General features: G+C 36.8%; 3 protein-coding genes across 5 annotated transcripts in view; 1 reads left to right on the top strand and 2 right to left on the bottom strand.

The window, feature by feature from the left end:
- numa1 (nuclear mitotic apparatus protein 1) overlaps positions 1-28,513 on the top strand; it is a 44,022-nt gene extending 15,509 nt beyond the window's left edge. Inside the window, exons 11-27 of one of the 3 annotated variants that reach the window (XM_028799362.2) lie at positions 2,052-2,169; positions 4,275-4,415; positions 4,949-5,068; positions 5,376-8,678; positions 12,492-12,533; positions 14,049-14,117; positions 15,672-15,773; positions 15,942-16,151; positions 16,245-16,405; positions 16,605-16,848; positions 19,686-19,914; positions 20,489-20,622; positions 22,411-22,707; positions 23,074-23,178; positions 24,414-24,617; positions 25,084-25,129; positions 28,022-28,513. In XM_028799362.2, the coding sequence (XP_028655195.2) occupies positions 2,052-2,169; positions 4,275-4,415; positions 4,949-5,068; positions 5,376-8,678; positions 12,492-12,533; positions 14,049-14,117; positions 15,672-15,773; positions 15,942-16,151; positions 16,245-16,405; positions 16,605-16,848; positions 19,686-19,914; positions 20,489-20,622; positions 22,411-22,707; positions 23,074-23,178; positions 24,414-24,617; positions 25,084-25,129; positions 28,022-28,095 (5,599 nt within the window). In that variant the 3' untranslated portion in view covers positions 28,096-28,513. The remainder of the gene's footprint in view (positions 1-2,051; positions 2,170-4,274; positions 4,416-4,948; positions 5,069-5,375; positions 8,679-12,491; positions 12,534-14,048; positions 14,118-15,671; positions 15,774-15,941; positions 16,152-16,244; positions 16,406-16,604; positions 16,849-19,685; positions 19,915-20,488; positions 20,623-22,410; positions 22,708-23,073; positions 23,179-24,413; positions 24,618-25,083; positions 25,130-28,021) is intronic. The other 2 variants (XM_051926524.1, XM_051926525.1) reach the window with 2 other exon arrangements.
- Positions 28,514-28,593: 80 nt separating this feature from the next.
- LOC114649961 (interleukin-1 receptor type 2-like) lies at positions 28,594-48,181 on the bottom strand. Its single transcript, XM_028799360.2, has 6 exons — positions 48,098-48,181; positions 37,650-37,727; positions 37,418-37,471; positions 35,465-35,600; positions 29,794-29,930; positions 28,594-28,904 (listed from the first exon to the last, which is right to left on the bottom strand). The coding sequence occupies exons 1-6, from the start codon at positions 48,117-48,119 to the stop codon at positions 28,879-28,881; spliced, it is 453 nt and encodes a 150-aa protein (XP_028655193.1). The 5' UTR covers positions 48,120-48,181; the 3' UTR covers positions 28,594-28,878.
- Positions 48,182-66,695: 18,514 nt separating this feature from the next.
- On the bottom strand, positions 66,696-139,715 carry rnf121 (ring finger protein 121). Its single transcript, XM_051926555.1, has 9 exons — positions 139,578-139,715; positions 127,612-127,649; positions 111,379-111,520; positions 106,476-106,630; positions 96,595-96,702; positions 93,712-93,832; positions 90,347-90,480; positions 87,913-88,014; positions 66,696-67,250 (listed from the first exon to the last, which is right to left on the bottom strand). Exons 1-9 carry the CDS (start codon positions 139,647-139,649, stop codon positions 67,130-67,132), a joined length of 993 nt encoding a protein of 330 aa, XP_051782515.1. The 5' UTR covers positions 139,650-139,715; the 3' UTR covers positions 66,696-67,129.
- Positions 139,716-144,179: the final 4,464 nt, after the last annotated feature.

Raw genomic sequence — 144,179 nt, 5'->3', positions numbered from 1 at the left:
ACAATAAAAATAAAGTAAAAATATATGAACAAAAACTACCCAAAAGCTTGTATAAAATGATAAGTCTTGAGCTGGGCTTTAAATTGTTTGACCGATAGCTCCGACCTCAGTGCAGGAGGAAGACTATTCCACAGTCTGAGAGCAACAGTGAGATTACCAGGTGTTACTGGTCTCTCTTTCTAACACTTCAAGTTCACCTGGTCAAGATACATATCTACTGTTCCTCTCCTGCACAGGACAACTCCTTGGATTCCCTTTTCTCCTAATCTGCTTTCTTTAATATAAAAGGCAATATTCTGGTCTTTTGTCTCTTCTGAAATCTTCCTGACTCTCTTCTGTTACAGAACATTTTGACTGCAAACCTACCTGTGCACTTCCTCTGTATCACAGTACTTTGAGTAAAGGAGCACTCCAATTAAATTAGAAAAATTTAGAAAAGCAGATACTGAAAAAGTGAAATTTTGAGATTGGCCAGTTTAGATCAGTGGCTGATCTATGGAATCATCAGTACTAGATACCTACAGATTTACATAAATTTGATATTGTGTAGGTTAAAGTCATTTGGAAGATGTGACTGTGGTGCACTGGATCAGTGCAGAATATTATTTATACCTGAAAGTGTTTCCTACATTGTTTACATAATTTCTCCGAATGATGCACAGATAATTTGACAATATTTATTGATGACTGATATACACATAGCAAGACATGTATAAAGTAGTTATCAAGATTCTCTTTCCAAGGCTAAACAATGAGATGCAGCGGTGTTAATTCTCCTGGCTTTACAGCATTAAGAATTTGACCAACTATCAAAGGAATACACCACCCAAAAACAATATTTTATTTAAATTTTACCCCATGGGCTTTGTGATGATGGCTGAGAAAAATGATTAATCTCATCTTTTCATGCAGATAGAGAGGAAAAATGCTTGATATACTAAGTCAGTAATGGTGACCAGTTCTGTCCAGTAGCAAACAATCTGAAAATGCCCATGGAAAAAAATGTAAAAAAATTCTCACATAAGTCGTGTCACTTAATCCATATGTCTGTTATCAATTCATCACCACAAAGCACATTGGGTAAGTAACATTTAAACAAAATTGGGTGGTGTATTTCTTTACCCTCTTATCTGATTGTCTCAATCCTGTTGCAGAAATTTTAATAAATCTCAAAATTTTTCTATGTGTAAATCTCAGATATTTGAACTGTTCTGAGACCATTAGTAAAGTGTTCTATTTTAATATGCTGAGCAATAGTGTACTCTTATTTAAATTAATTGCAAATGCTGAGATCTTGTAAAATTTCATCCAACAGCTTTAGTTTGATCAGCAATGATGAGTTTGGATTTGTGAAGAAGAGAAACATGTCCACATAGAGGGATTCTTTTGTTCCATTCTTTCCTTTACAAGTCCCTTTACCTCTGAATCCTGTTAAAAATGGATACCAGTGGTTTGGTAGCAACTGACAAGGCATTGGTGACAGGGAGAGACCTGTCTAATTATGCAATCTCAGTTCTGAAACTTCATATTAAATAGTTAAAGCAATCCAAGGTTTTAGGGCTAAAGTTTAGTAACTTGATTCAAACACCTGCACTGCTTCCAAACTCAAATGTACCTAATACAGTACAGAGTATAATCCGGGTATCTCTTTACTGATTTTTTGTCTATATAATGTTTGTGTAACTAATTGTAAGATAAACCCTGTAAGGTTTCAATACAGTATAACACTGTAATTATGTTTCTTAGGCTAATGAATAAGTATGATATTAGATGGTATATTTAGCAGAGCTGTAAAAAATGTAGTCATGATTACCAAAGTTCAAACATTAACTTCTTCGCAAAATGCATACAATGATGAATATACTCTACTGTCTGTGCTTAGCGTACCTGTTGACTGGATGTATACATGTGGAGTGACTAACTGATGTGGTGGTTTTCTTGCTTGATAGCTGAATATCTGTGATATGTATATATTTTCTGTGTTAAAATTTACATTTGGCTGTATTTTAGTACCATTTCCAAACACAATATTTCTCACATCTATTTACTAGTTTGCTGAAGCGTCTTCAAGACACCATTAAACAATGTCACGATATGAAAACTAGCAGGAGACAAATGGAGAGGAAGATTGATCAGCTTACTGAGGAAAATGGTGACCTTTCCTATAAGGTACTAGCAAGCCAGTACAATCCATAACCATCTTTTTTTTGTTCTATGAGTTTTAACTGAATCTGAGAATTATTTTTTCTATCGCTGTCAGAAGTGCTCATTACAAATTGAGTTTGAATATTTATATTTAAAAATAGGTTACTTGTAGGACTCTGAAAGTTTAAGATTTTTTTTTTTATTATTTAAAAATGTTTCTTTTAAAGGCCAGGTGTTTCAGGGAAAAGTTGATTTATATCTGCTTGTTTATTTGCTGTTAAAATTCACTTGTATATTTCAGTGTTCTCATATACTGTAGACCTCCTACATTATTTGGTAGATAAATATTCAAAATGGCAGAAAACATTTTGTTATTTATTTATATTCAAAAATCAATAGAATTGGGATCTTCTGTGTTTTTTAAATATAACAAAGATTAAATGTTATATTTGGTGTCTACACTATAACAGCCATAAAACACTAAGCACACATGAAGTCATCATTGTAGTTTTACAATAAGTTTGCTCAGGAATTCTGTTGAAACAAATTTAATCATTTCACATAACTATGTTTGTAATTGATTTAGACGTCCTTATGTTAACTTAATCTTTTTGGGAATTTAGAGCCTGGGAGGTTTACTACACTAACCTAAAGAGAAGCATGCCATTTGTTTTTTTCTTTTCTACCTCCCCAGCTTATTTGATAGGCTTCAAATGAAAAGATATGAAATTTAAAAATCTTTGCAAATATTTTGAAGCAATTTAAGGTTCATTGGGGTAGTTGTGGGCATTATGTTTTTATATATACAGTACAGTATACTATTTTAATTTTTTTTTAATGTTTTGTTTTAACTGTTGTATTTGTACTGTATTTGCTGTTCAGCGCTCTGTGACCTTTTGTCTGTGAAGGATGCTATATAAATAAACTACTACTAGTGAGAACCTGGTGAGAGTTTCTGGCTGTAGTCAGTATTACAATATCTGCAATCGAGTTTCATCCAACAACAATCATAAATTACAACCAGAGAAGGCAACACAAAATACAATGGCGGAAAGTATTTGGTATTGGTTGTGCCAGTTAGGAACTCATTCAATAGGGGGAATAAAAATACAAATAAACTCTCATCAAATATTGAAAGAGCAAATAAGACATCCTTTTTTTATGTAGATTTTTTTCTTCTGTTTCATGCTAATCATAGTATGTAAGAGAGAGCATATCAGGGTGCTTTTGTGAAATATGAGTAGAGAAAGGCACACATCAACATGCTCAACATTTTATATCTAACAGTCTTTCTGACCTCACATTAATAAGAATTTCAGCATGAATTGGAAATTAGAGGTCATCACTTCTGTCTTATGTGCCAACAACATTTTTTTTAATTGTATTTTAGTTTTTATGAAGATGCAAGTGCAGGTTGTTTTTGGTTTAACATTTGTTGGCCATGGTTCGAATGCATTTTTTGACATATGGGACCAGTGCAAGATTCTGTTTTACCACTTAAACAACACCTCCTTACTATTCTGGGACTTATTTGCTCCTGGCAAAGTTCCTGATTGCTTTCTCTTTAGGTATTCAGCACACATCCTTTTCTTTTCCTGTGCCAACAAATTCAGCTTTCTAAATTTATTAGATTTCAAAAGTAAAGCATTTGTATGACTTTGACATTGCAGGTTTCAGACCACAGTAGCTTCCCTCCCCAACATTCATTCAAATGTGCTTTCTCTGTTTCTCTACTTCTCAAAGTAGAGAAAAGCCAAGCAAAATGACACCTTTTATTGGCTAACTAGAAAGATTACAATATGCAAGCTTTCGAGGCAACTCAGGCCCCTTCTTCAGGCAAGATGTAATCATCGTTTACATCTTGCCTGAAGAAGGGGCCTGAGTTGCCTCGAAAGCTTGCATATTGTAATCTTTCTAGTTAGCCAATAAAAGGTGTCATTTTGCTTGGCTTTTCTCTACATTCATAATGGCTAACACGGTACAACACCCTAGTTCTACTTCTCAAAGTAATGTAAGTGCATACATGACATAACTAGTCAAATAAACAAAATTTGCTAATTTATTGATATTTTTTAGGTAATCAAGTTGGTATTACTACTGTGCTTTTTTTTTTTTATTATTATTATTAGGTACGTGATCTTGTGGCCCGTCTTAATGAAGCCCAGCATGCAGTAGATAAGCTATCCAGAGAGCAAGAAGATGCAATGGGACAGTGGAAATGCACACAGACACAACTTGAAAATGACCTTTCTAAAGCTATCTTGACCAAGGTACGGATTACGCTAATGCACCCGTCTATAAAATTACCGCGGGAAAATACTTTATGAAGAGAAATTATTATGTTTGTGGTAGTTCAGTAGAGGCTTGATACAGAAGACAAATTAACTTAAGCTAGGTAAATATTGCTTTAAGTAATAAGTGAGAAATACATTTTATTTTTTAACACTCATGTACTGCCAGGGTTATACCCTTTTCAGCTAATGATCTATTTTAATTGGTATAGGCTTTAATGTCATTGCTACCAACAAACAATGTACTGTTACGTTAGATTTTTTTTTGTTGTAAAGTATATAAGCAACATATTTGGACAGATGGTTCTCAACAACTCAGAATAATTGAAGGAATGTGTAAGAAATACATGTAACACACAAGAAAAATGATATTTATAGTTGCAGGAAAATACCCTAAGCAGTAAAATAATAAAAAAAATTGAATTTGCTCTCAAGATAAAAGATGAAAATGCTTTATTTTTCAAATAAATGTTTGGTGACGTGCAAAATGATATTTGTTTTTGTTTCTTCAGGAGTGCTTAGAAGAATCTATTTTGATCCTTCAAGGCAAGATAGTTGTACTTGAAGATCAACTAAAGAAAGGAGATATGGAAATTCAGAATAAAGGAGAAGTTATGGGAGATGTACTTGAGGTGTGTAGGCTGTTTATATTATTATACATAAATTATTACAATAATTTGCAGTTTAAGTGCTGTAAGAGTATACCAATTCAGACAAGATTTTTATTAATTCTATCTCAAAATTCTGTTCTTTGTTGCTTAACATGAAATGGTCATATACGTACACACTGTGTTTAGTGTTTTCATAGTACATGGTCCTTAAAAGTGCTTGGTTTCAATGTGAAATGAATTATTAAACTTAGGTTTTTTTTCGTCAAATAGAGATTTATTCTCTTAAACTTTGCTCATTATGTTTTTTTGTATCATTACAACCTAATAGCTGGAAAACCTAAAACAAGAAGTCAGAGATTTAAAAAATCAGCTAAATCATCTACAAGAGGTCATAACACAGTTGGAAGAAAACAAGAGAAAAATGCTTGAAGAAATTACTGTGGAAAGGGTTAGGTTTGAGGAAGAAAAATCACAACTTTCCGAAGCACTGTCCAAGCTGGAGCAGGCTCACTCTGAAATATGCCTTGAGAAAAAGGCACTGGAACAAGCGTCAAAAGAACAATATGAGATTTTTTTGGCCCAGATAGATAATCTTAATTCAGAAATATTCAAACTGAATGAGCTTGCACATCAAAGGGAGCTGGAGCTCCAGTGCATCAATGAAAAGGCAGAGCAGGAAAGGCTGAAAGCTTCTTGTCTGAAGGAAGAAATGGAAAAGCGTGACCAGTGTGCTAAGGAGACCATTAATGGATTAAGTCAAAAAGTGGACGAACTTGGCACTGCTTTGAAAAGAAAGGAGGAGGAATTAATCACCAGTACTCAACTCTGGGAGATGGAGAAAGTGGAAGGAGCCAGGAGAGAAGATGCTTTGCAGCAGATGTCTACAAATTCAGAGAAAGAGAGGAATATAACTTTGATGGAATACAAAGAATTCCAAAAGTCAAAGAGGGAAGAAATTGCTTTTCTCCAGAATCAGATTTTGGAATTAGAAAAGAACTGCAGTGCTGATAAAAGTCTTATTGCTGAACTGGAAAAAGAAAAGCTAAATTTACAGCAGAAGGTGTCAAATTTAGAGGCTGCAGTGCAAGAGCTTACTGTTAAGTGCCAGAGTCTCCAAACTGAGGGTCATAATATGAGGCAGAGCTATGTGCAAGAGGTGGAATCATTAACTATACGCTTGTATGAGTCTGAAAACCTACTGAAGGAAAATAAAGAAAAGCTTGCATTACATTTGGAGCTGTTGAATGAAAACAAAAAGCTTCATGATCAGATAAATAAGTTAGAATGTGCTACAGGAGCCATGGGCATTGAGCTGGAGACAGAAAGAAAGAAATCTGAAGAGGTACAGCTAGCAAATCTTGAAAAGGTCTCCACAATGACTAGAGACTTTCAGCAGCTTGAAGCCAAGACGCAGGAAATTTCTGCTGAGCTGGAGCTTGTTTATCTAAAGCTTTCAAAAGAGAAAGAAGAAAAGAAAAGTGTTGAATCAAATTTTAATGAACTTTTGGCAGAAAGCACAAAGAAAACAAATGCTTTAAGTAGTGAGCTGAAAGAAGCACAGTGTTTTGTGTCTGAAAAAAATGGTGAAATTCAAAAGCTGGAAGTCATTATTGGATCTCACGAAGAACAGCTTAAAGCAAGTCAGCAGTCAAAGCAGAGGGAGCTATTGGAAAAGGATGAGGAGATTAAAAAAGTAGTAGAGAAGCTAGCCTCAGTCGAAAAAAACTTTGAAGAGATTAAAAACTCGAATGCTCAAGAAGAAACCAGCCTTAAAAGGAGTCTTGAGGAACATCAGATTAGGCTTGCTAGCATCAGTCAGGAACTTACAAATGCCCTTGTAGTGATGAAACAAAAAGACCTGGAAGTGGAAAATCTTAAATCTAAACTCTTGTCGAATTTTGAACAATTGAGCAATCAGCAGGAAAGCAACAATCAGCTTCAGAAAGAAGTGGATGAAATAAAACTGCTTAGAGAAAGATTGAGCCAACAAGAAAATCAAATGAAAACTTACAAAGAGCACATGCAGTCTGCTGAAACACAAATTCTTCAGCTACAGCTGACAGTAAGCACGAAAGAGACTGAAGTAAAAGAATTACTAAAAAAGGTTGACACTGAAAAGGAGCGTGCTTCTGCGGTGCAGGGCCTCCAACAGGAAAGCATTCTACAGGTGCATTCCTTGCAGTCCACAGTCCAAGAGCAAAATGAATCCATTTCCAAGTTAGAAAAGGAACTGTCTGATGCAAAGACTTTACTGAAAGAGAAAACCAATGAATCTGCAGCACAAATAACAAAAGTAGAAAATCTATGCTTGGAGCTGAGACAGCAAAAGGAGAGGATGTTGGGTATGGAGGCTCAGCTACAAATATCTGAGTCAACCCAAAAAGCTCAGGAATCTACCATTGAAAAACTCCAGACAGAAACTACTGAGTCACTCGATATGCACAAGCTTCATGAAAATAATTTAAAAGAGGAAACTGCAAGACTGAAGGCAGAACTTGGCAACATGAAACAGGAGATGGATAGGATTTCTACTAATGCAGATGCTCAGTCTAAGGAAAAGGAAGAAATAATAAATAAGCTTAAAGCTGATGTTGCTTCAGCAATGTCTCTTGCATCTGAAAAGGAGCAAATGGTTGATCTGTTAAAAAAAGACCTTTTACTGCAGCAGAATACAAATGAAGAAAACAAGAATTCGCTCGTTAAGAGTCACATGGATGCCATTGCCATTTTACAAAGTAAAATATATTATTTGGAGTGTCAAATAAAAGAGCAAAATGTGAAGGACAATCTGAGAGATCTGGCCATTGTAAAACAAGAAAGCCACTGCAGCGATCTTACGGATACAATCCAAAAATTACAGCCCGAGGTTCTTGAATTGTCATGTCCCTCTAGTGAAAGATCACATATTCCTGCTTTGTTGACAATTCCTCATTCTGATGAGGAAGAAAAAAAATGCAGAGATGAAATTGAAGCACTGCAGAAAGAGCTAGAGACAGCAAAACGTCTAAACCAAAAGTTGGAGGCAGACCTTTCCAACCAAGCTGATGAGCTGTCCAGTATGCGTGAAGAATTAACAAATGCACAGGCTCTTATTGGTGAAATTATGCCAGCCAAAAGGCAGTGCCATCAGCTGCAAGCTGAGCTTTGTCTAGTACAAAGCAAGACCCGGGAAGAACTGGAGAAGACTGAGAGGGTGAAATCTTTTCTGGAAGAGGACTTGCAACAGGTCAGAGAGGAGCTGTCTCATTTGTTGCCAGTGAAAGACAAAGTCCTTACATTAGAACTGAATGTGCAGAAACTTCAAGCTGAAAATCTTGCATATAAAGAGCAGGTTTCCAAACTACAGTTGGCCAACAAGCAGCTTGCAAGTGAAAGCTTGGAGATTTGCTCAGACTCAAATCAGGGTGTTAAAAGGTTTGATGCTGAGATGGCAAAAATCAGAGAAGCACATGGGTTAGAGCTGGACAACCTTAAAATGGAGCATCTGAGACAAATTTCTGCTGTCAAAGAGGAAAATCAAGAGGTCAGAAACAAAGTAGACACACTGTCTGCCAAGTATGAGAATGCCAAACTTAAAGTTTTGGAAGGCCGACACAAGTTCCAGGAAGAGAGGCAGAAGTTAATCATGCAGGTAATTTTATTTGGAGGTCAGTAATGGTGGTGTCTATTACTATTACTGTACTCAGATTTTTCTACGATATGTTGCATATGTACATTAGTTAGTAGTCCGTGCATTTATTTCTATGTGATCAGTTAGCTCCTTTTAGAGCTGCAACTAAAGATTTTTTTTTTGATAATCAATCTGGTGATAATTTTGTTGATTAATTGATTAGTTGGATTGTTTAAAAAAATCATTTGAAATTAAACACAAAGTTCAAGAAATGGAACATTTCACCAGATGAACACATTCAGAAGTGCATTTTTTAAAATGAGCTACCTGTAAATATTTTAAACAAAATATAGGTTTTATGCTACATTTATATAATTCATTGAAAATAAACAGTAAACAACAGTTTTCAATAAATTAACTAAACTTGCAATGTGGCTTATGTATTCCGAATCATAGTAAATGCACACTTCAAAATTAAACATGTAAGTTTTTTTTTTTTTTCCAGTTTCTGTGCAAGATAAGTTTTATTAGCAAAGCACGATGTAAATATCTGACCATCACAATATTCAACTACAGAAGAATTTGTTGCACCGTAATTTTGTTTTTAAGTCTGCAGTTTGAATTCAGTTGTCATATGCTGGGGAAATGTCCAGTCTATTTCACTTTTGCAGCAAAGCAAGTGGTTTCATTTGTGTGAAACTGTTCTTCCTTTGCCATGTAATATGCCGAGTTTAGTTTAACTGAAAGTTAATTTATTTTTGCATCATCATTTGTCTTTTTTGTGTCTGGATACCTTTTACCACTGCAGATTCTTTGGCACATTTTTTTTTTTGGTTCTTTATTTCACCTTATACAATTTCTTGTATTAGGAATTTGTTAGTTTTCGCATACCCCTTGGGGTCAGAGCACAGGGTCAGCCAATGTACAGCGCCCCTGGAGCAATTACAGGTTAAGGGTCTTGCTTAAGGGCCCAGCAGAGTAGGAACTCTTTTGGCAGTGACGGGGATTCGAACCGGCAACCTTCAGGATACCAGCACAGATCCTTAGCCTCAGAGCCACCCCTCCGCCCCATCTGGTTTCAGCCAACACACTGTCGCAGCCTGCTGCACGTCATTTGCTACCGGCAGTGTGCTGTTAGATTTTCACGTTTGAAAGTGTGTGATCCTGCCGCAAAATCTGTTTACCGGCTAAACTAGGATTGCTGCAGCAGCACTTGCACATTATCGCGTCTTCCTCCAGACTTTATAAAATCCAGTTGAAGTCAGATAGCCAACTAGTCTGGATCTTTTGCTTTTCCACCCCACTCATACCTGTTGACTCAGAATAAGAGATGCGCCTTTCAGTAGCGGTGGATGTGATTTTTGCATTCACTGTTGCACTCTCATTGAGTTACTGATTTCCTTTGCACAAGAGACTGGAAAAAAAGTTTTCTGCTTGGACTGTTACTTAAGGTCCTTTGCAGCCATCTGTTGTAAGCACTCACACATACAATAACGTTACAAGTGAATACAAGCTTGTAATGCAGCACTATAATTTAGCAGAGTGACTAGCAACCAAAAAAAAATATGGTAAGTGAAAATCTGAATATGTACTAGCTAGTGGCTAAAGACACATTTTTAGTTGCTTGTCGTTAAACTTTGTCACATGTGCTAGTGTTTTAATAGCTGTAGGGGGCTGGACTATGACTTGAATTATTCCTCGTTTCAAATCGAAAGTCATGTCATCATGCCTAGCCTGGCAAACATTGTGTTTATATACCTCTATCACATAACTTACTGGGAAGATGGCAGGTCTTACTCCTCCACAGAGCCTGTAAAGGTATGCCTCCTGTTCAAATGTTTGTGCATCTCCGATGTGCTCTTGTGCCATACAAAGGCAGACCTACACATTTTGCAACTCACAGCCTTTTTTTTTTTTTTTTTTTCTGCATTCAGAGAAAAGTGGTCCCAAACCTTGAAAGTCTTGGATTGCACGGTCTTTTCAGCCACTTGCTTAACGTTGGCCTTTTTTCAAATGCGTTTACCATGGAGAGAAGTAGTGACACAATTGTGCACCACAACGTATTAAGCCTAATGACGTAATCAAATAATCAATGAAGGTGATCGTTGCCAATTATTTTAATAATTGATTATTGTCAATAATGTCAATTAGTTGTTGAGCTCTAGTTCCTTTAGATTTGTTCCATAATTTGTCATTCGTTTAAAATGAAGCAAATGCTTGTGGAATTTTACTTCCCTGCCTTTGGATTCTAATTTGTGAGTTCCAAGTTAGAACAGGGGGGCTCAAGTTCAGTCCTGAAGGGCCACAGTGGCTGCAGGTTTTGTTGCAACCCAGTTGCTTAAATCGAAGCCAATCCTTGTCAATGACGGAACTTGTTTAATTGTATGGCTTATTAATGTTTTCTTGTGCTGCAAGTTATTCTCAGAAAGGAAAATCTGCAATATACTGTATTATCCAAATGATTTGTAACACAGAAGTAATTTTCAATTCTTTTCTTCTCTCCTTTTTAAATAAATAATTAAGACACATAGTTCATGCCCAATACTTCTTTTGGCTGCTCCCGTTAGATGTTGCTACAGCAGATCATCTTTTTCCATATCTTTATGTCCTCTGCATCTTGCTCCGTTACACCCATCACCTGCATATCCTCTCTCACCACGTCCATAAACCTTTGCTTAGGCCTTCCTCTTTTCCTTTTGCCTGGCAGCTCTATCCTTAGCATCCTTTTCCCAATATACCCCTCATCTGTCCTCTGCACATGTCCAAACCAATGCAATCTCGCCTCTCTGACTTTGTCTCCCAACCGTCCAACTTGAGCTGACCCTCTAATGTACTCATTTCTAATCCTATCCATCCTCGTCACACCCAGTGCAAATCTTAGCATCTTTAACTCTGCCACCTCCAGCTTTGTCTCCTGCTTTCTGGTCAGTGCCACCGTCTCCAACCCATATAACATAGCTGGTCTCACTACCGTGCTGTAGAACTTCCCTTTCACTCTTGCTGATAACAGTATGACACAAATCACTCCTGACACTCTTCTCCACCCATTCCACCCTGCCTGCACTCTCTTTTCACCTCTCTTCCACAATCCCCATTACTCTTTACTGTTGATCCCAAGTATTTAAACTCATCCACCTTCGCCAACTCTACTCCCTGCATTCTCACCATTGCACTGACCTCCCCCTCATTTACACACATGTATTCTGTCTTGTTCCTACTGACCTTCATTCCTCTCCTCTCTAGAGCATATCTCCACCTCTCCAGGGTCTCCTCAACCTGCTCCCTACTATCGCTACAGATCGCAATATCATCAACAAACATCATAGTCCACGGGGACTCCTGTATAATCTCATCTGTCAACCTGTCCATCACCATTGCAAATAATAAAGGACTCAGAGCCGATCCCTGATGTAATACCACCTCCAACTTGAATGCACCTGTTACTCCTACCGCAGGCCTCACCACTGTCACACTTCCCTTGTACATATCATGTACCACTCTTGCATACTTCTCTGCCACTCCCGACTTTCTTATACAATACCACAACTCCTCTCGAGGCTCAAACATGCTTCTTATTGTGGTGAATGTAGCCATTTAAGACTGTAAGAGGCAATGAAAGAGTTGGAAATGTTATCAAACAAGTTATGTGAAACAAGGCATAAACATGCTTCTTCAGCAACACTTAATTAGGTTCTAAATAAGAAACTGGGTTGCAACAAAAACCTGTATCCATTCAGGACCAAACCTGAGAACTCTGATTTAGAGGATGTAAAAAAAAAAACATGGGGCAGTTGTTTATTACCCTTTTCTAAAATCACATCTTTGTTGATACAGGTTGAGGGAATGCAGAAGTTTCTGGATACAGAAACACAAAAGGTAACAGATATGTAAAGAGAGAAATATGGCAAAAGTAACCTTCTGTTGCATTTTTCACTCTTGCTGCTTACTACTAATGCTTATTAGTATTGCCAGTATTGTTTTTGTAGTTTTTCTTTAATTCACCACAAAGGGAACTTGGATGGTTTTATGCCTATATTTTGTGGCTGTTTAAGTCATTACCCTGCAATATGACATTTGCATGTGTTTATATTATAATACAATTTAAACCCTATCAGAAATCATGCATACTAACCTTATCAAGATGCTTTGCTTGGATCCAGAAGTTAGCCTTCAGCAAGCATGCTTTAAGTTTTTCTAAATTCCACCTAAATCTTGTCTAAAATAATTAAAAATGAAATCTGAAGTTAAATGTAAGATATGTAAATTAACTCCCTACATTTACATATTATTCAATGTTGGTATCATTTTATATTTACATTTTTAGTGTGTTTTTCAAATTTTATTTACTGCTTTATACAGTGAATTACCAATGCAAGGTGTTTCAGAAAGTAAAGAATATAATTCAGAGCAATAAAATGAAATGCAAGATCATTTAATACATGACAAAAGTGTAAAAAAGACTTTCAAGAGTCTGCAAGCATGCAGATGAATTTGTAGTAATTAGAAAATGAAGGCTATGGATTCAAATTTAAAGAATATACAGTACTTACAGGTACAGATGATTAAAATGCAAGAGGGAGAAAAGGTGTTTTTTTTAGCAATTGACAGTGCCTCCACAAAAAATGTAGAATTTGCTTTCCACAAAGTAGGGGATACAGACCCTTGGCTGAGAGATGCGTTATGAGCCTTTGGAATAGTGAGGATGTTGGCATCAGAATTTGTTTAGGTGGCAGGATTTTGAAGAGAATATTTCAGAGCAATGCAGCTAAGATAAGCAGATATGTACTTGTTCTCATGATACTCCTTGGTACAAGTCAGAACTTCAGCATTTGCATTTTGAAACTGGAATATGCTGGACAATTTGGGATGGAAGGCTATTAAAAGTTAATTTCAGTCAATCATTACTTGTGCCCAAGAACATCTTTAATGTGTGTGTCACACCTTTCTGAATTATTGCACAGATTATTATTGGTTAATGGTTACTGTTCAGGCTGTCCTCTAAAGTTCAGTATTAACACATGTTAACTCATATTTGACAATTTTGTTGTGCAAGAAACAATAAGATCTGGTTCTGCATAAGAGGTTCAATTGTGTTTATATTAATTTTTAAACACTTGAAAGGCTTTCCGGAAAAAATACTAAATATTTACTTCACACTGTTTACTGAGTTTTTCCAAGGAGAAATTCTCCTTATTTTAAAATTACTTTTTATTCAGTTGTTCAGGATGCAAACATTTGTAAGTACATATCTTTTATAGTTTTTCTGTAAGTCTTATTTTTTCATTCTTCTGATTGATTCCTGAACATATTTGAACATATCAAGAGGTACACGTAAATTATATTTGAAATGAAATGAAGGATGAAAACTATAATATACTGTGTTTTCAATAGGTGGATGATCTTGTTAAAAAAGTGTCAGAACGTGAAGCTGAACTCAAGAATGCACGTCACAAACTTAAGGTGTGTGTTTTTGAGCGGTTCTCTTTTTTGATCTACTGTATTAAGTTTTGGAGTTTGTGTGTGTGTGTTTGCCTTGTCATGAACTGGCACCCTGTTCAGGTATTGTTCTGCCTTGCGCCTGATGATAGTTGGTATGGACTCCAACTTCCCAGCACCCATGCCCTGGATAGGTGGGTTGGAAAACTGTGTGGATGGATGGATGGAGATGTATAGAAAAATATAGTTATTTGGATGTATTAATCATTAACATTTATAATGCACCACCTGCAGTGCATTGCATTTTTCATTCCAACAGATGGTGTGTCACATACTTTAGCAATAATATAAATGCAAAGAATTATTATTATTATTACTATTGGTAATCCTATACCAAATGGCATATAATTGAGTGAAAAGACGAATAAGTGGAACTATAACTTATAAAAAGAAAACTTAATTGAAAAAAATAGAGGAAATAAAAAAGAGCATCATAGGGAGTACTGATCTTCTCTGATTCCATTAAATATTTTGTAGTGCTGTCCTTAATATTTTAGCAAAATGAGGACAGCAGTAAATTGTGTAAATAAATACATTCATGACCAGCTTTAAACAAGACATGCTGTTTTCCCAGGACCTGAATTTGAGAACCCAGCAGCCAAACCATCCTCTTTTTGAGTATCAGTGGGCTCCAATGAGAGTAGTACCTTATCTGTTTGTTTGTTTTGTTAATTTTTTTCTATGTATAGTTCCAATTATTAGGTTATAGTGTTGGTTGTACACTACATCTATTTGAATGAAAAATATAAAGCATTTTATTAGTACAAGTGACTAAATGCCTTGGATTGGGCATGTTGAGAAAGGCGCCCTTGAGTGAGTGCTTTGAGAGTGTCATCATAGTTATTATAGATGGCAGTTACACACCACTGAAGTTATTATAATGCGACAACACTTCTGCAGTTAGGTTTAAGTAATACACCAATGCTAGATTAGTGTGTGTGTGTGTGTGTCTGTGTGTTTATATACCATATACCTGTACATTCCATTTATATGTCCTATCCCAAGGGCTTGTGGACAAGGTGCCGGTCTACCTGGACATGTCTATAGTTACTCTCTCTCAGGAGAGACAGGATTACACTCCACATTTTGTACTATGTTTAAGAAAAAAAAAATTGTAATTGTTTTCGTACCCATTCATATCTTGGCAAGCTTCCTCTCAGATTTATGTGACTGTATGAGTTGACATGACTCAGAGGAAAATGAGGTTGTACAGCTTACTTTTTTTTTCCCTTCTGACACATAAGCTTTAATATCTCGATTGCACAAGTATGTTTAATTTTTTTTGTTCCTTTTTCTTTCTATAACATTTACATGCCATATTTTGTTATACAAATAACAAAACAGGTTCTCAACTTTGAAGGAGGCAGATCTTTAACCTATAACAAAAATATATTTCATCATTGTATCAATATAATACAGGCATATAGATGTATTTTATAAGGTTACCATCTGTGTACATTCTTGTATATAATTTGCACTGTTGAAATAATAGTTTGTTTCAATGCTTATTATATTCAGATCCAAGAAACTGAGGATGTACATACACAAAGAAAACAAATCTCAGATCTTCAGTTTCAGCTTAATCAAAAGGAACAGACTGTGGAACATTACAAGACACAGGTATATCAAGATTTGTACACTATAAATATATATGATAAAAACTCAACAACAGTTATCATATAGGTTGTGAGCATGCACTGGTGCAGCATGCAGCCGAACCCACCACACAACGTTTGTTATCATATAGCAGCTTATAATAACTTTGGTGAATGTTTTATACTGTTTCAGGCAGAGAAAGCCAAGGTGTACTATGATGCCAAGAAACAACAGCTGCAGGAAATGACTGAGAAGATGAAGTCTGTGGAGATGAGTTTGGAAAGCAACCATCGTGAGAACACTGAGCTAAAAACAAAGACCAAGCAACTTGAAATTGAGCTGCAGCAGGCCCAAATGAATGCCAAAAATCTGTCCATGAAGGTCTGCAGTCTTGAAGCACAGGTAAAAACTATGGACAGATGCATTTGTTAAATGGTTTTTGATAAGATGCAAGTTCAATTTTTGAATTTAAAATGTTCTCTGAATGTTTTGCAGGTTGAGTATGCTGATCGGCAGCTGCGGGAGTTAGGGCGCTCTCAACTAGCTATGGAACCCTTTAAAAGTCGGGAGCTGTCTTCTTCTGAGAAAGAAGGAGATGTGAGCAAAGATAGCTTGGAGTGTAGCCTTGATGAAAAAGACCTTTGGAACTCCACCAGGTAAACTACATCAAATGTTAATGCCGCAATCTGACATTGCATCAGATTATTTGAATTCCATACAATGTATTAAATAATACATTTACTGCTCAATATTTTGTAGTCCTTTTTTCATTTTAGGTCTTGGTAAGGTTTATTACTCTTTTTTAATATCACTTTGGCTTGCCTGACTCTCTTAACTGAACATTTCTTTATGTAGGAAGCCAGCAATGCCCATGGAGACTCCTATTCCTATCAGAACCTCTGAGCGTATAGCTCAAAAACAAGTTTCTTCTAAGGTTCCATCCTTGGAGTCTCTATACTTCACTCCTCTTCCAAACCGTACAGAGTCTAAGCTAGAAAGCAGTATCAATTCGCTGGAAGATCTTACTCTTAACTCTACAAGGAAGACCTGCTCTGCACGAAGGCGCACCACACAGATCATTAACATCACACTCACAAAGGTAAATGGACATTTCTGAAACTACCAAATGTTGATTTAAGAAAATAAAAATCAATTGCTTATAATAGATAAATGCTTTGGCAGATTTATGCTTGAAGAGGCAATCCACACTGTTTCTAGTATATGAAATAGTGGTTTTATTTTGCAGAAGATGTGCTTTCTGAAAACTATGCTTTTTTCTGTGTCTCAAGACCGTAGCTGTGTAGAAAACTACCTACATTCGTTTTTCATTTAATTAAAACACAATATATAACTTTCATCCAAGTGACACAGCTTCCTATATGACACATATTCATCTCTACCTCATATTGTCCGAAATATTGTTTTTTTTTTTTTTTCTAGGTTCACAGCTGTAATTTTGTTTAGATTCTCTCTCTGAATGTTTAATATGAAAAGAAACCTTGCTTTCATATAGCTTATATTCCCAATGCAAGATAAAACAGTTTTATATGTGTGTATATCGAAACTTGAATCTCTGTATAGAATTAGGAAATATAGCAAAATCACCATGTTGTTTGTATAAACATAAAGGATAAATCACAGTTACTTGCTAATATTTGCTGAACATTGTGCTCAAATTGATTAATCTGAATGAGTATACAATATGATTAAGGTATAACTTGAACAACTGTAACACTTTTGTTCCACCATATTGTTAAGCAGATATAAATACAGACCTCACTGTGCACCCTTAGATTATGTTTAATTGTCAAAGGGTTTTAAATTGTTACAGAAAAGAGTGTTCATTATGTGGCATATTGAATTACACACGCTAAATGAGAACTTTGTTGATCGTAAGCTACTAATTCTCCCATTGAAGAATATGATAAAACATCCAGTTTTAAAGCTTGTCTTTCATTGTTGTATATTTTTCTGTCTTTCCTTTACACATGAATCATTTAACAATTTTTCCTTGTCCTCGTCTTCAGCCATGTATGAGTTGATCTAAATGAGGCCCACCTCTAGTGTGCTGGGACCCATTTCCACTGCACTTCATAAATCTTACTCTCTATTCCTTTAGAAAAGTATCCACAAAAATAGTCTTTAGTCGTCTCTGTATAGCCTATACTTTCCATTGTCCTTGAGCACATTATGCTTATTTCAGTTCACAGTGAAAGTGCAACCCAACTGTAAAACTACTCTGCTTAGAGCAGGGGTCTCCAACTCCAGTTCTGAAGTGCTACTGTGGCTGCAGGTTTTCATTCTAACCCTTAATTAGTGACAGATTTTGCTGCTAATTAACTCTTCGCCTTAATTTTAATTGATGCACATCTTAAGACTCAGGCCCCTTAATTCTTTTTTCCTTAATTAGCAACCAAACAATATTAAGACACAAAATGTACCAACACATAAACAACAACCTGCATCCATCACACAATAACTGAAAATTAAGAAAGGTGAAGGCCTCAGTAATGTTGATCTGCTCTGGTCCACAAAACATGTATCATATTTTACGTACCATGACCAAATTGGGGGTGGGGGGAATCTAAATAGACCAGATACTGGTGCTGAACTCACCGTGGCTTTTAATCCTTTGAACAGTGACGGCTCTGCAGCACACTGTTGGCTGTCAAAAAAAGAAGCCAGCTTGACTGTGCTGAACAGTCAGTGTACAATCGCTAACCAAGACATAGGTAGCAATTTTCAGTTGTTTAAACTGATATGGTCTGATGACACAATCGGCGACTGCGGTCGGTTAATCTGACATACCCCATGATTAGAATTTATGTAATCTGACATTGACGTTAGCTTTACATGCTTTCAAACTATGTTGTCAGAGTCTTCATTTGGACTTAAATCAGTCAGAATCTAACACTTGTGTTCTGTTTTTACTGGCTAGCTGTCTGTGCCCTCCGCTGAGTACAAAGTCCTATTAGATCTATATAAAACTTTTTCAAAACTTTGCAGCATCTATTCAATAACATTTTCAAATAAGCATTTAAATTGAGGAAGCGGATTCTCTCCCCTCTTTTTTTTATTCTATTTATTTTGATTTATTTATTTATTTATTTACATATTTTTTACTATTCAAGTTTTACTCTGCTGGCCTAGCTCCCTTTCTCATGGGTGAGGGTTGATTTGTTTTGAACCTAGTTTTGTTAAACTTGACTTGCTTGTATGGAATGTTATTTGATTTGAATAAAATTAATAAAGTGTTAAAAAAATTCCTATTGGTAATGTTGAAACTTTATTGGGCCTTGTATCTGACGACATTAGCAACATCCTGTATCATTAATCACCAGTTCACCTATTCTTTTTGCCTCCTGTAGTTTTGGTAACCTTTTTGTGGACCCAAATAAACTGTTTTCCATTAGTAACTTAGTTTTCAGTACTTCTTAGTATTGGCCTCCCTTTTCCATTCTTAAAAGGAAATCTTTTTAAGGTCAGAACTTATTGAAATATTCATCTTATCTTATAAAATCATTTTATCTCTGTCCGGGTTGCCGGTGTATTATCCTATATCTGGACTGTACTTTTATTATTTACTTTTTTGTTTTTTAACACTTGATATTTTGTTTACGTTCTGGTGTTGACTTAGAAATGATGTTTTATTAGTTTCAAATACTGCATATATTAGTTTTTGTTGTTTATTTTTTTAGTTTTATTGTATTTATATTCAGATACCTGAAACATGTAAAAGAAACATTCAAAATTCAATAATAAGCTGCCATTATTTTTTATAATTTATGATTTTTCTGTAAATATTAAAAAGTATTTTTTTTGTTTTACGTCCTTTGGCAATTAATGACAGCATACAGTATTTCTGTGTATCAGTATTGCTTTATCATAGTTGCTTTGAATGGATTATTCATATGTTTTCTTACTTTGCTCTTGCAGAAAGAGATGACACCTGGTGGGGAGCCAGGAAGCGCAAACTCTTCCTTCTATAGTCTTCGATCGACTAAATCACAAAATACAATCCACAGCAAGACTGACCGTCGCATCTCATCACAATACAGCATGTCACAAGAGTCTCTTGATGAGCTTACCACAAATGAAAAGCTCCTTGGCTTGCCAGGCTATCGTCCTTCTACCAGCAGTACTACTAGCAATAGGGATCGATTAAGTGAGTAGCAGCATAATGTAACTTAAAATAAAATGTTAGCATAAAAAAGGTTTGGTAGACTTTTTGAATAGTAATATTTCTACCCTCAGGACTGTGTTCCTGTAAATTTTAAAAATTATTTTGGACATGTCCCATCCAGGATTAGTTCCTGCCTGGTGTGCAATATTTCCAGGACAGGCTCTGGCCACTTATAACCCTGAAATGGAAAATTAATCAATTTGTGTCAATTTCTGGGTCTTTACAGCTTGTGCATTTGCCACTTGGTAATAAAGCTGAAAGTTAGGTAGTGCCATACCCCCTTCTGCTTTAGTTCTTTCAATGGGTGGACATTTTTTGCCAACTTAATATGATTTAAATTGTTCTGTGCATATTGTACTATCTGAATAATGGTCTGCTGAGACTCTACCTGTCATTGTTAAATTCTTCTATATAATATCAAAAGTATTTTGTATGTATACGTGCAGATTACTAGTTTAATTTATAAATGTGAAGGATTCATGCATTCAAGTTTTGTAAAGGAATGTTTTACTTTTCTTTTTTAATTATTGGCTGTTCATGGGTGTTTGTTTTGCAGGTACAAGCTCTTTTCTTGTTGGGTCCCAGAATGAGCCAGAGCACACTGATGACTGGATGCGAATTGCAGAGTTACAAGCCCGAAACCAAGCATGCCTTCCGCACTTAAAAACGAGTTACCCACTGGAATCCAGGGTATTTGTGACTTTCTTTTTCATTACGTCAACTGCTGTACATGAGTTAGTTGTGAATCACTGCAGCGTGTGTGTGTATTTCCTCTTCCATAAGCAGTTTGTTATATATTATCAGATTTTAATTTGGCAAAATTTACATGGTTTACTTTAGACATGCTTCTCTAATCTAAGGACTTGCATTTAACCTTAATATCTAAAATCAAAAGGACCTGCACAGTTGACAAAATTAAAATTCTTTTCACTTTTTTGGTTCTATCAAAATGTTAACCTAAACTGAGCTTTTATTTCAGACCCTTTATCAGCTTTAAACTTAAATCCAGAGGTATTAGTATGCAGGTTGTACGCACATTTCCATCTGTTATTCAACAGATAAATGGATTGCTAGAGTGGCAAGATGAACAGTGAAATTGTAAATTCTTGACAAGTAGACTTATTTAGGTTGTAATAAGCCAATTGTGCAAACCCTTACTTACAACTGCCATAGTTCTATAGCTCAGTTCTGTATACACTTTTTCAGTGTTTTTATTCCATCATTCATAAACCTCAATTTTTCCAAACATTTACAAGATAAATTTCAAATTCAATTGAAGTAAATTCAAATTAGAATATTGAAAATACTTTAAACAGTGTAATGTAGAACTTGTAGGTTAACACACTGGATTTTTGTAATGATAGTCTCTATGATAATCCTAAAACTAACATGATATAGCTGCCATTGTTTGTGAATGTAGTCATTTCCTATTTATTCTTTTTTATCTTTTAATGAATTTGGAAAATAAATTCATTTCTGGATAAGTCGTGGGCTTCACAGTAATTTTTACAGAAAAACAATTGGTACAGAGTAAATGATGCATGTCAAGTTGTATAATTCCTTTTTAATGAGACTTAAATAAAATAGGCCTAAATGATGGGTACAAGGTGAGTGAATGGCAGACTTGGGAAAGAATTTTTAAACTCTATTCAGACAGAGCTGACAATCAAACCCAGGTTCTCGGCACCTGTGAGATGCCATAAATGTCTTTTCTGGCACATTTCCACCCAATTTTACATTAGCATCTTTTTTTATATAATTAGGGATTTTTAATTAAAATTTTTATTTAGTAGAGGTGTGGCATTCACAATACTTGAGTGCAGCTACATTATAACACATTTGAAATGATACCTTTAGATACGTCCCAGTAGCAGTAAGTGTATAATGAAAAAGAATGGGTTGATAGAATCAAAGAAACATGACAATGACATGACAATAAAACAGCTTGTGCCGACTGTGTGAAGCATTGCAGGGGAAATAAAAGGAAACTTACTGGAAAGTGGTTGAGAAGGGAAATGACAGCCTGTAATTGACTAACAGACAGGTTTGGAAGAGACAACCCGATTGTATATAGCAGGCAGTTTTCTGCAGGTACCACAGTCAGCCTCCTCTATATGAGGATCATGAATCTGGCACTTAAAGAAGAGGGCACAATTTCAGGTACAGAACAAAGTGCATTATTCATCTTATTATGTTAATATAAAGTTTTATTTATTTATTTGTTTGTGTAGTGCCCTAAATAGTGCCAGTGTCTTTGAGTATTAAAGATAATTTGTGTCAAAAATGTGCCTTGCTGGTACTGTACTTGGTTATATTAAAATACTGAATATGTCAGTCAGGCAGCATACTACTGTTTGTACATACATACATACATACTAAGTGGGTTTGAAAATGTTTGCGTTTTTTTGTTATTGCATGTTTTGCACTATTGTACTTAGTGATCAGCTTAATCTTCTACTGTGCCTATTCATTTTCCAGCCTAGTATTGGCATTCCATTCACCATTTCTGATGAAGAAGTCAAACTGGGTGACCCCACAGAAACTATTCGAAGAGCCTCACTCCTACCCAGTCAGATTAATAAGGGAGTGACCTCCCATCGTCTGTCAATGCTGTCCAGTGTGGTTCACGAAGGAGTTGTAACTCGAAGTTCTGCTAACCAGCCCTCCTCATTATTGGTAAATCGCAGTAGTCCTAGCCAGTCTAACAGGGTGTCTACCCGCCAGCATCTTAAACGAACATGTGAGAATTCACACAAAGGACCAGAAACACCTGAGGTATTACTATGTGTTTTTAATAATTGGAAAATCACATTCATTTAGAGCTGCATGAGCTGACTGCCAGTACCTATGTTGTTGTTCATTATTGTTTTTAGATTCAATTTTGTTGTAAGGAAAAATGATGTAGTTATGTATATTTTCTCCCTTCCTTCTCTCCTAGCTGGACAAAGGTTCAGTACAGGCTTGTGACATCACTAAATGTATAATCTTTTTGCGCATATCATTATTTTTACTGTTAATACAAATAAAATAATTTTAAAGCAAAGCCAGTACTGCATCTACGTAAAACATTCAATATTGTGTATAAAACATTTCTCCGAGAGCTAATGTAATTATTTATTGTTCTTGTGTGTTGACTTTCAGTCCAAGAAAATAGCAAGCTGTTTCCCAAGACCAATGACCCCCAAGGATAAGAATGACAGACGGTATACCATGGCAAATTCTCAAAATGTCGCACCTAAAGCACAGGTATACGTTATTTTCTATCCTATCCTTCTCTCTTCAGGGCTTATTTCCAGACTGTGTATTTGTCTATTACCCTGATCCTACTTGGCCACACTAATCTAAAATCATCTAGATGCCCACCATTATATACTATAGTATTAAAGGGCAGTGCTTTTTATAGCTTCTAACAACTGTTAAGGAACTCAAGATGTGAAAAATTCCTTTTAAACTTGGTTAATTGGCAGTGCTACAAATTTTAATACAGTATTTTTTTTACTTCTCTTTCGTCCTTGAAACACATTCTGAGGATAGTTTTGATCCAAGCCCTAGAATCAGGCCTCTTTCAACTCTAGGAACACTAATTCACCATGTTGCCTTGTGTCTACCTGACAATCTTTGAGCTCTGAGTGACCTATACAAGGATGAGACATCCAAGAAACATCATAGGCTTTTTGGTTTCTTCAGTCATTCCTGGTATCTCAGTTGCTATTTGTGATCTGTGATGGGTTTCACTAGTCTCTTTCTGACCACTTACAATCTTGACGGGTTGTAAGGTTCACCTGCTACCCTTTAGAAGCCTTGTGAGCAACCTACCACAATGCCAAAATTACTTTCCTCATCTTCTTCCCCAGTCCACTCTCTCCAGAATAGTCTTAGAAACTTAATTTCTGCCTACAATGGAGTTACAGATGTGCTCTCCATTCAGCAGTTTGAGTGTTTCTTTTTATGCAGCTTTTGTAAAATTTCACTTTTTTACAGTAGTTTAGCTAGAATTAAGTTTTTTTGTGAATTTGTTTGTTACAGTTTTCCTTTATTTTATTCTTTTTAATGTATGTTGCAGTGAGGTAGCACTGTGTCACAGATCCATTGTTTTAAAATCTTGCATCCGGTCATTGCCCATATAAAGCTTGCATGCTCTTTCTGTATCTATGTGGTGTTACTTCAGCCTCCCCAAAGAAATGCCAACAGAATTTCAACACACTTAGAAATTGGGTAATCCTGTTTTGGAAAATCTCTAGGATCCTAGTTTATAACCTTTATACAATTTTTGGCCATATATATGTACAATTATTACAAACAATATTTATAAATGTAGTTATTTGTCAATAAAGGTATGCAATGTTTGTATGCATTTGTGTTTAAAAAAAGAAAAATATTAGTAAGACTACTCAGAAGAAAAAAATCACAGCCTGCCATTAAATTTTTGAACCGTTACACTTAAATGGTCTCTGTCTCTCTTTGGTTTAATTTTACTCTAGGATCGACGTCAGTCCATGTCATTCAGCATTATAAATACACCCAAGAAGCTGGGAAGCAGTATTTTACAGAGAGGCATCAATAAAATGAGGCAGAGTACACGAAAGTCTCCAAATTCTTCTAACAACAAAACACCTCGCAATGCCAAGTTCAAATCCCCCAAGGTCCCTGATACAAAGTCTCCTAAAACATCAAGTACCAAAAAGGTAGGAATATCTTAAGTGGAAATGTGGTTATGCATAGCTTGGTTACTGAGTTTTTTCTGTTTCCTACAAAAGGCTCTTACCACAATGTATACATTTCTATATGAAGGATACAAATAGCATTTTCTCTTTTAATTTTTATAGACAAAAGTATGGCATGGGGATGGTGTAACTTTTTAGACATCTGGCTTGGTTAATTCTGTAAATTACTACATATACATATCTGAGTTTTGCATCTATAGAGTGTAGCAAATTTTATTTGAAATAGTTTGCTAATGTACATTTTTCTTTTGCTATTAAATAGCAAACTGTTAGCTTTGTGTAAGAGAAGAAAATTAAATGTGACACAAAAGGCCTCTGAGGAAATGTTAAAATGGTTGCCAATTAAAATGAATGGATGCACAAGATAATCAGTTTTTTGACATTTAATAAAGATTTCTCTCACTTAAATTATTTCCTTTGAGCACAGGAGAGACCACAAAGGGTCAGCCGGATTAGCAGCAGCTACCGAAAAGGTTCTTTTTTTTTGGTTTAATTCATTGCACGTTACTTAATGCACTTCATTTTCATTAACCCAAATGGGCTGTATAGGTTACAAAGGTGATGGCAGTGTGGGATTTCTTTGGGGCAGGACTGCTAGTTCTTTCCTACTTGCCTGTCTCTTGTCACTGCTTGGAAGGGGATGGTTGAATCAGAGGATGTAACTTATTCAGCACAAAGGTGAAATAGCTAAATTTTACATAAGGTGGACACTTCAGTTTTGTTTGAAGGTACGGGGCTTCTCTAAATATGAATCACAAATGTATCTTGGGGCCTAATTGTGTGGGCTGAAGACCACTTCAGTTTGTTTTTTAATCCGCTTCCATTTTGAAATACTGTATGTCAAAGCAAAGTTTATTAGTGAATATAACTGCACAAGACGAATCCCTACACTGTATACTGTATGAGGAATTTGTTTCCATACAATATAACACATTTTTTCTCATCACCACATACCATTAAGCTTTTGAATTTTGATCAAACAAGTAAGCAAATTTCTAACTTAATGGCAGTTTCAGTTTTCAAGTTAATACCATGTTCTTGGTGCAATACAAACTGGGAACTGTAACTTAGGAATGGCATAAAGCATAAAAAGAGTGCAGCTCCAATTTGAAATTGAGCTCAAGGTTGCTAAAAATTAATAAAGAAAATAATTGCTAGTCTATAAATTATGTTCACTAATAAAACTACTGCATTTTAAATTACTTGTTATAAGAAAAAATATTTTTAAAGAGACAAATGTGAGCACATACACTTGCATTCAAAACATATGAATTACCCTGAAATTTTCATGCTTTTGATAGAAATTCATACATAGATATAGAAATAGGTAGCGTAGTGTGTATGTTTGTGTGTATATAAGGTAGCGTAGTGTGTGTGTGTACATATATGAGAGAAACAGAGAGAAAAATCTGAGTGCTGAAGTAAATATTTAGAATGAAAAGATCATTACCAAATCTGTGTTTTGTCTTTGATCCAATTCTTAATTATTTTAGCAAAAGGTGAACGAATACATCTATTCAGTAAGACCAATGAGGTGAACACATTCACGCTGAAGCTAAGAAAAACAAACAATCCCCACTTTTGTCAATCTGCTGACAATGGCTCCTATTTCAAGCCACCATTTCAATTATTAGCATGTTCACAGTAAATTGTTCTCATTTCTTATACTTGTAATATACATTATAAATGATAGTTTTCAGAGCTGCTTGACCATTTTTATGAGAGAAAAAAAACTTACAGAATACTTAATTTCATGGATTTTTTTTAATCACATTTCATTTGTAAAACCAGGTAGCTTTGTGTGGAAACAGCTCAGACAGACAGAAAAGATCAAGAAATTCTGTACAGACTGGCAAAATGTCATATATAGTGAGAAATAGGAAAGTAATTTTATATATATTTTTTAACCCATAATGTGAAGAATATTTGGGATAGCTTAAATCAGTAGCACAACAGAAGCATGCATGCTGACTGTATTGCTAATTCCGAGTGATTAACAGTAAGCCATATGGTCAACCAAAAATGTTTCATTTAATTTTCTTCAATGTTTTGTTTTTGTCCTGTGTCACTGAATACATTTGTCTCTGATCCAATGAAAGCGACAAGATGAGGCAGGCCTAGATGGCTTATTGAATGGTGCGATTTGAACAGTCAGCGTCCCAGCCTCAAAGCAGCAATGGAACTAATACTCCTAACACAAATGAGGCTGTTGTAAAAAACTTTAATTTATCACAGGTCCATGGTTGCTCAACAGACCTCTTATTAAAAAAGGCTAAACAGCTCATTATTTTTGAAGAGGCTAAGGAAAGTTGATCCTTACTCCTGGTTCCTCTTTGCGATATACAAACATACAATGGAGAACATACTGAGTAGCTGCCTCACATTCTGTTCAACTGCTCATCACTGAAGTTGCATTCCAATCACTTACTCATCTGAGCCAGGCAAGTTTCTTTTACTGAAAATATAGAAGTATTCTAATTCCTACCCAGAGGCCCTGGATTCATGCCGAGTCTGCCTTCCCTGTGTGAGGGTAAGAAATGGAGAGAGTAGGACAATGAGTAATTCCTTGCTGGTGACATTAATAAAATGTTTTTTGGAAATTTTGAAGATAAAGTTATTAATGACCACCATTGTTCAGTGGTATCGTAAAGTGTTCTGTCCAACACCTGCTAGTAACTATTTGACATAAAATACAAATAACCTCCAATGAAAAATCAATGTGTAGGCAAGCAGGACAGTTTAGCCTGTATGGAAGCTTAGTACATGCGCCTGCTGAACCCAGATGTTGATCTAATTTAATTCCAAAATAAACATTAATAGAGTATAATTTTCATTATAGCATAAATGAACATATATGCAAACTTGTATTTTGGAAAGATTACTACCTTGCTGAAAAAAGTTAAGGCACTGGCAAGTTGTCTATAGCCAGACCTTTATGGAAATAGCTATGGAAGTCTCTCCTGTTATCTGTGTACACTCAGGCCAGAATTGGAGTGTGATCTACAGTAGCTGCCAGAGCACAACACTAGACGCTGCACATGTTTGTGTGCCTATAACATTCACAACATGCTGATGAAATTCACAAAGTCAAAATCTTTAACTTGAAAACAAAGTAGTAAATGGCTTCTAAAATCCAGGCACTGACTGAATTCTAACCTACAGTTAAAATTCAGCTGTGAACTGTTTCCATTTAGGGATCATCATTTTCAAACCTGATTCCAAACAAAGAAAAAGGTAACTGTTGGTTACTTTTGATGAACAGCTATGTTATTAATCTATCCAAATACAAGTTGTGCTGCTTTGTTTGTTTATTTCAATAAAATAACTTGTTTCACACACTCAGATTTTTTTTCCCCTCATTTTAGGGAACAATCCGAATGGCCATGAAAAACATGAAGCTTTAAGATTTCTCCTCGAAGAAGATAATGCTGGCAATTAATGTAAATAACAAATGATTTCTTATGGAGGAAGCTGCACACACTACATGAGGTGGCCTGTGGGTTTTTGTTTTTTTTTTAATATATAAAAGAAAACAGTGAAACAACCTATATGCACTACTGTTTACTTTTCTTGGCTATTTTCTTTTACCAGTGCCAAACAAGTGTAGAATCTGGTTTAGTAAGTTGCTTCAGAGGTTGCTGCACACTCAATCTGTTTTCTTATTTTAAATGCACATTTATTGATGATGGGTGATTGCACATGTTGTAAATCTTAGAACCACTAGAGATATTTACTTTTGCATTCACATCTTTTAGATTTTTCCTTTCAATTAACTGTATTTGTGTATCTGTTTTCTTGTATGCTATTGCAATGTAATATATGCTGCCATGTATAATACAATATTTCAATATATACAATTAAGTGCCTGTAGTGTTTATTAAACACATTAATAGGAGTGACATTTTGAATACAATAAAGAACAAGAAGTAAAGCTGTGTGAATGGAGAGAGAGATGGTATTTTAATAGAAGGGTAACCTCTACAAATTTTGCATCATGGTAAATACTTTTTTATATAATTATCATTATATATTAATTTAGGCTGAAATTGTCCTCTGCAGTCCTAATTTTTGCGGCTGTTTTTCTTTCAGAGATGCATATTACTATAAATAAGTTTGTGGAAAAAACATAATTGTTAGAACCAGAGCCTGGACTGCTCACAGCATGTGTGAGAATGCCGCTTTTGCTTTGCCTGATAGATGACGGAGCTAGCATCAGGGATCTTCAAGTCTTCAGCTTCAGTTCAGAACCTGTGCTATGAGAAAGAAATCAGAAGAGATCAGAGAGTAAGTCGCACAGATGTTTCTTTACCATAACTTTACCGCAATGAGGTATCTGAGCTCTGTGTACTGAAGGGAGCTAAGCTTTGCAATTGCAATTTTGAAGGTTATAACAGCTGCTTTATTTCCTTATTGTGAAATTACAAACTTTCAAATAAATGTTTTAGAAGCATTTAAGTCCATTGTACAACCACTAAATGTGGCAAAAAATTGAAACCAAAAAGCAATTGGTGTTTTATTTGTTGTGTATAGCAATATTAACTCATTTTATTCAGTAATATCAAGAGCAGGTGATCGGAGTTAAGTCATATTTTCTAATTTTGTAATTATCAGAATTTGGGGAAATTTCCTGCAGTTATAAAGTAGATATAGCTGGGCACCATTAAGCTGGTTTACATAAAGACCTTTTCAGTCATTTACTTTAAGAGAAAACACTTACCATACTGCAAAATTTCAGTTGTTTTGTACTGTGTTAAAGAAGAAAAAGGTATTTTTGTAGTTCTTTATAATTGATTAACTAAAATAATTTAATGTACAGTACATGTTTTCATCAGTATAGATAATTTGTGGCAGAAGTGTAATATTTAAACTAATCCCTGCTCACCAAAACTAAAATTACTAAATACTTATTTTGATCTTACACATTAGAGGACGCGTTGCTGATTATGTAAAATGGTATCTTTTAAAATAATACACTTTTATAAAGCTTTAAGGTGCCAGATTAACATAATCTCTGTATAAAGATATAGAAAACATTGAGTAATGTAACTTGTGAAAATGAATTATAATAGAATCACAGTAATCAAATGACATTGAATTAAACACTGTTGAGTTTAAAATTGCACAGGACAATACTTACCCAAAACAACAATCTTACTGTCCTGGCCTGCTGGGGTTATTACCACACATGTGAAGTTGCAGTTTAAATCTGGTTGAGTTACTTTAGCAAACGTTAAAGACCTCATGATGTAATATTTTCCATTTTCAGTGTATGATCTAAAATAAAAGAAAAATACTTGTGTCCTTTTGGATCATTTCCTACTAAAAGAACATCCTTCAATATACGTGAGTGCAACCTTAATGAAACGGAACACTATACAGCAACATACTCAGTATATATGTATAGTAGATTCAGAATGTATTGAAACCTCTTCACTTTCTATAATGTGTTATAGATTTCATTTTAAATGGATACATTTGGCATTTTGCCACTCAATCTATACTCAATAACCCATCATTCCAAAGTGAAAACATGTTTTCAGAAAGGTTTGCAAATTTACTAAAAATCAAAAACTGAATCTCTCCCTCCTGTAAGTATTCAGTCCCTTAATTAAGTTCTTTTCTAGAAGCCCCTTTGGCAGCAATTACAGCTTTGTGTCTTCCCGAGTATGTTTGTGCAATCTTTGTACTTCTGGACTTGAGCAGTTTATGCCATTCTTCCTGGAAGATCCTCAAGTTCCATGAGACTGTATGGGAAACATCTGTAAACTGCCATCGTCTGGTCTCTCCACAGACATTCTGTGGGGTGTAAGTCTTGGCTTTGGCTGAGCCACTCAAGGACAGATACTTGTCATGAAGCCACTCCAAAGTTGTCTTGGCTGTTTACTAAGAGCCTTTGTCACGCTAAAAGGTGATCCGCGTGAGGTCAGGTGCACTCTGAAGCAGGTTTTCTTCAAGGACCTCTTTGTATTTGGCTGCATTCATCCTTCTCTAAACTCTGACCAGTCTTTCTGTCTCTTGCCACTGAGAAACATCACCACAGTATGATGCTGTCACCACCATTCTTCACCTTATACAGCTGGCATTAGGCAGGTGATGAGCAGTGCTTGGAGGGATTTCAGTTTTTAATTTTAAATATATTTGCAAACTTTTCTGAAAACTTGTTTTCACTTTGTCATTATGGGTTATTGAGTGTAGATTGATGAGTTAAAATGGCCATTTAAAATTAAATCTACAACACAATAAAGTGTTTAGAAAGTTAAGAGGTCTAAATATTTTCTGAATTCATTGAAAGTGAAACAAAACATACATATCTTTAAAAGTACCATGTTGTAATTATAATTTTGTTAAACACAATGTTAATTAAAATCACTTAATGAAGGTAATCAGTTATTTTTGTGTATATCTTTAATATCCATTAATGGAACTTGAAAGGGAGGGTTGAAATATTGAGGTTTATAGCGATGCTTTTTATTTTTGTAAGCTGTCAGGTTTTTTTTTTTTTGTGTACATATATTTAATACTATTTTAACATTAGTCACAATTTATATATATATATATATATATATATATATATATAAAAAAAAAGTATCTGAAATACAAAACTTGAGTATGCCTAATCCGGAATGCCTGGGACCATACATATTTCAGATTTTTAGATATTTACAGGTTATTTTAGAATATTTGCATATAAAGATATTTGTGGGACTGGGACCCAGGTCTAAACGTGAAATGTATTTATACTCATATTTCTTATACACATTGCCTGAATGAAATATTATACAATATATTTAATAACTGTTCATAAAACAAAGATTGTGGACAGTAGCATTGGCAGAATACCTGCATCAGCTGTTAAACAGCAACAACAAACAATGGCAGGCTTTCAGTCTATAGCTATGATGCTGTGTTTTGATTTAAAGGTTACTGTACACATACAATAAGCAAAAAACACACTTAGTATGCATATAGGTCTGGAGGAGACAATGGCCAACAGAGTGTCTCAGCTGCTTATATTCCCTCAATGCAGTGCCATGCCACTCACCCCCTCCTGCACAGCAGTTTCATAGTGTAGTGAAGCTGTTATCATATCTTTCGCCTTTCGGTAATGCACATGTGGTTCCCAAGATTCCACTGGGGAACCACATCCAACCGCTCATTGTTCTTGTGTTGGTGCACTGCTTGAAATTCAAAGGGGGAATTGAAGAGATTGGTCATAAACCGTAAGTACCAGCTCATGTGTTGTTCACATGTGCTCATCGGCAAATTAATGACTTGTGATCAAGTGAGGTCAGGTTTTGAAATTTTCCACTTATGGCACAATGTCGGCTCTCAGAGTTTCAGATTTTGGAATTTCACTTTAGGGATACTCAACCTGTACTAACTGAAAACTATACTTACAGCATTTTTCTGTAATTATAGAGGTACAGTACATTATTGGTAGAACACTGTGTTTTCTGTGTGAGTGACATCTTGGCTTTTAAGCTCTTCTTTAATATTTTTAAAGCTGCTTCTGCAGTAAAACACCTTTAGTTAAGCACTACTACACAAAAATTACAAAAGGGTATAATGAAAGCCAATAGCTTTAGTGACATTTTCAGTGCTGCTTAGGTAAGTGGTCATTGTAAACGGTGTGCATATGTCTGTCCTGTGATGGCTGCTCAGAGTGGTCTTGTACTATGTGTCCAGGCCTAGTAGTGTCTGGCCTCCTGCACCCTATATTACAGGGGCCCTCAATTACAGTCCTGAAAGTCCGCAGCAGCTGCAGGTTTGCATTCCAACCAGTTTTGTTATTAGAAGGTAAGTCTAACAGACCAAAATTGTATATTTTTTGTTTTCTGAGAACTTTGTTTCCTTCTCTCTCATTTATTTCAAAACATAGTATTAACACAGATACTTCATGATGCACAGGTTTAAATGGAAGCACACTAGCTGGAGAACAGGTGGTAACTTTGTCATTTGCACCGTATTATCAACTGATTGCTGGTTAATAAAACTGGCGACAAGACCTAAATGCCGCTGTTTAAAACTAAAATGGGCAGTTAAAAGTTCAGAATTGTAATAAGTAAGTTAACTAAAAAATAAGGCCAAAAATATTGCTTTATTAGTAAATGGATTCTAGTTAAACTGATTAAAGGAAAAACCTGCAGCAGCTACGGACCTCTAGTACCATAATTGAGTAGCACCGCTATATTAGATTAAGAGGGTTTATGAATATGTAAGCATCTAATTATATTTCATGTGAGCATAGCACATCTAAAAATCACATTATTTTACAAATAGAATGCATTTGATAGAGATATATTCACAAATGTGAGTGTAGGCTGTGCATATAGAACAGAGTCTCATGCTACTTGATAAATAATAATGTGAAAATGAGCTGTCATTGCTGACAATGAGACTAATTATGCAAAACTAACATTTCATTCAATGTTTAAGTGTGTTTGGGCAAAATGTATGTCCAAACAGACCTAAACAGATTTGTACAATGAAGTAATAATGTTTAGTTCATAGGAGATTCAAAATTAACAGATGAGACGCATAATAACCGATGATTGCAACCAAGACTTTAATAAGTGCTTGAAGTCAAAATTCAAGAGAGTCATTGCCAGATTAAACCCTAATATTTCTTTCTTTTTTTCTTTCTGGACGTCCTGCATTGTGTTGGCATTAACTAAGTCTCCAGCAATGGGTGCCATTGCTGTTATCAATATGGTGGTGCCCATAAGCAATAATGCACAACACAGCTACATCTTCTGAAAAATATAATGACATCACAAAAACTGATAAAATATATAACGATAGAATCCATAATATACATATACAATGTAGGAACCACATTAATACAGAGAAGGTCTTATCTGTTGCACCTCTACATGACAACCACTTTTTGCCACCCTCTCAAACATACACAGTATTTACTGTTTGGAAAATGTCTGTGATTAAACATTTAGAGACTTGTACAATGCGATAATATTTTTGCATCCTATGAGTAATTAAGCTTCAAATTTAACTTCTCAAACACAATTTTTGAACCTGCCCATTTTCCTCACCTTCTACCAATTTCTATTGAACAAGAAATGTTGATCAATCTTGAAGACTCAGATGGTGTCTCTACAATTTATAAAAACATTTTAAAGTCTGTTACTTTCAAAGATCCCGGGGTAAAAGAATCTGTCATTTAATATTTCAGAAAAGGAGTGGAAGGAAGCCATACTCGGAATACACTCAAGCTCCATATGCACAAAGCACTCAATTAATTTAACTTCTTATCGTCTATCGAGTGCATTTGTCTTGATTAAAACTATCCAAAGTGTTTCCAGGGCAAAATTAAATCAGTGAACGTTGCAATCGAGCTCCAGCGTCACTGGGTCACATGTTTTCGGTGTGCACCAAATTAACATTTTGGACAAAAATCTTTGAATGCCTATCAGGCAGCCTTGGTGTCACAATCCCTCCTAATCCATTGACACGTGTTTGGTGAACTTCCAGATGGGCTTAAAGTGGAGAAGGACAAACAAATCGTAATTGCCCTTACCTCACTATTAGCACAGACTTATTTTGCTCAACTGGAAGAATCCCAACCCACCACTTTTAAGTCGGTGGACAACTGATGTTATATACTATTTGAAATTTTGGGGGGAAAAATCTTATTCTCACTCAGAGGATCTGTTCAAAATGTTTTTAAAATATGGCAGAATATAATCGATAACATTTTAGAATAAGCTCCTATATGGGGGGAAAAGGATACTTTTCCTTCCTTGCTGCTTTCAAAGATTTGCTGTATTGACTACCTCTCCTCTCTTTCTTTTGGGTGGGGGTTGAATTATGGTTTTGTTAAGTTTGATTTGATTGTACAGATTGTTATTTGGTTTTAATTAAAACCAATAACAAAAAGAGGCTGTAATGTTAAAAAAAAAAAAAATTATTAAACAAAACCGTGCACAGGAATATTTCAACAAAATCCTGAAAATGTTCAGCCTTTGGAGTAAATTTTTTTTTTTTTTTTGGTTCTTTATTTCACCTTATACAATTTCTTGTATTAGGAATTTGTTGTTTCCGCATACCCCTTGGGGTCAGAGCGCAGGGTCAGCCATTGTACAGCGCCCCTGGAGCAATTACAGGTTAAGGGCCTTGCTCAAGGGTCCAGCAGAGTAGGATCTCTTTTGGCAGTGACGGGGATTCGAACCGGCAATCTTCGGGATACCAGTGCAGATCCTTAGCTTCAGAGCCACCACTCCGTTCTGAGGTGAGCTTGTGTTCTTACAGTTTCAATCATCACCAAGTATCTTTGAAAATTTTCAAATCTGTTTTTGAACAAATCACCTTTGTGAAAGAAATAATTTGTCACACATATAAGAAAATATTTCATTCTGCACTTGTGACAAAAGTCATCTGCACATGAAATGAACTCTATAACCTAACAGTTTTATTATCAAGTTTGTTTTTGTTTTTAAATCTCTAAGGGCAGTGAGCAGTGCTGCTGCTTCATGGACCCAGCATCCAAGATTTGAATTCCATATCTGGTTGACTGTGTGGTGTTTGCATATTCATCTCAAAAACTGGCATGTTTGCTTATATGGTGGCTCTAAATGGGCACAGCCGGAGCAGGTGTGGGTGTTGCCCCCTGATAGCAGATGAGCATTCCATCCAAGGTAGGTTCCTGTCTTGCATCCACTTGCTACATAGAAGTTTCACTTCATGATACTTCTTACAGGCACAAAGAGTGGTCTTTGTCAGTATTAAGTTAATTTGTACCTGTAAATCACTTTGGGGCTGAAACTCTACATGGATTGCTATATCAACTTTACCTTTCTGTGCCCTCCTTTACCCGCCCGTGGGGATAAGTGGTTTCAATGAAAGTGTTGTTTACAAGCCAATAGATAATAGAAAAGGATTTGTCTGCAAATCTTGGCTCTGCAACGCAGGAGATGTTGAAATTGTTTCCTGAAAATAGAAATAAAATTAAATTAGTCCTGAAACAATGGTGGTTGCGCTTGCACAAGGTCTTATTAAGGTAAATTACATTTTCAATTAGTAATACCCAGAAAAAGTTTATGGATACTAGTTTAATTCCAACAGTTTGACCATAAAGCTTGTTTAGTGCAAATGGACCAAACAAATGAGATGAGACACCAGCTGGCTGTTCACCAACAGGGTTACATCCTAAAAAAAGATGCAAGTTCTAAAGGCCAGTGTGAGTATATTTTTCTTCTACTGTATTATTTATGCTCTGATTTTTCTATAATTTGCCAAGTGTATGTCAGTTCCTTGTTGATACGTTAACAAGATGTTTTTAGAAGTTTCCATGGAGGTCTCAAATTGATGGAGCCTGGTTGAGACTGTTACTGATTTACTTGACGACATCTTTTGGACTTTACTGGGGTTCTTTCTCTGTAAGCCTCAAGCTTATGGAATGGATGGACATCTTATTTAGGGTTTAAGAAGATCTGAATCCAAGTGTAATCAGGTGTATAGGATTTGAAAGCTAGACAGAGGAAAAAATACTGTCTTTAACTTGCTTTGGCATTGTCATTTTTATGTTTGTTATACTTAACTAATACTCCAAGCCAAGCTCCAGTCAACCTGCTTAATTATTAAAACAAAGATGTAGACATGAAATTGATAAAAGAATTTTATCTACACTATAAAGATAATTGGTGGCATACTTTTTTTTTTTTTTTTTAAATAAACACATGACCGGAATAAAGAACACGCAGCAAGCAGTGATGAACTGAATTGCTGAATTTCATTTGGGGAAACCTGGATTTGTTATTGCACAACAATCACGTATGCCCAGCTCAATGACTGCTGACATAACGATAAGGTTGCAATCCACTCTTAGGCCAAAAAAAAAAAAACACAAATTTGCTTAACCGTGTCTAAGAAAGGCAGGTTGTGACATATTGATATAAAATCATAACAGATTCCGATTAGGCAGTACAATGAGATTAATAAAACCCAGCTACTGTCTGCATGACATGTTTACAGGGTATGAAATGTATTTTCTCTGAAGAGGGGTAGCTAAACCTGGAGTAGTAATGATCAAGAATTACAAGCAAAACAAGAGGGGGCACAAACTACTGTACATCTAATATATGGAAATATCAGAATCATGTTGACTATATTTTGTAACTGTTGAAGGAAACTTGAAAGCCCATCTTAACCAACTGCAGTTCATAGCACCGTAACATTACATTCTCAGACCTGCTTAATGCATTTCAGAGACGTGGAAGGAGCTGCAGTTATCCAAACAGCACTCAGTGCAATGCAGAAACAAACATTCACGGCTCCCACTTGTACTGTGCTAATTTGGAGTTGCCAGTTAAGAATACCTGTGCGTCCAAAGACATGAGGAGAAAGTGTGAACTGCATACAAGCTGGGTGTGAGATTTGAACCCTTGATACATGAGGGAGCAATGATCACCACAATGCCACGCTTATCATATCTTTATATATACTAGCTGTGCTACCTGTTTAAGACTGTATTCAGCTTTAACGTTTGCACAGGACCATCTATTGGAATGTAATTTGTAATTCATGTAGTGGTAAAATACACTGCATTTTTCATTCCAACAGGTGGCACATCACCAAACATTAGTACTGCTGTTATAAATTCCATAGCACCCTTACAGATACAGACACATGTCCTCTTTTATTAAGATTATAAAAACATGCATGAACACATGTAGCCAAACTTTCATCTGTAAATGTTAATGGAACTACTGTATTTGAGAGGGAAAAAAAAGATTAACTTTGCTTACCTAATCTCACAGGAATGGTCCCTGTTTTAGGCATAACAATCCTGGGAGATTTGTCTGCAAAGATTAAAAACAGTTAATTGATAACATCATTTAAATTTTCAGATGAATAAGAAAATATTAAAATATTTGGTACATAAGGGAATGGAGAAGTGAGGATATAACTTGTAATTTATTGACACATTAGCAGAATGTGAAGTAAGATGCATATTCCACGGAAATAAACAAGTCATACCTGCACTTTTCGTAATGGCGCCACTGCACATTGTTACTTGCACCACCACCAGCAGCACACAGCCACAGAATATGGACCCTAAAAAGGTAACATTAGAGACCAAGTTCAGCTTAACAGTCATTGGCAGGCAAAAAGTTAGTCCAAACTGGAATGCTGCCTCCAGTGATTTACAAAGGGCTCAGATGGGGAAGAGCTCTGTAGGTGCTAAGGAAGGCGTCCACATAGGCTGCTCATAAGTAGGCTTAAGGTTTTTATTTAGTTATTTTAATTACATAAAATGTGACTTTTGAATGCAATAACAGACAAATGAAATAAAAGAAATCGAGAGCTGACAGGTTAAAATTGACACAGAAATACTAAAATGTGGGTGGCATGGTGGCGCAGTGGGTAGCGCTGCTGCCTCGCAGTTGGGAGACCTGGGGACCTGGGTTCACTTCCCGGGTCCTCCCTGCGTGGAGTTTGCATGTTCCCCCTGTGTCTGTGTGGGTTTCCTCCGGGCGCTCCGGTTTCCTCCCACAGTCCAAAGACATGCAGGTTAGGTGGATTGGCGATTCTAAATTGGCCCTAGTGTGTGCTTGGTGTGTTGGTGTGTGTCCTGCGGTGGGTTGGCACCCTGCCCGGGATTGGTTCCCTGCCTTGTGCCCTGTGTTGGCTGGGATTGGCTCCAGCAGACCCCCGTGACCCTGTGTTCGGATTCAGCAGGTTGGAAAATGGATGGATGGATGGATACTAAAATGTTTACACCATTTGATAAACAGAATGTTTTTGTTAGAAGTACTTCTATCAGTTTGATAGTACACTTTACCTACAATGGGTTAAAAATACAAAAGAAAACTCTACATTTCAGATTTTTGTTTCTCTGAAATTCCTAATTAAAAATATGTGTGGCACTGGGATGAAAGATTTTTCTGGAGCAGTTTGTGTGGGTCTTTATGAAGTGATGATCCTCCCTGATTTACTGAAGTTGTTGTATGTAATGGATGTCTGACACCAAGTCGTCTACATCAGCCCCAGTAACTTTAGCTGCATGTTTGATAATCTGCTGGAGCTTTTTAAACTTTTGGTTTGTCAGACCACTAAAGCAGGCAATGAGGCTGAAAGTGTTGACAAGAACAACATGAGGTCCTTGATCACTTTAAATAACCCAAATTTACAAAGGATAAAATAAGCTCTGGTTGCATTTAAAGTATGATTTTTTTGTATTTGTATTTCACTTAAGATTATTATCTTGGGTAGTTTGCAAGTTTTTATTATCAGTCACAATTTCTATTTCCATCCCCAAAACAATGATGGGTGAACATGCAGATTTTTGTCTCTTAAATTCAAATATTCAGTGAATTTTCCACTTTGGTTGGGGTTATGTTCCTAGGAAATGAGGCAAATATTAATACACCGAAACTATGGGAAATGGGGGTAAGGTTTCTGCACCCACCATAAACTGTCGTCTTTTGCTAGAGATTGCTCAAATTACGCTTTTCTGCCTAGAATTTTTTTTATACTAAAACACTATTTTTGATACCACAGTAACCATAAACTGCAGTACATAAATTACAATGCAAAAAAAAACAAAACACTTTTTCTCACTTGTTTGTTCGCTAGAATTCTGTGATGTTTTCTGCTAACATCTAAATTAAAAAAAATAATTACTTTAATTGCTGCTATCAAAAGAGCATGAGACTTCCGAGGTCTGAACATCATCTCTGCCCCTCTGTCCTTCACCGTTGGCAGATGGCACTGCAGATCATGAAGGATGCACTAGCTTGAAATAATCCAGCAGTGATGTCTTTTTTTGTGCACCACCTGAGATCCTTAATGGTACTGGGAGCATACCAGTGCCCAGTTGATCTTTAGCCCTGAGGCTGTGATTAATGATGAGATTGGCAGCCTGGAGGACTCTAGCCAGATGGTCGATTCATTCACACCAGGCTCACGGTCAACAGTGGCTGCTGACACCCTTATTTCCTCACAAAGCCACATCACTGATTTTCATACCTGGGCTTAGAGCCCAAAGAACTTGCACTACACTTTGGGGGCATCACTGCAACGCAAAACTTGATTTTGTTTTTTTTTTTAAGCAAAACAATGAAAATAAACAACAAATGCATGGGAGGCTCTTTACTCTACAATGGTTGGGCAAACAAGACTGGTGAGGCCTTCCCAAACTTGCGTGCATCACGTCTCGTTTTTTTTTTATTTCTCTTCTGTACACGGCTGCGAATATGCAAGGTTGTCAGTGCTAAAGTCAAAAAGTGGTTAAAAATAAAATTGCATGTATGGTTGAAGTCACAACAGGTAAACACAATGTTGTGTTGCGGATTGACTGTAATTTCTTTGGCCTTTTTGATTTCCAGTGTAAGATGGTTCTTAAAGCACCAGAGTCCACTTGATTTAAACAATGGCTTTTGTCCTATTAGTGTCCTATCAGCACGGTGTCTGCAGCATACCTGATAATGGCACAGTGGTTATGGTTAGGGCTCTCGTCACTTCTGTAAAGTATAAACAGTAATGGTAATAAAACACATTCTTCAGGAGTCCCCTGTATCTGAGTGAATGACTTTTGAAAAGTGTCCTGTACTTTAACGTCCACTGAATGATTTAAAAGAAAGCCCTGAATCCATTAAGTGGGTTACTGTTCAATAAGTATGTGAGGCTAGATGGTATCAAACGCTGAAGACAAATCCAGAAATAGTGCTGAGACATAATAAGCAGACTTACTGAGAAAAGTGTAGACTGGATGTACAGTAGGATAACCAGCAGAGCATCTTCTACACTTCTGTTTGCAGAGTACTGTAGTTCTACTCTGTCACTGCACTAGTTCTGTGTTTTCCAGACGGCTGGTGTTTCTGTTTGTTCTTCAGTAGTAGATGAATAAAGATGTGGTCAGATGCACCCAGGGCCGATCAGCAATGGCAGACATGTTTTCAGAATACTGATCCAGAGTGTCGTCCCCTCTCGTGTTAATGTCCACATACTGATCTCAGTGTACGTAAACTGAAATCAGGAGTTTGAAAGAGAAAGGTGGCCTGAATTCCATTTTCTGAACAGTTTCAAAAATTTGTCGTCCCTAAATCACCATGCAGTCGTACATAATCTACTGTCACAGATGTTTAATCAGACCTGCGTGGTAGGTGATAATGATGAAATTCAACAATGAGTAGTCCAATATTCAGAATGCAGATGCACTCTCCTACAATGATGTTATTACACCCCTTTTTTTGTTAATGTCAAGACCAGGGGTCTCCAACTCCAGTCCGGGAGAGCTAATGTGGCTGCAAGTTTTCATTCTAACTCTTTTCTTATTTAATGACCATTTTTTGCTGCTAATTATTTCCCTTTATTTTAATTGACTTTACTTGAGACTCTAACTGCTGAATTCTTTTTTCCTTAAACGGCACCTAAACATAAATTTGATATGACGTGAGCCAACAGATAATCAGCTAAGTTGGGGCCTCAAACTCCAACCAACTTCACTTCATTCAGTTTCTTAATTTAAAACCAATTCTCGTTGCTAATTAAACCCGTTATTTCATTCCATGGCGCTCATTCTGCCATGGCAGACATTTCCAAAACTGTTGATTTTCATTTTTAAGAGCGCTGGCTGTCAAAATGTTTTGTGGACCTGAGCAAATCGACATTACTGAGGCCTTCACCTTTGTTTATTTTCAGTTATTGTGTGATGGACGCAGGTTGTTGTTGTTGTTTATGTGTCGGTACATTTTGTGTCTTAATATTGTTTGGTTGCTAATTAAGGAAAAAAGAAATAATTAAGGGGCCTGAGTCTTAAGATGTGCATCAATTAAAATTAAGGCAAAGAGTTGATTAGCAGCAAAATCTGATCACTAATTAAGAAAAAGGATTAGAATGAAAACCTGCAGCCACAGTAGCTCTCCAGGAGTGGAGTTGGAGACCCCTGGTCTAGGCACACCCTGCCACCCGACTTCTTACCAGAAGCAGAGTTTCTGTCTTGCCGTTCACATACAAATGTATTTATTTCAACTCCGGTTTCCGAGTCCGTATTCTTAAATCGGGTCTCTGTAAATCACATCAGATAGCTTACACGGTACTCATGGAGGTAATGCGCAGACGACCTCATCTCGTCCAGTTTGTTCCACAAAGACGGTGTGTTGCTAATAACAATTGCTCGCTGACAAAGGTCATTTTAAAACTTCTCTGTCTCAGACGTACTCCAAGTCCAACTCTCTTTCCTCACTTTCTGGTTTCAGAAGTCAACATCAACGGAGCTGCCAACCCACCTAGGATTTCCTCTTTAGGTGGTACATAAGTGTCCCGTTGAATTCCAAAGGTGAGAACAATCAAAATTAGAATATGTCCACAAATGTAAAACATTTTATAAATAGAACTATTAGACTAGTAATATAAAACAAAAGAAATTATTTAACATGAATTATAGGCAAACTGGCACAAATCACGGAGAGATGCACTGAGGTCTGCTACAGTGCTGTGATCATTTATGAAAACTGCAGCAGACAGAAACAGCAGCTGGTCCTTTACTAACTTCTTCCAATAAAATCACAGTCAGCTACCCAACTATTTAACAAAAAATAAAACATCTTCTGAAAGGTTTCTTGTCGAAATTATTCAATTAAACTTTCAACACATTATTAAAATATCTGAAAATAAAATTATGTGACACTAGCTGTGCTACCTGTCTTAAGATGGATTGAAAGATAAGTAATTGATTTAGACCTCAGCGTTAACATTTGCACTACACCATCTATTGGAATATATTTTGTAATGCATGTACGGATACAATTTGCTGCATTTGTCTTTCCAACAGATGGCGCATCACAAAACTTTGTAGTAATAAAATGCATTACTACAAATGTTTGTGATGTGCCATCTGTTGAAATGACAAAGGCAATGCATACAGTATGTCTCTGTTGTATGCTATTTGTTATGGGATTTGTAAAAGCAGTGTTAATGTTTGTGATGAGCCATCTGTTGCAATCACAAATGCAATGTATTTTATTACTACAGATGTTTGTGATGTCACATCTGTTGGCATGAAAGAGTCATAGCAACTAAACGGACAGACACTCACCCTTTTATTAAGGGGAATGCCCATCTCTGAGGTAAGGAAAGTGCTGTGATCCCTGCTCTTCCTCCAGCTAGTCTCATTCTGTGTGCTCTTTCTCCACTAGTGTGTCACCAGCTTCTAATTTTAGATAAACCAAAGTTGGGTGAAAATAAAATGTAAAAGAAACCCTGGAGAACAGTTGGCTGTGTTGATCAAACCATCAATACATTCACCAAACCAGCTGCAAACTGAATCTGGCACAAGGGGCATCAATCTATCACAGGGGACACTCACCAGGCCAAAAGTGTCAGTCTGCCCAACCTGCAAATCTCTGTAATGCATGGGGGAGCCTGATCAGTTGGGGGTAAAGCCCAGCAGACATGGGGAGACTGTGCACACATAACAGGGACAGTGACCCCACTATGGTGCCCCCATTCTGTTATGCACTTGTTAAACATGAACTTCTGTGGTTGTTTTTTGCACCTTAAAATGAGAGCACCAGACACTTTATGGAGCAATTTAAGATTTTTTGAATGCAACAAGAGAGTGGTCATTTTTTTCTGACCAGTATGAATTGGCTATCGTGTGCAGAAAACAAAATCAATAATTATTGTTGCTGTGATTTATACTTTAAATGGTTATGTAGACATATGCATTTTTTTCTTCTATATTTACACATAGATCTTTTGAGCTGCTGAGTAAGGCCCTTAACATTAGTTAAAGCGAGATTACAGTGAATGAGTTGGAAGAAAAGTCTTGGAATTATATCATTTATGGGGAAAATGTTTTAAATAATATTTCAGTAAGATGATTAAGAAATGGGGCAGTGACCAGACTCTCTTACTGCTGCTATTTGTTGCAACGCTTTAACCATCTGAGTGTTATCTTCTTGGAAGTCACTGGCCCATCCACAATTTGTATGTTGGAAGCCAAGGGCATAGCTGGAGTGGCAAAATACTCAGTATGGACAATTCTGACAATGACAGCACTGTGCGCCTCCTCTGTAGGGCTACTTGGATGCTCCACACTGAACCAGCATTAACGCCAAGTGTGATTTGGGCTTACAATTCTGTTATTAGGGTTACGCCTGTGTCGCTCTTGGGTGACGTGTAATGTTACGCTTACACTGTGGTAAGGCTGAATAAATCTTGGGACAGAATTTTGCTGCCATCTAGTGGATAAAATAGCATGGTGCTGCTAAAAATCACGAATATTTCTGTGTTTTGGCACTCTATGGTAACTCAAAAATATTCAAGAGTGGGGCAGAGCCTTCAATCAGAACACAAAGGCCTGTAAAGGAGAAGCTGTAGAGGCACTTTCAGAACAAACTGAAACCAAACCACCAGCTGAATCAAGCGATGGTGATGACAATGTGAATTGGTCTTCAGATGTTGACACAGTGAAACTGTTACATACAGAACTGTACAACTGAACCACCATGATATGCCCAGTGAATTTGGCTCACCGTGTAAGTAGGTGCTTGGGAGGAAGGTAAAATTATTGTGATCAAGTAGAAAGACAAGAAAAATTGGTACGGACATTCTAACCTTTCATATGTAAGCAACAGAAAAAATATTGTAAGAAAAGTATTCAAAGACCCCTGATTCTACTGTCCAGATTGCAACACCTTGCTGTGCAATGGTGACTGTTTCAAAACATCACATGAAGGACGTGCACTAAATCTGCATCAGTACCGCAGTGGACACAAGACAGACCTTTCCCACTAAATAATATATATATATATATATATACACACACATACATATACTAGGGGCTTTCATCCACCCCTAAAGCCAGTGCTTCACGATGTTGTGAAGAAGGGGCTGAATGCACCCCAAGGAGACGCATTCACTCCTCCGAAACCCCTCTTAAACGGTGATACATTGGGAAACAAGTAACAGTTGTTTTTTTTAACCTCCTCTTTGCTCGATCAGCTGCTGGATTGCTGCTTCTTCCGAGCTGTGTGATCTGCATTTTGTGCTGCGCTTTGATTGTTTAAGAGCCTGCACAGCACCTGTCCTTTTGTCCTCAAACACTATGCAATCTCTTTTCGCTGTTCTGTTATTTCACTGAGTAATATTTTCAGTTTGTTTGTGATAATGTGATCTTTACTCTCATTTTTTTGAGACTTTCGAATTTTCCTACTCCCATTGTCTCTAACCTGCTCTGCATGTGTATCACGGGACTTGCTTACAAAGGTTGTAAGTATGACGTGACTTGCCTGTCTCACAGGACGTGAAAGTGTCTCTGTCTCTCTTCAAAAGATCACATCTCGTCACTGGAAAAAAATCTCGTCCCAAAATTTCTTTAATAATATAAATTATATACTAGCTGTGTAAGTCTGTGCTCTAATATGCCTGGGGTCCTAGAAACTATTGAACTTATTGGGAAAAAAAATTGTAGAAATGTCAGGTAATTGAAAGGAACTACTCTGGGCGTCTCTCTCCTAGGAGGTGCAGTGTTGCCAATGCGCTCGCCTCACTCGTGTTATTAGCGGCTAAGCAAGTTTTCTGTTTCCTCGGAGGCACAGCCCTTATGATGACTCAACCTCTCACTTCCGGGCCGGACAGACACACACACTTCCACGCGTAGATGTTATATGTGTTGATGTTTTGGTGCGTACGTGTTTGTTTCATATAATATTTTTTTATTGTAAAAAAAAAAAAAAAAAAAAAAGCAACATTTTTGACTGGGGTAAACATCACTAAGGAGTTTTAAAGCTAAACTAAATGCTTCCAGAACTGGATGTGAGTTGTGTACGGGTGTTGTCTGAGCTAGCATTTAGCATGAGATAAAATAGGGAGTCTGTACCAATACAAAACACAGAGGCAATTCTTTTGGAATTTACTATTATAGCCTGAAAAGTAAAAGGGGTTTATAGATGAACCAGCTGTGCTCCCCGTATAAGATAGGTTGAAATGTAAGTAATCAACAAAGGCCTTATGTTTTTTGTTTGATATATGACTTGTCCATCTTTCCCAGTATAACAGTACAGTCTACACATTTTCCTTTGCAGCAGTCTTTTCTTCTTCAGGTAGAGCCACCCCGTTTTCACCACTTCCTCTTGGCACCACTTGTCAAATTAACCGTTCTTACAGTCATAGTGTTTCGTTCAAGAAATGCAGGGGTGGTTGCCGGTTGTTTTTCTTTTATGTTCCAATCATTCAATGCAGCTGTCAACAAGCATCAGCTCTAGTTCCTCTCTTTAAAATGATTGCCTTTTGTCCGTGGACTGTGAGGACACATTTTTGAGACGGTGATTGCTACAAGTGAGCAACTGAAGAATTATAGAAAGACACAAGTCTTCCTGCTGCATCTAGCATACAGAGTCTGTATACTCCAGTATGGCCCTGACATAACAACCTGTACAGCTGTAAACAACTCCACTTTACTGGTCATTTAGCATACACTACACTGAGTCTGTCTAATCTTAACCATGAAATCATTCAATCTGAACACCTGGGAATTTATTTTGGTAATGATATTTCTGGTAAGGCTTTTTTTTTTTTTTCTTGTTTGTCATAGGTTTATACTGAAAAACTGGTTTACATCAATGTAGTTTTCTATAGGATATACCTGTATATGTATATGTATAGACTAATTCAAGATTATTTTAAATGTCCAACATGAATAAATTTGGCTAACAGTTTAGTTGAAGGGTGTCTACATGGAGATTCACACCACACAAATAGGCAATTGACTTTGCCATTTATTATTTAAGAAGTGATATTTAATTATTTTATAATAATATTATTTGCAAGGTGATACAGCTGTTTGATAAAAGTAGATACCAATGCACTGTATTAAAACAAGGAGCCAATTATATGTGTGGATTCTGATGTGGTGATATGTATGTTAGTTACATTATGGTGAATTCTGAAGGAGTGCAGTGCTGTGACAAGTAATGATATTTTGTTCCACATTTTCCAAATACTGACGTTACCTGTTCATTACTAATCAAGTATTTCTTCTGAAATGTCATTCCATGCTTATGCATATGTTATAAAGTCCCTATGTAGATACCCTTCAAATAAAGTACAGTATGTAGTATGCATAGTACTACATACTGAAATTTGTCACATTGACTTGTATTTTACACATCATGCCATAAAACTTAACACACTTTCAGCTCTCTTCATCACTCCTTCACACCAATTGTGATGAGTCCACTATGACTCCTACATCTTTCTCATAAAGTGTACTTTCAAGTTTCAGACTCACTATTCTGGATTCAAATCTAACATTTTTACTTCCTATATGTAATACTTTACAATTAATTTAATTTTCATCTGCCCAATTCTGTATGCTATCCATGTCCCTCTGTGTAGCCATTTAGCTGATTTGACATCATCTGCCCTTCCACTTAATCTGGTATCATCTGCAAACATAGATAGCATTTTTATTGTATTATTTTAGGACTGAGTTTCAGAACCACTGCTGTAAACTATTAATCAGGGCTGTACCCAGAAAGACTGCTCAAATAATTGCAGTGAGAATTAACATATAAAACAGTTCATATGAAGAAAAGTAGCAGATTTGCTATACAGTACTTTTACTGATTTTACCATATGATGGATGACATGTACAGTTTATTAACACCAAAGTGATGCCCGATGTCTCACACGTCATGAGTTTACGTCCCACCCACCACTTGCCTACTGTGGGGCACTTGGCATCTTCCAGTACCACCGCTATAAAAACTATGGTGACACAAATACTGATTATACCAATAAACCGCTATTGGGTGGAAAAGTGCAACACTGGTTTAAATGTGACACGCATTACTGCGACCCAGAATGGGAATAAGCAGAATCAGGAAATGGGCAGACAAAGCATACCGGGGTTATCATCGCTCTGGCGGCGCTCCGTTCACAGGTCCTCCCACCAGCCTCTCGAGCACAAGGCCAGCGCGGAGGGCGGAAATCCTCGGGCTAACTCCGGCTTCTGGCTGTCATGGTGTCGCAGGCTCGTATACGTTTATGCAAATACCTTGTTTTACTACGCAACTTAACCGATTTATTCTTTATTGGTGTTCATCTAACGTTCGGTTAACAGTAACTTTGCAGCATTTCAAAGCATAAACTGACGCTACTCGCTTTGGAATACAGTATCGAATACAATAAGCCCGCGCGAGCCCTTTAATAACGCCTCTCACAGTTAATTGGTTACACTGAAAATGATTGACGGCTCCTTACCTACTCATGATACGCTCTTGCATTTCACCACGCCCCAAATCTCTTTAGAGGGCTGCAGTTACACCTTTCTCCAGCAAATAGCCAATCGAATGTAACCTGAACGCATTAATGTGGAGTACAATGGAAATGAAGAGACGGGCATTACGAAAGAACCAAACGCAGAAGTAACGCCGACCGAGCTCGCAGCAGGGGGCACATGGCAGGCAGCAGCTTACCTGGCAAGGCGAAGCTTTTCATCGCTGACGTCTTCTCTTCCTGTTGGTTCGGAGCAGCAGTTTTCAGTTCAAGTGCCGTCGACTTCGCTTCTGCCACTACCTCCGCATTCGGCGTCTCTTTATATGCGTGTGTGCATTGATGTCACTCGCGGTGAGGAAGTTAACAGTTTAAAAAAAAAAAGGAAAGAAACACAAAGGTGCATTACCGAAAAGCACCATAAGCTGAAGTTTAGTAGCACACACTGGGCTTCATTTACTATTTAATAACGACACATGAACTGGTTCGCGTGAATATTTTGTGGCTGAGAGATGACTAATGAATAACATGACCAGCGACACTTGATTTTCCATTCAGTATACACGTATAAATCCAAAAACAGCACTCGTGTGTGTCATATTCATTTAATATGCAGTTATATGAATATGTATAAGAAATGCACACGGTGTTGTATTTTGTTTTTATTCTACCAAAAATTGAAATATGTGTTCCCAGATACAAACAGATATTTAAAGCAGTGTAGTTGCAGTACATTTTTTAAAATCGACCTACAAATCTAATATATTTTTATTTGAATTAAAAAAAAAAAACATTTCAAATGACATTACTTAATCAACACTCAAAGTGCCCAGTAATGTTTTAAATGATGTCAAAAGGAAACCGCCAAATGAAATGTTACTTTAATTACATTTTGCCAGCAGTCACCGGCTCCTGGTGTCTTTCAGTACTTACTGGCCCCCATGAGACACCCTGCAGTGATTTAGGCGGCGCTTTTAAGGCAAGCGCTCCGTGCAGCGAGTGGCAGTTGCCTTTCTGAGACTGGGCACAAACTCCGGCTCAGTCACATCAGCCCAGATCGCTCGGACAGCCAGCTCATAAGAGCTCAAGTTGTGGGAAGAAAAGATCTTTAAATACGTCTCTGTCCTTAATCCATTCTGGTTCACTCTTAAACCTGACATCCCTGATTTACTGAAGCTTAATGCTTGAATTATAAGCGCCCATCACAGCAATCACAAACGGGTTTCCTTTCTTGCTAAAGACAATTGAAAATAAGTGCCACATTTCTGATGTTCGTTATGTTATTATAATTGCTTTCAAAGCACCATTTTAAAAAACATTTTCAATGTCAGCAATTCTCATTTTAGCTACTTCAGCCAACAGAGAGTCTTATGTCCACACTGCTACGTTGCAATTCCTCAATTCATGGTCATTCAATAGAATTAAAAGTATTGAGTGGTGTACAAAATAAAACGGATTTCAGTTTTGACCTAAAATTGAAATATTTAGTTTTTAAAAGCTTTTAATTCTGATGCTTTAATCAATTTTAATATTCAACAAAAGGATAACAAGAAAAACAAAAGAATGTTTTATTTAAGGTCAAAATTTAGTTTTTAAATATTGGATTGTTTTTTTCTTAGTCTGATCCCATTTTTTTTATAAAAATGAAACCTGTTTATGGTCATACCTTTATTTGTAAATGAAGTCCATGCGTCTATCCTTCTCCACGAAAATCTCCGTCACTTTCTAGTAAAAGTCCTCCTTATTTTCCTTTATTTTTAAAAGTCTTAATCTACCATCTTGGCAGTCAGTCGGAACAAAAAATAAAAATAAACGGCCCGCTGCAGTGCGCTTGACTTATTGGCGCAGCAGCAACGAGCACCTGTTTGGCTCACATGCGCCCCCTTCAGGGCGGTACGGTACTGTCGGCCTCACCTTGTGCCTTTTCACTGCGGTTTTATGTCAGATCTGCAAGACTAAATATGTCGCACACTTTCCTTAAAGATATTAGCCAGAGTGTGGAAAGTCAGGGTGTATAAAATAAGTGACTGCAGACCTTATATTGGCGACATACAGAGAGACGGGAACAGGCACACGCCAATCGCGTGCGTCAGCCCAGTGTGTGAGGGAGCGCACCTTGCGTTTTTCCCCTGTATCTGAACAAGAAATGTGCAAATTTAGTGATTTTGACTATAGAAATGATCTAAATTGGAATCATACAGAAAAGACAAGTGGATACATTTATTACGTTATCATTATTGATTTTCTTTTCATGATGACTGCCTCCCCTGACCGCACGTCCCTGACTCAGACAGGGAAATAACACAAGTGCTATGGAAGCCAAGTCCACTATGTTGGAATGTGATTTTATACCCGGAAGGGCAGCAATGAGACGTTGTAAAGAGCAGAGATCAAATGGCGGAAGGGCCACGAAATAAACACAAATCAATCAGCAGTACGTGGCTCTGGAGAGCATCTTCAAAAGCATCCATTTTCGTGGGTTGAGAATGTAAGGGTAGTGTGGACAGAAGGTGAAAACGGAGACTAATTTCTGTGTTTTTAAATGAAAATGTAGTAGCTGGCTGAGGCTTTAGTTGGCTGGTGGCCTGTTGCGTAAAACTATGCAGCATCTGATATTTTTCTTTTCATCTTTTCTATTTCCCCCTTCACAGTTACAACAAAAAAAGCCATCCAGTTGACCTTAAAAAAATTTCTTATTATGGCCTAAAGTAGCACATGGGATCCTATACGCCAAATCCATCATTCACCCTCTGCATTTGATTAAGACAGCAATTAATAAAGCAGAAGGATGGGTTAATGGCTGTGTTCAGTTGGTCAGAGTAACCACAAGTAATGTCATCAGCTTTTCTGAAATGCGTTACAGTTGCCAAGAGGCAGTGTGAACGTTGGCCCATTGCATTTTCTCTTTGATTACGCCACTCCATACACACTGTACGGACTGCACAAGTCATCTATTTGAAAGTCTGGATTATTCAGCCGTTCACGTTGAACTGAACACGACATAATCATTTGGGTTTGCATTGGCTGATTGTGACAGAACATCAGGCTTTGACTTCTTCAGAATACAGCTGGACTAAATGACACCGTGTATCGGGGTACGTTAGTATGCGTTTCATGTTAAATGGTTCTCTATTATTGTATTTCCTCTCTGTTATGGTGTATAAAATCTGTACATTTTGGTTTAATTTTCCATTATATTTTGGTCAAGATAAAACAACAGAAGAACTACATTAAAAACAAAGCAAAGCAGGTTTTCTTACACCTCACCTTTAAAACAGCTGTTTCCAACATTGAAAGGAAAACATTTCTGGTGGCTCAATTACTTTATAACCTGGGAAAGGAAGCCTGAGCTGATACCTCAGGCTATTGATTACTTTATGGATGGACATCTGGGACAACAATTGGGTTTATGGCCTGGGAAAAGAAGACTGAGGCAATATCAAAGAGCTTCATTATCTGGGAAAGAGTTTGAGCAAAATTCATCAATCACATTGACAGCCAGCCAATCAGGTGCATGTGTTGTGAAACCAAGACATGACATTTCATAATAAATATATATTCAGGCTTCCCTATCAGTACCTATTTTCTATTATTCTTTGTTCCAGTGGTATTATTATTATTCTTGTAATAAATACCATGCTGCTTTTAACTTTCTATGCTTTGTCTTAATGTCTAGAGTGATTGAATTAATAAGTTAGATTTCTTTGAGCACCTGGTGTAGCCAGATTTTTTGCCATTATTTCTGTGCTGCGAGGTTTATAAGGCTGAGAGTGAGGGCGCTGCTCGAAAGAAGGGACAGTACGATAAGAAGGTACTCTTGGCTAATAAATGGCCTAAAGTCAAGAGTGCGGAGTCTTTGTATGTTTAAATGTATTCTTGTAGACCAAAAGTAATATTTAGGTCTGAGATTTCACTAAAACATCGTATGTTGTTTGTGCCGATAATAAGAAAGTCTCTTGAAGTGCTGAGTGACAGGCTGATGTGTGGTTTAAAGTGCTAAGTGTTAATCAGCGTGTGTGTGTCATTCATGGGGCACTGTTGTGGTTAGGGTCTGTGTGTGCATTTATCTATGTGTGTGTGTGTGTTCATTTTAAAGTGCAACAGTAGACCAACCCGATAACGAACTTGACGAGAACATTTTAAAGGGTAAGTAGAGGGAAATACTACGATAATACACTGAATTTTATTCTTCTTTTTGTACCAAACTTTTTTCATTCTTTTTGTTATACAATCCTATGAATTACTTTTACATGATGTTATTCATGATGTTGTAAATTTTGATGTCGGGATTAGCGGTGGAAGAACAGTAAGATTCTTCTCCATATGCATCTGAATGCCTGCTGGCCTACAGGGCTCGAGTTGGAGTCGCCTTCCTCTCCTCCCGTTTCAAGGGGACGCCTAATGAAGTCATCTACTAATCATCCGAGTCATCGAGCAGAGCTGGAGAGGTTTGCTGTCGAGAGTGGTCAATCCAGGTAAGTCCAGAGAGCTGAAATGGTAGGTGAAATAATCAACAATCTTCATTCCATGGTGTAACTGCTGAAAGATTTTATAATCACCAAATGCCAAGGGACATGAAGCTGAACACGTCTTTGTAACTGAGCACACGAATTTGTAACCTGTTGCTCAGTTTCTTGTAATATGCTCAAATGGGGAACTTGTTGCCACTGGATTTCCTATGGCCTGTTTCCCATAATATGTTCAGGTTCACTCCTGAATTGTCTGGTTCCCCTTCTGTCAATTATAACTTCACATTTCCACGTGAAATCAGTCGGCCTAAATATACTTCTTCCATTTTATACAGCTCTGCTTTTTCCAAACCAGGATGCTGTCCTTTATTTTGCAGGTACGTTAACAACACTTTACCAAAAAATAATACGATCTGCAGTGATCACAGATGTTATTAAATTACCTCCTACGTATTGAATTCCTGCTGAATTTGAAGTTGTTCCAGTTCTCTTAATCCCCACGATGTCTTCAAGTGCTGACTCAATGCTCCACTTTCCGGGTCTTCTTTGACCCGACTCTGAGGTGCCCTGGACATCAAATTTTTCACAAAGTGGCATTTTTGTTGTTGTGCCCAAGTTACTAACATGGATGTGAGCAACACTGGAGCACCGTGAGAAACAGCCCTGAGTGCTTTTCTAGAAATACTATAAATATAACACCAGGTCATGTCGCTCGCAGATTTTGCATTTATGGGGTGAGATGAGGCAGAGGAGAGGAGTCCGCTGGAGAACTTTCTGTCTTGGTGCAAAGACAGTTGTCTGCAACTTAGCATCAGCAAAACCCTTATATATATATATAAACCCTCTTATATATATATTTTCTTTCTTCATCCTGTAAAGCACTGTGAGTTACATCATTTGTATGAAGACGTGCTGTAGAAATAAATGTTGTTGTTATTCTGTCCTCTTCTGTGCCAACACACTTCAAGATACTTTTGATGACTATGGGAACTGAACAGTTCAGCTGCCTTCTGTGGTCCTGTACTCCTCCCTGTTCTTCTTCTCAGGTTCTGCTGTTCTTTCCTTCATGTCTTTTTGGTTTCTCTCATTCCTTGTCTCCCTGTTCAAAGCCAGTTGTTCTTTTATATGCTGTTTTATGTAAAGATGCCTACAGGGCTTCACCATCACACTGAGTTTGAAAGTGTGACCCCACGCTGCCCTTTATGCGGAAATGCTATCTAAGAAATCTTCCTGGTCTGCAACAATGTAAATCACCAGCCAATTCAATTTAAAGTCCTTCATTATCTATATTTTAACATCCTGTCATTGCTACGCTATGTCCACCTCGTGTTCGGTAAATGCCAGTGGTGCTGTTATGGCGCTGGCTCCTCTGTCCTCCCTAATGATATTTCTCTTTCACCCCTTTGTCTTTTCAGACATCTTTGCTCTGCCTAGAGTTTCTTTACCATGGAGGTTTTTCTGAGCACCATTTCTGCCAAACTGTCACTGGAATTCCCCTGATTTTCTTTCCTTTAATTCCTGTAAGTCCTATTAAAGTAAACTGGACCTTTCTAGAATCTCTGCATGGTGTGTCACCAAGTTACAAAAATCAAGAAGTGGATTTACTGCTTCATGCTGTAGGCTTTTGGGAGGTGGGTGGGCCGGTGGTCAGTGATGTGGGGGAATCTCTGAATCCATCTGGACATCCCCTTCGTTTTTTTGATTGGGCTGTGGCCTTCTCATGGCTGTCCTGCACCTCTGCTGTCTCCTGTTTTCTTAAGCTCCTCTCGCAGAGCTGGCAGGAGACCGGGCTTGTTATGAGAAAAGCATCCATTTCAACAGCCACATCTGACTGTCTCAATTGTCTCTCTGCCTGCCTGTCTGTGTGCCTCCCTCATCTGTCTCTCTGCCTGCCTGTCTGTGTGCCTCATCTGTCTGTCTGTGTCTGCCTCGTCTGTCTGTCTGTCTGCCTCATCTGCCTGTCTGTCTGCCTCATCTGTCTCTCTGCCTGTCTCTGTGTGTGCCTCATCTGTCTGTCTGCTTGTCTTTCTGCCTGTCTGTCTGTATTAAATAACTTGGCTCCCAATGGACCGAGTTTGTTTTTCTTCTAGACAGTTCAAGTCCCATTGATATATCTCTAATACATTGCATTTCAGAAACTTCCATTGAAAAGCATTTTTGAATTTGTGAAATCATCTGTCTTAAAACACTGAAACGTCTGTACAACGTCAACTATGAATAAGTTTACTTTTGCAGTTTTACCTCGACAGTAGTTATTGCATCTTGTATATTATATATATATATTTTCTTTTACTTGTTCCAATAGCTGCTCCTGGCGGATAAGTAATGAAACACCAGCAGTTGTGTGTTCTGAAGAAAATGCACTGCGGCTTGGGGCGGGGTCAGATGTAGGCGGAGTTGGATGCCTGGGTATTACCATAAAGGGAAGGTACGTCATAAGATGTGCATTGATTTATTCAGTTCACTAATAATGATATTCTTTATTCAAAACGGTTAAATCTCCACCTGGTGGTACTTTGACTCATGTTGCACTTCCCTTATTTGAACTCCAATTAGCCGCAGTGGAATGTGAATCCTTTCATCACTTGGTTTGGAATGAATTTTGGACACATGATATTGTAAAACAGCATTAAAAGCATATCTCATGTAGACTACTAGTACATGTAACTACATTCTATTATCAGTGTTATTTTTGAATATGACTCCCTGTTACAAAAATCTATATATATAAAAATCTTTTCCCGTTTGAAACGGAAATTACATATGACCATGCGATATGGAAATTACGTATGACCACAGAACATATTATAATACAGGAACTAATCACTTAGTTTGTGGACGCCATTTTTATATCGTCTTTACGAATTATTATTTATGTGAGAGTTATTTTACTGATATTAAAAAGAAGTAAACACAAACACGCCGAGAAGTTTTATTTATTCGTCCACGTGACTGTTGCAGAAATTGCCACATTGTAACTTTTTTTTTAATTGGCAGTACTTGATAGTAGAAGAGATGAGAAAAACAGCTTTGCGTCTTTCTACTTTTTAACTGCACCGAGCTGTAAACAATGTGAAGACAAGACCGCCTTCAGCGGCAAGGGGTCGTGAGAACAAAGTGGACGCTGGGAGGCGCGGAATGTCGGGCTGCTTCTACGGGTCGAGAGCTTCGCAGTTTCGGGCAGCATCCTCTCTTCTCGCACTGTTTGTGACACTTCAAGTGCCCCGTCGGCTCCTGGGAGAGTGGAAATCTTTGTGAATGAGTGTAATCGGCGCCATCGAAGCAGGACTCTCTTTGTAAATTGCGGTGCACGGCTACTTACTGTCACTTAAGGTGAGTTCGGGTCAGTAAAACCCCACAACATTCAAGGTTGCTTTTGTGATGAATTCTTTTAAGCAGATGGAGGGTTTACATCTAAGGAGATGTACCGATCTCTTCATGTGAAGTAAAGGACTTGGGAATTGTTTGGACCTCCTGCCCGTTAAGCACAGAAGGGCAGCGTCCGCATTTCTCAGAATAATGTTTCTCTTAAATCACAGGCACGTAGTGCAAGGTTGTCAGGCAGAAATTTGGAGGATCACATGGAAAATGTAATTTCAATACCACAGCGGTTGTGTAGCGGCTTTCACAAGGGATCTGCTACCGAAAGATGATCCAAATGGATTTAAGCTGCTGTTAGTACTACTTACCTGTTGTGTTATAGCGCCTTTAAAATGTAGTTTACCTGAAACCACTCCAGTGGTGCTCAATGTATCTTTACTTCTTAAAATGTTAATGTTTTACTGTTTAATAACTTATAGACTACATTTTATTTTTTTCCCTTGCACTCAGTGAGCAAAGCCACTGAGTAATCAGCTAGTATGTAATAAACAAAATTGTGAAAAACTCTTTGAAGTGACTAAAAAATGTAGCCATGGCACAACTTTTCCATCTCTGCATGTAACGCCAAGTGTACTTTTTTACTTGTATTTGCCGCAGCCAACTAAAAATTTCAATTGAAATCTGACTTAAGGTGGCGTTCCAGCTGAAAATTCCAACTTCCCACTTCAAATGGAACGCAGCAAGGGACCCAAAGTGTTGTATGGTAGGCTGTAGAAGGTGCTCCTGAAACGGTCTGGCAGCCATCTCCCTGTTAGTTAAAGACTAAGAGTTATCATTCTACACTTCTGCAATGGTGGTAATTCCTAATGCAGTGGGCAGAAGCCGTCCAGCTTAACCGTTTTCTTGTCTGTCTGCCCTCATTTTCTGTACTATGTAGACTTAAGATAGACATGTCTAATAGCGGTCAAGATATAAAGTTACATGTTAGACAGACATTTTTAAGGGTGCGGTATCTGGGAGTGTATGTCTCATTTTGTGGGGGTGGAGGATAATGAAATAGTTGATGGGCTGCTCAGAAAGTCAATGAAGTTCAAAAATATTGATACACAAATTCCAATAAGTAAGGAAGAGGTAAAGATATTAATTAAAGATCAAGTCTGTGGAAGTTCTCACATACTGAAATAGAAAAAGTTGCTTCTTAATTAAGGGTAGCGTCCACTCGTCCAAGAAGCCAAACATGAGTTACATTCAAGTGTAAAACTAGCCATGGTGGCAGTGCGCCGCACACTCAAGTGTGATAAGCCAGTCCGCCATGCTGAACACAATCTAACGGCCCCCTGAGGCATATCTTTGAGTTTCCAGCTATGTCTTATCATCAGGCTGAACAGCTCGATATTTTCACACCTTCCCTACATCACCTCATGTAATGAACACTCATACTGAGTCGGATTTCTCTCTGCAGTCCCTCTGGTTTCCTTCATATAACAAACACATCATTAGCACATGGCATTGCTCCATCATCTTTTAAAGATGCAGGGGTGCTAAACAAAAAACACATCTGAACACAACACTTCCCAATCACAATGGCCTTTTCTTTCAAAGCTCCTGGAAAAAGTCGCTTTTTCTCAGCTCTCAGCATCACTGATAAATTCCAGTCCAGTTTTAGACCCCAGCACGGTACTGGAGTCCTCACTCGTGAAGGTTACAGATGTTGTGCTGCTCACATCTGACAGTTTTAGTCTTAATGGACCTCATTGTGGCTCGTGACACAATTGATCACAGTGTTCTTTCAGATCAGCTTGACAACGCCGTCAGTACCTTAAGGAACACATTAGATTGGTTCGAGTCTTTTCTGAAAGGAAGATCTTTTTCAGTTGGTACAAATCAGCACACCTCTCCTCCTGTACGTCTTTGTTGTTGGGTACCACCAAGTTCGGTTTTAGGCCCTCTGCTATTTCCCTTTTACATGCAATCACTATAATATTCAATGCCATGGCTATGCCAGTGACAACACGGCTCCATCTTCCATTAAAACCTCTCCTTGATTGCTCCAGTTGTCTTTAGGATACTAAAAACTAGATGGAGATGAATTTCCTCTATGAGAGCAAAAGTGAAATAATATTTTTTTTTGGCCCCTCGAGCTCCATTACAAACCTTTAACATCATTTGACATGATGTCAATCTTAATTACGAACTATGACGCACTCTTAATAGTCGGCGACTTTAATTTTCATATAGATAATCAATGTGACCAAAAAGTAAAAGAATTTATGAACCTCCTGGACTCTTTTGATTTGAGACAGCTCGTTAATCAGCCTACACATAAAGCAGGTCATACGTTAGACTTAGTGATTACTAAAGGACTAAAAGTTGCTATAAAGCAGGTCATTGATACGGGTCTTTCAGACCATTTTCTTCTACTTTTTAATATAGAAATAATGATAGAAAACACTCATGAGAAGCATATTGTTAAAAAACGCTTCTTTGACTCATCAGCAACTTTAAAACTTACAAACATTCTAACCAATCAGTCCGTTTATAGTGCCAACTATAATAGCGAGGAGAATGTAAATAGTAAGGTGGAAAGATTTAATACTAAAGTGAGGGCTGCTGTTGACTTAGTTGCACCTGAAAAGACAGTTAAAAAATCTTCTAGCATTGTTATACCTTGGAAGACCCAAAGAGTGTCTGATTTAAAGAGAACATGCCGTAGAGCTGAGCGTAAATGGAGGAAGACTAAACTAACTATTGACTATGAAATATTAAAAGTTAAAATAACAGAATACAATAACACAGTCCATCTTGAGAGGCGCTGCTATTTCTCTAAGATTATAAATAACAATGCTAGTAATCCCAGAGTCTTATTTTCAACAATTGATCATCTGTTAAACCCAGGTAACTCAAAGGAATGCCTCCTAAGTACTTCCAGTAAAACCTGTGAGGCTATCGCTGTATTTTTCAATCAAAAAATTAATGATATTAGAAATAACATAGTATATCTCCCCAACACTAAGGATCCTCCGAAACCCCAGTACTCCATAATAAATAAATTAAAGTCTTTCACTAGGATAGATTTACCTGATTTACATAAAATAATTTCTCAAATGAAACCATCCACCTGTGCCCTTGACCCAATACCAACAAATTTTTTCAAAGAAGTATCGGGTGTGCTTAGTGATAATGTTCTTGACATAGTAAATTCGTCATTAGATACGGGGGTCTTCCCAGACTGTCTTAAGACTGCGGTAGTTAAACCCCTACTTAAGAAAAATAATCTCGACCCCTCTGCTCTTGAAAATTATAGACCCATCTCTAACCTGCCTTTCTTAAGTAAAATTCTAGAGAAGGCAGTCATTATGCAGTTAAATGAGCACCTCAATAAACATACTATTCTTGATAAATTTCAGTCAGGTTTTAGAACAAATCACAGCACAGAAACTGCACTCGTTAAAGTAGTAAATGACTTGCGGGTAAATGCAGACAGAGGCCATTTATCTGTTCTCATCCTCTTAGATCTGAGTGCCGCATTTGACACCATTGATCATAATATTCTTAAGAATCGCCTTAGTCAATGGGTGGGCCTCTCTGGCAGTGTCTTAAATTGGTTTGAATCCTACCTGACAGGGAGAAAATTCTTTGTTAGTTGTGGTAATTATAACTCAAAGACACATGATATTCTATATGGTGTTCCACAAGGCTCTATCCTGGGTCCGCTGCTCTTCTCAATCTACATGCTTCCATTAGGTCAGATTATCTCGGGACATAACGTGAGCTACCACAGCTATGCTGATGACACACAGCTGTATTTATCAATAGCACCTGATGACCCCAAATCTCTTGATTCGCTAACACAATGTCTAACCTGTATCTCAGAATGGATGAATAGTAACTTTCTCAAATTAAATAAAGAAAAAACCGAAATCTTAGTGATTGGCAATAATGGATACAATGAGACTATTAGAAATAAACTGGATGCATTAGGATTAAAAGTCAAATCGGAGGTAAAAAGCTTAGGGGTAACCGTTGATTGTAATCTGAATTTTAAATCGCATATTAATAAGATCACTAGGACAGCATTTTTTCACCTAAGGAACATAGCAAAAGTTAGACCTCTTATATCATCGAAAGATGCAGAGAAATTAGTTCATGCATTTGTCTTTAGTCGGCTAGATTACTGTAATGCACTCCTCTCAGGACTACCCAAAAAAGACATCAATCGTTTGCAATTAGTGCAGAATGCAGCTGCTAGAATCCTTACCAGGAAAAGAAAATCCGAACACATTTCTCCAGTTTTGATGTCACTACACTGGTTACCTGTGTCATTCAGAATTGACTTTAAAATTCTGCTTATGGTTTATAAAGCTTTAAATAATCTCGCCCCGTCTTATATATCGGACTGTCTGACACCTTATATTCCAAATCGCAACCTCAGATCCTCAACTGAGTGTCTCCTTAGAATTCCAAGAGCAAAACTTAAAAGAAGTGGTGAGGCGGCCTTCTGCTGTTATGCACCTAAAATCTGGAATAGCCTGCCAGTAGGAATTCGCCAGGCTAATACAGTGGAGCACTTTAAAAAACTACTGAAAACACATTACTTTAACATGGCCTTCTCATAACTTCACTGTAATTTAATCCTGACACTCTGTATATCCAATTCATTATAATAACTATTCATTCAAAATCTGTACTAACCCCTACTCTCTCTTCTGTTTCCTTTTCCTGTGTCCTGTTGGTGGTGGCGTGCGCCACCACCATCTACCCAAAGCACCATGATGTTCCAACAATGATGGATGGATTAAAAGCCAGAAGTCTGTATAACCATCAGCATCAAGTGACTCAGTGAAAAACCCGAACTACAAAGAGGACTATTTCATTTATGTTAGGTAGAATGCCCAGAGGGGACTGGGCGGTCTCGTGGCCTGGAACCCCTACAGATTTTATTTTTTTTTCTCCAGCCTTCTGGAGTTTTTTTTTTGTTTTTTCTGTCCACCCTGGCCATCGGACCTTACTCCTTTTTATGTTAACTAAGGTTGTCTTATTTTAATTTCTTATTTGTCTTTTATTCTTCTTTTCTTCATTATGTAAAGCACTTTGAGCTACTTTTTGTATGAAAATGTGCTATATAAATAAATGTTGTTGTTGTTGTTGTTATTTTAGGCCCCCGTCTGCATATCTCAGCCCACATGTTAAAAATGTTCAAAGTTATCTTGCAATTTGACAAACAAATAAATGCAATTGTGAAGCGGGGCTTTTTCCATTTAAATTCTATTGCAAGATTGGAAACCACGTCTCTTACCCAGGGATCTCCTTTATAAAACTTTACGTGATTTTTAAGCATATTAACCAACGTCATACATATGCAATCACAGCTCTGCAGCCCTTTATTGGCTGGTAGTGCAACCACATGACACATCCAGAGTGCGAGACACAAGTTCTCATCTGTAAATTGACATATAAACAGATGACATAATCAAGTCTTTTTTATTGGGAACTTAAAGTGAGGACAACATAAAAATTTATAAGCTGAGAGCACAGGAACTGTGTCTGACAAAAGCCTTCACACGAATGAGAGGGGAGAGGACGGCGGACATGGGCCGTTAACCAGAAATGGTTGAGAGGAGGGCATGATTTGAAAAAATCTCTTGGCAGTAGTCTCGTCTCAAGATTTTCTTTTATAATTGAGAGATGTTTACCATAATTGCTTTATTGGGGGATTCATCAAGGATGTTAGAGAATGACCATCATGTTAGGCAACTTTCTAGTAAAATCGCGCATTTTTGTTTTTCTGCTCATTTTTCCCAGATTTAAAGATATAAATATTCAAGTGGAGCGAACATCCGAGCCCCCTTTTTACATTCCAGGCACTGTAAGTGGCCGCAGTTCAATACACTCGCTCATTCATTTCTAAACAGGGCTGATTTTAAATGGACAAACCACCAAACACAGGTGGGTGGGGTGGGGTATGAAAATGCGAGAAAGACCCTCGCAGACTTGGGGAAACTTGTCACCGACAGAACCGTTAAGGATTCAAAGCCAGTTCTATTATGTTATGATGCAGTAACCATTGTGCCATCATGCAGTCCACAATGTTACAGTGAATCTGCAGCTGTCGAAAAATGCCTCGCAGTAAGTAGACCTGGGTTCGCTTCCCAGGTCCTCCCTGCGTGGAGTTTGCATGTTCTCCCTGTGTCTATGTGGGTTTCCTCTGGGTACTCCGGTTTCCTCCCACAGTCTTCAGGTTCAAAACCCTAACACTTGCCTTTAAGGCCAAAACTGGAACTGCACCACCTTACATATCAGCACTGGTTAAGCAGCGTGTCACTTCTCGCTCTCTCAGATCATCAAGCACTGCTCGTCTCGAACCACCCTTACTTAAAAGAAGAGGACGACATGCATCAAGACTCTTTGCAGTGTTGGCTCCTCAGTGGTGGAATGAACTTCCTCTTGCTGTACGAACAGCGGAGTCCCTCACTGTCTTCAAACGTCATCTGAAGACACACTTCTTTAAACAGCACTTGGGGGACTAAAGTCCCCATACTTTTTTCTACCCTTTTTCTCTTAAAAAAAAAAAAAAACGTTTTGTACTAACAACTTACTATTTTCTTCTAGCATGGTTTTGTGTACAACGTGGTCAGCGGTAACTTGTTTAATGACAGTAGATTTAATCCTAGCCTTAAAGACTGAAGAACAGTCGTAGACTACTAAGCACTGTTGTAAGTCGCTCTGGATAAGAGCGTCTGCTAAATGATGTAAATGTCTCAAGTACAAGTGACCCGTCCAGAACTGCGGGATGGTGTTAGTGTACATGTCGGCCCATCAATTTTTCTCACCTCATTTGTACTTTTCTTGGTCAGTCCGACTTTATCGATGAATGTCACATGAAGTGCGGTGGCCTGCGCCTCGCTGTTTAGTGACTCCACAAAGCCCTCAGATGCGACAAACTAACGTTGCCACTTTACCATTCATTTGTGATGTGCCTGACTGACAAGTCATGACAGTAATGGGAGGATTTCCTTTTTTTCTGTGGACATTTTTCACTTTGTTTGCTGCTGTACTCAACTGGTCACCACTGGCTTTTATTAGAGCGGGGGAAATAAGTGTTGGACGTATCAACTATCTTTTTCAGTAAATATATTTCCAATGAGACTATTCACATGAAATTCTAACCTGACATTGGTATTAACTCAAGAAATCCACTGATTTAAAGAATTCACACCATTAAACGCCTTAAATAAAGGTATGTGGAATGACACAGGGAAAAAGTATCGAACACACTAATTTTATACTGCGTGGGGAAGCCTTTGTTTGTAATGACAGCTTCAAGATGGTTCCTGTATGAAGAAACCAATCGCCTGCAGTGCTCCGGTGTCATTCTACAGTGATTGTCTCAAAATCTTGAAGATATTCCTCTTGTGAACGCCGATCTTTAGTTCCTTACACAAATGATTTGTCAGATGGTTGACTGACCCATTCTAACAACTTGACTTTCTTTCTCTGAAAGTAGCTGAGAGTTTCCTTTGCTGTATGTTTTGAATTATTGTTCTGTTGGAAGGTCCACCCACATCTCATCCTCATCATCATCCTGGTGGATGGCAGCAGATTTGTTTCAAGAATCTCTCGGTACATGGTCCCATTCATCGTTCCTTCAATTGCATGAAGTCTGCCAGTACCATGAGATGAGAAACAGCCCCACACCATGATGCTTCCACCTCCAAACTTCACTGCTGGTATGGTGTTTCAGGTGACGTGCAGTGCCATTTCTCCTTCAAACATGGTGTGTAGTATAAAGCCAAAACATTCAATTTTGGTCTTGTCTGACCAGACTACGTCCTCCCAGTACTTCATAGGCTTGTCCGAATGTTCTGTAGCAAACTATAAACGAGCTTCAAGATGCCTTTTCTTCAGTAAATGGAGACTTGAGGGATGAGCGTGCATAGATGCCATGCCAGTGGAGTTAATTGTACCTGCTGCCTCCAAATCTTTCTGGAGCTCTCGGGCTACTCTTCTGACTCGCTGATCAGAAATCTTGCAAGGGGCTCCTGTGCGTTGGCCAGTTGATGGTGGAGTGATGTTCCTTCCACTTGCAGATAATGGTGCCAATGATGGTTACTGCATGATTCAGAAGTTTTGAAGTACATCTGTAACCAGTTCTATTGATATGGTTTGCAACAGTCAGGTCGAGATGGTCTTCGGAGAGCTCTTTGCTTTTAGCCATCATGTTTGTGTGACACCTTGGTAGTAAAACTTTTTATAGCCCATCAATAAGTACTAACCCTGCTGATGGCAATTTACTCAGATAGGACGTGGAGTTTCATCTGCTCCCTTTCCTTGCCTTGGTGTACTGCTTCTTCTTAGTGTGTTCATTACTTTTTCCCAGTGTTATTCCACTTTACCTTTATTTATAGTCTTTAATGTTGTGAATTCTTTATACTTGAGGATTTCTTGTCTGATGAGAATTTCAAATGAATAACCTCACTGACAACACAGTATATTTACTGAAAAAAAATGTTAATGCTTTCAATACTTCTTTCCCCCACTTTACGGCACAAATGTTTTTATCTCCGTTTTCTATGAAAACATAATTGTTCTTCCTCAGTTGTCACTACAAACTGTATGAGCCAAGTAACATAAAAATATTTTTAAGTGGAGCATTCCTTCAACTGTGCTTTAGTGTTTGCAAACCCCAAATTAGGTGATTTTATTCTGCTAATATAAACGAAAATCTGAAGCATTCTGACACGTACAATTTAAAGTCTGTGGCATTGTGGCTCTGTCCTCAGGCCGTTAGTGTTGTTTTTTGGATTACAGAACCAGCTTTCAAATTGAGTGATCTTTCTGTCTGGATTCTTCAAGGATTAATGAAGAGATTCCTAATCAAATAAAGCACACAAATTATATTTCACAAAGTCTTCCTGAAGGAGGCTAACTTAATATCAAGCCGACATGTTGTATGAAGGCCATTTGCAGTGCGATTATAGACTATTGTTACTAACAATATTAATTAAAATAATGAAGTGCTAACATTTAGCCTTTAATTTTTAGAACATTTGTAGCAGGATCTCTTGAGGGGTTCATGGCCACCACTCCCAGCCCTGGGGGTCATTATCTGTCACTATCTCAGGCGTGTGAGTGAAAGTGCCCTGCTAGGTCTTGGCCTTCTGTTCCTGTACTTGACTGTTGCTGACACAGGCTCTGGCACTGATCACTTTATGGTGGTGATGTCCAAATTAATCTGGCTCCTTATACCTTTTATAATTTACCGTGAGTTTTAATTCTGATTTGATGTTAACTTTCTGCCATTGTCACTCTTTTCCATGTTGCAGGTCGAAGTCAGTAAGCCACTCAGATTTACAGGCGAGGTGCTCGCCTTTTCTACATTTCTTGTGTCACCATGATATCGACAGAAAGTTTTTAATGCTTTCTGTTCATTCAAATCATGGTGTTAATATCTGGTTTGATGATAATATGCAATCTTTTACATATGAAAATAGAAAATACCACCACAGACTAACGTTTTTCTTTTCTTAAATCTGCCTCCACCATTTAGACTTGTTCAGTAGATGTGGAGGTTCTCTTCTGATCGGTTCAAATATCAACATTATTTAGACCAGGGGTCTCCAACTCCACTCCTGGAGAGCTACTGTAGCTGCAGGTTTTCATTGTAACCTTTTTCTTAATTAGTGATCAGATTTTGCTGCTAATCAACTCTTTGCCTTAATTTTAATTATTTCTTCTTTCCTTAATTAGCAACCAAACAATATTAAGACACAAAAATGTACCGACACATAAACAACAACAACCTGCGTCCATCACACAATAACTAAAAGTAAAGAAAGGTGAAGGCCTACAGTAATGTTGATCTGCTCAGGTCCACAAAACATTTTGACAGCCAGCGCTCTTAAAAATGAAAATCAACAGTTTTGGAAATGTCTGCCATGGCAGAATAAGCGCCATGGAATGAAATAACGGGTTTAATCAGCAACGAGAATTGGCTTCAAATTAAGAAACAGAATGAAGTGAAGTTGGTTGGTGTTTGAGGCCCCAACTTAGCTGATCATCTGTTGGCTCACGTCATATCAAATTTATGTTTAAGTGCCGTTTAAGGAAAAAAGAATTCAGCAGTCAGAGTCTCAAGAAAAGTCAATTAAAATAAAGGGAAATAATTAATTAGCAGCAAAAACTGGTCATTAAATAAGAAAAAAAGAAGTTAGAATGAAAACTTGCAGCCCTCCAGGACTGGAGTTGGAGACCCCTGCAAAGTGCAAAGTGAGAACCTACCTTGACTTTGGGAAGACAGATGAGGCCATCAGACCCACAACCAAAGTGCTGCTGCTCTTAAAAAGGTTTGAATGGCTTAGCAGGAGACAAAGGCTGAGGACAATCCTTTTGTTTGTGTTGTTCTGTGGGGAAAAACTACATAAGAACTTGAGTAACAGAAAAAAAAATGAATGTTAATTTTCATCACCTTTATAAACATCATTATGCATACAAAGATTCAGAATAACAGCCACAATTCTAAAAATAATCTTGTTCTACATTTGCACAAGGTCACCTCCCTGGAAATCCAGTAGTGCTCCCAATTCCTTATCAGGTCCAACACTATTTTTAAAAGCTTTTTTTTTTTGTTACACAAAAAGCATTCAAACCCCACCGAGATTTAATACTTTGTGGTACAAATGGGCGCTAAATGATTCTTATACAAAGGAAATTTTAGGTTTTTCATCCATTACTGAATTTAAAGTAACAAGACAACCTCAGTGTGGACTACTTCAACCATTCATGATTACACCAAAACAAAGACCCTTTTCCCCAACAAATCAAAGTAACACTATTCAGTAGAGCTCAGAGGATTCTTTCCTGGTAGCTTCTATTCCTTTGGTATCCATCCACATTCAGGCTTCCAAAAATATAAATATCATGTAATTATAACAAAACTCGAGTGACTGCATACAGACTGTTGAAGCAGATGTTCCAAAGACTTCTGCTGCCCACATGTGCTCTGCCATTTTTGTCTTCTTCTTGCAGTGTAATGGCAGTCAAAATGCCATCCAGAAGCTGTTACATAAAAATGAGGAAAATTGTATAAAAGAAAAAAAAAACATAAATGGACAAGAAGAGAGCAGTAATCCAGGGGTCAGAAATAACAGACGAGTGACAGATAACAGAGGTGTAGATGGTGTTGTTTTATATGATATGATCTGAAACAGTTGTCAAGTAATTAAGAAAGATGTCTGTACCAACAAGTTCAAGAATATTATCCTTTTAAAATATAAAAACAAATAATGAGCCAGTTGCTGGTAAAACCACTACCCGATCATTTGTTGCCATCCCTTAATGTGCCTTAGTAGTTAATCGTAGTTCCAGATGTTTCTGAAGGTTACTGCTGGAGAGTCCTAAACAGCTTGCACCTTTAGATTTGAGGCCTGATGCTCACCAGTCTTCCTCCTACTCAAGGCCCAGGATGTAGTTAATTAACTGGACCAGGCCTATGATGACTGGCTGCCAAGCCACCAGATAGCGAAGCCAGTCGAGCAGCTGTCCATACATCACGTGAGGCCTCTCCCAGCTACACGACGGGAGTCAAGGAAAATCACACAAGGAACTTCACTGGTTGTGTGTGACATGGCAAATACATTTAGTACTAGGAGAGAAATGTCATTGGGAAGATGGGGATACTTACCACATGATCTATAGAGAGTTGAGATGAATAATTAAAGTCATTTTATACACAAATATGACATATATACACATAGTATATACTCTTAAGGGCTAAACGTTTTTTCAGTTTTTACTCAAATACAAGCATTTCAAGTCTAGTGAATAATCTGATATGGGGCAAAGGTAGAATTTGTAAGGTCAGCCAAGGGGTGGAGGGTGTCCAGTTTGGCAACCTTGGAATCACATCTCTGCTTTCCTCAGATGATAGGAGTCCTACTGGCTTCATTGGGCTGTGACCTCACACACACACACACACACAATGGGGTGCTTTGCAGCCATAATGAGCATCAGCACCTCCAAGTCAGAGGTCGTGGTTCTCAGCTGGAATACGGTGAAGTGCCCTCACCTAGTTGGGAATGAGGTGCTGCCTCAAGCAGAGGAGTTTAAGTATCTCAGGGTCTTGTTCATGATTGACAGAAGAAGGGAGAAGGAAATCAATAGGTGAATCAAAGCCACGTCTACATAACACTGGTTAGTCATAGTGATTAGAAAGCTGAGCCAAAAGGTAAAGCTCTTGATTTACTGCTCAATCTATGTTCCTACCCTCACCTATGGTCACAAGCTGTGGATAGTGACTAAACGACTAAGGATACAAGGGGCTGAAATAAGTTTCCTTTGCATGGCGTCTGGGTCCCTTAGAGATAGGCCGAGGAGCACAGACAGTGGGGTGGAGCTCAAAGTACCTTTGCATTGAAAGGACCCAGTTGAGGTGGTTCAGGCATCTAATTAGGATGCCTCCTGGACGTCTCTCTCTGAGGATGTGTTTTGGACATGTCCAACCAGTTGGAGACCTTGAGATAGACCCAGGACATGCTGGGTAGATTACATCTCTTGGGTAGCCTGGGAACACCTCAATATCCCCTGGAAGGGTTGGAGGAGGTGGTGGAGAAAAGGGACATCTAAGCATCATTGATTAACCTACAGCCCACACTCCAAACCCTGACAGACAGCAGAAAATAGATGCATGGTACAAACATAAGTAAAAGAAACTGCTAAAGTTTAGTTCCAACAAAAATAATTCAATTTTCAGAGTTATACAAAAATATTTTTTCTGGGAGCAAGTAATGAGTTAACAACTTGCATCTTTTCTGCAGCAATATAGTTACTTACAACTTGAAAGGCAGGTGTCACAACTGTTGTTGATTGTTTAAACTATCCGTATAAAAGCAGTGCTGGAACAAACTGTGTTGGTACACCCCCTGAAGCATTATCAGGACAATGTTACACTGTGTACTGCTATCACAATGGTGGGGAAAAATAAAGGAAGGCAGACAGAACATTATAATCTATAAGTGTAGGTCTTTCCTTTAGAGAAACTGCAAAGAAAGCTAACATATTTGTGAGTTCAGCCCCCCAAACCATTATAAGGAACTTGGAAACTCCGATAAGAACAGGTCTGGGAGACCCAAAGGCACAACAGAATCAGACATTTCTGAGAGTCAACTGCTTCAAGAAACATACTGTGCAGCGTCCATACAGCATCTTCAATTATATATTTGTTAAATACTTTAATTTCAGAGCACAGACTGGCAATGGTTTCTGGCCCAAGCAAGCCTCCTTGTTTATTTTGAAATTTTAGCAATGGCTTTCTTACTACCACTTGACCTATCAAACCTGCAATATGAACGAAATATACATTATTGTTCGAAAATGCTTCAGATCATGAAGCAACAACACTACAGTAGGACAGCTTGTACGTAATTAACCAAAGTTGGGACACCTGCAGGAATTGTTTGCATTATCTTTCAAGGATTAATTAAATTCCTTTGCTATAGAAAAGTTGTACAATGCTAACTCATTACTTGTTCCCTGAAAAGGCATTTTTGTTCAACTCTGAAAATTAAATTAGTTTTCAGTGTTTGGTAAACTAAACTTTTATTTTTTTAACCTCTGGCAGTATATTGTTTACCTTTGTACGATTTCAGGTTATTTACTGGATAAGGGCAGAGTGGTGGCTCTGTAGCTAAAGGATCTGTGCTGGTAAGCCCTTGAGAGTAAGTTGGAGTATAAAAAAAATGGAGAAATTCATAATACAAGAAATTGTATTAAAAAAGCATTATTAAAAAAAAAAGAACATACAATAACTATGCAGATTTAGGGATTATTACTGTCAATATCTTGGGAACTAGCTCACCACCCTCCACCAGATATGCTGTATTTTAAATCAAGAGCAAGATTAAGCACATAACCACAAGAAGGTCTAACACGTACTAACATGACTTAAAATAATATACTTACCAATACTTATTCCTATAATAAAAGGAGACCCAATATCCCCTTTTCTCCCTTCACCTCCCCTTTCATCACTCAATCAGGGTTAGGTACAGACCGAGTTCCACTTTTTTTTTGTTACACTACTGAAGACCCTCATTTACATAGTTAAAAGTGGTTTGCTTTACTTTATGACCCCTTTAAGGTACTCTTAATGTGTTACTTTATGTGTTACTCTTTACACATTCAGAGCAGCTGCAAAACAGATCACCGAAGAATTTCATTGCACTCTGCATGTGACGATATTGATACTATGAATAATAAAAAAAAAAAAAAAATTACGCATGACACGTAAGCCTAGACTAAGCCCTCCACAGGCACCTACCTGCGTAACTTGGCTCCTAAACAGAGAGTTGATCATTCTTTCAACAATGCAGCATGTGAACACCTGGTAGTTTAATACAGCGTAGCATTTCCCACTGTTGCTTTTAGAGTGCAGAGACTTAATCAGTTCATTGGGGAGGTCAAGGAGGTGTTCCTTGGTTATTTTATATTATCACTGGCCCCTGTGCACAAACCCAGAATGTCCTGACGGTAGATCTTGCCCAAAATAAATCTGGATCCAATTTGATCTTTTAATGTTGAAGACCAATTTGAGATGAAGTATTTTCACTTATACATAAATAAAAAACCTAGGAGGACCAAGTTGAAGTGACACTTGAAAAATCTCTGCATAGGTTTTTCTTTCCTCCCACTTCATTTTAGCTCTGCTGTACATTCAGAATTTCACTGAAAACAAGGGCTAAAAAAAGTAAGTACAAAACACAACAGAATAACCTGTTGTAATGAGTGTGTTTTCATGTAAAAAATGTCCTGTTTAAGAGGTTTGCCACAACTGTGATGAGAAAAGGCCATTCAGTCCGATAAGGTCACCTCGATTCTCTAAAACTCCACCAACCTGAGTTTTGAAGATCCCTATATTTTGAAGATTTTATATTTACATGGTAGGTGGCACAGCAGAGCATTGAGTAGTACTGCAGCATCATGAGTCCCCACCTTTCTAGGTTTGATTATTACACCTTGACCTGGTCTGCACAGAGTTTGCATGTTTTCCTTTCAAATACAAGCAGACCTGTCTAATCTCAATTACACATTGAATACAGGAGAGCCAGTTTGATAATTACAGGAGATTACAGGCAAGATTCAAACTTTTGATATTCAATTAAAATGTACAGGTCATATAATTACTTGTATTTCTAATTACGTGCTACTCTGCCATAGCAGAATCACAGCTATACACTTCAGAGGACTGCACAAGCCTAACATGCACACACAGTGTGTCTATCGCATCACTTCAAATACAACAAACAACTAAAACAACATTTCTGGCAAACATGTTTTTTTTTTTTCTTGTATGTAATAAAATGAGGTGAGCGGTCATCAAAAAGTATCACTACTGACTCATCTCACCCAGGTCACCACTTGTTTCTTACATATTTAGCTGTTCTTTCATATATGAAGTGTGTGTGTACATGTGTGTGCTTGTGCAGACACACTATACACACACATTCATTTGCACATTAGTTGGACATCTCTTTTATAACTACACTATTTTGCAATAGTTTAAGTTTGTTTTTTAACTTATGTTATTTAGGTTTTAACTTATATGTTGTGTTCTGTAATGAGCAGCTCCACAGCTACCAAGCTAAACTCCTGTACATTAAGTACTGGGATTAAGTTACAACTCAGCTAACATGGGTAACAAATTTTTCTTTGAATTGTACAAGTGGGAGCTACCACTTGGAAAGACCGTCAAACAATTTACCACTAGAAAGCCTGTCTCAAAAAATATTAAAAAAGAAAAAAAACAAACCGAAACACCGCACACACCTTTATCTTCCTGAATACACAACACTGTGCAGTTTTTCCTGTAAGGCAAGTGTGCTTCTTTCTTTTAAGTGTGACAAGCTTCCTACCCTATTGAATGGAAAGTGACCTTTAGCACAACACACAATACAAATATGTCATCTTTTCACAGACTTCTCAGTACCACCAAACCACATTCTCATGCTGCACCTGCTAGTTAATTCTGCCACATTTTTGAAATGTACATTCAGTTTAAGCAGTTTTGACATTAAGCATTCTTGTATAAAGTCTAAAGACAGCTTTGTTCATGAGGAGTTATTTCAGATTTAGCAAGCACAATTTGAAGTAAAAAAAAAAAAACAGTTTCCATTCACCTGTCCATCATGTTATTCAGCTCAAGGTTGCGGGGAGCTGGTGCAGGAGCTGATCCTGGCCACAAAAAACACACACATGGACAATGACTACTTTAATATGTACTCCTATCTAGCACAAGGGAGGACCATCTTTTTACACACAGAATAAGCAAACATCTGGGACATGGAACCAACTTGGTACTGAAAATATTTCTTATGGGGTGGGGTCCATGCTGAGTCAATGTAACCATGCAATTCTTGCAGATTTTTTAGCTACATATTCATTCTGTTTTGGTTCTAATAGGTTGTAGAAGGGTGGGACAACGGTACATGGATGAATGCATGCAGGCAAGAGTGAAGCACAGTGGGAGTTCCCTGCATTTTTGGGGCTGCATTTCCACAAACAGAGTTGGTGATTTCAATCCAAATTGATGTCCCTCTCACTACGGAGTACAGACAGTTTTATCTATCATAAAATACAATCAAGGATGTGTCTGATCAGTCGCAACTTCACTCTCCAGCATGACAAATACACCAAATCAATGGCCACAATCATAAAAAACCATCCGCAACAAAAAGAACAGGAGGCAATCCTGCAGCAGATGGTATGATGAACAGAGTCATGACCTTAACATCATGGAAGACAGTCTGGGATTACTTACAGAGGCAGAAGCAAGGAAGGCAGTCAATATCTGTAGTGAAACTGCCATTAAGTTCTCCAAGAGGAACAGTTGACTATGTGACTACCTTTACAAAAGGCATACAAGCAGACCTAAGAAAACTGCTGCTGTTTTCAAGGTAACGGATGGTCACACCAAATAATGATTTCATTTAAGCTTTCTTTATTGGTATTGCACTTACTAGGAGGCCTACTGACTAATGAAAACTAATCATGGCATTACACTGGTCTGCAAAACAAAAAATAAAAAAATCACTACTGTCAAAAATTGTAGGTGTTCTTTATAGAGCAAAATCCAAATCTGGCAACACTTAGCTCTGAAGAAAAAAAAGTTGTACATTTTTAAAATATTTAGACTTAACTGATAAATTCACAAAATAAACCTGTTTTAAATACAATTATTATTTACAGAAGTAATCACTTGGTAGCTTTCTTCCTGTTATAAATCCTCTGAAGATGTTTCACAGTGAAATAACCGACAGATGTCTGCTCACATAAACTCACTCACCATTCCACTATAACGAACCTACTGCATAAAGGAGCTTCATAGACAGACTGTGTAGCGAAGGGCCACTGTGGTGATCACTATTTTCTTTACTGTGTGCTTACGCCATTTAGCACCCGTTTATGTTGATGTTATGTTGATATATATATATATATATATATATATATATACACACACACACACACAGCATCCGGAATGTATTCACAGCACATCACTTTTTCCACATTTTGTTATGTTACAGCCTTATTCCAAAATGGATTAAATTCATTTTTTTCCTCAGAATTCTACACACAACACCCCACAATGACAACGTGAAAAAAGTTTACTTGAGGTTTTTGCAAATTTATTAAAAATAAAAAAATTGAGAAAGCACATGTACATAAGTATTCACAGCCTGTGCCATGAAGCTCAAAATTGAGCTCAGGTGCATCCTGTTTCCCCTGATCATCCTTGAGATGTTTCTGCAGCTTAATTGGAGTCCACCTGTGGTAAATTCAGTTGATTGGACATGATTTGGAAAGGCACACACCTGTCTATATAAGGTCCCACAGTTGACAGTTCATGTCAGAGCACAAACCAAGCATGAAGTCAAACGAATTGTCTGTAGACCTCCTAGACAGGATTGCCTCGAGGCACAAATCTGGAGAAGGTTACAGAAAAATTTCTGCTGCTTTGAAGGTCCCAATGAGCACCGTGGCCTCCATCATCCGTAAGTGGAAGAAGTTTGAAACCAACAGGACTCTTCCTAGAGCTGGCCGGCCATCTAAACTAAGTGGTCGGGGGAGAAGGGCCTTAGTCAGGGAGGTGACCAAGAACACGATGGTCACTCTGTCAGAGCTCCAGAGGTCCTCTGTGGAGAGAGGAGAACCTTCCAGAAGGACAACCATCTCTGCAGCAATCCACCAATCAGGCCTGTATGGTAGAGTGGCCAGACGGAAGCCACTCCTTAGTAAAAGGCACATGGCAGCCCGCCTGGAGTTTGCAAAAAGGCACCTGAAGGACTCTCAGACCATGAGAAAGAAAATTCTCTGGTCTGATGAGACAAAGATTGAACTCTTTGGTGTGAATGCCAGGCGTCAACGTTTGGAGGAAACCAGGCACCACTCATCACCAGGCCAATACCATCCCTACAGTGAAGCATGGTGGTGGCAGCATCATGCTGTGGGGATGTTTTTCAGTGGCAGGGACTGGGAGACTAGTCAGGATAAAGAGAAAGATGACTGCAGCAATGTACAGAGACATCCTGGATGAAAACCTGCTCCAGAGCACTCTTGACCTCTGACTGGGGCGACGGTTCATCTTTCAGCAGGACAACTACCCTAAGCACACAGCCAAGATATCAAAGGAGTGGCTTCAGGACAACTCTGTGAATGACCTTGAGTGACCCAGCCAGAGCCCAGACTTGAATCCGATTGAACATCTCCGGAGAGATCTTAAAATGGCTGTGCACCGACGCTTCCCATCCAACCTGATGGAGCTTGAGAGGTGCTGCAAACAGGAATGGGCAAAACTGGCCAAGGATAGGTGTGCCAAGCTTGTGGCATCATATTCAAAAAGACTTGAGGCTGTAATTGCTGCCAAAGGTGCATCGACAAAGTATTGAGCAAAGGCTGTGAATAATTATGTACATGTGATTTCTCAGTTTTTTTTTTATTTTTAATAAATTTGCAAAAACCTCAAGTAAACTTTTTTCACGTTGTCATTATGGGGTGCTGTGTGTAGAATTCTGAGGAACAAAATGAATTTAATCCATTTTGGAATAAGGCTGTAACATAACAAAATGTGGAAAAAGTGATGCGCTGTGAATACTTTCCGGATGCACTGTATACTGCCCTATACATATATCTGTAATTCCTAAGCAATAATTTTATATAATATTTGCAAATACTGTTAATTTTTTTATTTTTTTATTTGATGATGCAATGAAAAGCTTTATCCTATCAAATAAATCATCCTGGTGATAAGGAAGAAATGGCAGCAAACCAAGAACCTCAGTGCACTAAGACCACTTGCTTCAGGTTTCAGAGTAAAAACCTCTGAGATCTGTCGTGCTGCACAGTTTTCTACAATACATCACATTTCTTGATTGTAGGTTACTAAGACGTCTAAAAAGCTGAGTGGACTGTTATAAACTCTCCTCAAAACACACCCACAAATAAACAAAAGCCAACGGATTACAGCACGTAAATGGCAACATTGTTAAAAAAATCACAGGTAGAAACTAAAAAGCCCCCCCAAAAAAAAAAAAGACTACTGTGTCAAACAACTACACTTTAATTTAAACTTGGTCAACGATGGCTGTATTTTCTAATTCTTTTCAGTATTCATTAGAATTGGAACAAAACACACTTTCAAAACAAACATTTTTAAGGAAATGTGTTATTTTAGAGGCTGTACATATCAAGGGGGTGTTGAATTAATACACATTACATGTTTAATATGTTAAAAATAGTTATCATAGTAGAGTGGGTTACCGATCATTTTCACTATTTGACTATACTTTCAACCAGAACAAAAGCAGAATACAAAATGTTAGAAGTAAATATTACAGCCTGTACACAGGTGGGCTATCTCCAGGGTCTCCTATTTCATCCCACATTCCAGAGGCACATAGGTTAGTCTGACCGTTGATTCTGACTTGGTTATGTGTGAGTGCGTGCTGTGATGATCATGGACTTCATAAAGGGTTGGTCCCTGTCTTGTATCCAGCACTACGTTTATAGGCTCTGGAACCCAATACACTTATACTGGAGTATTCATGTTTTTAAAATTATACACAATCATACATTCTTTAGTCTTTTTAGTCCAAATAAGCAGAGAACTGCTCTGGAGGTGGCAGTACACCATTGCAGCATCAAATCACACAAACCAAGTACAGTACAGTGGAAGAGAGTCGGACTTTGGGGACCTTCAAATCTTAACCTAATGTTATTTTGGAGAAATTAGATGACTAGGCTTGGCAAACTTTGTTAGGCTGAATAACCAGTTCTCTTCAGAAAAAAAGAACAGAAAAGACTATTTGTCCCAAAAGAGTTTATTTTATTTCTATCACATCAGTGTTTCTGTTCACACACGTGGTTAGATGGTCCAATACATAACATTATTAAACCTGTTTAATCTAATTCAGGGTCATGGACTGCCAGAAACAATCCCAGTCCATCACCAGGCTCACTCATACAAATATGCACGCCTGTGTCTGCGTTCACACAGGAAAACTGGAGAATGCAAGAGGTGAGGTATGGTATGGTATGGTGCATACCACTTAGAAACTTCTCTGGACGTTCTGTAGTGCTGCTATGTCTCATTTTTTTAATATGGGAAACAAACCAGAACATCTAATTTCTTGGTATGAAGTATGCTGGGTAATGGAGTCCTCGCCTTTCTAAAATATGTGACTGCTGCCTGTATTTTTAAACTGTCAAGTTTTTTTTTTTATTATTATTGAACTGATAGTTAAATACGAATGTGTAAGAACCTCAGTGTACTGGACTTCATTTGTTACATATGAACACAAAACACTGAACTTGAAATGAAAACCGGCTTGCTTTGTACCACGCATAGAGTGGTTTAACGTACTAATGGGGACTTCCAAAGTGAATGAATGCATAATTCTGTAACACAAATGGCACATCATCATTCACTCTTTCCTGGAGGCATATCTGCTTGTTAAGATTTCGTAATGCTGTGTCAGGCTGTCAACACACTTTAGTGATTGAATTCTGTAGGAAAGTGGATCATTACTTGGCTACAGCTCACTTGTGACAGGCTGGTCACATACATTACATCACATGGCCTGCACTGCACTACTCATTTCCACTCTGTGTATATTTCCACAGCCTCTGACCTTTCCTTGTGGTTGGGTCAGTTCCCATTTGTAGTGGTCCACTTGATATTTTCTGCTAGTAGCTAAAGAGAATAAAGCATGTATTACTTCTCATACTTGACTACTTACTATATACACAAATTATTCTGTGACACAAGACTACAGGATGTGCTCACCATCAGTCATGAATTTCCAGATAAGCCGAACCACATATGAACTGCTGTTCCAAAGAAAAGTCATCTATATATATATATATAATTCACTAAGCAGCCGACCATGGCACGCACGACAGAGACCATGGGATATGCACGACAGAGCCACGCCCGCCAACTCTAACCCTCCTCCCGCGTCATGGGATACGCATGACCGCGTCCACCCTCGCAAACTGTTTTACACGCTGCATACAGCGATTCCCATCAGTGACAAACATGCTTCTTCTTAGATGGTCCTTCAGGAACAGGGAAAACCTTTGTCTACAAAAACCTGATTCATACCATACTAAGAGCATAGTGTTTTTGTTGGCTTGCCCGCCTGACTGTTACCAGCATTCACCGCAATGTACTGGAGTGTAAAACTATTTCAGCTGCTACCTCACAAACTGTCCTTATTCCCCAGATTTCCCTGACCCCATCAGATTCAATTTTGCCTTTTACTTTTACATGCAGACAATTTCCTGTTAGATTAGCCTTTGCAATGACAATTAATAAGGCACAGGGCCAAACTTTCAAAAAGACTTGCCTCTATCTGCCAACTCTAAGACCATGGGATACGCATGACAGAGCCCCGGGCGCCAACTCTAACCCTCCTCCTGCGTCCACCCTCGCTCTCGAGGCATACACACTGCTTGCTCATGGGCCCGCAAGCAACACCTCACCAAACACATCCTCACTCGCTTTGGTCTGTGCTATAGTCCACATGCAGCTGTGAGCCATGTTGACTGTTCATTTGCTTACCATGGCCACCGCTTCAAATGTATTTCATGGAAACAACACTTCTTTCAATGTTATACAAATTCCTGCATCAGGTAACTGTGTGTTTCTATCAGTTGATTTTTTCTGGAAAAATGTCATCGATGAAACTGTTGCTCTTGAACTTTGCAACATGGCTGTAACCTTTGTTTGCCAACATCGGGATAACTTTGGCGATGTGCTGTCCGTTGTTCTTAGTCATGGAAGCATAGTCATACAGTCTGCTCAACAATATGCTGACTACATGAATACTTCCAGAGTTTATGGTGGCGAGGCAGAAATTGTGGCAATGTCCCAAATGCTTCCAGAAACTATTACCATTCACTTCCGAGAACGTCCTCATGCCTCTCCTCGAGTTTACAATCCGGCCCAACATCTCTGCTCTTTAGCGGTCCTTTGGATCATGGGCATTATGAAGTTCTCTTTCCTCTCAAATACATACGTGATGACCTTCTGGTGCCATCTATTGACAATGTCGGTATGTGCACACAGAGGACACACCCAAGTGATCTCCACACTGATGTGACGTCACCTGCCCACTATCCTCTTCCTGAAAAACAATTACAAACGCATTTCACACCTTTCACCAGCGTTGATTCCATCATCACAGACGATCCTGCAGATCATCTTTAATTCCCAGAAGAATTTCTTAATAGTCTTACTCCCACTGGCATGCCTCCGCATAAACTCAAAATTAAAATTTGTCATCATGCTTCACAAAAAACTCCTGCCAGCAAAAGGTCTCTGTAATGGCACTAGACTTTCTGTTACCAGCATTCACTGCAATGTACTGGAGTGTAAGACTATCACAGCTGCTACCTCACAAACTGTCCTTAATCCCTGGATATCCCTGACCCCATCAGATTCAAATTTGCCTTTTACTTTTACACGCAGACAATTTCCTGTTAGATTGGCCTTTGCAATGACAATTAATAAGGCACAGGGCCAAACTTTCAAAAAGATGTGCCTGTATCTGCCAAAACCAGTTTTCAGTCACGGACAATTCTATGTTGCTCTCTCCAGAGTTCCATCTTTTCATTCACTCACAGTCGTATCCTCAAACCCACCCCATTTGGACAACTGTGTCTTTCAGGAAGTGTTCACCTATCAATAAATAATTATGCGGCGTATGCTACGCTGTGGGTTGGCTAGTATACATTATTGGGTGCAAGATAATATATAATCTTGTGTAACGGTGGTATAGCTTTGAATCACACATTTTATATTAGAACCATGCAGTAAATTATGCTCATTTTAATTTTGTTAGCATATGAACATTGCTGAACTAGGGTGATTTCTTCCTTTTCATATTATAGAAAAACAAGTAATCTTGTTACAGCAAGATCTCCCAATTACTGGAATGTTTCCTTTTAAAACACAGCTTAATGATTTTGTTTCCATTCTACACTTACTCCACAAAGACGTGAATCATAAAAAAAATAGGAAATACAAGTATAATCTTGTTACTCTGCATTTTTTTAATTCCCTTATTTATTTTCACTTAGGATTGCTAATTCCTACATCCACCTATTGATGACTCACAATTCCACAATAAAGTGCTGTGGTCAGGAAAGGGAAAATTCTGGAACAGTTTTGGCATGCTACAAAATATCATTAACTGCTATCAGTAATGTGAACTTTCTTCAAGACAGATATTAAAGGGGAAGTAGCCCACTTTTTTAAATGTTGTTAGCAATGTAACAAAAAAAGGAAAATGTTTCCAAGTGTGATGAGTTTGTGGATAAAGAGATTAACAATTTAACATCCTGGTTTGAGAACTTCATATTGCAAGTAAGCGAGTGCTACTCTCGGTCACAAATATAACTGAATTTTCAACTGAGGCCAAACATTTTTCAGTGACATAAACAGTAGATCTTTTCAAACAGAACAGCAAGGAAATCAGACTTCAAAAGAGCAATTTGGTTTGTGCACCCCGATAATTTTTAAACCAAGATGATATCAACATCAAGTGCACCTACTGGCTCTGAAAATTCTTGCAATATTTGGTTCAACATACAATTGAGAATTTGAATTCCCAACAAAGAATGTGAAAAAGATAAATTACCATGAACATCTTTACCAGTGAACGATACTGACAGTTACATAATGTTTATCCCCAGTTTTAGGGAAGAGGTACACAGCAGAAAGTGGCAGTTCTCACACGGAAATAGAAACCAAAGGGCTTTCTGTACACAGTTCAAGATGCAACTGTAATATCATCCATACTGCTATATTTTCATTGAAAAATGCAGACATTTGTGTACACTACACTGGCGTTTTCAACTGAAGAAAACAAATCCTTTTGAAAATGTTCTCCAGAGCTCCATACTTTGAAAAAACACTGGTGCAGTGTTTCATTGTGAATTAACTAAAATAAAGATTTATGAAAACTACTGAGACCACATCGCACCCTGGTTGGTTCAAGCTTATTACATGGCCGTTCCCTGACTGGATCATAATGATTATAATGTCTCATTCTCTGACTGATAACGAAAAAAAAACATTCTGATATGGTGGCATAGAAGAGTTACATTCTGTGGTATTTGTTGTGTTGTTTACCTGTATGCATCTAAATTGCATTTTGTATAATTGGACTGCTGCAACCTTGCATAAAAGGCAAATAATTTATCAGTTGCTACAGTTTTGTGATAAATCCCGCTGCCGGTGGCAAAATCACTGTTGTGAAAAATTTAAGGTCCCTGAAAATTAGATTGTAAATAATTCAATTGATAGCCTCTCATTGATGTTTATTAATTAAACTTGATCCGTTCAATAAACAGGGGCATTTTCCATAGTAAAATTAATAACAAAACACTTAAAAAAATTTGATGGGTGTAGAATACAGCTGAGCTCACAAGAATATAGGACGGGGACACAAAACATAATGCAGTAAAGCTAAGATATAGGCATGTGGGTACGTATTTATTTATTAAATGTTGTTTGATACAGGACATGCTCAGATTGCTGTGGAATGCTTATAATAAATCTTCCAAATGAAAATAAAGGCTACATAACATTAGATGATTTTTCCAACAATTTTCAGTCATAGCCTTCATTTACATAACCTTAACCAGTTGGAGGCATTCAACAGCACATTCCCGTGAAGCAGTTTGTCTAATGTGACATTGACATACCCAATGACTGAGAACAACTAGTCTGTGACTGGCTAGGATAAAATCAAACAGGTTTGAAATTCTCTTTGGTTGGAGGGGCAAGCTCTTTGCGTGCGAGAGTTGAGAACCAATGAATGTTCAGTTGGAAGTACAATACATACAGTGTATGGTTAGGAATAAGGAACATGCGTGTTTTGAACCTCACAAATGGATGAGAAGCTTGTCTGTCTTGTGTTTTATGTACTCAAACAGAATAGGAAAAAGAGAAAAGGGCAGAGACTGGGGATGAACACACCACAGCTAAGTCTTTGAACAGCACCTGCTTCCTTGGGTAGCATATTATTGGCTGTCAGAAAAAGGGGCGAGCAAGACTGTGCTGAAACATCAGCGGCCAGTTGGTAAATGAGACATGGGCTGCAATTTTCAGGCATATAACATGGTGTTCTGACATACCCCATTGCAAAAAAATTGCGCAATGTGACGTCAGCTTAAAGCTGATCATTTTCTCTTTTTTTGCCCTGGCTGTGAACATGCTATAAGAGTCCTGTGTGTGGTAACCTTCTGAAAGGGAATTTATTATCAAGGGGCTCTGAATTTTTTACTATACAGTCCATCCAAGGAGATTTCCACCAATGTGCACGTGTCCATTTTTTTTTTGTTTTTTTAGTGTTGTCAGATATTTTTGTTAACACTGAAAACTGATGTGGACTAAGAATGTTTTCATTTAAAAATACCATTTTAAAATGGTATAAATCAAATTTGTGTATAAATAAATGCACATAAACTTTGCCTTACTTATTTGATGTATGTAATCACCATTTTAGCATTTAATGTGGTTGTTTCTATGGTGAACAGAACTTGCCAAACTGTGGGAAATTAGCACCTAGTGTGCTTTTCACTGCAAGTTTAGTTGTTTAGTTGTAAATGGGCATAGCTGTTCAGTTTTTTTTCTTTTTTCATGAGCAGAGGCATGTGACAAAAACACGCACGGAAAATGTTCTTTTAGTCACAGGGATACTTTAAGCAACACGGGGAAAAAAGAAACAAGAAAATACAGTGCAGACTTTTAACATGGTATTTTAAATCATTAACTCCTCCTGAAGAAAAGGCAATGATGATTAAAAACAAGTGATTCTGGTCATTTTGATTGTTTTTTTAATTTACACCTTTGAAATACTTAAATTTAACACTCCACCCAAAGATTTTCTGAATCAGTGTTCTCCATTACAGCATAATTGGTGAAACAGAGCCTATGCCAACAGCATTGGGTATATGACTGGAACAAACCCTATAAGGAATGGCAGTCCATTAAAGTACACACTCATACACTCAGTTGTAAACAGCTAATTTAGAGTCAGGAAATATCCTGTATTGCTTTGGGATATGAGAGAAAACCCAGAGAAAATGCATACATGGACACAGGCTGAAGCTGTAGGCTCCACAGATAGTTACTAGGATTAGATATCTGAAGCTGCAGAACTATGAACTGGGTTCCACTAAATACTTAACACTTGTTTAACAAACCATTTGTGGGGGGTGCTATTGACATTTTAGTAAGGGAAGTCAGAACAATTACAACAGTTAGTGAAGTTACACACAAAAAAAGAAAAATGGCCACATAATTAGCATGAGTTCAACTTAGTTCCTGTTATGAGTCAGAAAAAATGTCCCTGGTGTTATCTGTAGAGGATTTATTGCATTGTAGAACCAATAGAAGGGAAAAATGAAATGGCTGCTTTAGAAGTACAAACTGTACAATTTAGATTCAGGAAGATGGCAAGTACAGAGTAGTAAAGAGTAAGTGAGAATAACCCACAAAAGTTATGGCAACAGGCTCAGTTATCAGTCATACAAAAGAACAGGAGACAGAAAAGCCCACAAAGGAAAGGTTTTCTGCTTCAGACAAAGAAGTGAGCAGAAATTCAATAAAACACATAAAAACAACAAAAGTTAAATCACAAGGTTATGGGGTTGACAAATACTAACAGATATGTAGAATTTTTGTCTTAGTAAAGCAAATTCTGCAAAATGATTTATATAGCACTTTTGTGACTGAGTACTGCCAAGCTGACATATGTCTGCAATACTAAGTGTACTACCATGATCAGCGAGGTCCACAAGGTCACTAGAAGGCTTGAGGCAGAGGCTTATCCCGTATTTCATCTTGCTTCCCACAAAGTCAGCACTAAAAGCTGAGACGCTTGGATTAACTGAAACTAGAATTACACAATGCTAAACTGGGAACATTCTGTACACAAAAAACAAAAATGGCCAAGATAGTGTGTATTTTGCAATTTTTCTGAACAGCAAAAAAAAAGTTATGGGTATGGCTCTCAATAGTTCAAAATAATAAACAGAATACAATTACAATATCTGTTACCTAAAACCGTGGAATAAGTAATTCATAATTCAGATGAATGGGATTAAAACGAAAATTAAGAAATCACATGCAGAGCTCTTTGCATTTAGATAAATAGATACAAACAGCATTTAGATAAATAGATACAAATAAATACTTTATTCTTGTCCTAATTTACTACTAAAGCTAAGGAGCATGTGGCCCAAGACAAAGTGTGGTTCTTGCTTTATTTTCTACCATCTTTCACCCCACCCCAAATGTTCCTGGACCACTCGCTTTGGATGTCTGGTTTGTTATAGTTTTGTTCAGTGTTCTTTGTGAAAGATAGTTACAAGACTGGGATGGCAGATAAAACTGAATCACTTACTTCAGTCTGAGGTGCCAATAGTGTTGAATTCAAATTGTAACTTTTACTTCCAACAAGAAGGCATATACTGTATGCAGGTACCAAAAAATGCTGAAAGAAGCATGACAGAACCAAATGGAGAGAGCAAGAGTGAAAAAAAGATACTAAAACAAGAATATCTGATATTGTTTATCTAAGTATGCAAATATCTCTAATAAACAAGCAATTACTTCTTTAGTAGTATTTGTAATATGAATGTAATGTAGTTTCTGATGTTACACAAAAAATGACATTGCAGACACTGCTGTTCAAAACTTCAAAGACCTAAAAGTTTAATAAAAAGAGATTCTTGGGAGTGATTTGAAATGGTTCACAGCAGCAGCAGTTGCATAACAGATGTGGGCCATGCAAAGCATTACTAGTGACAAGTGAAGCCAGCCCCATGGAGTGTTTTGGTCTAGTGCCAGCACATCAGATTAGGCTGTTCTCTTTCTCAGTATTCAATGGATACTCAGCTCTTGTAAAACCCTAGTTGGATTGTCTAGCCCACTTCCCTAGCAAGCAGAAAGCAAGCCAAAAAGTATCAAAATGGTTCAGCCAACAACAACATTTGGACATGCATCTATGCATAAGCTCACATTCTCAGTCGTTCTTATTCTAAGCATACATAGTTTTGGGTTCTTAAGTTAGTATTTTAAATATCAGAAAAACTTTATGATTTATTTTTTGGGAACACTGAGGCTAAATTTATAACAACTTTTAAAAAGACAAAAGAAGCCTATCCTCTCATCTAAAAGGTAGTTTAGGATTTGGTAATCTTTAATATCAGCATGGTTATAAGAGTTCTGAAAAATCTGAGCTCAACAGTAAAAACACTGACCGACAGAGTGGCCTGTAGTGGAAACGGTGTAATAGTGACATGCTTTTATGACATGCTGAACAGGCAAAATCATCAGAAGGGAAACTCCTGATGGCTCAAATGTAGCTATTTTTTAAGGTCAATTCTGGTGAAACAAAACTTAAGTCAATACTTTCCAGTAAAAATGTTAAGTTCTTTTTGATTCCCAAAATATATTCATCTTGTCAAGCCCAAGTTAAATATTTGAATAACATTACCTAAGGATTAAATCAGTTTTATGGGAAATGTGTGATTCATGAAAATAATAAAAATAAAAGCATCAACCACATAATGGAAAATATAATCTCCAAAAAGAGAACAATAAATAAAATCTCTCTGACTTGTTTGGATTTTGTGTGGGTATATCTTAATGGCATATTTTATACATCCTAGTGCTGTGTCGTCAGGTCTCAAATTTTTCATGATGCCATTTTTTGTAGAAATACAAATTATCAGATTACTCTAGGTGAACATCACTTAGAGTGGTGGAAAACCCAACAGTGAAAAAACAAGAGTAAAACTATTATGAAGGATTTACTTAGGATAACACACAACACTGTGAAACCTGCTTAATCCAATTCAGGGGCTGTGAAGACCTGAACCCTAACCTGGCAGTATTAAGAACAAGGAAGGAACCAACCCTGGATTGGACAAGCAGTCATTTGAGCATTCCCTCACTCCAACACTGGGGCAATTTGGAATCACCAATTGGTCTAACAAGTACAAGTTTGGAAGAAAATCAGATATGCCTAGGGGCAAAAAAAACCAAAACATGAAGGATAAGGAAACACAACACAGGTAGTAACCGGTCATGGGATCTGAACCAAAGACTGAGCAAGAAAACTTCATGAGGCAGCATTGTTAAGCACTGCACTACTGTGCCACCCATCATTTAATATATTACATACAGATAATAGACAAAATTAATGAATGCATGGCGGTGACAAATTTGACCTTTTCTGGAACAAGCATCCTTCAGTTTTACCAGTACGCTTTCCATTACAGTGACAGGGTGAGGTAGACACTGTCTCAGCAGCATCAGACACCAGAAGGGGACTAGTTTTGGTTTTCACTTTGTGGATGTTAAATTACTTTTAACAATTTCATTTATTTAGAAATTATGAGCAGCAAGCTGGAAGACTGGATTTTGTAATAACAATAACAAAAATACTTTTATTTTAAAATGCATTTACAATATACTCCACACACTGGAGGCAGTAAATTTGAGAATGTTATCAAATATAGCAAACTGTTTACACAATAATGTGGCCAAGGCATTTGTAAAAATGTAGTCTTACTCCAAAGGAAGTAACTGAAAATGTGCTGCAAAAATATACACTAGTTTTAATCCACACCCCTAAATTATACTCTAGCTTGTATTTTTCTGAAAATCCATACATTGGCAGAAACAAATGAATTACAACAGATTGCTGTTAAGTATTTTTGCATGCAATCATTTGATCCATTTATTCAAATTCTAAAAACCTTATGCTGAAACACTACATTTTTCTCTTTAATATTTTCAAAAAGTCTGAATTAGCATAAACATTCCCAATTCAGGGTGTTCATAAAAAATGTAATGGTTTACTTCATGAGGTTGCAGTACATAATAAACAAGAATAGTTGTGTCAGATATTTGTAATATTAACATGTGTGCGTCAATTTAATGTTTAAAGTCTAAATATTCTTGATTGTATTTGTTATTTTCCACCCTCCTATAGAGGATAATAGAGTGCTAGATCTCCAGCAAAGGATCAAAAGTCAGGTCAAATTCATAGTCAATGACCTTGAAAAAGTCTAAAACCATACCACACATGCTTAAATTTAAAATATGACATTTGTTACCTTCTGGGAGTGGCTCCTACAGGGTTTAGGACCACCAGTAAATAATCATGTATCAATAAATATTATTATTGTGATCAGCAACCTTGGAATTGCATAAAACAACACTCCACATACCTATATTACCGATTTCCATTTTTTTGAAGTTTTGTGAAAATAAGGAACTTTGATCTCTCAAATGCCATTAGGAGGTGAAGCTCTGAGATCAATTGATGATGCATGCACAACTTCAAGTCCTTCTGATCAATAATTCACCTATTGGTTTACTTTTTATCATAAGGATGTAAATTCTGCATAAAACATGATCCAAAAATGGCCTAAAAATCAGGGGATTTTTTGAGTCCAGAGGACCAAAAAGAGGAGGGAACCCCAAAAAGCTTGATGTCTTACATAACTAGACATCAGGAAGAATCAACCTGTATATCATATGTGAAGGCTTTCCCATACCAGAGAGTCAGGAGGCAACACAGAGTGATTTCAAATCATTCATATATTGATATAAACATAATACTACTTAAACAGATGACCATAACAAAACCAGAATAAATGGTCATTTCACTGAAACTTAAATATAAAAGTTTTGTTTTTCTTTACTATCATATCATACGAATCATCACATTTTATCGCAATGTGCATCTTGGGGAAATCTAATTTGTACCTTAATTTGCCATTTTTGTAATGTGAAAGATAATATGAAACTGTTCTGCATGACTACTTGAAGTAGTGGACACACATCCAAAACTATGAATAAAGAGTTAGGAGCATGGGTAGGATACATGATGACAGATAATTTAATTAATTTAAATTGTCCTAATCTGATAAGTCAAATATAGGATCATGGGATAATTAAAACTAGATAATAAAGGTTTGCTCTAAAGAAACCAAAACAACTTTCTACTTAATGTAATGCCAACAAATAAACTTCATGGTAGGGGAGAATAAAAAAAGATTTTTGATGCAAGAAGGCCAATGCTGCTCACCAAAAACGTATGGTTTACAAACTATTAACATGATTATTTAAACATGTAAACTCTCAGTTTCTTAATGCTGCAACATACAGACACATAAGAACAGATTTCACAGTTAATTTAAAACCTAGGAGTTATAGTACAATATCAAAGACTAGCAATATTTAATATATAGTAATGATATTTCTGTCTTTTTATAAAACACAAACAATATATAAAAATAACTACCTATGTAAAGAAAGCTGAGGTCCTCTCAGCATGCGGGAAGCCAATACTGAAGACAAAGCAGGAACTTACCATGGACATTAAACACTGAGCATAACCATATACATAAGTCAAAACTCACTCAAACCATTACGGCATAAACTAACATAAAACACAAAGTATGAGGATATGGGTGGAAATTAGAATTCCCAGAGAACACCGCTGCATATTATATATATGGCGAGAATATGCATTACTCCAAAAGGCTGTAAGGCAGCAGCCCTTTATCAGTACTGCGTAATTATCAAATCCAAAGCTAAAAATGGGGTCTTAACTTGCTTGAACCCTGAACCCCCAAATGTAGTTAAAGGATACGGATTGCTGAACATCCTCTTGAGATCAACTTTCTCCTTGCAATATGGACATGTCTGCTTTTTTCCCACAATGCACCAACCTCGTATACAGAACTCATGAAATCTGAAAAAGTTAAATGTTAAGGAAGGAAAAAAATAATAAAAATGCAATTGTTATGCCCTGTATATTACAGCAGCTTACACACTCAAAAGTGCAAAGCATGCAAAAATATTCATTTAAACGACTACATAATGGTAAACATAACAGCTGTGAAGTTATTTCTATTTAATGAGCAATAGCTATATTTTTTGCGCATACAGCTTAATGCTCATAACTCCCTCCCAGCTTTCACTGTGCCCAGATGTATAGCTGCACCCAGTCTCGCAAAAGTCCTTCTTAGCCTCTGCACGCATACCCATAGACTGTGCTTCAATATGTAATTTAAATGTGCAGTAAGTGGTGGAAATGTTACCAAAATGATTGTAATTTTTCTTTTACCTCTGACTGTAAATGTGCAGATGCTATAATTATAAAACAATTACTTAGCAAAATATCTACTTCCCTTCAGTACAAATTAAGAAAACGCACATGCTTAAAGCAATATTTACATGTGTATTGAATAAGTTCACTCAGAGAAATTTTGTGCAAGTGTAAACTAATGTTCAGAGAGATATACGGAATCTAGTTTGATAGAAACAGATATCTTCCAACAAACAAGCTGTGGTAAGGCTTGCCAATTAAAGCTGTACAGTAATAACATTAGATGTTAACTTTTTTCAAAAGATTTGCTTCCTGAAAAACCTTTGGTGATTATGATAGCCTGAAGCTGAATACAACTATAATTCAGATTGACTGTATCATTTAGGAATTTGAAGAGGCACAAAGTTAGCTTTTATTGAACTTAATATGTTTAATTGTTTAATGATGCCGACACACTGCATTGGTTCAATTGAGCTTAAAATATTTTGGTAATGATTTTCATTTGTTCTCAGCATTGGATGCTTCTCATTTCAGTGTCTAACAATAGTTGGCGAACACTGATGTTGCTTTTCCACCATTGCGATGTCCTGATGAAACCTTTCATCTTGTTCATCACTGACTGCTCCAGATAAGAAGTCTAAGTATGAATACAGAAAACTAATATTTAGCAACATGTTGCAATTCACAGTTTTATATGATTGATGCATGTTGTCAACCAGTGTAGTTGTCAAGAAGATTCTCAACAACATTCTTAAATTCCTTCTATATGATTTCCTCTGGGCCCACTAAGCAGTTCCTTAAGCTGCTTGTTATTGAATACGTGTCTGATATGTGGACTACAAAAATGCCTTCCTTAATTTTGGCATCTGTTATTCATGGAAACATCTGCCTCAAATATCAAAATCCATCACCTTCATTTTTAAACTGCTTTCATTAAATATTTCACCACTCCAAATTTGAAGACGAAGCAAAAATATTGCTGTTGGATCTCCAAGTGGTTTGTGTGCCATGCTTTTCTGTCCTGGAACCAAATGCTTACAGAATGGTCTGTTCTTTTTTAACGAAATAAGACTCTTTAGCACAGCTGTCCCATTTGCCAATGAAGCAAAAAGACTTGGTAAATCTAACCTGCATTTATAGCAGCAGGGCCACTACAGGTGAAAATGAAGATATGCATACAATACTACTAAATGTTTATGTGCTTTCAGTACTTCTATACGTTATTAAAAATTAAAAGTATGTCATGGGTACCTAAGAAGCTGACTAAGTGGAGACAAAGATTTGATTTATAGTCTTATATTTATTCCTCTGTCAACTTTTGAAAAAAAGTGAAGTTTAGTATATTACAAGGGGTGAATCTAATCATAATACTGTACATGGTAAGAGATCGCAAGTTCACTCCCAGAGATTTTAGAGATTCTCAGTTTGAAGGAAATATTTGTGAGCTTGGTCTTGCTGCTTATTCTATCAGAGTATCTTTTCCATTGCTTGGTACGTCTGTAGGCCATATGGCACATCAGCCCTACATCCATCAAACCTTCATAACACTTTCACTGACATAGCCTCAGTGTTCCTTCATATAGCGAACAGATGAAATACTTAATTTGGGAGCAACAGTTCATTTATTAGGCAGGAAACCTAACATACTGGGGCATCAATAGCAGTAGGCACTTGAGGTACAATACGCCTCAGTTCAAAAGAAATCAAATATTACTTATTTCTGTCAAAAGTTAGCACCAGTGCATATAACTAAAAGGATAAGGGGTAAAAACAATCAGAAGTAAATAAATGCTCACTGGTCAAAGAAAATAAAGAGTGCTTTGGAAAACCCATACTGTGTTATTTACTCTGGGATTAATAAAGAGTGAATTATACAGACAGTTAATATTTTATTTCTGTATCTCTGATTTCTGCTTGCACCTAGATCCACACATACACCACATCTGATAGACTTCTTTAACAATGACAAGGATACACATGATTACAGGAAAGTCTATACGTGTTTTCAATAATGCCTTCTTCATTCACATCAACCAGGATCTGTTGTCCACACACAGCACAGATATTATCTGACAAGTGTTTTGTGGGCATACCGGATGCACTATAAAACTGAAATAGACAAAGTAGTAGAGGTTAGTTGTTTAATAGTCCTTATTTCTAGTTATCAATAACAACAACACAATGTTGACACATGAAACCTTGGACGGCCTTGCTGTGGTGGGATTTTTGTGAGACTTTATTGAGGTGAGTATGCCATAAAAGTTAGAATACTGGATATGTTAATGGTGATGAGTGTGTGACACAAAGCCCTACAGGTTCTTCAGAATTGTCATTTTATAAAAGGGAACTCAACTTCTCCGATCATTCCTCTCACTTACCTGGTCATTACTTTTGGAGTGATGACTTGCTTTGGGTAATGAACTTATGGCATCATACTCCTTTTGATGGTTTTAACTATGGATAAGGGATGTTTAAGGCTTGTGTTAATTTTTTTTTAATCTGTACCACTACATAACTTTACTTTGGTCCTATGAAAGCTTGTACTTGTCCATAGTGAACTTTTTACTTTGAGGTACATTGTACAGTAGAGAAGACCTACAGGAATGACTTATTTTGAGGTAATTAAAGAGTTGCAATTGACCACAACAGGTTGTCAGTGAGTCCCTTCTGTAATCTGGAAGTCAATATATGAAAGACAAGATTCAGTAATTTCCAGTTACAGTTATTATGGTATGTGAGCACATTTCCAATATTTGTTTCTATTATTTAATTTTTATACAGTTTTCAGAATGGTAGAGCACTTGGAGGATGTGTCTTATGAGTTAACATGGGTGAATAAAAATATAGTACAGTATGCATCAGAAATAACTAGACTGATTTCAAGCTGTTAGGCCAAAAAATAATTTTTATGAATATGTAATTGCAATCATAATGATCAAAGGTATATAATCCAAAACATATAGGAAAAATCAACACCACTAAATTATGAAAGGCTTACTTGATGACGAGTTAATGGAGATTTTACTTACAGCAAACAGGTCTTAGGATAGCAAACAACTGATTTTGTACATATTACCCAATAACATCAGCTATAAAATATTGAGACGCAAAAATGATCTTCTACAACCCATCCACCAAAACCTCTTAATCAATTGATATGGTTGAGAGGAAACTGTTTATATCAGCAGCCTTGAAAGCAAAGCAGGTATCACACTCATTCACACATCTACACTAGCTTACACAAGATCAGTTCAAAGTTACCAATTAATCTAACACACAATTTCTTAAAATAATATATATTAAATATGTTTAGCTTGTCAGTGGTGATTTGCCATTCACTCCTCATGCTCATGCTTGCTCTCTACAGTTGTGCTTGAAAGTTTGTGAACCCCTTAGAATTTTCTATATTTCTGCATAAATATGACCTAAAACATCATCAGATTTTCACTCAAGTCCTAAAAGTAGATAAAGAGAAACCAGTTAAACAAATGAGACAAAAATATTATACTTGGTCATTTATTTATTAAGGAAAATGATCGAGTATTACATATTTATGAGTGGCAAAAGTATGTGAACCTTTGCTTTCAGTATCTGGTGTGACCCCCCTTTGCAGCAATAACTGCAACTAAATGTTTCCAGTAACTGTTGATCAGTCCTGCACACCGGCATGGAGGAATTTTAGCCCATTCCTCCGTACAGAACAGCTTCAACTCTGGGATGTTGGTGGGTTTCCTCACATTAACTGCTCACGTCAGGTCCTTCCACAACATTTCGATTAAGGTTAGGACTTTGACTTGGCCATTCCAAAACATTAACTTTATTCTTCTTTAACCATCCTTTGGTAGAACGACTTGTGTGCTTAGGGTCATTGTCTTGCTGCATGACCCACCTTCTCTTGAGATTCAGTTCATGGACAGATGTCCTGACATTTTCCTTTAGAATTCTCTGATATAATTCAGAATTCATTGTTCCATCAATGAAGGCAAGCCGTCCTGGCCCAGATGCAGTAAAACAGGCCCAAACTATGATACTACCACCACCATGTTTCACTGATGGGATAAGGTTCTTGTGCTGGACTGCAGTGTTTTTCTTTCTCCAAACATAAGGCTTTTCATTTAAACCAAAAAGTTCTATTTTGGTCTCATCTGTCCACAAAACATTCTTCCAATAGCCTTCTGGTTTGTCCACGTGATCTTCAGCAAACTGCAGATGAGCAGCAATGATTTTTTTTTTTGGAGAGCAGTGGCTTTCTTCTTGCAACCCTGTCATGCACACTATTGTTGTTCAGTGTTCTCCTGATGGTGGACTCATGAACATGAACATTAGCCAATGTGAGAGAGGCCTTCAGTTGCTTAGAAGTTACCCTAGGGTTCTTTGTGACCTCGCCGACTATTACATGCCTTGCTCTTGGAGTGATCTTAGTTGGTCGACCACTCCTGGGGAGGGTAAAAATGGTCTTGAATTTCCTCCATTTGTACACAATCTGTCTAACTGTGGATTGGTGGAGTCCAAACTCTTTAGAGATGGTTTTGTAACCTTTTTCACCTGATGAGCATCAACAACTCTTTTTCTGAGGTCCTCAGAAATCTCCTTTGCTTGTGCCATGATACACTTCAATAAATATGTGTTGTGAACAGCAGACTTTGATAGATCCCTGTTCTTTAAATAACACAGGGTGCCCACTCACATCTGATTGTCATCCCATTGATTGAAAACACCGGACTCTAATTTCACCTTCAAACTAACTGCTAATCCTAGAGGTTCACATACTTTTGCCACTCACAAATATGTAATATTCGATCATTTTCCTCAATAAATAAATGACCAAGTATAATATTTTTGTCTCATTTGTTTAACTGGTTTCTCTTTATCTACTTTTAGGACTTGAGTGAAAATCTGATGATGTTTTAGGTCATATTTATGCAGAAATATAGAAAATTCTAAAGGGTTCACAAACTTTCAAGCACAACTGTATGTATAAGCCAAGTGCCTAGTGTTCCAAGGCCAAGAACTTCAGGACAGTTTTTGGTGCTTCATCTTAAAGTGATGTGTTTAAACTGTGTTATCTAAAACTCCATTATAGTTTAGGTTATGAATCTGAAAAAAAACCTTCCAAAAGTGCAGTATGTTGGCTTGTGCATTAGCAACACAAAAACGAACATTATTATAGTTAATATTTTATAATCTTTTAGTTCTGAGAAATTGTCCTGTATAAAATAAAGTCTGAATTGAAAAGATTTAACTGCTATGACACAGTTTTGCAGAGACAGATAATTCTTTATATTGCCTGAAATTAAGAGTTACATAACACTGTAAATAATCTATAAAATATCCCCTTACCCCTATAGTGGAAGCCATGAAGTCTGCACACATCTCTGCAAAATCTCGCCCTAAAACTCCATAATAAAGACCGTAGAAAAGAAGTGAGACTCCAAAGTCCATCCCATCTTCTGGTTTTATTCTGTTTTAATAAGAAAAAAATAGTTTGACAAGAATGTCTGTAACAGAGTAATGATTTACACAAGCCAAAAAATGTACAATTCTATCACTGTCCTGTAATTAGAATACAGAACTAGTAAATATCTCAACTTCATATTTTAAAATGTTACACAAAAATATTTTGCAATGAGACACAATACATTTTTAAAGTCTTATAGGTGAGGGGGAAAAGGTTTCTGTTAAGTCAGAAATTTAACCAAGATAGTATTAGCTCTAACACTTAAGAAATCATTGATGTACAGTAATCCCTCCTCCATCGCGGGGGTTGCGCTCCAGAGCCACCCACGAAATAAGAAAATCCACGAAGTAGAAACCATATGTTTATATGGTTATTTTTATATTGTCATGCTTGGGTCACAGATTTGCGCAGAAACACAGGAGGTTGTAGAGAGACAGGAACGTTATTCAAACACTGCAAACAAACATTTGTCTCTTTTGCAAAAGTTTAAACTGTGCTCCATGACAAGACAGAGATGACAGTTCCGTCTCACAATTAAAAGAATGCAAACATATCTTCCTCTTCAAAGGAGTACGCGTCAGGAGCACAGAATGTCAGAGAGAGACAGAGAAAAGCAAACAAATCAATAGGGCTATTTGGCTTTTAAGTATGCGAAGCACCACGGCACAAAGCTGTTGAAGGCGGCAGCTCACACCCCCTCCGTCAGGAACAGACAAAGAGAGAGAGAGAGACAGAGAAAAACAAACAAGCAAAAATCAATACGTGCCCTTCGAGCTTTTAAGTATGCGAAGCACCGTGCAGCATGTCGCTTCACGAAGCAGCTGCTCAGAAGGTAGCAACGTGAAGATAATCTTTCAGCATTTTTAGACGAGCGTCCGTATCGTCTAGGTGTGCGAACAGCCCCCCTGCTCAATCCCCCTACGTCAGGATCAGAGAAAGTCAGCGCAAGAGAGAGAGAGTGAGAAAAGTAAGTTGGGTAGCTTCTCAGCCATCTGCCCATAGCGTCCCTTGTATGAAATCAACTGGGCAAACCAACTGAGGAAGCATGTACCAGAAATTAAAAGACCCATTGTCCGCAGAAATCCGCGAACCAGCAAAAAATCCGCGATATATATTTAAATATGCTTACATATAAAATCCGCAATAGAGTGAAGCCGCGAAAGGCGAAGCGCGATATAGCGAGGGATCACTGTATACACAATCTGTGTAGAGAATAAATTCTCTAAGTAATTTAAATAATTGTTTTAGTTGAGTGCTTATATTCATTAAACATAACTTAAACAAATAAAAAATGAACATTAAGCTAGGAGAATCCCCAGCAGTTTTCCTAGGTACTCCAATTTTTACCAAAATCATAAAATTGAGAGAGCATAGATTATGTTTGCAATTGTGCCTTGTGATGGACTGACTCCCTACACTTAGAGCTACAAGGATCGGCAGTGGAACACCAAAACTCTAAAACAGAAAAAAGCAGGTTTAGAATATTGACTTGCCTTTCAGCAATTTTTATGGTTCTGAATTCATTGATGTTAATAGTTATACTTAAATCCCTTTTTTAATCCAATTGTCAAATAGACAAAAAAAAATCATAAACCATTTACCTCTAGCAAGAAACAAAGACAAATAATATAATTATTTGGATATTGGTAAGGAGTACATCAGGTAAGTGGATTTGTGTTTTCTATTATATAAAATGAGGCTGTGTATTGCTACACATTTTCTTTTATCATGCTGTGTTGCATGTTGGCCAGTCAACAGGTAAAAATTTCACTGTAAAATATATACCACCAGTACTAATTCTACTATCTATTTTGATACATATGAGCATTCATAAGTGGATAGGTAATCTGGCAATGAAAGGACGCCCTGAGGTAAGAGAAAACACAAGAAGATGAAAGAAATATATTTAAGGAAAAAAATGAGTAAAAAAAAAATCTAAATAATAAAAAAAAAAAATTAAACAAAACAGAATACCAAAAAAGTAAAGTCAATTAGTACATGTGATGCATTATTCAATGGACAAGAGACTGAAAAAAGATTGACACAGGATATGGACAGGGCCTGTACTGACAATGGGGAGGATAAACCAACAAAAGAGTGCAAGAAGGACAGCATCACCACAGTAGCAATGTGTACACAATAATGGGCAGGTCTAACAGTGAGGGACAGAGAGGGGGATAGAGGTGTGGTATTGGAGGGAACATCTAATGTTCTCCCAGGATACATAGAGGTAAGTAGCCCAGCAAGTGACAGGGGTGCATCATGTGTGTGTGAGTGTGAGTGAGAGTGAGAGAGAGAGACAGAGAGATATGCTACCAGGGGATGGCAGTGGGACATAATACCCAGAGACCAGCAGATGACAGAACAAGGTCCCAAGTACCTTTTTACATGACAGCTTAAAAAGTGCAATTCCAACTCCATCTTTAGTGTATGTTAAGTTTAAAGCCACACCTTTCATAGGAGGCATTATTATACCAATTGGTCAATAATTATTACTTTATGATAATGCAAATCATGACACACACACTTATCTTAATAGCAAATCTTAACATTTACACTAAAAAGCCATATTTCATTTTTGAACCAGCTTAATCCAGTTCAGAATCCCAACAACTTTATGCACAATTCTAGATTACACTCCAGTACATCCCATACTTACTCATGTAGAACCAAATTAAACTGTTAATTTCTCTTTGAAGTCTTCCACTGCAATTAATACATATAAGCAAAAAATCATGTACTATGTTCTTCCACTTGGTACTCACCTGAATATTAAGTTAATACCAAACAAGGTAAACATTACAGCTGCATAACCAACAATTCCAGTGGCATAGCTGATTTTATACAGTAACAAAAACCATTTGTACACCAACCTAGGGAAAAGAAAAAGAAAAACAAAAAATAAAACAACTGAATTAAACATTTACAGACATCAGTGATCTGGAAGCACATTAAAAATGGAGAGTGGCATATCTGTTTAAGTGTGCATAAAGATATACATTCAAGATAACCAAAGAAAAACAAATATGTACATAAATAAATGAATAAATTATACAAAGAGGCTTTTTTTAATAATTCGTTATTTATTTGTCACATACATAGTTATACAGGACAACACGCAGTGAAATGCATCTTTTTCGCATACCCCTTGGGGTCAGAGCGCAGGGTCAGCCATCGTACAGCGCCCCTGGAGCAATTGAAGGTTAAGGGCCTTGCTCAAGGGCCCAGCAGAGTAGCATCTCTTTTGGCAGTGACGGGGATTGGAACCAGCAAGCTTTGGGATGCCAGCGCAGATCCTTAGCCGGACAGCCTTTAAAATGTACTGAACTAGAATGACGTGCTTTTTTCACCAAACGAACGCTCAGCAAAAGAAGACATGCATGCAGAAGCCTTCCTTTTATACTTGTGTACAACATTCTTGAGTGTTCACCCAGATTGTTCACTCAGCATGACGACTAAAGCTGTGATTTGCAAGTGTTTGTTTAATTAAATTTCATCTACGTATTGTGATGAAAGCTTATGTTTTGTAATTTTATTGTATTATTTATTTATTTTGGTAGATTTTTTTTTAACCACTGAGAGATTAACATAAAGTTCCTGCATCATTCAGGCTATTTATTTACAAAAAATTAAAATAGTACCCTTTTGGTTTATTATTAAATGGTAATACTCCATTCCTGTTCATGTTTTAATAATGATCAGAGAACATTTATTTTTTTTGTTTACACAGCTTTGTTGGACAAAATGTAACTGTATTAAGTTGGAAGAACCAGTCTCTGCTGCCTAGTCTACAGAAGAGAGGAAGAGCTGGTTATCAGTAAGTCTTAATCTCCATGATGCTAACAATTACAAAGGTCATTGTGGTGTCTTGAAAGGGAAACAGACATGTTGGTTACAGCGCACAATAGCAGCACTAGTAGTAATAGCATTGTGCTAGAACATAGTACAAAAATCTTAACTAAAACCTTTCTTTTTTAAACTTTTTTTAAAGAGGAAAATCTTTTTACCTTTTAGATCTTGAATATATAATACAGTATGTGCTTACTTTTTTTTTTAAAGGTAAACTTTATGTTTCAACCATCATGTTTCATGCACTGGAGATCACTAAGCAGCTTCTTAGTGTTAAAAAGGAAGTATTGTGCAGCAAGACATAAAGGGGCCATTTACTGTAAGAATCAAAAGTAGTATGTGTAACATTTCTCAAAACTTAAATTTGCCCTTATCAAAAGTCATAAACTACGTTTAGAGTTATTAAACAGATTGTGGCAAAAGCACAACCAGGAGGTCATGTTGCAAAACCTTCACAGAGATTTTAGCGAAGTCCAGAAGATTTTTTTCTCTTAATTATTGATAGCCAACAAGCATTCATATTTCATGTTCTTGTACTTATCCAATTTATTACTTGATTTATTTGAGTTTTATTCTATCATTTTTTACTGGCTTGAAGGCCTCTGTGTGTGATACTCTGTTACCTTCCCTAGGCAAAAGTATTCATATTTACGTAGGTCTGAGGTATTTTAGAACTAAATCCACTAATTTTAAATGTATTTAGCAATAGTAACTATGTAGACATTGCATGCAAACGGTCTGTTTTGGAGGTACATTTTCAAGCACACAACATACAAGAGGCAATTCATCGCTGCCTACATTTACCATCAGACTATTTTAAGGCAATATTACCTGTTAAAGTTTAGGCATAAAGGCTGTAGCAATGTTGTTGTGGCTTAAAAATACTGAGTAACAATTAAACATAAGACTAAACTTATAAATTTAAAAAAGAAACTATATTTTTATCAAAAGTCTAGCAGAAAAAAATAGTTTTATTGAATGAGTGCATTTCAAATAGGCCATTTTAACACGTTATAATTTACACTTAGTTAGAGTCAGAGTCAGTACATTTTTAAAAAACATAATAAAAAAGTAATTACTTTCATAGTCATCAGACCAGCTTGAATTCTTTTAGGCCAATTATAACAGCAATAAGTTGTTAATGTTAAATCTTTTCAACACTGCTTACTTCAAAAGTTAAGTGTGATTCACACTACCATGAAACCCCAGCTGGAAGCAAAAAGATGCTGATTTTTGTTAACAGTTAAAAAAAAAAACACCACAGTGACTTAAAGCAGTTAGCTCACATTATTTTCCTCATTTACAGTAAGGGCTCTACAAGCTTGGAATTTCAGTGCATTAGAATGGGAATTTTTTTGAGTCACTCATTCTTTGTGAATTCTTCCAAAAAGGAAGAAATTAAAAAAAAAATATATAACATAATAAAAATAAAAGAAGACAGAAAATGGCATTATTTATAAGCATTTAACACCCTAAGTAAGTACTTTTTGGCCACCTGATTTATGGCTCCAAAACAATGTGCAAAAGTAAAACAGACTTTGCCAAAATGCATTTTGCTATTCTTCTTCATAAAACTGCAATCAGTGTTAGTGGGCAAACAAGATGGAGAATGCTATTAAGGCGTTCGATGGGATTATGTTAAGAATCTGACTGGGCCATTCAAAGAAATCTGTTTTATTTATTTTTAAGCTATGGTACAGCTGTTGTGGTACTGTACTTTGGATTGATGTCTTTATGAAACACAACCTCCTTACTCAGTTTCAGTATTCTGGCAGAGAGGTGCACATCTGCATTTCTCTATACAGACCACCATTCATCATTTTCACACATCCCGAAATACTAATTCCTGCTAGTAAAAAGTGTCCTCATTAACATAATGCAAAGTTCATCATACCTTATGAAGAAAATATTTAGATCTGGCTATCTTGAAGTATTAAACTTGTGTTATATGTATAGTACTTTATATCATTTATAGCAATAGATTTCACATTAGTCTCATTAGACCACATGACTTTTCAGTACATATGGCAGTAGCTAAAGACTTGGAAGGAAGCCAAACCTTCCTTCTTTCCACTCAGCAACAAATAGCCTACTTGTAAAATAAGCTGAAGACTGTTGATTATTGATCCTCATATTTTATTGCTGATACTAAATTTCCTAAATCATTCAGGTTCATATTTGATTTTAACGTAGTTTCCTTATGAACTGCCCTTGTCTTTTCAAATCTAGGCAATGTGACAGTATTTACTTTTCTAGAGACTTTCTGCGGTATTTAGTTTTTTTTAAAACACATTTATCTATATCTGAGCTTCGCTATAATCAGAGCTCAGACTTGCTTAGAATACTCTTCTTTTAACTTTGAATCTCACTACTGAAAAAGTCACTACTCTACTTTGGAACCTTACAGAGTGAAAGGTATTAAATCTGACAAGAGTTAAACAAGATGATCTACTAATTTCCCTCACTGGTGGGGTCAATCAACAAACTTTTTGACTTGATGAGGTAATTACAGATGTAACTAATTGATGAAACTGTTGTTGAATTAATTTATAGTAAGAGTTTAAATCCATTAACTATACTGATTACATGAATAAGTTAAGTATGTGTTGGTAAATTAACCTGCCTTGCTGCGTTGTAACCTTAGCCTTACTTTGAGACATGTGGACCATGTGGAGAGACATACAATAATATTATTTAGGCTACTGTAACTGGCATTACAATATACAGTGGAACCTCGGTTTGCGAGTAACTTGGTTAACGAGTGTTTTGCAAGACGAGCTAAAATTTTTAATAAATTTTGACTTGATAAATGAGAGAGGTCTTGCAATACGAGTAGTATGTATACACTTTGTCTGCTGAGTGTCATGTGATCACAACTGAGCTGATGGTTCTTCACTCCCTCTCTCGCTGCGGGATTGTGGGCAATCATCTCCTATTCTCCGTCTGAGTTGGCGTGCCTCACTCATATAGTCAACATCCGTACGAGTGTATACTGTTTACTACAGCACTGTGACTGTGTGTGTGTGCTGTGACGTGCGAGTACCCATCTTGCACCCCAAAACACGAAGCTGAGTCTCAGTAATTTGGCAACACCAGCTTTATTCAATTTGAAACAGCAACAGCACGGTTATTTATTGTAACAGGATCTGCCACTCTCCTATACACAGACACAGCAGTCAGGCAGGGTCGTGGACACGTAATACTATGCCCTGCGCAATTATAATGTTCCTTGTATCACCCATTGATAGCGGGCACTTATAGCATGTCCGCGATATTTTCGGATTCGTCTTTACGGCGAACTGCTACAGCGCAGGGAGACTGCGATTGCTTTGGGGCGTTCATCCACGTGTCGTTCCGTTGGTTGGAATCCCACAAGAGTTTAGAAACTCACTCATACCAGCCATAATTCTTTTCAAAGGTAAAGTGCAGGTTAATTTGTTTTATGTATTTTTAGTTTATATTTTGTATTAATCAATTTTTATATGAATAGTTTTGGGTTGTGGAACGAATCATCTGAGTTTCCATTATTTCTTATGGGGAAATTCGCTTTGATACACGAGTGCTTTGGACTGCGAGCATGTTTCTGGAACGAATTATACTCGCAAACCGAGGTTCCACTGTACATAGGAATGAAGTGAAATTAACTGAGTTAATTTGTATTTGTTTTCTGAAACATTGTGTTGTTAATGTTTGTTTGCAGTATATTTGTAATATCTAGTATTTTTGATAATTGTCTGCAAAAATGTCATTAAAGGACAAATTTGAATTCAATGATTGAAAAAAAAAAATAAAAAGAGCAGCAACATCTGTTAAGCACCAAGTAAATCTCAGAAGATGATTAAGTGAAAGAATGAGAAAGAATAAGAAGGCAAGATGGTGAAAAGCATAGACAAGTAAGAAGTAATTATCAATATGGCTTGATATGTTCTGGACACTCAAACCTTTTAGGTCATGGAAAGCACAGTCCTCATAAACCAATCTCTAGATAATCCCCCCAAGGACATACAAATTCAGAATTCATAATCAAGTGTAAGCACGGAGCTTATTGATCATTGGGTTTATAAAACGTAAATATAGGACGGCAAAATGACCTGTGGATGTGTGTTTACAGCAAAGTGATCAAAAAACCGAGTGACAACCACCATAATCAAAGAAAGAAAAAGAACAGCAATGATCTCTGCTGAGCATCAACCAAATTGCAGAAGGAGATGAAGTGACGAAGCACAAGAAGAAAAGACAAGATGCTAGAGCAAGAAATAATCCTTAATACAAAGCAACTGAGCAGCAGACACACAAAATCTATATATATATAAAAGACCAAGTCGCCCGACCATGGGGTATGCACACACGCACGACAGAGCCCCGCCCACCAACTCTAACTATCCTCCCGCGCCCACCCTCGCTGTCGAGACATGCGCATTGCCAGCTCATGTGCCCGCCCCCAACTCCTCACCAAACACATCCACCCGCCAACTCTAACCCTCCTCCTGCGTCTACCCTCACTCTCGAGGCATGAGCGGCAGTGCGCATGGGGTACACACGACAGAGCCCCGTCCGCCAACTCTAACCCTCCTCCCATGTCATGGGATACGCACGACAGAGCCCCACCCGCCAACTGTAACCCTCCTTCCGCATCCACCGTTGCTCTCGAGGCATGCACACTGCCTGCTCATGTGCCCACCCCCAACTCCTCACAAAATACATCCTGAGTCGCTTTGCTCTGTGCTACAGTCCACATGCACCTCTGAACGTTGACTGTTAATTTTCCTAACATGGCCACCGCTTCGCATGTATTTCAGGGAAACAACTCTTCTTTCAAGGTTATACAAATTCCTGCATCAGGTAACTGTTTCTTTCTATCAGTCGGATATTTCTGGAAAAATGTCATCGACGAAACTGTTGCTCTCGAACTTCGCAACATGGCTGTAACCTTTGTTTGCTAACATTGCGATAACTTCGGCGACGTGCTGTCCGTTGTTCTTAGTCACGGAAACATAGTCATACAGTCTGCTCAACAATACGCTGACTACATGAATACTTCCAGAGTTTATGGTGGCGAGGCAGAAATTGTGGCGATGTCCCAAATACTTCAAGCTACTATCACCATTCACTTCCAAGAACGTCCTTCATTCCCCGAAGAATTTCTTAGTAGTGTTACTTCCACTGGCATGCCTCCGCATAAACTCAAAATTAAAATTGGTTCAGTCGTCATGCTTCTCAGAAACCTCATGCCAGCAAGAAGTCTCTGTAATGGCACTAGACTGACTGTTACCAGCATTCACCGCAATGTACTGGAGTGTAAAACTATCGCAGCTGCTACCTCACAAACTGTCCTTATTCCCCAGATTTCCCTGACCCCATCAGATTCAAATTTGCCTTTTACATGCAGACAATTTCCTGTTAGATTAGCCTTTGCAATGACAATTAATAAGACACAGGGCCAAACTTTCAAAAAGATATGCCTGTATCTGCCAAAACCAATTTTCAGTCACGGACAACTGTATGTTGCTCTCTCCAGAGTTCCATCTTTTCATTCACTCACAGTCGTATCCTCAAACCCATCCCATTTGGACAACTGTGTCTTTCAGGAAGTGTTCACCCATCAATAAATGATTATGTGGTGTATACTATGCCGCAGGTCGGCTAGTAGTTCATAAGCATTTAAGTCAAAGTCCAGGACAGAGAAAACTCAACAGACAAAAATGGACTGTGAAAATTGATAATATCATGAAATACTCAAAACTTCCAACCATTTGAAAGCAATGCTTATATCAATATTTCTTTGAAGACCACTACTTAGCAAAGTTACATCAGCAATGTGATTAATGTCAAGCTATATTTTTATGCTGAAAACAAAAGAATGTGTTGCCAAAACAGGACAGTCCCACTTGTTCTAGATGAGCCACTAGGAGTAACAAAATACATTATAATTTCTAGAGAAACTGAAAGAAGTAACTACTTAGAAAACATAATAAGTATCAACAGCTATTTATCTTTAACTTTGTTTTTACTTGCATTTTAGTGTAGGACTGTGGGTCCCCGTGTTTTACTATTGTCATATTATTTAACTTCTTCTGTAATTTATTTATCTGAAATAAACAAAGATTTAACAGTTTACAACCTAAAATTAAACCTAACTGGATACATTTCCTCTACTCACCACCAACGTTTTCAATAAATGAAAGTCTTGTTAGCAGAACCAACACAAATCACAAATCAAGCACACAGGGACAAAGGCAGAGTTTGATCAAGCCCAGTGCCTACGGTGAACAGCTGAGTCATGTCTAAATAGTACTGGTCACTGGGTATTAAGCCTGAATCGGAGAAGCTGGCCCTACACTATGATGTCCCATTAGTCCAAGAGGTACAACAAGGAAGCATAAGACCAATATAAATTCACAACCTATAGAAAAGCCCAGTATCTCTCTACCAGTCAATCTCCAGAGACAATACCAGATCAGAGACCTCAGCCTACTAAGCATAAAGAGCCATCTGGTTATTCAGGCATACTGGATGCCTAGACCTCTAACAAGATGAACTGCTACTCATCCAGGATGTAATTGATATAGATTGCCACACTCATTATTTTGTTTCTGTTTTGGGCACATTAGAAACCTTAAATTAGAGAATGTTAATCTATAATTTAGGAATAAAAAATGTAAACCTCTTCTCCTGCTTGTTTTTGTTTGCAAAATGATGTCAATTGTCAACATAAGGGCTCTACTGGGGATTTGGTACATTTTGTTCAAGTCTATGTAATAAAGAGTCTGAAGGTGAGACTAGGGTCACGCTAGGAATTCCACAATGATACAGCTACTCGTTATACCATTTTACATCAAGAATAAGAATAGATACCTACAGCAAAATGAAGTGTACTAAATGGTTTCATTATGAATGAAAGGGTGACAAACTTTAATGCAAACTGTCTAATACAGTATTAATACACAAAAGCACTACCACATACAAAACAAGTCCATTACATGTGAAACTGGATTAAAGCAATCAATCATAACAACAAATCTAGCAAGGAAAAAATTTGATGACTGGCAGAATTTATCATGTCTCTTTGCTATGGTGAGTGCCTACTTCCGGATGCCTGGAATGTCAATGCTATCATAACGGGCAGTGTGTGTGAGACTGACTCCTAAGCACATCAATATGCTCCTAATCTTTTCATTTAAAAAAAATTAATAATTAATTAATAATTGTATTATTTTTCAAGACAAAAGAGAAAAGGGGCAACCAGATTAGAAAAGTTCAATATCAAAAAGAAAGTAAAGTCCTCATCCTACCCCACTCCATTCAGAAATGTATGCGGGGAGTGCTAGCCACACACATGGAACATCCCAATTACAACAAAGTAAGGTATTTTCCATAACTGCAACTCCTTTATCTAAATATGATATAGTGGATGGACAAGCAAATTGAATAAGAACTTCTGAAAGTTATAAAAGAAGTAAGTTGTAAAATAAGTTTCTCCAGGAATCTACCACACATTGGTCTTGCTTTTTCCAGCAAGATGTCAGAAGGATCTTAGCAGCTAAGGACCTCACTGAAGTCAATTTCTTATTAAAGGAAGAAAGGAAGTATAAAGAAAAATCAAGAAACAAAAAAGCTGGGGAGAATGAGGTATAAAGACATTCAATACAAGTGAAAGAGAAGTAGAAATGGAGGTCCACAAAAATGTGGCAGGAGGGCAGGACCAAAACAAAACAAATAAGGAACCAGGCACTTTAAAAGAGCATACATTACAAACTGGGCCAGGGGCCAAACCCATTATTAAAAACCATTTTAAAGCAGTTGTACTAATCCTATGGACTAGTTTATGCTGAATACTGAATCAATATGCTTCTACTCTTAAACAAAAATGCATAAAGCGCTTTTTACTAATCTAAAAAGACAGCTTGTGACATGTTTTCACTTTACATTAACAAATCTTAATACATTAATCAAATTTTTGCTGGAAAACTGATCCTTATATTACTTTGCATTATTAGGTAGGAGGTTTATTTTTTTAATGATTAACAGTTATTAATTGATCAAAGAGGGTCAAGTGCCAATTATGAAATGCTATCAAAATTTGCACACCTAAAGGCAAAATATTGCATTTGTGGAATACTGAGATGGTTTACAGCTGCCAATTCATGTAAAAAAGCTAAAAGTTTATGTTATTCATATTACTCAGTATATACAGCACTCTATGAATGTTTTCTCAAGGCATTGCGAATCTAATGTACATTCAATTTACGTACATTGCAGACACATTTGATTATCTTATTCTTAGAAACTGGGTTTAATATATTTAGTGAAATTAGTGAGGCATAGCAGTGAATTACTTGTCATACACAGGTGTTCAGCAAAGAAGAGGGATGGGAAAATGACTGAGGGACGTTTGAGAGCCAAAGCTGACCACAAAACAACAACACCACACATACTGGATGTAAAATGCAGAAGGAGCTTATATCATAATTTTTTATGATTATGGTAATTTTTGACATGTCTCTTTTGGTAGTAAATACTAAAAACTAGGAGATCACAAACTTGTTTTTGTGACCGGGCTCACTTTCAGATAACTCCTAGCCATAGTATTTCAACACAATTCAGTGTGTGAACTTCTGCCATGCTTCTTCTCCCATATTAATTATGTCTGCAGTATTCTTTTTCATAATTTTTCTCAGTTATTTTGATATATGTGACCCTCTTTCTTATGCCATTGTAATTCTTCAACCTCAGAAATGCAATTGCTCCATTCTGCTTTGTAAAACTATCCTCAGAGTTACTGTGGCACCTGGCTTACCTTGGTGTGGTACATTCCAGGGGCTTCCGTGTTGCCCTGAAGGTTACAAAAGCAGTAATTAGGGAAAATAGGAACCATGTCACCAGGAACCTCCACCAGTGCAGCTTTGTTGTAAAATAGAGTGGTACCACCCACATCTGGAAAAGGGTGATTAGCTGTGGGGAAAAAAAAAAACAAATTAGTTATGTTAAATGGTAAATATTTTTTTTTTAATTTCTGTCTTTGCAATATGGTATTACTTAAAGAAACACACACAAATTAACACCTTAAATAAATGTAATATTTAGATTATGTAGAAGAAGCTTCGAAATACAGATAACATGAGCTTGTACATAAGACCCTTTTGTTTCAAGGTTGCCGTTTTTTAAGAACAATATACAATATTGTAAGTTAATTTGGAAATGCATTTTTTCTCCATTAAAACAACAAAAATATCAATCCCTTTAAGAAGCACAGACACCATACTTCATCACCATATTATCAATTAAAAAAAAAACAAAATATTAAGACAAATATCCTAATAAGCTGTCAGGTAATTTATGAAATTAAAATACATAAAAAGAAGGATATACGAATTTTTACTTTCAAGAATATATACTTACACACTACATACTTTATCAAACATGTATAAAATGCCCATGTTCTTATAGTACAAAGGCTAAGGATCAGAAAATTGCCAGAAAATTCACATTTTTTTCACAACTGAAGGTTACCAGCATTTTTTTGTGGAAAAGACAAAAGTATTAAACTGTCTGATAAGGTTACGAATGAAAAAAAATTCCTCTTTGCACCTCTGACAGTAGATGCTAATTGGTGAAGTAAAAAAAGATGAAGGGATCTAAAAAATTGTGGAAAAGGTCTCAGGGATCAACACAATGTACCAAATAGCAAATAATTTGTATGAAGGATACACCAAGATGAATTATGATTTGGCTGCATTAACAATGGATTATCAATTCCATTTATTTTCAAGCGAAGATGAGTTTCCATTCATCATCAGCCTCTATAACAACTTATTGTAACTTGGGTGTGCTTGTCTAGCTTGTTGGCAGAGGTGAACAAAAATTTAACTTGCTTATTCTAAATGACTGTAGGTCCACAAAGGTTTTTGTCTTTCTGTTTGTCAATGCTTAGCTATAATGAAGTATAATCCGATATTTCACGTAAAAAGACATAATAAAAAAAAAAATGACATCCTCACTTTCCTTTCTCTTCCCATACCCCACCCTCCAAAACTCCCCCTCTGTCAAGCCACCTATAACAAGGCTAAGATCACAGAGCTCATTGTTCCAGTCCAATAACATGCCACATATGATGGAGACTAATTGTGGAACAAGGCATGCTGGGTGACGAGGCTTTTTAAAGTTGGGGTTTTAAACCTTTGTAATAAAAGGAAAATCAGAATTATGAGTTATTTTCATTTGCTTTAATGAGAGTCTTAGCATTACAGAATCAGATGCTTAGAAAAACTATTCTGAGTTGACTTGTACAACATTGTGCAGAGCTGAGGGACAGGAAAAAAAATACTACATTGTGAAGGGGTCTGGCTGTACGTTTCATTAATTAAGATAACACGCTAACCATTCAAAATTACAAAAAGGCTGATTGTGGAAGTGAAACACAAAAACAGATCAGCACATCTGGAGTAACATGCCACAACAAACCACCATTCTTTGACAACCAAATCTCAGCTTTTGCCTTCGAACAACATCTTTTAAAAATAAATTTAAATTATATTCAAATAGCAGATTTGATCTGACAGTGGTTTTCACCACCAATCAAGCAAACCTGGCAGATTAAGTTCAATTTGTAGATGTTCACATCATTTACCAAAGAAAGCCAGTTATGGTACTCAACTGGAAGGCAACAAATATATCATGACAACAACGTGATATGCTGAAAAAAAACAAAACTTCTAGTGCTTAATAACAAAAAAAAAAAAAAAAATCTAATTCAACACATTAAAATGCCAAACTGTATGCAAATAAATTATGAAAATGCTCAAGAAGTATAAACAACATTCAGGACATGCTGTCTGTCTAATAAAAACACAAGTAACAATTGGACTAATTAAAGTGACAGAATTATTTAAAAGTATAAATGGGTTAAGCAATTCCAGTTTTTGAAAAGAGTAGAAGAAATAGCATGATCAATGGGTGTAAGTTTCATACATGCCACATAACAGAGACCTATACACTCCGTGAAAAGTTTTTGTGACTGAAACAAATGTTTCTCCACATACAACTTAACTGAAGTAATCTGAATGAGCAGGTGTTCTGTCTTTACTTTTGTTTTTCTTATAACCAGGGCTGTGGAGTTGGTAGATAAAAGTTTCTGGTAATTCCGACTCTGAATCCTCTATTTAATATGATAATATTTTCCATGTTGATTGAAGGAAGGAAACATACACATCATTTAACCACATAACTACTGGCTAGGAAGCTGACTCTCTACCGTATTGGCCAGTTAAACAAAAGACAAAAAAATTATAACAATAAGGTTTTATTTATTGTTTTTATCAAGTGGCTATAAAGTAGTAGCATGCATAAAAATCAGGAACGTTACCAGTTCAAAAAATATAAATCACATTCTTTGGTAGATTTAAAACAAAAACAAAGCTTAACTACATGAACAATAAACAAAAAAGCTGGAAAACCTAAAACAGTTTATATATTAAACTTGAAATACAGTTGTAGAGTAGAGTTGCTTCTGCCAGATACTCTTTCATAGAAGTTCTTAAATCTGACTTGATTATTTTTAAAGCTGAAAATAGTCTTTCAACACTGACTTGGGTGGGTGGCATTGCAGTTACAGTTCTAGCCACATCACTAATAATCTCTGGATCAACAAGGATGGCTTCTTCTACAGTCAGTTTTGATGAGTGATCATACTTTTCAACTTCTTTTAATTCTTAAAAAAAACTCCTGCTGAAATCTCTTTATTTGGACATTTACTGGTCATTTATCTTTCACGCATAGGTGACGTCTGTTTGCTTTTGAAACTTCCATTTTGTCCAAGAAGGAATCAAAGTCTAATTCTTCATTTGAAGAGGATGATCCTGAGTTACCAGTGCTTATAGCTTCATCCAGTGGTGGTGTTTCAGGTAGTAGTAATCCCTTCGTGCCAACTGCTACATCATAGAGTGTCTTTTTTCCATTAGTAATCTGGTCACTGCTCAACAAAATTCAGCTCATTTGATTAACATAAATAGCAGCTAACAAGATTTGATTATCCAGTAAGGGACTCTCTCTTTTCTTCATTGAAGATACGACGCTATCAGCTATATTAACCCTCCACTTTTGTTCAGGCAATATATCAAACTCTTGCATTCCAAGAAAAATTTACCGGGTGTTAAATCTTCATATTGTAACCTCTTGGTTGACAGTAAAAGGGTAAGAAAGTAGACTTTCCAGTTCTTTTACTTATGTCCACTGTCTTTCAGTTAATAAAACATTTTCATTGTCCAGTTCTTCAAGAAAGACTTTTAGTTCAAGCAAATGCTTTACCATCAAATAAGTGCTTCCCAGCATGTTGTTTGATCCAAAATGGCTCCTTTTCCTGCATGTCTTTTAAAAATGGCATCTGTTTTAGGGGCCCTGGCTGCAATAGTTACCTGCCAAAATTTGCCAATTAGAGTAGCTGCATGTCAATCTTTCAATCCATCGCTTATTGCAAGTTGCAGAGTACGAACAGCACAATGCATATGTTGAATAGTAGTAAGCTTAGATGCTTCTTCAGCAATGTTATCCAAAATTTCACTATTCTCTTTGGTTTCACTTTCTCCAAAACTTGCAGAACTGTCTTCCTCTAATATCTGTTTGTTACTTTCTCCATCTACTTTATTCATTTTCGTAATTGTGCTTAACATATTAGAAGCATTATCTGTCACAATACATATAATCTGTTCCTTTTTAATTTAAAAATCTTCTAGAACAGGTGGTGTGCAAAGTTATGCTAAAGTTCAGCCCTGGGTGGGAGCATATGTGGAGAGTGCAAACAGAACTCCTGAACACTCATCAGGCCATAGCACACATCTACACCTACATCATTACACTTGTTTACAATTCAATGAACTTGTTAAATACATTAAATCTGAAATAAAATGAAAACACTTTTTGTAATGTACCATAATCCAAATTACAATATGTGAATGTCAGGTTGAATAATAGCTCATTTGAACTTCACACTAGTAGTAACACAACTATGCACTGGGCTTTATTCTTACATCAGAGAAATACTTAATTATGACTATTGTTTGTGAAATGGGACATTTGAACTTGCTGTACTTTTTTTTTTTTTTTTTTTTTTTTTTTTTTTTTTTAAGTACAATTTTAATTTATTAGGAGTTGGAGTCGGTAGAATTTTGCCGACTCTGACTCCAGGTACCCAAAATTGTCTCCGACTCCAACTCCACAGCCCTGCTTATAACTGCAACAGACATACAAAGTCTTTGGAGTATTCTGCAGAGAACAATGTGTTTGAATTTTTCTTATCAAAGACTATGTCATAAAAGTTTGATGAGGTGCATACTGACAATCTATTTTTGCCATTTGGCTCTATTTTAAGATAAGCTCAGTATTTCAATTTGACATTTCAATTTGACTTCCAATATTTTAAATTCATCCTTATCATTCATTTGCTAAAACAGGCATTTACTCCTTTTATCATGTTGTAACAACAAGAGAATTTCTGTGTATTCAATAAATATTCTCTCTAAAAATACCATTCTTGGGGATCTTTGTCTTCTAAGAATTTACAGCAAAAAAAAAAAAAAAATGAAAAAGAGAATGAGTTGTGGCAGATTTGTGAACTCAGAGGAGTAAGCCCACAGCACCACCTACCGATTACACTTTGAAACTGCATTGTTGAAGTGCAATCAAGCAAATCTCCAATATCAGCTTACGTTGTAGGACTTTGGGTGCCTCTGTTTCCATTGCACAAGCAGGAGTTGAGCAATTACCAAGGTGACTATCAGGATGAGAACCATCTCTGCATGCATTGCCTCATGTCCACGGTGTTTGGCGTGCATTCGTGCATGCTCCATCCTTTAAAAAAAAAAAAAAATCTTTGGGTCAGTAAAAACAGCAACAGGACTTTAAAGGCATAATGAAATAATATTATTATTGTCATAAACATTACTTTCCCTTTAAAAGCTTTTAATGGTATTTTACCCACTTTTTGAAAATAACAGACTATATATAGCATTCACTTTAAACATCCCCCTATGTTACTTACAAATGTGGTGCATGAATAGCTGCTTCTGGTAGTGTTAATTTAGTTCTATTTAAAAAAAAAAAAAAAAGTTTTTCTAATAATCTCCTAAAGCAGCCCTTTAAATTAATAGTAAAAGTACGTTCCCTTGAATGTGAAAAGCAGAAATAAACTTAACCATAGCTGCTTTATTAGCAGTTTTAAAATTAATAACCAAACACAGGCTACATGCAAAACTCTGTACTTTCATAGAAAAAGAAAGGTGCAGTACAGTGCATCCGGAAAGTATTCACAGCGCATCACTTTTTCCACATTTTGTTATGTTACAGCCTTATTCCAAAATGGTTTAAATTAATTTTTTTTCTCAGAATTCTACACACAACACCCCATAATGACAACGTGAAAAACGTTTACTTGAGGTTTTTGCAAATTTATTAAAAATAAAAAAACTGAGAAATCACATGTACATAAGTATTCACAGCCTTTGCTCAATACTTTGTCAATGCACCTTTGGCAGCAATTACAGCCTCAAGTCTTTTTGAAAATGATGCCACAAGCTTGGCACACCTATCCTTGGCCAGTTTCGCCCATTCCTCTTTACAGCACCTCTCAAGTTCCATCAGGTTGGATGGGAAGCGTCGATGCACAGCCATTTTAAGATCTCTCCAAAGATGTTCAATCGGATTCAAGTCGGGGCTCTGGCTGGGCCACTCAACGACATTCACAGAGTTGTCCTGAAGCCACTCCTTTGATATCTTGGCTGTGTGCTTAGGGTCGTTGTCCTGCTGAAAGATGAAGCGTCGCCCCAGTATGAGGTCAAGAGCGCTCTGCAGCAGGTTTTCATCCAGGATGTCTCTGTACATTGCTGCAGTCATCTTTCCCTTTATCCTGACTAGTCTCCCAGTTCCTGCCGCTGAAAAACATCCCCACAGCATGATGCTGCCACCACCATGCTTCACTGTAGGGATGGTATTGGCCTGGTGATGAGCGGTGCCTGGTTTCCTCCAATCGTGACGCCTGGCATTCACACCAAAGACTTCAATCTTTGTCTCATCAGACCAGAGAATTTTCTCTCTCATGGTCTGAAAGTCCTTCAGGTGCCTTTTGGCAAACTCCAGGCGGGCTGCCGTGTGCCTTTTACTACGGAGTGGCTTCCGTCTGGCCACTCTACCATACAGGCCCGATTGATGGATTGCTGCAGAGATGGTTGTCCTTCTGGAAGGTTCTCCTCTCTCCACAGAGGACCTCTGGAGCTCTGACAGAGTGACCATCGGGTTCTTGGTCACCTCCCTGACTAAGGCCCTTCTCCCCCGATCGCTCAGTTTAGATGGCCGGCCAGCTCTAGGAAGAGTCCTGATGGTTTCAAACTTCTTTCACTTACGGATGATGGAGGCCACTGTGCTCATTGGGACCTTCAAAGCAGCAGAAATTTTTCTGTAACCTTCCCCAGATTTGTGCCTCGAGACAATCCTGTCTCGGAGGTCTACAGACAATTCCTTTGACTTCATGCTTGGTTTGTGCTCTGACATGAACTGTCAACTGTGGGACCTTATATAGACAGGTTTGTGCCTTTCCAAATCATGTCCAATCAACTGAATGTACCACAGGTGGACTCCAATTAAGCTGCAGAAACATCTCAAGGATGATCAGGGGATACAGGATGCACCTGAGCTCAATTTTGAGCTTCATGGCAAAGGCTGTGAATACTTATATACATGTGCTTTCTCAATTTTTTTATTTTTAATAAATTTGCAAAAACCTCAAGTAAACTTTTTTCACGTTGTCATTGTGGGGTGTTGTGTGTAGAATTCTGAGGAAAAAAATGAATTTAATCCATTTTGGAATAAGGCTGTAACATAACAAAATGTGGAAAAAGTGATGCGCTGTGAACACTTTCCGGATGCAATGTATATTTTGGATGAAAATCATTTTAGGATTGAAATCGAGACTTGTATGCTAGAGCTGCATTTTTAACTTGGTATGGGTACAGTTGTATGCAAGTTTACTACTTGTACAGAATATTAACTTAAACATGACATATTTCTGCAGTTTTAATGCACATTTTTTATTTATTTGCTGAACTTGGGAAAACTAAAAGAGTGACATGATTTGCAGAAATATTTCAGCCCACTGCAAGTTCAATATATAAATATGTTTTAAGACCTCAAAATTGAAGACAACTCAAGAGATAAATAAGTACTCTGAATTTTCTAACCTATCAGAATGTGGTGCTACTCTTAACAAGTATGTGTATCTTTTAAAAAGCAGACTATGGCCTTAAAATACAGATAATTGAAGGTTACAAAACATATGAAAAACATAAAGAAAAAACATACGAAGAATATAAATATTTATTCTCACTATCAAGCACATCATTAGAACTGTTAAAAAATAAGGCGGGGGGGATTTGTCTTTGTAAATATATATATATATATATATATATATATATATATATATATATATATATACATACACACTTTGGTCTGAACACACGCCAGAATCCACCAGAATCATAAGATTGGATTTGACAGTCATATAGTGAGACATTATGCAGATGTATTGTAGCTGGTATAAAGGAGCCCCGTCACGTTTCTTGACACACTTCTGCTGAGTAATTTTGCTGTCAGAGAGACAAGATGTGCGGTATTGTTCATAATGGCACTCAGCTTTATTTTAGCTCTTTCCTTCACTAGTACCTCTAGGGGTTCAGAGTATGTCCTAAAACTGAGCTTTCCCTTTTAATTAGCCTGTTGATTCATCAGGTCTCTCTTGAAGTCATGTTCTAGCCCAGCATACCACAGCATAGAAAAATCACACTGGTCATCAGATTTATAGAAGATGTGAAGGATATCTCTTCCCAAATTAAAGGAATGCAATCTCTTAAGAGAGAGAGAGAAAAAAAAGAGCCAGCTGTGACCTTTCTTATATAATTCCTCTGTGTTCCGAGACCAGTCCAACCTATCATTAATGTGGACTCCAAACTACTTGTAGCAGTGCACTACCTCTACATCCACTCCTTGAATAGTGACCGGAGATGAATCTTTGATATGGTGAAAGTCAATAATCAGTTTATTGATTCTGCTGATGTTAAGATGCAAACAATCTTTCTGCACCAAACAATAACTTCTCCACCTGACTCCTATACTCTTGTCTCATTCCTCTTATCAATACACCTCATAAGTGGACAATATGACTTGGCGTTATATTTGTAGTTGGAGGTGTACAGAGTGAGGAGAAATGGAGACAGGATTGTTCTTTGTCGTGCTCCAGTGTTGCTCACATCCATCTCAGAAACACAGTCCTTGAGTCTCACAAGCTGCATTCTGTCCGAGAGATAGTCCATTGTCCAGGACACCACCATAGGCTCTTCCATCTGGATATCTATTACGTTTACTTCTTACCAGGGATGGCTGGATGGTACTGAAGGTGCTGGAGAAATCAAAAAACACAATTCTCACAGTGCTTCCACCTTTGTCCAGGTGAGAATAAGCCTTGTGGAGCAGATATAAAATCCAATCTTTGTCCGATAAGATGCAGTGGGTCCAGGAGGTTTATCACAAGGAACAGTCTCTTAAAGATCTTCATGATGTGAGATTCAAGTACCTCTGGTCTGTAGTCATTAGATGAAGACACACCTGTCTTCTTGGGAACAGGAACAATGCAGGATGTTTTCCATAACAGTGGCACTTTTTGAAGCCTTAGGAACAGACTGAACAGGTGACAAAGGACACCACAAAGCTGATCAGCACCTGGTCCCCCAGTTTGTCCTATGTGTAGATTCCTCAGTTGTCTCCTTATTTGGTCTTCAGTTGTGGACAGTCCACATGGATGGTCAGAGGGTAACTTGTAACTGGCCGTTCCAGTTGATGTGGTAGGAGTTGTTGATGTAGTAGGAATGGTGTGGGGAATCTGGCCATTGAAACAAGGTGGCAGTGGGAGGAAAAATCTATTAAAAACTGGTTCAGGGCATTAGTTTTGTTCACATCCCCTTCTAGAACCTGAGCCCTGGATGGCTTGAGTCTAGTAATTATACTCTATAGTCTATTCCAGACATCCTTCATGCTATTCTGAGTGAGTTTTTCTGTTTTAGCTTTGTATACTTACTTTCCTTCACTCAGCTTTTTTTTTAGCACATGCTGTATGTCCTTCAGAGCCTTTGTCACTAGATATGCATGCTCTCCTTTTCTCATTCAGGAGACAATTTAGATCCATAGCAATCCAGGGCTTGTTGGTTGGAAAGCAATGAAATGTCTTTGTGCGTACCACTTGGTTGACACAGAAGTTAATAGTCTGTGATGTAGTGACCAAGGCCCTCAATATTGTCCCCACCTTAACTGTACAGTAAAATGGGTAGAATTATGTCATATTTTGTATGTATGTATGGATATTTCATAAACAGATTTAGTGAAACTAGTGAGACATTACTGGACTGAATACAGTATAGATGTTTTTGGGTTGTTAGGTTGCACATTAAAAACAAATAAAGACAAATAATGAGCTGTTCATGCAACCAATGTTTGGATTTGGTAGTTTATACTTTCAAGAAGGCAGATCACTGTGGGAATGGCACACATTTTAGTTATATCTTCACCACCAACACAAATAGCATAGTCTAAACTCAAGCTCAGTTGAACATGTCCGATTTACTTGTGTTCTTGCCTTAGTAAGTGGAACCAACTCTTAGTAAAATGGTAATATCCATCCATCCATTTCCTAACCCACAGGGCAGGGTCACAGAGAAGCTTCAGTCTAATCCAGCAAAGACTAGGCATAATAAGGGAACAATCTACTTATACAAAGGTGTGAATCTAGACTTTTGCATATGGTTATCCTGAATTCATTAGATCATTTATATGGTTTACGTGAAGCAGACAGCTCAGAGAGAGATTTGGGAATTTAAAAAAGTAGTTTGTTGCTTCTGCTGGATGTGCGCTATTAACAGATCATTACTAATTGTCCACATGTTTCAACAGTTTCATAGTGGTCTACATTCCTTTGCAGATTACGTTTTCTCAGGGAAAAGTACTTAGTTGTCTTTCACATCATGTATGTTATAAGGAATTCTTCAAAATCTGATCAGTGAAATTTACTAAGGAATTGTCTATTTTCTTTAAAGTGCCTGGAGATGCAATAATTAAAGCCTCAGTTTTATCACTATTTAGTCTGAGAAAGTTTTCAGATAACCAGTGTTTGATGTAAACCAAACAGGCAACCAATGCAGGAGGACGTTAATGTTTTGTAAGCCCTGTGTGTAAATAAATCTGTATATCGTCATCATAACAGTGAAATCGGCTATTTTAAATATTTTAAGATAGCCGAATGCTTTAAAAGTACAAGAAGGGCACATGTGAGAAATAAGTACAACATGGAAAGTGAGGAAACTGAAAAGAAAAAAAAAAAAAAGGCATTCACTGTAGATGAAAACTGTTTTATAATCCTATTTTAACTTAAACCCATATTTAACTAAAGACTAGGGAGCTTTGCCCCGTGCTTGCCCACACTGTTCCCCGCCCCCCTGGGGGCGCGCTATGCGGCAGCAGCCACTTCGCGTCTCTGCCTCTCGCGTTGTGAAGAGGGGAGCTGAAAGCACGCTAAGGAGATGCGGTCGCTCCTCTGAAACCCCCTCTTTAATGGTGATACAATGGAAAACAGATACATTTTTTTTTTACCTCCTCTATGCTCGATCAGCTTGCTTGCTGCTGCTGCTTGTGCTGTGCTGTGTGATCTGCATGTCGCGCAGCGCTTCGAACATTTAAAAGCTTGTACAGCAGCTGTCCTTTTGTCTCACGGGATGTCAAAGTGTCTCCAAGAAAATCACGTTTCGACCCAAGATTTTTTTTTTTTTTATAACAGAGAGACTGATTTGTTGTGGCTATATTTACTTTTATAAACACCAAACTGAATTTCTGGACTATTGTTAGTTGTTGGTTACAGAAGGTCTAGAGGGGCCTGGGCAGTCTCATGGCCAATAACCCCTGCAGATTTTATTTTTTATCTAGCCATCTGGAGTTCTTTTTTGTTTTTCTGTCCTCCCTGGCCATTGGACCTTATCTTTATTCTATGTTAATTAGTGTTCTCTTATTTTAATTCTTATTTTGTCTTTTTTTCTCTTTGTAAAGCACTTTGAGCTACATTATTTGTATGAAAATGTGCTATATAAATAAATTATGTTGTCGTTATATATTGATGGCATGAGATGTCCTGCAAGCTGATCATTTTTCATGTCATTTAATTTTCATCTACACCTATTCTGGTACCTTAGCCTTTGTAAGTACTGATCTTAATTGAAAAAAAAAAATAAATAAAAATAAAAGTAAATTACAGGCTACTGTCAGGGTCCAGAAAGCCTCACGGGTTTACAGATCCAAAAAGCAGTATTTCAGGTATTTACTCAGATAATAAGACCACCTGCTGTGTGTCGTGTAAAACATATTATTCTGCATTGTAGTGTCTTTCTTTTCCTAGTGCAGTCATGGGTTAACAATAGACAGTCTACTAGAAAAACTCATCTCAATAGTGCACCTGCATCAAGTAGCATTTGTTTTAATTAAAACATGATTTTCTTAATCATGCAAAATTTGCATTTGTTGTAGCAGTTCTGTCATATTATAGAGTGTTAAACACTGTCATACATGTGCGATTAGGAGGGAGCTGAGTGGACCAAGTGGAGGTAATTACCTGCCAGGCCAGGAGGTGGCGGGGTGCACTAAACCTACCTCTGTTATCTCTGCTGGCTAAATATGAGAAAACCTGCCTCATTCAACATCAACAACGTCACTTCCGGCACCCAAACTGATGTCACTTTCAGTTCCAACAGGCAGATTGATGTCACTTCCGGTTTACGGCACCCAGATCAACATCATTTCTGGTTTCCACTTATAAAGCCGCCATCTTTTCAAAACCAAATTAGTTGGAACGCAAAGAGAGCACTTCTATGTTCATTTGAATACCCACTTGCAGCCAGGGACAATATAAGGGTGGCTGCCCCAAACCTTTTTCGTGTGTTGAGACTCATTCTTTCACAACATGATGCATTTTAATTAAACACAAAAAGCTTCACTTTTCCTGTTTTTTTGGATGATGACACTCACAAAGCTTAGATGACCTGAATTTTCATGTTTGTTTTCCATGTTGCACTGTCACGGAATGGATAAGCAAGATAAGTTTGACTTGGAAATTTAACAGGGTAGAAGTAAAGATAAAAGAAAAAAAAAAACTCAAAGATGCAAATATGCCTTGGGATTCATGTGATGAAAAAAATGGATGCATGTAAAAAAAATGTTTTTAGAATTAGATTTTTAATTTGGTTCTGCACAAACATCTTTTCAATGAACTTCAGTATTATCCTAAAGTAGCTTGGTCATGTGACATCTACAAATAAAATAGCACCTTGTGTTGGAAAGGTGAATCAGAATCAGACAATTTTCTGTGAATTCAATCAGGGATATGAATGCGTGACTAATTTATGCTGGATGTGGGCCTCTAAATGAAACATGCAACTGCCTTTTCACACAATACTGGGTATTATGGACTTGATATTTGTAATAATTGTAACTGTTTTGCTGAATTCTAAACAGCATGTAAATAATATATAAACATGTAATGTAAATTCAGCTGAGCCAGGGATTCCAATAAAAGGAGAAAGCAAGGAACTGCTGAATAGACTTTCTCTTAAATCTCCTAACAAACATGCAGTTCTAATGGAACACAGCAAATGTTTATTCCCAAGTCACTTGCAAGCCTGTAATATGGCATTGACAGAGACATGACTTTCTTGATATAGGCTACAGATCAATAAATGGAACATGCAAACCCACGGCGTTAAAAAAAACAAAAAAAAAGGCACTAGCCAACAATAATGTATGTACCGTCCCTCCCAATATATAAGACAGTCTTGAAAGATGGAAAGTATGCAAGAGAGAAATTAAACAGTGATAAATCTGTACAGGACCTTCACTGATAATTTGACTTCATAGATTGGAGACATATTTAACAAACAGGCATAGTTAGTTATAAACAACATCAGAAAGTTCGATATGTTGCATTTTGTAAAAATATGCCAATTAAATACATTAAATTATATCCTAATAACAGGAAGTGGGTCAAAAGATCTATGATGATTAAGCAAAAAATAAAGTGCAATACAATACAAAGTGAAATTATGAATGATAAACTCATTTAAAAGCATTTATGTGAGAAGGAATTCTGCCTGAAAATGTCAACAGCAGTCATAAGACGATAATCAAATCTTCCTCCACTAATTCATATTTAGATAGCAGAAGAAAAATACTAATAAGGACACGTTTCTTGATCAAAGTAAAACATTTTTGATAAGTTAAAGGTAAATAAAATTACTAGGCCAGATCATATTACTGGAGGATAGATGGTCTATTGTAAAAATCACAAGATCAATTTTATCTTATCTTCTTCTTGTATTTATGAGTTTAAAAGGTTGCAGATTTGTCAAAACAGCTTTCAGTAATTCCAGGAGCAAAACATGATATTTAAAATAATTTAATGAGGTCAGACAAATAGCTCTAAAATTATTTGTAATGAATCACTTAAGGGGAAAAAATGATTAAGTTTATTGTAAACTGCCTTGTAGTACAGAGAAACTATTTATTTCTTTAATTTTTTTCACATAGCCACCTGGACAGTGTTAAGCTATAAGGATGATGTTAGGTTAGACATGCAAGTAATAATTTGATTGTACTCTGTATACATGATTATACTACTACTACTGTTTGTAAAGCAAATTATTATTATTATAACTATCATAGGATCACTGGTAAATTAAAAAAAACTGTAAAAATGAAAGGTTGCTTATATGATATACTGTCCTAATTAGGTTAGGTTTCTTTATTTAGTCATGTTTACACAGGAAAACATGAAATTTGCCTTCTCAGTTGCATCTAATAATAGGTAACAGACAGAATGAAATAAAACAGACAAATAGAAATAAGAAAGGTTTAGGTAAGGCAGTTAGATAAAACATATTTATACAAAAAAAAAAAAAAATTAAAAAAAGGTTACAGGATATATATAAAAACCTTATCTCCGATATTTCTTATTGATAAGTCGTAATTAACTGGGTCTCCATAAAGTTGTATCATTTTTCCTTTTTGATACAGTAGATTTCCAAATGCATGTTCCAATTTTGTTATTTCTCTATGACATGTGTATGTTAAACAGAGGCACAGTGGCTCAATAGGTAGTGCCCTTGGTTTAAATCCTGTGCTGGGTCATTGTACAGGTAAAGTTTATATATTCTCACCACAAGTTCATTGGGTTTCCTTCCATTCCCCCAAAACAATGTACTAATTAGGGTGACTCTTGACTTCAAATTGACCCTATGCAAGTGCAAGTGAGTGGACACAGAAAGGGACTGATGCAATGACAAGGTTTTCCCCTGCATTGTGCCTGATACTGCCAGAACAGACATAAGCTGTGTGTGACCCGAATTGGATTCGGTGGGTTTAAGGTTATCAATAGTTCCAAATATGTCCATGATTTTAAACTAATTAATGAAAATAAATCCCTTGTGACACTGAAGTGGATGAAATGGGTTTGAGAAGAAATGACATTAGATAATGTGATGAAAATAAAGTGTCACTGTCTAGCATTCAATGATGTTGTTATCTGATGTGTAAAGTCATTTCTACAATGAAAATGATGCCTAAATTTAGAATCAAAACAGACTTCAATTCAGAACACAGAGATCTTTTAGAAGCCGCAACAGCATTCCATATGTTCCAAGAAGTCAATTAACAGTAATTCTAACATTCTATGTTTTATAGAACTCCATTGAACCACTATCAACTTATTAACTGGTTTGATCTAGAACATTTTGTGCTATCAGCAAACATGACATCAACAAACCTACGTTTCATATTTGTGTGAAAATACTGGAATTTCCAGTATATCCTCTCATTTTATTCCAAAAGTAATCATGCATGCCAAATATTGGCAGACGCTATGTCTTTAATAATAATAATGGGTAACGGGGCACATCCTATCCAAGCAACAAGGGTGAAAATTAAAAGCCAATATTGGGCAAATATACATCGTAGGGACTGTTTATACACAAAAACACAAGATGCATCCAGAATTATCCAATAATCTAAAGCACACATTTTTAATATGTGAGAGGAAAAACAAAATTCAACCACAAATCAGAAAAAGTCTGGACTATTTGGAAAATACAAATAAATAAAACGCAGTGATTCTTAAATTTACTTTGACTTTTACTTCATTGCAAGACAGCATGAACCCCAGGTATTTCATGTTTTGTCTGGTCAACTTCATTTCATTTGTTAATATACATCCATTCCTGCACTTCAGGCCTGCAACACATTCCAAGAAAAGTTGGGATGGGAAAGCATTCACCACTTTGTAACATCTCCATTCCTTCTCACAAAACTTAAATGTTTTGGCACTAAGGATACCAAGGAACTTAGCGTTTCAGATGTTATTTTGTCCCATTCTTGCTGTAAACAAGTCTTAAGGTGTGCAACAGTACGGGGTCAATGTTATTGCATTTTCGCTTCACAATTCTCCACACATTGTCAATTGAGAGTAGGTCAGGCCAGTAGACAGGCCAGTCCAGTACCCGTACCTTCTTCCACAGCCATGCCTTTATAACGTGTGCAGAATGTGGTTTTGCATTGTCTTGTTGAAAAATGCATGGACGTCCCTGGAAAAGATGTCGTCTTGAAGACAGCATATGTTGCTACGAAATCTCAACATACTTTTCTGCTTTAATGTTGCCATCACAGATTTTGCCAAGGGCATTGACACAACCCCATACCATGACAGACCCTGGCTTTTGGACTTGTTGCTGATAACATTTTGGATAGTCTTTTTCATCTATGGTCCAGAGCACATGGTGTCCATTGCTTCCAAAAAATCTGAAATACTGATTCGTCTGATCACAATACCTGTTTTCCACTGTGCGATGGTCCATCAATGATGCCTCTGAGCCCAGAGAAGTTGACGCCACTTCTGGACGTGGTTAACAAAAGGCTTCTTTTTTGGACAGTAAAGTTTTGTAGTGTTTGACAAAGGTTTGCCAAAGTAATCCCTTGCCCATGGAGTTATATCAGCTATTGATGAGTGGTGGTTCTTGATGCAGTCTCGTATGATGGATCGGAGAAAACAGGTGTTCACCTTAAGCTTGTGCCCTTGCCCATTACGCACTGAAATTCTTCCAGATTCCTTGAATTGTTTAATTATATTATTCACTGTAGACAGAGAGAAATATGCAAATCCCTTCCAATCTTTCTTTGATTTCTTTAATTTCCTCATGTATCTGTTTGAAATCACATTATTTAATTATTTTCCCTCATTACTGGCCCCAATTTTCCCCCATCCCAACTTTTTTTTAATGTGTTGCAGGAATGAAATGCACAAATTGATATATATTAACAAATGAAATGAAGTTGACGAGACAAAAAATGAAGTGTCTTGGGTCCATACTGTCTGCAGTGAAATAAAAGTACATTTCAGAATCACTGCTTTTATAAATGTATTTGCATTTTCCATGCTGTGCCCACTTTTTTGATTTGGGGTTGTAAAAGGTGAACAACCTTTTTGCAAACACAGGGAGATTGTGACACTCTACACAGACAGCTATCCTAAATGGAATAATGATGATTAATAGTATAATGCACAATTTTCAATAAACATCATTCCAAAATATACAAGGGGTGATCAAAACACCCTGGCTTATAAACACAATAAATTAGTAAAGCCTAACAATTTTTATTTTTCTAAAATAATCCCTGAGAACACTACTACATTCATATAACATTCACAAAGTGCATATTCATCATAAGCATAGCATTCCCCATAAACATAGCCTTCAGATTATGGAACAACTGATAATCACACAAGGCCAGGTCTGATGAGTTCATTTTAATCTACAGTTTTACAGTACATCTTTTCCAACAAAAGCAACACAGGAAGGGTAATTGCTATTAAACAGAATGGGGATGGCTGACAGCTTTGCTTTCCAATTCTCTCTGACTTGATTGCTACAAATGGTAATGCAAATCAGTGTAAAACTAGAAAAAAAACTGTGCACATGATCGTGCTAGCACTAGCCTGTAATTTGAATTTCTTTGGCATTGAACACCACGCTTTCATTGTTTCAACTGTTATTTGGATGCTCAGCTATAGCGATATACCGTATATCTTCCAATAGTAGCCCCGGCGTCTATTCAAAAAATTATTTGGACGGCCCGGCATTTAAAAGAGACCGGCGGTTGTTGGAGACCGGCTATTATTCGCCTCGCAGACGGAATGGTGATAGGTAAACGGTGTTCATTTGGCAGTAAAATACGGTATGGTACCGTATTTACGGCCACAAAATGTAGGCAACAACACCGGATGAACATTTCAGGATTTAATGAAATTATCAGTACAGCAGTACGGTATTATTAAAGCAGTATACGGTATTACTGTAAGCATGAAAAACAGGTACGGTAGACGTCTACTGAACTTTCTTGCCAATGATTCCACCAGCACTGGCCAGCAACAGTCCAAATTTCGCACGAAAGCGCTCATCAGCCCGACAAGTCCTCTGCGGAACGTAAGGAAATGCAATAAGCTCCAAACTCACGCATATACGTATACATTACGACATGAGATTGGATAAGATACAATAAAGTACAGTACTTGCCATCTACTCGTCGTCTGAATCGGTAATGATTGCTTCGTTATTTGAAGATCGTCGTCTGAATCGGTAATGATTGCTTCGTTATTTGAAGATCGTCATCTGAATCGGTAATGATTGCTTCGTTATTTGCGAATTCTTCTTCATCTTCCTCTTCTTGTGATGGCAATACAGGTACTCCCATTGCTTGTTGTCGTGCAGTAATCAGTTTCGCACTCCCAGCATGGCATGGCTGGCCCTCCTTAAAGCAGTGGATAAGATCGTCCTCAGATCCATCGCGTGCATTGATGATTCCACAATCCTTGAAGGATTTTCTTATCATTTCTGGAGTGATTTCTTGCCAAGCTGATATTATCCACGTTACTAACAAACGTAGTGCCGGCGCTTTCAAATTTCTGCCAGCTGTAAACCCCTTATCTTCTTCCCCTGCCATCCAATTATCATACAACTCTCGAAGTTTGTCTTTGAGGGGCTTGTTCCAAACAACATCAGCAGGCTGGACGTACATGGTGCAACCACCAGGGATAACCGCCGTTGACATTTTATATTTCTTCAGTTCTTGTTTCGTTTCCTCACTGATGTGACAGCGGTAAGTGTCCCAGACAAGAAGTCTCTTCCGGAAACAGAAAACACCGCAAACTTTCTGCAACCACATTATTGTTAATTCCTGATTCATCCATCCGTTTGTTGAGGTCACTACCACAGCTTCTTGGACATCCTGTAGTCTTGCCACTTCTTGCTTTGCGCCCCGAAATACAATAAACGGTATCAATTTTGTGCCACCTGCTTTCGCTGCCAATGTGACAGTGAAATGAGATTTCTCGTGACCAGAAGTTTTTATTGTAACACTCCTATTGCCAGTTGGTTCAACTGTTGTAGAACCAGGCATGTCGAACCAAGCAGATGTCTCGTCCATTCCAATGATTTCGCCGTCCTTAACTTCATCTGCAGTTCACTGATTGGCAACCCACATCAAAAAGAGACAAGCTTGTCAATAACTTGTTCTGGATCCTTCTGCGCCAGCGAGGTCTTCCAACGGAGCGATAAATGATGGCGTTTCATAAATTTTTCAAGCCAGCTAGCACTGGCTACGAACTTTTCTTTTCTTTTTGAAGCATCATCAATCTCCGTATCAAAAATCCTCTTCGCTTTCGTGCGGACCATTTTCCTGGAGACACGCGCACCTTCCAGTCTTTGTTCAATAATCCATGTTAACACCAGTTCATCTAATTCTTCGCTCACTTTCTTAGCTCCTCCACCATTCAATCGTTTACTTCTGGCACCTTTTTCTGCCACCGTTTTCTCAATATCAGTCATCTGCTTGCGCCATTCTCGGATACGTTTTGGATCATCCCCATAATGTCGTGCAGCTTCTTCACCTGAATGTTCTTTTGCGTATGTTACCACACGGAGTTTGAATGGTAAATCAAATGACCGTTTCCTTCCCATCGCTCACACTACAAACACGGGCCCACAAGAACACTGACACAAACAGACACCCACACGACCCTTCCGAAGGCAAAAGTGTCAGTGGAGGTAAAGGTTAACAGGTCACCGAGGAAGAGGGCGCAGAGTTTTTCACGTGATCATGTACTGTCTGTCCGGCCAATACAGCCCCTTCTTCCCTGGTCAAAGGTGAGGATTAATGTGTCGAAGATGGCATTTTCATGTTCTTCCCGCCCCTTTCACCCACCTCTGCCCTCCCTTTGGGGTTATGATTGACGTGGAGACGAAAGGGCAAAATGTACACAAAGAAATTTCGTTCTGACTTTCTCCCTTCCTCGATAGCATCCGACGACAAAACATTTTTGACATGAAAAGGTACTTACCGTATGATTCACTGCAGGAGGGTGGTAGCCCACGTGAAACGAAAAGAGGATTAGTGTACGGAAAAGGCGGTGGGTCATTGGAGATCGGCGTTTACTACAGACCGGCGCTTAAAGGAGACTGGCTACTATTGGAGACCGGCGTCTATTTGTTGCGACATCTCTTCAAACCCGGCGTTTATTGGAAACGGGCGTCAATAAGAGCCGGCCACTACTAGATGATATATGGGTATCCATATTTATTTCATACTTAAGAATCACTTCTTATATTTCTACCATTCAAGACTCTTCTTGGCATATTGGATGTAGAGATATTTCATTTAAGCAGTCAATATTCTAAACACCCAACCTTCACAGATATTGCTCATGTTTAATTACTAATGAAGAACAGATTCAACTGGCCAAAAACTATCTTCAGTATTTTCTGCTATCTCAGGCAATGTTAGTCTACATTTCTGTATTACAATTTTTTCTCACAGTTGAACCATTTTGCAATTAATGTTGAAGTCTATTTTCAAGAGAAAACCTGCCATGAAAGAATTCTGCAGCTCACCTTATAGCCAAGTATGGTTCTGGTATTTATTAATTGGATGAAAATGAACCTCCAAAAGCATGCTGTTCAATAGCATGAGAAATTCAATGATAACACAATACTTGATTTTGATGTTTTCAGCATTAACGTTAACTTGGTTCTTAAACACAAAGTATATACTGTAAACTATAAATGCTTGAACCATATACAGTATTTATATGTGTGAGCTTATAAATCAGTACCATAGAAGATCACTTTCAGGCTCAGGCTCAAAATTATTCATCACCATACAGATTTTTATCTCAGTATTAACTATAATGCATCATTAAGTACATTACATTTTTCTATTAAAAAGCTGATATTGAACTTCTTAATGATCTGGTAACACTGATGATTAATATTTTCAATGATAAAATCATCTATAGGCTAATAACTGAACTATGAATTATTTTATCCCACTACACCCTTATCTTAACATCACAGATTCATGTGAGCTTTATTTGGTTACCAAAATAACTAAACATTGCCACAGTATTATGGAAAAGGCAAAAACTTGTTACAAATTTTCTTCCCCACCTAACTTGCAAAGTAAAATACTGAAAACATGGCATTCCACACTATTTTAAGCAGATTACAGTTTCTTTGAAGACTGCAAAAGAAATACAGGTTTGTCTGTTTTGAGCACTGTGATAAAATGTAACGATGATAATTCTGTACTATTATTTTTCATTTGTTACCTTTATTACAGCAACCAATTATTTTTTTGATCTCCAGCATGTGCTAGGTAGCATTCAAGAACATCTAACAGACAAACTCATTCTAGTCATACTTTGATGTATACACATATATAAGACTTTAGCATTCAATACATATCAAATAACGTGTTCAACTCACCTCCACCTTTCTTCTGGTGATAACTGTGACAAGTCAATCTGTAAAATAATTAAAAGCATAAGTCAGAATTATAATTTCAATTTTAAACATTTTTTTAGCTGTAAGTAGATCTTGGAATTACATACACAACAATTTGCATGTTATTTTCCAATAGAAATAAATAGTAATATGAAGGAAGACATTTTCGGTTACCATATTTATAAAATAATTTTTTTATTGGTAAGCTTTCAACTCCTATCAGAAGTCATCATCACAGGAAAATAATTAGATATACAAGAATCCAAAGCAATATTTAGCAAAGGAGTTTTTAATGAGGTGGGGCTTGGAGGGTGTTGGTCATAAAGTCTTATTTATTATTTGCATGTTCTTCTTTTCAAGCCTGCATATGCTGGTTTCATGTCCAAATGTCGGTTAATGGCATTTTCATTGGATAGCAACGATTCAGCCAGTTCCTTTTTAAATGTGTGTCCGGTTGAACTTGTATATTTGTAAATCAGAGACTGTGGGTACTTTCTTCTGACAGCATTGTAGCAATGAATACGTGTTCCAAGTGTTTATGATGTTTGCACACATACATATATACATGGCAGTTTAGGACTAACATGGCAATAAAATAATCTGAATTGCAATAAGGTATTTTGTCCAAGAATATTTACTTTACTGAAATCTGATCAACTTATGTTGTGTCATGGGTAATCTTAGCAAGGTTATTCAGAGCACTGTACTTAAAGGAACAAGAATGTTCATCACGTTTCAACATCAATTTCCTCTGCTGATTTTTGTGTGAGTGTTGTATGTGTTTAGGTACACTGCATATATATTTATTTTTTTTGCCTAAAACCTTTTTTAAACTACCTTGCCATTAACCCCAAACCTTTCCTGGACACAGAATGCTATGTAAAAACAGTTAACCTACAGTTTTTCAGGTTAAGCTGTTATGATCAGACATACAGTGTTAAACCCAAATAACACACAGGACAGTATTCTGATGCCAACTTGTGGATGAAATAACATTAAGCTGCAAAAGAATCATGAATATTTCCCTACATTTTGTCACTCTGTGATATTATCAATATTTGTGTGTGTAGCAGACCTTTCAACCAAAACACATAATGGTGTGTAAATGAACAACTGTAAAAATAGTTTTAAAACAAACTAAAGTTAAACTATTAGCTGAATCAAGCAAATGTGAAATGGTCATCAGATGTTGGGTGGCACTTCAGTGTGGTACAAGATGGTGCATGGCAAAAAGATAAACTGATTGCAATCAAACAGAAGGACAGGAAAGTTGTTATCCTCCTAAGCACTGGTCACAATGCAGGAACTACAAATGTACATGTTATTGGAAATGTTGAAGTCACTAAGTCTTGTACTGTGGTAGCCTACAATAATGGGTACCTTTTACCCACACATGCACAAGCAACAGAAAAAAATAAGTGTGATAACAAACAAGCTTGCACTTCCCTGATTACAACATTGAGGTGTATATGGCCAACTGTTTCAAAAATTATCACATGAAGAAGTGAAGCAAATCTGCACCAGTACACCAGTGGACACTAGACGTGCCTTTCCTACTCGGTTTATGTTGATGTTTTGGTATTTACATGTTTCTGTTACATATGACTTAATTTTTTTGTTAAAAAAAAAAAAAAATCAACATTTTGGCTTGTTTTTCTGGGGGTTAAAAATAACTAAGTAGGTTGTATAAATTTACTATGGCATGAAGTAATAACATTTTCATATCATTTATGGCACTCATAATGCATTGTTCATCTGCTAGTGAAAAAAACAGTAAGAAACAGGAATTCATATATACAAAGCAACAACTGATGTCCCTGTAACCTTTCTGTATGAAAATACTGAACAGGACCCTGAAAGGGGAGCTTAAGCGGAGGACATATGGGAATAAAGAAGCTCAACTGTGAAACACATGAAAAAAAATATATGGCCTCATCTGCCACTGATTATCATAAGCAACAACGTTTTTTTGCAGGTAAAAATTGATGAGGTCTTAACAACCACAATACACCATATGCAAATTCTGCTGCTTTGTATGTCTTACAGAAACTTGGCTTAGAAATAACCAACTCCCGTTCCATTGCGCAGTGGCACTAGAAGAATTTCATTTCATATCATATGCAAAAACTGGAGCACCAGAGAAAGAGGTAGAGAGCTTGTTCTCTCTTTGAACAATAAATGGTACAATACAGAAAATATCACTGCTATAAAATCCAAATGGCTATTCGATGTTGGCCTGTGGCCATTTTACTTACTGTGAGAGTATTTATGCATTATGGTTCATGCAAACAGTTATCTTCTATCATCAGCAAACTTGATACAGGACACCCACATCACATCTCATTTTCCTTTGCCCTTGCCAAATTTACACAACTTTTTCAGTGCACTACGAATGATAACATGATACTAGACTTGCTTTATGCTGATTAAAAAGGGTACAAAACTTTGTGGCACCACATCTCTTGGTAGACTTAATCATAACCTCATATATTTGATCAAAAAGTATATATCAATTATTCATCAATTGCAAATTATGAAAGAGAATCTTAGGTAAAAACAAAGAGGTTGAGAGGGATCTGCAGGGTAGACAGAGGCATGCTCTGTGAGGTACACCATAATGACAGCAGCAGACTTAGACAGTTAATTACAGGATACATCAAATTCTGTGTGGATGGTAATAACCCCCAATAACAAAATTGTGAATTATTAATCGTCTACAAACTCTACTGAACAAGATAAAGAAGGCCTTCAAGTCTCGCGATTAGGGGAAATTCAAGCCAGTGCAGGAAAAGCTGAAAACATAACTTTGGAAATATGCACATGGGCAAAAAAAGAAGTCTTAGTAATGTCTCCTCTCCAAGGTTATCATAGTTAACGAAAATTAAAATCAAAACTGAAACTATTATTAAAAAAACATTTTCATAAACTGAAATAAAATAATTAACAAAACCTAAATGAAAAACTAAAACTAAACAAAACTATTAAAGTAGCTGGAAAAACTAACAAATAAAATAATTTTAGTTTTCGTTTTTTGAATGAATATTCTTTCTGTTAGTTTTTAATCCTTATAACTTTTAACTTTAAAACTGAAAGTCATCCACCATGAGCCACCCGCATATTTTCATTCAGTGATCGGTGGCTGGTGACAGAGGGAAGCTGACTACGCAGGTAATGCATGTGGAACAGAAAGCTATTTACGTACCGCCTTTCTTTGCACTTGTTGTATATCAAGATATAATTCAAAAGCCTGAAACTGGAATGTGGTGGTCAACAAAAACTTTACCGTATGGACAGAAAAATCACGAGCGAGTAACGTTTCAGTTTATTTCTCAGGTGCTTGCTTTTTGTTGACAATAATTCAACTGCCACTTTGCATACGAAGTATAGAGAAAGTATAATCATGAAAAAAATTAGACCTCGAGATTTTGATGAATCTTGACGTTTTAGACATCCCCAAGTCCGAAAATATAGTTTTTTGGAATTATGTCTGTGTGTGTTTGTGTGTGTGTATAAACACGATAACTCAAAAACACAACTGGATAGATAGATGAAATTTGGCATGTGGCTGTTACACCAGAATTGTAGATCTGTATTAACTTTTGGGCCAAATTCATCAACCGGAAGTGGTACTTTATCTGAACAGATACTTGATTTTTTTTTTTTTTTTATTCATGCAGGTGCAGAGTCTGATTTAATCAACTTTACTTTTATAATAATAGTTCAATATATTATTAATTTGATTTGATTTGTTGTTGACGGTTCTTTATATTTTTATATTATGTACATTAATCATTGTCTTGCGGTTTACTCCTCAAATATCCATCCCCATATCTGAGTGCACGAGAAAGTCGAGGGGAGACCTCTCTCGATTTTTGAAAATAAAACTGCACTGATCAAGATACTGACTAGGTCGTCATACAAGATCAGCATATTGTTGCTGACCAGTCAGTTTTGCTTTAAAAACATCGTTTAACAACAAAGAGATACAAACCTTGTAAAATTCCCGAGTTGGCAATGTCTCTACTGAACTACAGGTAGGCAAAGAGAGTCTGCCAAGTGATGAAAAACTACACATACTAATGTGTTTTTGTATTTATGCTATATTTATTAATTTATCTTTTTTTAGTTAATATTCATCATTATTAATACTAGATATTGTGAAAAGAATCCAAAGAATGTTTTAAAATATTTGTCCCCATTTTTTCAATGTTTCTCTCTCTCAAAATAGATAGTTGAAATATCATATTGTTTTTGTTCCTAACATCAGCCATATCATACATATTGCACACCAGGGATTTTTCCTGCCTTGCATCCAAACCTGTTTGGGTAGGCTCTGGGTTCCTGCAATCCTGCTCTGGATAAACAGGTTTAGATAATGTATATATTGTTCCAAATCTCAGATGCTGTCTCTGTCATTTTGTGCCTGTCCATAATCTTATTACCTGCTCTAGCTCTGCTCATTATGGGTTTACTATTCTTATGGTGGGCTATTCAAATCTCACTGCCCCTAATCTTGACACTACATGCTTGTTTTTCTTTGTTTCCCTCAATACAGCTAGGTGGGGTCTGCACACTGATTCAAGCCTAAGAGCCTTGTTCTTCCTAAGCCCCCATGATTTTCATGATCACACCTGTCAGAACACAGTAGATTCTGTTTTCTGATTTTTGATCTTTTCAGGCCTGCAGGTGCAAAATTCTGTCTATAAATTGTTTGTGCCTGAGATGGAATCAGAGATCAATATGGCTGGTAGAAAATAACAAAGCCCAGTATTTGAGATTTTTGACTGCAATATTGAAGGCATTCATTATATGCACTTTGTCGTTGTCACCTAAATTTCATTACAAATTGGCCCATTTTGTGCAATAAAAGGAAAAGAAAAAAGTGTCAACAGTCAGCACAGATTTGTTCAGCACAAATGACATACAAAATATTTTTAAAATTATAAAATTGTGTAAAATTGTTCATATTCCTTACCTGTTTTTGATTATGCTTATTTTTATCAGAGAAAAACAAAGCCAAATAGTAAACTGTGTTGTGTAGTGTAGTAAGCTTCCACTAACATTAAACTCATATCCAAACTCGTTAAGTACACAGTTCTGTCTCATTGTGACACAAAAAGTAAAATCCATAGTAGCTCTTTAACCGTACCATAATTACTAAAACTAATTATATATATATATATATATATATATAAATATATATATATATATATATATATATATATATATAATATATATATATATATATATATAAATATATATATATATATATATATATATATATATATATATATATATATATAAATATATATATAAATATATATATATATATATATATATATAATATATATATATATATATATATATATATATATATATATATATAAATATATATATATGTATATATATATATATAAATATATATATATATATATATATATATATATAAATATATATATATATATATATATATATATATATATAATATATATATATATATATATATATATAAATATATATATATATATATATATAAATATATATATATATATATTGAAGGAAACCTAAAACTAAACTGAATTTCCAAGTAAGGTCAGAAAAAATATAGAAATAAAAACTAATATAAAAAGACAAAACTAATAACCTTGCTCCTCTCATCGTCACAAGCCTCACCTTAAAAATAGTTTTAACAGACAACTGGCATTGGGACAATATTTCTTTTGTATTATGGGTGGAGTCTAACACTAGACATTCAATGAATTTCTGTGTTCTCTCTACTATGACAATGAACACTCATCATTTAAAGTATTTAATGTTTGAAACACACCCTGTCTTCCCTTCCCACTTCATCAATTCCAAACTCCTTGTTGTATAGACAGTCTGAAAATCTATGAGGTTGATGGTACAGGGTTCTTACCAAGTGAAGATAAGTGAAAGAGTACAAGATCAGGGTTTTAAAAAACAAACTGAGACAAACAAAAAACTAGCACTTACAGTAGTGCCTTATAATGCTCCTTTATTTTTCACCATTTTTCTTACCCATCAACCCTCCAATAAGCAAAGACATGGAAGACTAACCAATCATTCTTTGTTGTCTCCTAACAAATGACTTTTACTTTATGACCCAAAAAAAAAAAAAAAAAAAAAAAACAGAAAACTGCTGCTAATACAGTTATTTCAAAAAATAAATATTTAATTGTTTCATGTTGCTCAGAAAAAAAACAGACAAATACTATAAATGTAATGTGGGATATGCTTGGAATTTACAGGTCAGTAATGCTGAAAATAAACTCTCATTGATATAACAAAACAGTTCACCACCATTTAGCTGCTTACAAGAGAGTCTCATCAAAAACTCCAATCTTAATCTTATCTGTGCACAGATCTGCTGTGCCCTCTAAGTGGAGTTCAGATTATGACCTTGCATTTTAAATTACTCCCTCCCTTCACTAAAACACTAGAGAATTACTTGTCTATAGGATTATACTGCGTGTAAACAAGTTGGTTTCTCAGAGACACAGCATCAAGGGATCACTTTTTGTTTCACATTTTACACAAAACCCTTACAAAATCCTTGGAAATATAAGGAAACTCAAGTATAATCCAGTTATTCTTATTGATGGCAATAATTAAAAAAAGAAGAAAATAAAATTGAATAAGGGATTTTTTAAGGATACTGAAGATTAATAAAACAGACAAGTAAATTATGAATAAATTTAAACACAGACCTATAAAATAAAAAAGTTTACATGAGACCTAGAAGAGGACGTTAACAGCAGTACAAATTCAATACCCCAGTTCAGCAGTCATGATGGGAGTAATTTTTAAAATACACTCTTGAAACTGGAGACGTGGCATGCTTATGTAGCTTGAATTAATAGAATATACAGACATATGTTTAACAATATAACACAAACAGCATTTAACACAGACAAGGCTCTATATATCTTCTATCTGGATTTTCTTTTCTTCTTGAATTTATACAGTATGCAGGCAAACTTTCAACAATAGATAGATAGATAGATAGATAGATAGATAGATAGATAGATAGATAGATAGATAGATAGATAGATAGATAGATAGATAGATAGATAGATAGATAGATAGATAGATAGATAGATAGATAGATAGATAGATAGATAGATAGATAGATAGATAGATAGATAGATAGATAGATAGATAGATACTTTATTAATCCCAATGGGAAATTAGCAGAAACAGCATTTAACACAGACAGTGCTCTAAGTATCTAATATCTGGATTTTTTTTCTACTGTGTAATTCCACATATAAACCAATTTGTGCTCCTATTGTCTTTCAGAATAGGATGTTTTTTGCTTTAGTCATTTAGTCTTCCACCAGTTATAAATGATACAAATTATCTTCTGTGATCATATTAATGAGCTATGAATTGTTTTCACAACAACATCAAGAATACAGGAAAAAAAAAACTACAAATCATACTTAAACAAATGCTTAAAGCTAAACAGTTGCATCTTCAGTATGACCCATATCTAGAATACAGTCCAACCCTTCTAATATAGGACTTACATTTTCCATTTCTACAGAAATCTTCCTTTTGTGTAAATATAACTTCTGAATCAATTGCTTTAAAATACAGAATTAGGAGTGTCTTTTGCCACTGACTTTGTATGCCTTCGCTGTGGAATCCCTTGCCACCAACTTGCATGTTAGGGAAATGCTAAGGAAAGACTTCAACAGAATGCATCTTCTTGTGGATAACATGGTACATACTACTGATGCACGCTCATCACGTCTATATGTACTAAATGTATCACTGATGTTCAACACAATCGAGGGGTGTAAGATTAAATGCAATAAAAATAAACATATTTCCTTTGAATGGCCTTGCATTTCAGTTTAAATCTATTCCATTTTTACTTGTCTTAAAGTATGTCACACATTTAAAAATCATAATTATACAACAATTTAAATATTAATTCAAACTTAAAGTTTAGTTTTCTGATGGAATATTAAACAAGATATTATTCAATTGCCACAGCTTTATCTCCAATTTGCTTAGACAAGAAAAATAAATCCTGCACTAACCAAAAGAATCTTCTCATACAGCAAGGTTTAAGAACATCACCCCAGCTATTTCAAAACCATATTTAAGATACTTCTCAACTCTAAAGCACTGCAATACAATATTTCAAAATATTTGTCAATTGTGACTGCTCACATATGTTTAGATACCTGGATAAGATTCTATAAAAATTAAGTAGAAGACAAAGTAGCACAACTTCCTTAAACATAATTTTTGAAAGAATGTACTTTGTCCTCTCCTACTTTCAAAGAAATAAAGTTAGAATAACTGATTGAAAAGCAAAAATGTGTATTTGGTTGCACCATAGACAACACAATGTCATCAGAAATTTGTGCCCTCTTTAAAACCATTATACAATCAACATCAACTTTCTTAATAAAAACTGGAAAATGGCAGATAACTACAATCAGGGGTGTTTAACTTAGAGGCTACCTGTCACTGAAAGTAAAAAAACAGGACAAAATACAGGATTAGTTGACACAAAAAAAACAGTTAATAAGCCTGTTTGATGAAGCAAAGTAAATATCAAATAAATACAAAACTGCTAGGACTATATTATGCAAAACTGGTCTTTTATTGTCTCATACATTTTGTTACTATACAAAATATGTTAATCGGTACACAAAAGGAAGTGTGTGGTCATTGTATAAAGTGGACAATAGCTGTTAAAGAAAAGAGCACAAAGCATCATTCTTATGACTATAATAGAGCATTTTCCTAACGTTTCTTGTATATAGTACATGGGTGTATTTAACCCAAACCTAAATCATTTTGTTACGCTTTTCAAACGCAATGTTCTACTCTGCGCACAGTGCAAACATTAACCTCATGCTGTGTGACAATATAAATTTTACTGTGATTAAAATACAGAATTCTAATGTTAGCATCATACATACAAAAATATTTCAATTTCAAATTTCACAAGTATGGTGGCTATAAAGCACCAACTGAGAGCAGTAGTAAGACATTAGAAGGAATTCGAAGGGTGTTTCCATTTAATGGAAAAGCCTGCATTACTTAAATTTTCATACCTATATGTTTTTAATAAATAAGTGTATAACGACATATTGAGGGTGTCTGAGCACTCCTGTTTAAAGTTTTAAAGTTCAGATAGGATTTATAAATCTGATATGTATGCACATTTTCAGGCCTTCTTTGTATTTTTGCAAGTTTTATCAAAATTTAGGATTTTTACATGAAAATCTTTCAGAAAATCTTCTGTATATTTACAGCAACTCTGACTCAACCATGCACAACATTTTGGAGAAAGTGGGAAATGATGACTCTCTTGATGCAGTAGGGAAAAATCAGCCCAACCAGATAAATGACGACTCACAAGTATAATAATACATATCACTGAACTGTTATTATAATGTGCATTGACACAACAAATATATTAAACCTTAAAAGTGATGAAAATGATGTATGCACTCTATTTTAGTTCCCTTTTTGGAGGGGTAATTCTGCGTGTTTGCACTGAAGAACTTTTTTGGGGTTTTTTTGTCATTTATCTCGGCTATTTGTTGTCACGTCTCAGGATTAGAAACCAACAGCACAGTAAAAACATAGGTGTGATTCACTCCCACCCTCGACATGCTGAAAGCTATAAAAATATCATGCTCTGTAGCCTATTTGCAGCTTAACGGTTTGACATTTTTTGGCATTACTTGAAGACTATACAAATAGTCATATATGAAGGGAACAAACTTTTAGGAACAGTTAGATTTTTTTGCATATGATAACGACTGATTTATTAGCCGATTTAGACTTTAAAGAGCTATTGTCTTGGGACTATGTGCTTAGATGGCCCTTCATACAAATTAAATTTAAAGATGTTTTTACCTGCGAGGAGGTGGAATGGTGGTTAGGACTGATGCCTCACATCTCAAAAGTCAGTCTTGGTCTTTGGGCACTTAGCACATTTGCCCTGTATATATAGGAGTTTTCTCTCAATACTTAGGAATCCTACCTCATACTAAACCTTCAGAGAATTGATTGATTTCTCTAAAAATGAAGTAGTTGTCACTCATACTTTCAGCATACTCAAACCTGATTGTATTGTCATATTTTTATCATTTTGTTATTTACATTTTTTAACACTGGTCATACACTGTGTTAAGTCTGCTAAAATTCTTGAATTGATTTCCTTCATAAGTATATATTTTTTTTCATACCCACATTGTAGTGTTGTAATTTGTGTTGTTGCCTTAATATTAGAGGTCTCACTAATAAAATTCTGCTAATATGGAGGGTGAACATTTGTGAATGCCAAAACACAGAAAAATGTGTATGCCAAAAATTTATATATAAAAAAGAAAACAACAAGAACAACCTGGCGTATGCACAGTCCTAAGAATTTTGCCATTTAAATCACAAACACCTTGTCGTATGTGAATGCGCCTTGAACTCCACCTGGTTGCCTCCCTGAAACAACCATATACGTACTATTCATCATTTAGCTGATTTGACTGCATTTTCTTATGTGATTAAGGGTGCTGTTAATTTCCACTTTCTCCAAAATGCTGCATATGGATGGGTCACAGTTACCTTAAATATAGGCAACTGTCAAGTGTTCTATAAATCTCAACTTTTCAGTGTAAAGCTGCATACACACATTTTGTGCCTCTTTTGGACCTTTTATAAGTTTCATAAATCTGACCCCCAGAGACTACATTTGAATCCAAGCCCATTCGCCATCTTCCAGGAGTTTGTATGTTCTCACTATTTCCGTTTAGGTTTTTCAATGGAAAAAGACAAATTTGTTAGGTTTAAAAATGTTCCGGTTTCCTGTCACCGTGAAACAGGATTAAACAAAGTAATAATGAGATGGATCAATCCAACATCTTTTTTTTTTATTATTATTTCTGTTTGGGACCCATGACTCCTCCAAACAATTGTATAACTATAATACTGACATAAAAATGACCATTTAAGGGAGGCTTGGTGGTCCAGAATATCTACAGCATTGTGTTCCAAGCCACTTCAAAAAAAACCCTGCTTAATACAAATAATTTAATGTGGAATGATTACTATCACCAAGAAGTTATGATGTTAAGACAGTGAAGGAAAAGGTTACCACTTCAGATGGAAACACTGGATAGTCGTGTCATTGTGAGCTACTTAACACCTCATCACCAAGCAATCCTTAATTTTATTCTTGTGTGCTTTACAAATCAATCTGATATGATGCAATCTTTAAAGTACTCTATATGAAATAAGCAATAATTAATTACAGAAAAGTGTAAATAATTGATTTTAAATTAATTTTGCATAAAAACTTTATAAACTTGAAATGTAAGTACCTTCTCCAGGACATTCACACTAGCTACTGCAATGTATTGTCTACTAGGAAACAAACAATTGCAAACTAGGCAAAAATTAAATTCAGGTATAGCAGAACCTTTGTTTTCATTTCTAGACTTGCAGTGTAAAGATGATTAATGGCAGACAGACATATGAACTACAGGTCATCTTTTGTTCCAGGACATTGTCATTTACGCAAACAATTATAACACTTGTAAGTCAGCTAAATACAGTAATTCCTAAACTCAAACTGTCTAAATTTTAAATTACTCCTTTCAGTCCCAAAACTAAAATACTAATTCCGCCACAATCACAGTATGGGTTCAGTGGATCTACTGCACTGCCATGAACCAAAAGTATGCACCGTGCTTGAATTTATTGGCAAATGTAATCTCATAAGATACAAAAAGCAAATCAATGTTAATATGTTGAGTCCAAAGCTAACACTGCTTTCTTCAAGCAGAAACCACCCATTACTCCTCGTTTATATACCCATAAAAATCTCAAAAGATTACAAATACTGTAAAGTATACAATATCATGTTTCCTTCCCATTTGAAAATATTTCTGTAGCCTGACCTGCTGCTCGTCTTCATGGTCTCCGTGATCGTGTTGAACCCCGTCCACCTCAACCTCAAACACACCCGCCATCTTCGGCCCACGGAGCAGCGACTAGCCGCTGAACAGTCAGCAAGCCGGCTACTTCCGGGTTGCCAGGCTTTCGACCAATCGAAGAGCAATTTTCACACTCTTTCCTGTTGTCGAGGTACCGCTCACTAGCCAATGAATTTCGGCGCAATAAGCGCCTGCATAACTCCGAAGACAAGACAGTCTATTGGAAGACTGACTGGCATATGCCGGGTTGAATGCTTTGCGTAGTGCTGTATTTGGTGATATTTCTGTCCATGGCTGTTGGGGCCAGCGAGCTCGGATGACATGACATTTATTTTAAAAAGAGTGTTGACCCAGTACATGCTATATGTATTACTAAGATTAACTAACGCCTCCTTGCCTGGATGAATATTTACAGGGTTGAACCTAAAGGAAAATGTAACATTGAAGATGGATATTTAGACTATAACGCTGTGTGCAGTATTGTGATGCATGTTGTAGACTGTTTATACGGTTTAAATGATTGTGGACTTCAGCAAATTAGCAGCCCCGACGGTAGGTAAGCAATGTGAATAGCAAAGTCACTTTAGGTGACAGACTCCTCGCGTTTGGCACCAGTTCTTCAAAAAGCCCTTTGTTTTAGTCGAATGTAGCAGTGAATGTGTCTCAGGTGTGCCCAAGGCACCAAATTTCCGTGACCAAACAATTAGATTAGGAACACTGCAAAAAATTGTTGATGTGAACAAGCCTTACAGTCAGGCAAATATCATCAACCTTTATTCCCTTAACTTTTGTAAATATCATCCTGTGGAGTTTTGATATTCCCAAAGTACAACTCTTCAGCACCCTGTTTGGTCATTTATTTACAAAATATGTGGTTTTATATATTCTTCAATTAAAAATTTAAAAGGCTGAACTCCAAGTAAAACATAATAATTTTCATGGAACTTCATCATCATAAAAACAGCCAGGTATCCTTCTGGTCTGTGGGAGAGGCTGTTTTTTAAATTTTTATTATTTAGCAATTGGAAGTTCTCAACATATCCCCAAAATACAGTTATAGTGTGACCTCCTCCATATTGAAAAAGGTACAAGTAAAAAAAACACCTCTAGGTTCAAGGTGATATAAATATTGTTTAAAAATGTCACCTGCCAAGACATTAAGCTTTGATATATTCTTCTCAAAGGCACTCCTCAAAAGGGACAATGCTTCATCAAATACAGAGGGCCTCATCAGAGGATGAAGTTGTAGATGCAGATGAAAAAAGGTCAATATCTGGTATATCTCAAAATAAAAAATCTGTTTGCTATTCTGAAAGAAATTAAATGCCTACTAGGCCATTAAGGCTATTTAATAATAGTCCAGGTAAATGTATTTCTATAATTTGTAACAAACAAGGGTGTGGGAATTATACAGTCATATGAAAAAGTTTGGGAACCCCTCTTAATTCTTTGGATTTTTATTTATCATTGGCTGAGCTTTCAAAGTAGCAACTTCCTTTTAATATATGACATGCCTTATTGAAACAGTAGTATTTTAGCAGTGACATTAAGTTTATTGGATTAACAGAAAATATGCAATATTGCAATATGCATCATAACAAAATTAGAGAGGTGCATAGATTTGGGCACCCCAACAGAGATATTACATCAATACTTAGTTGAGCCTCCTTTTGCAAATATAACAGCCTCTAGACGCCTCCTATAGCCTTTGATGAGTGTCTGGATTCTGGATGGAGGTATTTTTGACCATTCTTCCATAGAAAATCTCTCCAGTTCAGTTCAATTTGATGGCTGCCGAGCATGGACAGCCTGCTTCAAATCATCCCATAGATTTTCAATGATATTCAAGTCACGGGACTGTGACGGCCATTCCAGAACATTGTACTTCTCCCTCTGCATGAATGCCTTTGTAGATTTCAAACTGTGTTTTGGGTCATTGTCTTGTTGGAATATCCAACCCCTACGTAACTTCACCTTTGTGACTGATACTTGAACATTATCCTGAAGAATTTGTTGATATTGGGTTGAATTAATCCGACCCTCGACTTTAACAAGGGCCCCTGTCCCTGAACTAGCTACACAGCCCCACAGCATGATGAAACCTCCACCAAATTTGACAGTAGGTAGCGGGTGTTTTTCTTGGAATGCAGTGTTCTTCTTCCGCATTGCAAAGCGCTTTTTGTTATGACCAAACAACTCAATTTTTGTCTCATTAATCCAAAGGACTTTGTTCTAAAATGAATCTGGCTTGTCTAAATGAGCATTTGCATAAAACAAGCGACTCTGTTTGCGATGTGAATGCAGAAAGGGCTTCTTTCTCATCACCCTGCCATACAGATGTTCTTTGTGCAAATTGCTCTGAATTGTAGAACAATGTACAGATACCCCATTCGCAGCAAGATGTTCTTGCAGGTCTTTGGAGGTGATCTGTGGGTTGTCTGTAACCATTCTCACAATCCTGCGCATATGCCGCTCCTGTATTTTTCTTGGCCTGCCAGACCTGGGTTTAACAGCAACTGTGCCTGTGGCCTTCCATTTCCTGATTACATTCCTTACAGTTGAAATTGACAGTTTACACCTCTGAGATAGCTTTTTGTAGCCTTCCCCTAAACCATGATACTGAACAATCTTTGTTTTCAGATCTTTTGAGAGTTGCTTTGGGGATCCCATGCTGTCACTCTTCAGAGGAGAGTCAAAGCAAAGCACAACCTGCATTTGACCACCTTAAATACCTTTTCTCATGATTGGACACATCTGTCTATGAAGTTCAAGGCTTAACGAGCTAATCCTACCAATTTGGTATTGCAAGTAATCAGTATTGAGCAGTTACATGCATTCAAATCAGCAAAATTACAAGGGTACCCAAATTTTTGCACAGCCAGTTTTTCACATTTGATTTAATTTCACACAACTAAATACTGCTTCACTAAAAATCTTTGTTCGGAAAACACCCCAGTACTCGGATGTTCCTAGGAAATGAAAGACATACCACTGTTACCTTTTTTGTTGAAAGTAAATTATTATGCAGGCTGAGAGGGGTTCCAAAACTTTTTCATATGACTGTAGCTATACTGAAGTGGAGGAAAATGTATGTTGTTTTAATAATGTAAAATTTAAAAAGATTTTATTGGGAAATTAACAGGCATTTCTCAATGACAAATAGAAAGGAATGTACAGTAAATGAGGTCATTGATAAATTGTTTGATAGACGTCAATATAGGTACTGTAATCATCATAAAATGCAGTATATTAATGATTTTCACATTTGATGTTTTGTTGTATCTAGACACTAGACAGCTATATGGTTTAAATCTACCTATTTACACAATTTGGGGTTGATTATTGGCTAATATCAGTGGCGATATTAAATTACTGTATATATATGACACGTGTTTTTTCATTATCATTAAACAGTCGTACAGTCATAAGTATTCATTTTAAAACAAAAAGCAAATCAAGTATTACCAAACATTGGAAATTCAATAAAGAATTGTTGGATAATTATACACATCGTAGAACTTTTCAGTGGTTAATAGAGGAAGTTAAAAATACAATGGCATTAACTACAAGTAAGTAAAAATGTGAATCTTCTTATATAATACACTACTGTGGCTGTTTGTTTGTCTGTCCAGGATTTTAAATCACTTGTAGCTCGCAAACCATTTGACCTATTGACCTGAAATTTGGTACACATATACTGTGCCATGTGGCATCTACTATACGCTTTTGGGGTGATGATTGACCTCCAAGGTTATTCTTCTTTTTATTTTATTTTATTGTAGAATCAAATCTCGGCAGCGGCCGGAAGGGATGCTGTGTGGCGCATACGTAACAGCGCCGTTCTCATCCCTACCACCTTCGCCATCACTTCCCCCATCTCTTCATATCTTAAATCATTCTTGAGGCAGATTGAAGACCTAAGTACCAGCTTAACTGAAGAATTAAGGAAAACGTACTAAGTAATTGCAACACAAAAACTGACTTAATCAGTTTTAACGTGAAAAGATGCCAATGATAGAAGAGAAGGTGCAGGCCACTAGGGTGGAGAAAAGAAGTGCTGCTCAGGAAGCAGCAAGCGCATCAACCTCTGAGCAAACGAATGCTAAACATAAGAGAGAAAAAGTATGAAAACTATGAATGCTGAAGTCAAGTGTATTCACTGCACGTTAGCGTGCAGTGCGCTGTTACTGGTATTGTGATAATGCTTGTGTCGGCAAAGCAATGTTTTATTAGGTGGCAGTTTGTTAAAACATGGGCATTTTAATATTCTTCATTTATTTATCAGTACGCATAGCCTGAAATTGTAAATGTTGCTGTCGCTGGGTCGTCTGGTATCTAATATTTAACTTATATAGAATATATTAAGCAATTAACAAAAATAAGAAGAGAAAAAGATTTTGACAAGAAACAATTATATATTGTAATAAAAATTATTTAAAAAGCCAAAAACAATATAAAAGTATAAAAATGATGATTTTAAATAATATTTACATTAGGAAAGCTAAAGGAGCATTTCTAATAATCTTGCACTAGATGGATGAAAGAAGGAGAATAAAATATTTAATT

Source organism: Erpetoichthys calabaricus, chromosome 4 (assembly GCF_900747795.2).
Source record: "Erpetoichthys calabaricus chromosome 4, fErpCal1.3, whole genome shotgun sequence".
NCBI classification, from domain to species: Eukaryota; Metazoa; Chordata; class Cladistia; order Polypteriformes; family Polypteridae; genus Erpetoichthys; species Erpetoichthys calabaricus.
This window is presented reverse-complemented; position numbering and strand designations above follow the sequence as displayed.

Coding starts and splice junctions, on each gene's coding strand:
- LOC114649961 (XM_028799360.2), bottom strand. CDS start 48,119: ATGAAAAGCTTCGCCTTGCCAG. Junction 37,472..37,649: donor CGCCATTACGAAAAGTGCAG/GTATGACTTGTT, acceptor TAATCTTTGCAG/ACAAATCTCCCAGGATTGTT. Junction 35,601..37,417: donor GACCATTCCTGTGAGATTAG/GTAAGCAAAGTT, acceptor TTCTATTTTCAG/GAAACAATTTCAACATCTCC.
- rnf121 (XM_051926555.1), bottom strand. CDS start 139,649: ATGGCGGGTGTGTTTGAGGTTGAGGTGGACGGGGTTCAACACGATCAC. Junction 127,650..139,577: donor ACCATGAAGACGAGCAGCAG/GTCAGGCTACAG, acceptor ATTATTTTACAG/ATTGACTTGTCACAGTTATC. Junction 88,015..90,346: donor AGACTTTCCTGTAATCATGT/GTATCCTTGTCA, acceptor TAACTTTTTCAG/ATTTCATGAGTTCTGTATAC.